This window comes from Megalops cyprinoides, chromosome 7, assembly GCF_013368585.1.
Source record: "Megalops cyprinoides isolate fMegCyp1 chromosome 7, fMegCyp1.pri, whole genome shotgun sequence".
In the NCBI taxonomy this organism is placed as follows: domain Eukaryota; kingdom Metazoa; phylum Chordata; class Actinopteri; order Elopiformes; family Megalopidae; genus Megalops; species Megalops cyprinoides.
The window spans coordinates 20175908-20320086 of NC_050589.1; the positions used below are offsets into that span (position 1 = coordinate 20175908).

The 144179-nt window shown below is 40.9% G+C and overlaps 4 protein-coding genes across 12 annotated transcripts in view; 2 read left to right on the plus strand and 2 right to left on the minus strand.

Moving 5' to 3' along the window:
• The first annotated feature begins 38594 nt into the window (after positions 1–38594).
• Positions 38595–101712, plus strand: myt1b (myelin transcription factor 1b). Of its 3 annotated transcripts, none has more exons than XM_036532596.1 (22): positions 38595–38640; positions 81900–82000; positions 85061–85115; positions 86183–86213; positions 88639–88910; positions 89120–90163; positions 90998–91132; positions 91750–91840; positions 92108–92227; positions 93829–94073; positions 94371–94582; positions 95363–95617; positions 95763–95917; positions 96328–96390; positions 96592–96660; positions 97400–97462; positions 97868–97951; positions 98866–99087; positions 99296–99387; positions 99524–99627; positions 99863–100006; positions 100560–101712. In XM_036532596.1, the coding sequence occupies exons 1-22, from the start codon at positions 38613–38615 to the stop codon at positions 100701–100703; spliced, it is 3729 nt and encodes a 1242-aa protein (XP_036388489.1). In that variant the 5' UTR covers positions 38595–38612; the 3' UTR covers positions 100704–101712. The 3 variants fall into 3 exon arrangements, with proteins under 3 accessions (XP_036388489.1, XP_036388490.1, XP_036388491.1); XM_036532597.1 differs by lacking the exon at positions 38595–38640 and adding an exon at positions 75999–76071 and having other exon boundaries at positions 100560–100703; XM_036532598.1 differs by lacking the exon at positions 38595–38640 and adding an exon at positions 80970–81036 and having other exon boundaries at positions 100560–100703.
• Positions 101713–108684: 6972 nt separating this feature from the next.
• On the plus strand, positions 108685–116630 carry LOC118781091 (protein-L-isoaspartate O-methyltransferase domain-containing protein 2). 5 transcript variants are annotated; one of them, XM_036533964.1, is made up of 7 exons: positions 108685–108811; positions 108945–108991; positions 109945–110292; positions 111187–111289; positions 112292–112463; positions 112550–112673; positions 113117–116630. In XM_036533964.1, exons 3-7 carry the CDS (start codon positions 109986–109988, stop codon positions 113572–113574), a joined length of 1164 nt encoding a protein of 387 aa, XP_036389857.1. In that variant the 5' UTR covers positions 108685–108811; positions 108945–108991; positions 109945–109985; the 3' UTR covers positions 113575–116630. The 5 variants fall into 5 exon arrangements, with proteins under 5 accessions (XP_036389857.1, XP_036389859.1, XP_036389856.1 ...); XM_036533966.1 differs by having other exon boundaries at positions 109949–110292; XM_036533963.1 differs by lacking the exon at positions 108945–108991.
• A 6677-nt stretch (positions 116631–123307) lies between these two features.
• On the minus strand, positions 123308–133846 carry kif3b (kinesin family member 3B). Of its 2 annotated transcripts, none has more exons than XM_036533710.1 (9): positions 133770–133846; positions 129312–130818; positions 128909–129010; positions 128417–128539; positions 128116–128234; positions 127727–127843; positions 126856–126961; positions 125808–126016; positions 123308–124792 (listed from the first exon to the last, which is right to left on the minus strand). In XM_036533710.1, the coding sequence occupies exons 2-9, from the start codon at positions 130737–130739 to the stop codon at positions 124687–124689; spliced, it is 2310 nt and encodes a 769-aa protein (XP_036389603.1). In that variant the 5' UTR covers positions 130740–130818; positions 133770–133846; the 3' UTR covers positions 123308–124686. The 2 variants fall into 2 exon arrangements, with proteins under 2 accessions (XP_036389603.1, XP_036389602.1); XM_036533709.1 differs by having other exon boundaries at positions 123308–124795.
• Positions 133847–137507: 3661 nt separating this feature from the next.
• pofut1 (protein O-fucosyltransferase 1) overlaps positions 137508–144179 on the minus strand; it is an 8461-nt gene continuing 1789 nt past the window's right edge. The window contains exons 1-7 of one of the 2 annotated variants that reach the window (XM_036534080.1): positions 142011–142155; positions 141585–141706; positions 140844–141026; positions 140060–140172; positions 139269–139461; positions 138440–138682; positions 137508–137942 (exon numbers count right to left, since the gene is read on the minus strand). In XM_036534080.1, coding sequence (XP_036389973.1) covers positions 137745–137942; positions 138440–138682; positions 139269–139461; positions 140060–140172; positions 140844–141026; positions 141585–141706; positions 142011–142149 — 1191 coding nt within the window. In that variant the 5' untranslated portion in view covers positions 142150–142155 and the 3' untranslated portion in view covers positions 137508–137744. Of the gene's footprint in view, positions 137943–138439; positions 138683–139268; positions 139462–140059; positions 140173–140843; positions 141027–141584; positions 141707–142010; positions 142156–144179 lie in introns of those variants that run through there. The other variant, XM_036534081.1, reaches the window with a different exon arrangement.

Here is a 144179-nt window from a genome sequence, read left to right on the forward strand (position 1 = left end):
CTTTAATCCACTGTCAGTTAGGGGAGCACAGAAGATAATGCCTGCAGATCAATATGCACCAAATGAGATCCTTTCACACATAGGAGAAAAATGGTTTGATATTCATTGAGGTTTCGGGAATAACAGCTCTTTCTGATGGTTCTGACCATTCATGTGTTGGATAGATTTCAGCGATTCACCTCATGAAGTTGGAGGGCAATTTCAACCCAAAAAACTATTGCTTTTATCAATACTGTTGCAACCTGTCCCAGAGTTCCTTTAAAAAAAAAATCCCATAGTTTTGTAAAGATAAGAGAAACAATCAAATTTTATTTAGCGTACGACTCTTCACTATTAAATTAAGGACTTGATTCAATCAATACTTCTCGTTAAATTTGATTTACATCTCAATGTGAGAGTTACTTTTTGTCACAAACACAGGTTGGTGAGTTCAGCAATCATGAGAATGAATGAAAAATTCTGTTTGCATTGAAAAAACACTTACATTTATGTATTAATCAAAGTTAGTGGGAGATATTGATTGGCTCTGGGCCAGAGTGCTTTTCAGAGGGGAACAAAGAAAAGCATGAGTTGACAGCTAGCACATTATGAAAAGACACACTTGAAAACCACGCATCATCTTCACCATGACCTTAATCACTATCTCTGCCACGGGTGAGTTTGTGAGTCTCTTACCTTTCTCATTACAGTACACTAGGTGGAGAGGAAAAGTTCAATACTGTCAGAAAAGCACATCTTCAGAAGGTTGGAGTTTGAAGCCTACTCCAAAAGGTTACTGCGCTCTCTTCATGAATCCTTCATGAATCACTTTAAAGTTTAAGGGCTCAAAGGTAATGAGTGCAGCAAAATGGTGGTTGAGAATGTGAAAGGTGGGTTCCCCTAGTGAGAGAAGGCATATGGGGTGTGGGGTTCTCGTCCAGTTCTGTGCAACTGACCTGACATAAATACAAAAAACCAGCAACATCAGGACAAAATGATACAGTGTCTGTATCATACACATTTTGGGCTAGGGCTCAAGAAAATGTTGTTTTCTTAGCTGTCATGCTCAGCTAGTTTCTTAGCTGTCATGCTCAACAGTTAAGCACTAGAACTGAATACACTGAAAAATAACTTGTAGGTGATGAATAACTAAAATATTTGGCAATGAAATGTTTTTGATAAAGATGAATTAAGATTCACCTGCGCACTCAGGTTAACCAACCAGATCGTTTCAGGTATAGCAGCTCGCTAGCCTCCAGGTGTTTGCACTCAGCTTGTCCATACCAAATTACCTGACTGTTTACAGTCTTACTCAATCCCTCCTGGCTCTCATGGTGTAAAGAAAAAACATTTAGCATAGACAAGATATGGTTATCTGGCTACCATGTAAAACTGCAATTTCTGTGCTGCCCAAAAATGAATTGCACGTAGTTTGTTTGGAGGCTGCACAATTTAGTTTTACAAATTTAATTTCCTTGATTAAAATGGCAAATCACTTTCATTTTAATCAGGTCATTTTAATTAACTAGAATGAATAGAGGTTCAAGCTGATGTTTTATTGATAAAAAGGAATGACGATTCTATGACTAAAATGTGACTAGATCTAATAGGCGTTTTAGTAAACTAGAGTGAAGAAATGGTGTCAAAATTAACACTAATTGAATGAACTGTGTTTACCCAATTGAAAGTGGTTTTGGTTTAAAAGCATAGCTATATTTAAATTTTTCCTGAATCAGGAAAATTAAATTCTCTTGATATAAAACTGCTCCACACAAGAGATCAGATATATATCAATGTCTGAAGGAAAAAAAATAGATAAGCATCCAGACAACCACACCAGTGAAGTGACCATGAAAACCCAATTGAGTGAATCACTGAAATGTGACATCAGAATGCAGCTTTACATATCTCCTTTGGCAGTCAAAAATGTCAACAGAAACTTGTCTTTGAAGGCAAAATAAATGGAATATATGTTGATGTATAGCATGAAATGCAATCAAAATAATCTGATCAGTGGATACAGAATGCAAATGGTTGAAATAGGCATTAATAAATGTCACCAAGTTGTATCACATTCCTTATATATAACTTCATTTGTACCACAGGGTCCACTGTTGAAGAACAGTACTAGAATTTTGGATGTCTTCTTCCTGCGCTTTGCATTTGAACACACATTTTAACATATGCCCAAATTTATAGTATAGGCTTTGGAGTTGCTCTTTGATACTTCAGATATGAAGTACAGATACTGTACCTCAGAACAAATCAATATGTTGCATTAAAAAAAGTAATGTAACACATTCTTTGCTACTCATGGTGAAGCAATGCTGTAAGAAATTCCAGATCTGAAACTGATTAGAGCAGATGGTCTGGGGAAATCTTTGGTTCAGAATGATTTGGCAGACAGTTTTTACTGAGGAAAAGAGCACCAGGGACCACCACTCAAGGCAACTTTTATATATCCATCAACAGAAACAGACACAGCGTACTGATGTTGCCCTCTTGGGGGCTTTAATGATTTGCATTTGTATCCAGAAACTGTTTGCGTGATAATTTGTGATTAATGGTTTGGTCAGCATTTTGCTTGAGGATGGTTTATACCAAGTGTGACAGGAATGCAGAGGAGGTTACTGGAATATGTCTGTGAAACACATATCTATGTGTTTCCTCAAGTGCATGTCCACTTTAATTCAGCGGACTACCACAATTTGGCATTTGTTTGAACTGAATTACACACATTTGCTTTTTTCATATTTATTCAAAATTCAAGTTCAGTGTTTTGGCGTGGATATTTTGCATTCCCCCTCCCCCCCCCCCCCCCCCCACCCCCCCTCCCTGCCCACCCCCAAGGCTCAAGTCCCAAAGCAAGGTAGGGACATTGGCGGTTGCATGGCAGCCAGCAATAGTGCTGATCTCTTGTTTTACACCTCATTATGTACCTCCAGGGTAAATATTAAAAAAGCAGCACTTTGCTCAGTCTGTTGACAGTTTCAAGCACCCTCAGTCAACCAATATGTTCCTTTATTAAAACATATACAAAGAAAAAAAAATATTTTTCAGATTTATTTGATACCTGGAAGAATTTTGTATATTCTTGCATGAGCATATAATACATATTGTCTGTACCATAGCCTCTTACGCCTTAGTACTTCAGGATAGCACTGCCTTTTTATAAAACGTGATTTACTCCTTAAATCTGATGTGTTACATCAACGCAAGTTAGCTGATTTAGTGGGAAGGATTTGTGTTAGCTGTCTTGTTCACCGTGATATGATCAAACACCGAACATCAGACACTCATAGATGGGAAAATAAAAAAAAAATGTCATAACAGACATAATGCCACTAGGGTTTGTTAAATGGAGTATATGTGGGAAATTATTGTTGTAGGTGAATGCATAATATGTTAATGGTGTCAATATTAATGTGTTACCTCATGCGATTAATTGATTCATTTTCATTCTCTGAAGCCTCTGGAGTCGTTTTCTGCTGGCATTAGATTATTCTGCTAGCATTGTGGGAATGAGAGCCAGCAAGCTTGTAAAAGACACAAAAAAAAAAAATCAAATGCATGCAAAATGCTCACATCGGATGCCTACTACAATGATACCTCTTGAAAGGCTGTTTTCACTTCAGGTTCTACATAGGTTAACATTAACCTTAACATTGCACAGACAGTGGTGTCCCTCATCACATCATTGTTTGAAAATCAGTGCCACATTTGAAATTGTAACTCCGTTTTTTGCAAGTAAAAATGATGTGGCAGTACAAAGAGAACGTAGCACTAGTAACATGGTTAAATAAATGTACATGTACACTTTTTATGAATAATGATATATGCATTGTGATGCTGCTGCTGCTGCTGCTGTTACTGCTGCTGCTGCTGCTGCTGATGATGATGATGATGATGATGATGAAAATGGAAGACAAAACAATTGTTACCAGTGATTGATTGATCAATTGACATTTGCTGAACAAATATCTGCACAGTATGCCTGGAACAGGCTTTATTTTTCACATGGGAGAATTATGTTCATTTTCGCATTTTCTTTAATCACTTTAGAGTTTACACATCTTGAAAAATTTTAATATGAACAGAAAAAATATGATTATACACCATATGTATCACTACTCATATACATTTTTGTTTTCACAAGACAAGGACGCTGATTTTCCAGAGAGAACAATGTAAGCAACTTATCAAATATTATCCTACACCTTTGCCCCCAGTATGTTCTCTCATCTCTATTGTCAATTGTCTTGAACACATGAATACAGTACCATTTCATGCAAATATTCAATATTGTTCGCTCAGTTTTCCATGAAAATGTCAATTTTCATGAAACACATTAGAAGTTATCAGTTTGTAGAACAGCACTGTATTTCTGAATACTCAGTTGTGCTCTAATCATGCTCAACCTCTAATCGCACTATAGAGGCAAATGGCTGAAGTATATACTGTATACTGTATTCTATATCATTACATGGAAGAAGTGACAAGCATCCAAGCTAACCAGACAAAGTCTTATTATTAACAGGAACCTACATCTGAATTAGAATCTCCTCTTTGTGACTCTTTTTAATATTTCTGGCAATGGTATATATAGCTTTATATACTGTACAGTTAATTAGTTTTAACATGATTATCTTGAGAAAATGCTATCTACAGGAAATTCATCACAGTCTGTGTGGACCGTGGCAAGGGTCGCACACTTCCTGCCTACAGTTTCAGCCTGATGAATTTTAGAGGGAAAGCTGTGACCTAAATGACTGTCAGCAAACTGTGCTCTAACATTGCTTGAAAACCTGATAATAATTAGGTTACCCACAGAAGCACTGTGGCATTTAATTGGTTTTGAAATGAAAGGATTAAATGCTCACATTGCAGTGATCATTTATCCATGGAAGAAGGGGCGTTATTCATCACAGACTATTTTGCGCAACGCTTTGTAGAGCAGTAATTTGCAGTTTGAGCTCTTGCTTTGTTGCAAATACAGTATAAAAATGCACGCAATCAAGGAGTTATGTCGTTAACTTTAGTGAACACAATCCATCACGGAGCGTAATTTACAAACCGTGCCTCTTTCCACGGCGGACCTTACGGCTCTTTGCTGTAATTTGTTAATTTAGTGTGCTCTGATTTTGCTGGTGGAGACAAATCATTTGCGATGCATGGTGACTGCAGGGGTTTCAGTTTCTGTCCTCATGGCGAACAAAGGATAAACGGAGCACACAGGATTAGTGGATTACATTGGATTACTTGTTTGTTTGGCAGCTGTCCTCACACAGGGTTACATGCAAGATTTCATATTAATGACTTGTACAATATTTGCTTATATATACAGCTAATCCTTTGTACTGAATCAATTGAAATAAAGGATTTTGTATGTGCGTATGCCGCCAGAAGTTAAGGCCCATTGCTCCCTGGTCCAGAAATAAATTTCCCTAACCACCACCCGCATTGCTTGTCTATACCTTATACATGTCACCACCCACTCCATGCAATTCAGCGTAACTTTTGCTGAACCAACAGCCATTGTGTGAACTGCCATTGTATCAAATATCGTGCTGTGTACACTTCCAGTTCCTCCCTGCTCATCAAACCCCAGTTGCCATTTCTGGTAATGAACCATGATCAGAGGACAGAGAGCACATGACTCTCTCTGAAAAAACAATGCCCTCGCAGCTAGCCAAGTGAGCTGCCCAGAACACAGTGTACACTCATGCATTAGGTCGCCTCTGGCGCGGTGAAAATAAATAAATGAATAACTGAATGATTAAAACGGTCAGCACCTGTTCCACTCGTCACACTGGAGACTCGGCCTCAGCGCTATCAGTTTTGGGCTGCGGTGCGGTCACATGTCGCTTCACACCTTTGGCTGTTGTCAGCATCTGAGCAGCAGCCACCGCGGGCTCACGGAAGACATTTTGGCTGTGACGCGCGAGTCCCTTCACAGCGGCCGTGGCGTGGGCGTCCATGTGTCGGTGGTAACCGATTTAATCCCGTGCCTCGGCTGGCAGTCCTCTTCTCACCAAAGTGGAGATCGGGAGCGTTTGTTGACTGCGGTGTGCCGCACGCATATGTTAAACAGCTTACTGAATCCTTGGGGCCCGCTTTGTATCAAGAGGCTGTGTGGACGTACCTGTGTTACTGTTGTGGTGCGTTGCCAGAGAGAAATGACCTTGCCAGGAAAAGGGAAAGTGTGCCACGCTGTTTGGAAAGCACGTTGTGAAAAAGCACTGCATTCTGTCCAGGCGTTCAGAATTTGCATGTATTATTGCTTGGAGTCTGCAGAGTTACTGCCAATCGAATCCCATAATAACTTTTTTTAATATTTAATCAGCTGTTCATACTGATGAGTTACTGCTCTTGTTATTTTTTGTTCTGCAGAATCTGCTCACAATTTTAATTCTCGTGCATCTTATAAGAGGATTACAAAGATGAATTATTGATGAAGGAATTCAGGCAAAGCTGTCTCATGAGTACAGCCGCAATATCCCCCATGGATCTCTTTAACCTCCCTTATCTACCATACCAATTATAAGCTACCTGGACATGCCAAATTGGAGGGAAGGTATAAGTAGAGGAGAGGATATTTTAGATTGTAGCTGTGCCAGCTGTTTCATAGCCTGCTGCTACATAGAAAATCTATTTGCAGCGACAGAAAGGATATTCATGCTGGCCAGGTGAAGAGTCGTTCACTCTACCGTATCCTGAAGGGACTTTGGTCTCATTGAGTATCTCCAATAAGATCCTGTAACAGCTGCCACTCATCAACACTCTGGGGCCGAGCCCCTGAGGTTATTCAGAGCTGGACAAAGGTTCCACAATTGTTTATTATCACCAGCGGATATGTATCTGTGCCTCTGTGTTCCTGGACGTCGATGTCTGTATTTGCCTGGGTGTCTGAGTCTTTGTACCTTGGTGTCTATGTCTGTGTCTTCCTGAGTGTCTGTGACTATGTCTGGTGGGGACACTTTCACAAAAGTGCACAAGTTTCAAGGTCACAGACACAGCAGGTACCCCGCAGCCTACTCATCTCAAGTTCATCAGGAGAACGGTGACCACCCATGCACCCCCATCCTTTTAGCTTAACAGACGGGAATGAGTCTGCAGCTGACAGGGGTGACCGGGTGAATTAGAGTTCGGACCATTCTGAGGAAACCATACACCGTAGGAGCAGGATGTGGATGGCGGTGGCGGAAGGCGCCAAAAGTGGGTAGCATTTCCAAAATCTTGTCTGGTGATCTTTCCGTTCACTCTTCACCTTTTTTTCCAAAGCAGAGTGGGTGTAACGGCTGTCAGGGAGCATCACCGAATGGCTGGCTGGCTCCTCTCTCGTGGTCAGACTCAGAGAGCGGTTCTCTGTTATCTTAATGCCCGCTGGCGTTTGGTCCGGTGCTTTCCACAGATCTCTGATTCATTACCCCTGTCCCCAGGGGTCAGACCGCAGCAAGGCCACAGTCCCTGGTCTGCTGCTTGTTTTCAGAATCACACACGAAGTTCTGCTGGTTAACCAACAGGGGGTCAAAATAACACATTAGCTCTTGATATTAAAATAGTTGTGGAGGGCAGAGAGGGGGTTTAGGCTGGAAAAAGTACCAGCACAAAGGTTATGAAACTCAGTGTTAAAAGGTGCAACATGATACATAGTTGGATTATTGTGGAGTTCGACTACTATATTTTTATAGAGGAATGTCAAAAGTTCTTTATGCATCACTAGTCAAACCTCCTACATTAAGTATTTTTTTATTCCCCCCCAATCTGTCATCTTAAAAACATTATGACAAACTTATCCTTCAAATGGAATAAGGCTAAAATGGCTTTTGTTCGTTTAGAACAGAAAGGAATTAAGACACTTTAGGAATTTCCGAAAACAATTAAAAGAAAATGAGACTTTTCTCTGCTGTTAGGACAGGTTGCCTTGTTTCCACGTCAGTAAAATGTTATTCTGTCCGTTATTTTGTTCTCTCCAGGTGGCTGATGCACTGCATTTAGTCCTTAAGATCCACAGTCATTATCTGAGCCGAGATGAGACGAGCTCTGATCGCCTGGCAACAGCTGCGCAGCTAAGTGCACCATTAGCACCAGCAACTCCTGATTCAATGAGCTGCCCAGTCTTGCAGACGAGTGCACTATAGAAACCTACTGTATGTGCATTGAGCTTGCATGTACTCTTGTAAACTGTCATGCATGAGCATAGTCATAGTCACTGCACAGTGTATATCCAGACATACAGAGCATGCATTTACACATGCAGAGTTTGAGGTTAAATATTTGAAGGGTGCTTGCATACTGTGACAGAATTTTAAGCCCAATCGTATACGGATGTAAAGCCCAATTATATAAGCCTGTGGATCTTAAGGACCAAATGCAGCACATCAGCCACCTGGAGAGGACAAAATAGCATTTTAGACAGAATAAAATGGAAACAAATCTAAGCATTGTGTTCAAAAGTTGAATGTGATCTGCAGTTAGTGTTTGGGGAAACTGTCTGCCTACACCACAGAAATTTTCTTAGTATGTAATGTATGTAGTATGTAATGAATGACATCAGTGATAAGTTTTCAGTTATCACTGCTACTAAGCAAAATTTTCTCTGCACATCACATTCTCCACCAAGATGAAGCGTGAATGTGTGTGTGTTTTTGTGTGTGAGAGAGAGAGAGGGGGGGGGGGGGGGGGGGGGTGGAGCAAGACATTGCCTGCAGTTAAAATAACTCTTGAAAGTAAACGAGAGAGGACACAAACTGTAATATGTTTCACCCTTGCATGTTCACCCACACAGCAGCTCATAGCTCATAAGCCAGTTATGACACTGTAGACAATGCTGAAATGTGATGACCTGAGGTGTTTGAAAATTGCATAGTGTGAGCCCGTACTCTCTCCCTTTCTCCTACACAGACACACACACTCACACAGACACACTTCTCCTTTTCAAAAATCAGCTTTGTGGAGGTAATTATGTTTAAATTAAAGGAAAACCCTTGTATCCTGGTCTGACTATGTTTGAAACCAAAAACTTACAAGAGAGATATGAAGGGATTTCATAGTTCTGTGAAGTAAAGAGACAGAATGAGTATCTCAGACAAACAGACAGCATTAGCTGCCATGGTTAAACTAGACAAAAATGTAATTATAGTGCTTATTGCAACATTTGTCTTTTGAGCAATATGTGAATTATTTTTTTCATTCATTATTTAAAAGCTAATTTAACACATCTTAAACAGTAAACAAATGGCTGTAAAAGTAATTTTTGCATCTAATGAGATCATATATTTCTGAAATCTTTCACGTAATGGAGATTGAAAAGCCAACACAGACAGCTAATTCGATAAGTGGAGCTGGGCCCTGTCAAAGCCACTGAGCAAATGAAAAGAATTAACGTTGTCACCGTCTCCTTGAATCAAAATGGGAGACATACCAATAATATTACACAGTCTGGCTCTTCTGTTTTCAATAGCTTCCTCTGTTTGAAATGTAAAGGGGTCATATCTTAGGTTTCATAATTAGGGGAAATTTGCCATACAGCTCAATAACAGATGCTTAGTTACCTACACAATTATACAGACAAGTACATGCTAATAGTACTATAACAACAGTGATTTAAAGTGTTATGGTTAGTGACAGAAAGAATGAAGAAGTAACAAATATGTTAACAGTGGATGTAGTGGGCGGCTCTGGTTTTTAGTTTCTTTATCATAATATGACATTTGAAAGCAGGAACATAATTATGGTCTAATGGCTTGGCAAATCTACAAGTTCTAGTCTGTTTATTTGTTTAACATGTTTTTGAGTTGCTTTAATTCTATCCTACTCAGCACTGCATTAAATCAAACTGACCCACTACTATCTAATTGCATATTACAAACGCATGGGAGACAGTGGCCTCTCCTTGGGGTAGAGCTCAACAGACCTTGAGAAAACAGAGAGATGCCCTCAGGTCCATATTTATTTGCATTTTTCATTACCACATTCATTGCCTGTTGATGTCTTTTTAAGATTGTGTTGGACTGGAACAAAATTCAGCTATGTGAGATTATTTATTTGCTTTTTTTTTAATAGAAAGCGGTCTTTTTTAAAACATTTACAAAATCATTATTCTTGACCACAGCCCTCTCTGAATTTATGGGGGGTGTTGTTTAGTTTTTGTCTATTTTATTTATTCATTTATTTAGATAAACTTCAAACTGGCTGTCTTTGTCACACGTTCTTGCAGAAGCATAGCATAATGGATTTACACCATTCACCTCTTACAAACAACTGTTTGCAAGGGAGTGATAGAGATTAAATCAGGATTGACAGTGTGTACACACTGCACAACTGAGTGCATCAGCAAGGTTCATTATACAGGGCACTCCTGTAAACAGCCGCATCCTGAGCCCTGGGTCAGGTTTCTCTAGTGCTAGCCTGATCCTCATTTGAATTGGAGTAGTTCACAGGTCCACCTCCGTCACTGAGGAAAGCTGTGGATATTCAGCAGGCCCACTTATTCCAGGAATCCCTGAGAAGGCGTTTCTGGAAAAGAAAAAAAAACTATAGTCCCTGCAACTGTTTTCTTATAATTGTGTGATTGTGTGTGTGTGTGTGTGTGTGTGTGTGTGTGTGTGTGTGTGTGTGTGTGTGTGTGTGTGTGTGTGTGTGTGTGTGTGTATGCATGTGTGCGCACTGGGCCCACTTCATTAGTCAAGCTGATTTGATTTGCAAACATGGACTGCATCGGTATATCATTGCCATGGGTTGGTATTTAAAGCAAACAACATCTGCTGATGGACATGAAAGGCTCTTCTGTGGAATAAAGTGGCTCTTTAACAGCCCATGTCCCCTGCATGCAAAACATAAAAAATACCATGATATATTGTACAGCTGAGAGTGATTCGTTTTAAACCAAGAAGTGACAGCAAGCTAGTTCAAGATTTCAAGTTCTAATTCATAACCTGTGCTTCAAATATTCTGAACATGAGGATGCTTTTTTTTCTTCATTTTTTCACATAATGGGCATTAAAAAGCAAGTGCCACGCTGCCTAATGTAGAAAGTGGAATACCAGTTTGTTGAAGAAAAAAAAAAGAGAAAGAAATTAAAACTGTCCCTTTTTCCTGAAGAAACAAGGTGATAACATTTTGCAGTAACACCATACAGACAGACCAAAGTCTTTATTATATCTCCATCGCTGCCTAATTTCAACTGAAAATGTCAAATGGTTGATATTGCTATTGAATCACTGGGATACTGTCTCGTTTGGAACCATAAATCAGTTCATTAGAGACAGATGACCTCCCCATCCACATATTTAATGCTGGGTGCCAAGGAGAGTCTTTGGTGTATAATATGACTCATTCTGTGGTGGGGGGGGGGGGGGGGGGGTTCAACCCACCAAACTTCTGGACAAACATTCTGGACACAAGGCCACAGCACTGATGCTTAAAGGGCACTCTGAATTAGAGCAAGAAGACAGAAGGCAGGGCCTGGTAAGCAACGGCACAGCTGTAGAGCACATGACGTCATCTCTCTAGGCCAGGTGCACAGCTGTAGGGGGACATGATGCCCAGCACACATTTACCAGACGCGTGGCTGGATGCATTCTGAGGAGGAAGGGGCCTCCACCTGCCCCTTAAAGGAAACAGACCCAGGTCAAGATACAGCTGCTCACTCAGTTATTGGGCTGAGTGATGGGTAAATGAAACTGTGTTGAACAGGAGGTCCTCTGTTCTCACTCAAACCCTCAGGCTTCTGTCTTCATAGTACTGTGTAGTTGGAGGGAACGCATAGCAGAGTACAGAGTTCCGATTGTGAAACGGGAAATGTGAAGGAAGTATAGCCAATAATCTGAAGTTCTCCCTGTGGCACATAAAACATGGAACACATAATGTTAGAAAGCAAGCAATCTTGTTGAAGGAGGAAACAAAACAATGTTGAGGATACACAGAGGATAGTGTGGTCAGAGGACTTAAAGTGCTCACCTGCTGGAAATACACATTAAATTGTTTCACCCACTGGTTGGATACCAGGAGAAGTATCCAAAGACCGGTGATTTTGAGTGATACAAAGCTGTACACCTTTCACATTAAACAACCTTGATTTTTTATTCACAGAAAAAGGGGGCAATTGGTACCATGATACCAGGTCATGGTACCTGAGGCATTTTGACCCAGCTTAATCAGCCATGAGACATTAAATACCAGAACTTAGATATGGATAAGAACTCTACGTTTAAGAACAAACTCCCACAGAAATTGAAATTTTCAAAATTTGCTTCGGAACCTCACTCAGTCTTCTAGACATTAACTGCACTTAATTTACAAAGTAAAAGAAGGCAGTGAATGAATTTTGAAAAGTTAAAAAAAATCAGTTTCTGTGATCTGTTTGGGTGATTGATAATTGACTCCCAGCAACTGGTGCTGTGATTTGTCTGAAACGAGGTGTTGTTCTCTAGGGCCCCTGCAGCAGAAACTATTTTGTGTTGGCACACCTCTTCAAACATCTGCCCTGGGATTTTCTTGACCCCCTGTAATTAGTACCATGCCAGTTCAGCACTAGATCTGTGGCTAGGGTAAATTTCTCTTCCCCATCTGTCTCAGTATGTCCGATGAGGCTGTCATTCTAACCATAGCACCCTATATATCGATTTGGAACGCAACAGGAAAAGGAAAGATCGCAGTTTGCTGTCAAGGATGGGTGAGTTATGTGTTTGGGAAGCCCAGATGAAACCTAAGGGGCTTTGCCTTTACATTCTGACCTCTCATTTTGACCCCTGCTGGATGGCATTGATCAGGGAATGAGGTGACTATGATTCAGCTGTCATGTTATGTTATGTTATGTTATGTTAAGATAGGAGTTAGCTATTCCTGATGACCTCATAAATGGTGCTTATTTGTTATACTAAGACATTAACTTGGGTGTTATGCGCAGAGTATAGCAGACGGTCTTGACATTTCATTGGTAATATACTTTGAGTTCCTTGACAGCACACATCTGTTAAAATGTTAAACTGAGTGTTTATCAAAGCAGAAAGTATTTCTCAATCAGCCCCTCAATGGCACCTTAAAATGTGATTTGTGGCCTGTCATTACTCTTGTTCTGCCTGTTTGTTATATGAATAAAGTCGACAGGTAGAGCAGTGTCAGTAGAACCAGAGCTCTGCAAAAATAAGTGAAGGATTTAGTCTCAGCTAGGCTGAAATTTTGTGCCTCCAAATTTAGAAAATAGAACGTAATGATACCATGATTCCTTTAATATCGAAAATTCAGAATTAATTCTCTTGAAAGAATTTTGAAGTAGAGCCTTTTAGTTATTAGTGTGGGTAGAGGTTCTATTTCGCTTGCACTTCAAGGTTGTCAGGAGACAGGTTTGAACGGGCCTCCCACACACTCCCCATTAAAAAGCTGCTGCAAAAAAATTCAAAGACAGAGTTCTTCTGATAAGTTAAATATGAATCACCTGAATACAAATTACATGAATAGGAGCCTATGAATGCAGTTTCCACAAAAGTATAGCTGAAATGTATGATATTTCTGTGGAAAGTGATATATGTAAACCCTGAATGTACGTTTACATGTGTTTGTGCATGACAATGCACTCTCACAGAACACCTAAATCTGATGAGGTTGATTGCATACCTCGCTCACCCTTCACCCCCAGACACACATTTGGCCATGTGTCTCATTTGTGTCTGCGTGCACACCTGTATGTATGTATGTGTGTGTATGAGAGTATATGTGTGAGAGCTTACGTGTGTGCATAGGAGTGTGTTTCTCCCTCACCTGATTCTGGGGCTTTTGGATTGATTCACCTGATCATCTGTGTGTGTAAATACAAGAAGCTGAATTGTCTTGACAGGAAGTCTGTTGTCTCTGATTGGTGGTAAAACACACCAATGATGGTTTTCAAATAATCTCTGTACATTTGCATAAAAACTTCACAATGCTTGCAAAACAATATTGTGCAATTTGATGGCTAAAAGCATACATGTCAAAGGTCCTTTGTATTAATGGATGGAATAATTACAGATGGGAGTTTGTCTACTGTGGGAAAGCAGTAACATTCCCACTTGATACCTGCCACTAGATATTTGACTGAACAAAGTGACCTCATTCCTTGTTAAATTAAGAAAATGGGACAAGATTCAAAGGATGGATGTCTGAATATGTTCATGTTTTTAACAAAGAGATCGAATATCTTTTAACCAAAATCTGCAACCATTATAATCACTGTCCATGTTAGCTTGCTTCTCTCTGATGTTCTTTCCATGTAATCTTCCACTGTGTTAATGCGTAACCTGTAATGTCCCTGCTTGCCTGGGCTGTCATTATAAATGAGAATTTACATTCACATTTAAATTTATTCATTTGGCAGTCACTGTTATCCAAAGCCATTTCCAAAGTGAGGCAGAGTACATGTCGAAAATGCAGTTTGATGGTCAGAAAAGAAGAAAACTGCTAACCCAAAAACTATTCCATACAACTTGATTTTGTTTTTTCATGATTTTTTATTGATTTTCAGGAAAGCCTATCTATCTGTCTGTCTAAAATGGATAAAGCACTTATCAGGAGAAAAAAGAAGAAAACAACTACAAAAAATAAATAAACTAAATAAAGCTGGTCATCTCAAGTGCACTCGATTCTGTTTCCATGGTGCTCTATGCTCTGCTCTGATGCAGGGGCATTTGTTCTCCATTAGAAAAAAAGGCATCAGAAAAAGTTTGGTGACAGGTCTCCAGCTCAACCATCTGGCATCCACCTTTGGTGTTTTTGTTTGCAAAGTATCACAAGCACGTGCACACACACGTGCATTTCAGATCCATATTCATTCAACCTTGCTTCCAGTCTTTTGGATATTAAGTGTTTCAACATGTTGTCTCTGTACTGTAAAGAACAGTGGGGTTTGAGCAAATCTCCAGCTAAGTGTTGCGTTGAAATACATTTTGGGGCAGGACCGACCTCTGCTGGGCTGCCCACTTTCTGAGCTTACATTTCTTGTATCAGTCCTAACAAGATCTATTACCTACCGACAGAAGAAAACAGCTGAAAACGAAGCTAGTTTCTTTCATGCTCTCCCTGTGTGTGTCGGTCCCTTTTTTCTTTCTTTTGCTCTCTGTGAATAGGGTGTTTTTACTCATGCACTGTGTATGGAATAGCAACATCTGTTCAAATTCCTGTGCTACTTGCTATTTTCCTTTCAATAATGTGATTGCTTAGGAATGAGTTGATAAGGATTTCAAAACTAAAATATTCACGTTATGTAATCTTTAAACTATTTTATCTAATTTGCATAAAAATGTCTGTGAAAATAAAGTTATTTGCATGAAGATATTTCTTATCTTTTTTTATAATTTTGCTAATCTTAATTGCATGGAGATACAAATTTAGATATACACACTTTGCTTACTGTGTATTTGTGCATGTGTGAGTGTAAGATGGGGGTGGGATCAAATAATTAAATTAAAATTGAATCGATGGAGAACGGTACATTGCAAATCACATATAATTACTAATTAACAACACCACAGTTATAAATAAATCAAAATTTCACATAATGTTGTTGATCTTGCTAATGACAGTAACACAGAAGTTGCACCACAAAGTCCTCGCTGTGTCAACAATCCAGCTTGCCATCCTTGTTGCTAATTACCCAGCAATAGTCAAGAGGACGTGATTTATGTAATCTGAGAACGTCCCTCCTCCAATTTGTCCCCCCCCCCCCAAGGCACAAACACACACACACACACACACACACACACACATCCTTCTTCCACCATTCTGACATTGCATGTCCTACCCTCTTCCCTGCCCCTTGCTGTTCAGTCATGTTTTGGTTTTGGGTTAAAACAATAACATTTTTAATGTTTAAATGTAACCAATCTCAGGGATGCAGACCGTAACAAGAAGTGTCGTTTCAGTCATCAACTGATGTAGTTGTTGCATTGACCAAAATTACAGTCAGAAGCCGATTAATTTAATAACGGTGCTCATGCATAAAATATAAAATAGGTCTACGGTGATGACCGCTTAGCTCATTAGCATAAAATTTGGTATACATATACTTTACCTAATGCTAACACATGACCACAATGATCTGGCCATCATGAGCCATTTAATTATATCCATTCTGTTGATAATTATACATGTTACATGTGGGGCTTAAACAACTTCTGCTTCTAGACTTATTGATGTATTGGCATGCAGCTTTCATTTCTTTGTTCTTTGTAAGCTTCTCTATGAAAAGTATTTACAGAAGCACAAAAGCACAATCCAAAAAATGCTCTAAAATTAAGCACTCCTTCCTGAAATTCCAGCCAACTTCCATGAAGTGCGATTTGTGGACAAAATGATTAGCTAGCCAGCATAATTTGTGTGGGTATGCTTGAATTAAGTCAGCAAGATAGGTCAGTTGTGGTTGAAGTTGTAAAGGCATTTATATTACAGAAGAATTTTGTGTTTCTGGAATTTTACATGTATCTATTGCAATTTGCATAATGTAGGAGTAGTAGGACATTTTGTGAATCTGAGAACCCTGACAGCTGAGTTCTGAACATGCTGGAGCCCATCCAAGACTCCAGCTGATACTCCAAAAATTCTGCATTATTTTTAAAATGAACATTTTATGCTAATTTGATGCTCTAGTGGGAATGAGTATGAGCTCAGTCTTATCACTCTCATCTAATGAGGAAAGTGAAAGATCAGAGGTAGGCTTTGTATTTACATATATTTTTGTATCATCTTTATAACAGGGGGAACTCAGATCATGTCTCTGTGTTGTCTTAGTTATAAAGATCAATGGACTGAGAACAGAACCTTGTGAGGCACCTTGGCAGGAGCTGCATCTGACTGTTTATCAGTTAGACATGATTTGAACTGAATATCAGTGATACCAGGGGCTCCCCATATGGTAAAGAAAGAAGAACAAGTAATTGATGAGCTTGATGAGTTAGTCTCAGTGCAACAGTATGTTTGGCACGAATATCCAAGGGTTTTAATAACTCATTGGTGGCCTGTTTGGCACATGTGTGATATATGTTGGGTGTATATAATGCAATATATGGGCTTTCCAAGGAAATGTAAATTGGAGACAGGTCTGTAGTAATTATCAGTTTCTAAATCAGGGTTCAAAGAACCAGTGTGATTGCATTCATTGTTGTCAAATGATCAGTTTGTTATTCAGCAGTTTCAGGAGTTCATAATGAGTTGATCAGTTGAATCAGCTGTGTTGGAGCAGGGAGAGATCTAAAACATGCAGGACATGTGGCTCTCCAGGAGAGGGTTGGCCACCCCTGGTCTAGCGTAAAGCAATCTAATGGAAGCCCTTGATTTACAGACAAGTCCAAAATGAGGGCTACTTGAACAGGAGAAAAAATAATAAAATTACATTGAAACAAAACAGCTGTAGAGACTCAAGCCCAGAAATCCAACATAAACACAATGGGACCTGATGAAACATGTTGGCTTCAGGCCGGTTCAGGCTTATAACTGCAGTATAGCACTCGGTTCAGGTCAGGTGAAGAGGGCCAGAAATATCATTTCGAATGAATGGCATGCACACAAAGGGAATTAATGGGAGGATTAGTTTATTTAATTCAGTCAGTAACAACCTATTATTGCCCAAGTGCCCTCCATTTTTTCCCTTTCTTTTTCATTGAATCTTTGAGCTTATTTTTTCTCATTTTTATTTTTTTTTTCTTGTATAGACTTATTCATTGTATAGTGCACTCTTTTCCCAACAACAGCAGACTACATTATGTTCATCTGTTAAGCTGCTGAATGTTACGAATTGTGATATATTTATTTAATTTTTTTTGTACAGAGCTTTATTAAGAGATAAAGTTATCGTCTTTGGGCCGGGTTCAGTTCTAGTATTAAGGGCTGTGGGTTCTATTAGGCTCAGGTTTCAGTTTCAGGGACATGCAGACCTTTAGTAGAGACTCCATACTTATCAACAGGAGTAGTGTAAGTCTGCTGAAGATGTTGATAAATTAAATTCAACTATGTTTAAAGTGAAGGAACTGCAGAAAGGATAAAAGAGACAGCAAAAGGTATAGTATCTAAACACCGGAGCAGTTGATTGTTGGTAGAGAAAATAGCTTTAAGATTACCCTTTTCAGTAGTTAGACATGTTAGTAATAAAGGACTCTGCTATGGCTATTCATTTAGCAAATTATATGTTTTGTATGCATGTCACAAGCCTGTTCCTTTAATTTAACCACTCCAGACTGTGCCCTGAAGATTTCTCAGAACGATTTCAAGAATGTAAGACAGTGCCGGGTGGGAGACAGAAATATCACAGGATTTAATGGGAGGCAGGAGATCCATATTGAAGGACAGCATCTTGTTATAGTGAATCTCCTGCTCCTCAGTAGCAGACACTTGTGGATCAGTTAGCTTTCTGTCAGGGGCCACCACCATTGAAATGACTGACACACTTAGCTAAACACTGTGATACCATTAAGAGAGCTACCTCTGTAACATGTTTCAAGAAAATTTCTCATTTATGAGTGTTATAAGGGTTTAATATGCTTCAAGGCATTACAGATATTAAATGCACCCAAGATCTGGTTGAATCTGGTTGATCATGGTTGAATATACTAGAAGAGGGATTTCAGTTTCTTTGCAACTGTTTGATGAGCAAACTGTTACAAATGCACTGGCCCTTCATGTTTTCCATTAATTTTGCTCAGTTCAAATGTCAGTTCTCAGAAGTCAAGAAAGAAAAAATGATTGGTCATGAGTGCATAAACATCAGTTGTACTGTTTTAATAGTTCCTCATGGGTAATTCATTTTCTGTTGAAAGCATAGTAATTGGGCTTGTTAGAGGAGATTATCTTTAATAATTATTATAAAGTTGTCTTGCAGTCATGTCAAATGAGCATCAAATGACTCTGCCTCGCCCCATCCCTCCTACAAAATGACTAAACAGTCCCTCCAGACTAACTGTGCTTTGACATGCTATTCTGCAACATGACATTCTGTCCTACATTTTCCAATGAGGAAAAACATGGGGTGTAATCTTTAAAATGTCTAAACTGAAAACAAAATTCAAGCACTAATCAATGTGGTGTCCTTTACCTTAATGGTAATTCGTACCTTTTTTAATTTAGCATTTTTATTAAGTTATGGGTTGACCAAATTTGAAATTATTTTATGGTTTGCCTTCATGATTATCTAAGTTCAAATCCTAGGTAGCAGATGGCAATGGTGAACTCTTCATCTATGGCTGAGGGTAGGTGGGTGGGTCTAGGACAATATTTGCAGTGTTTCTGTTGCCAACAGTCATGCTGCAGTGAATAGCATGGAAGAAGAGAGAAATTTTGCCATTAGACTTGGTAGCTATTACCCTTTTAGAATTTAAAAACAGGGACATGCCTAAAAATGGAAGGCTGTATGAAACCTCTACTATGATACCTGTGGAAGGATATTCAGGTAGCTAGTTAGGCCATACTTTTAAAAAGCTATCTATTTGGGTAGTTGACAATGGAGAAAGTCTGTGTTTAAATACTAAGGTGACACAACAGTCTCTGGCAACAAAAGATTAAGAATTAAAATAACAGTTTCCACTTTCTCACAAGTGGTAAGCACTCAAACATAACCTCAGCAAAAAGCAGCACTCTTCCTTTAAATGTCATATCTCCTTGAATTTAATTGACTTTGCTCTTTCATGGCTCCTTGCTGCTGTCCACGGGTTCTCAGATCTGTTCTCCTCCTGAGAGTCTGGGCCCAATTACAGCAGTGGGGAACATTCACCACCTTTGTCCACAGACACACTGCACTCCTCTGGTCTTCTCCCCTACACATACACATCAGGCCACTGCAGTGCTCAGTCACACTGTGTGCCTTGTTTGTGTATTCTCAGTGGGGAAAATGGATAAGACAAAATCTTTTCAGCTGCTCTTAGTCTCTGTTTAGGCCCATTGTTATTGGATGGATCAATGTGAGAGAGGGGGCTTGAAGGTATGTTTATATTTAGCATCCTTTTGTGGTTACCATATTTGTGTTGTCCTATTCATGCAAGTTAGTCTCCATGTCCTTCATGCCAATGTCAACTTTCATAATTTTAAGGCCGAATACGAAGAATACACACATTAAAGAGAGTGCATGCTGTGCAACATTTTCTTAAAAAGAACACTCTTGCTGTATTGTGCCAGTGTGTCGTTTAATCACGTCCTTGTTTGTGCCCATTGCAAAGTTTTCACTTTTGTTTTTGTCAAAAGTATGGTTGGTTTTTAAAAAAATGATGTATTAAAAGCAACAAAAGGGTTTTGTATTTATTAGAATACTTCTAAAAGCTCCATTGTTAATTTGAAGTGATCCCCCACGGATAAAGTCACCTTTGGTTTTGCACCAAAAAACCCCAGAAAAACAAGAAACAAAGGACAACAAACATAGCTGGCAGATCCAGCTCCATTTCCCTATTGAGATATCTGTGTCACAGCATGGGGCCTTCTGTTTTGATTTTCTTCATTTGAACCACAAATCGTTCAAGTGGTTTAGCGCACAAGTGAGACTGGCTGTAGGCCACCAGGGCCCTATTCAGAATTGAGAATTTGGAAATCGAATTTAGTAGTTAACACAGACAAAGCCTTGTCGTACACTGCGGCACCCCACGACCACTTCTCCCATACTGCAGGTGATCCACCACGCCCATCAGAAAGGCATGGTTACTTTAATTACAAAAAGGACAGGGTAACTGTTATAGAAAGAAAAAAATCAATAAACCCAACACAATTAGCAGGGAGGCTAATGCTCTGGATTTCTATCTCTCTGGCCAAGCTGAACAACACTCTTGGATCCCTCCTGGCCTAGACCTGTCCTCTACAGGTAAACATGTCACATGCATCACTGCACATGCATAAGTGCCCTCTCTGCTTCTCCCGCTGGTTAAGAGAATACACCACAAGCACACACACCATCAGCACCCAAATTAATCACTTTCCTCACTCTGCAGGGACACTGCTCTGAATCCAGGTTCTGCCATCCTGTATTCTCACAGCTCCATCCCTTTCCACCCGTAAGTTTGCTCTCAGGATGTGGCATTAACACTGATGTGAAGATGATTTTAAATGTATTCAACCAACAGTATATCTTTTGTACAAATTGTGTTTGAATTTACTTACATAAACAGTTATAAATTAGTATGTAAGTACTGTAATGTATCTGTAAGTGCAGCATCTACCACCACTAATTATCAATGATTCTTCTTGTTCAAAAAAGTATCATTGACCTGACAAGACCTTCTCTCGTGGCTCAGATCATATCAAACAGATAAATGTGATAAGATCCAAAATGTTTTTTGTAATTTCACCATAATGATATATTGGATGGGAGTGGGGTATGGCAGGGGTTCCTCTGGATTCTCTGTGCAGGTCTTTGCTTTTCTTCCTATACATATTAGCTCTTTGAGAACTGAGTCATATACATTGTGTCAGTTTCTAGTGGTATGCAGACAATAAGCAACTTTATGTCTCAATGAAAAGAGAGTAAGTTCTCTGTAGTAACTACACTTTAATAATACAGAAATTATTTTTCTTGGTTCCAGGTGGCTCTGTGACAGGATGTCATGGTTCATCTTAAATGTGGGTGTCTTCTCGCTGAAACCAGTGAGAAGAGAAAGTTAAAGTTTATGGTTTCCATAAAATGGGCTCAGTCATACACTCTGTGACATTTCCTTTGCAAAGGATGGCATTTGAAATAATTACATTTACATTGTGTATTGAATTGAATTGATTGAGTTACTTCCTCCTTATCCTAACTTGGCTGGTCAGGGGCCTCCATAACACAAGACAATGGGCATTCGTTTGAGACTCTCACCAAATCATTAGATTCGATGATGGAGGAGAGAGAACTTTACTGCACATCATGATGTATTGAGGTGGCCTATAGAGATAACACTATTTTAATTAAGTCTGAGTCTAACCAGTTCTGCTGACTGTGATGGAATATTTGCCACTTTGTGGTTTTTGGTCCATTTGAGTAATTGATGGTATAGTTGGAACAGTCTAACACTCTTCATGTCCTGACTTCAGATCTCCCCCGTCTAGATTCCATGTCCTCTCAGGAATGAGGAAACTCAGGATTAACTCAGATCAGGGAAATTACTGTATGTGGAACTGAAAGCACTGTTGATTACAACAGATTTCCTTTCTGCCAAGTATTATAAATCATAGTATTATTTTTTAGCAGGGCTGCAGGTATTGTGAGTTACAACAATTGTATTTTTCTTCTTATGTGAATGAACATGAATTACATGGAGCTATATTTACTTACTGTTAGATTATAAAGTGTATGCTCCATGAGACCTAGTGTTCAGTTACACAAAGAGGGGGTTGCATATTGCATAGCATAATATGACTGAAAAATATGAGCCAGTCATTTGTTCTTTTTGTTTATGTAAAGCCTTTTAAAAACAGCACTGATTAATAAAAAAAAATGCTAACGAGGCAAACAAATCTGAACAAACTGAATTTGAACAGACAATGACAATGTGGAATTTATTGCAAAATGACAAAACAATGACAACAAAGGAAAAATAACATCTCAGTTGCAGGTCTCAGAATACATTTAGTTTAATTTCTCTAGTGCAAGAATAAACAGCAAGCACAACCCATAATGCCGTAGAGCAGTGCTGGCCAACCTGTGGGCCTAAGAGCTGCAGCTTCGGCCACAGAGGCAAGTGTGACAGTCAAAGAAATACATTGCTTATGAACTTGACTTAAAATGTTATTGTTGAGTCCTGTGAAATATGAAAAACCTCATGACATTGTGAAAAAAGGGATGGTGCTCCGAGTTCTGGTTATCCCTGTCGTTTCAGCAGAGGCATTAAAACCAGTGGAACTGAGGTGCATGAGTGGAAAATCATTGCTTCTATACAACTCCCCTCAGCTGACCGCTCACCGCATGACTCACATCGTGTAAAATAAAACAAGTTCACACAAAAATGAATAAATGTATTGATAATAAACAGTTCTAGGTACAATAAATAAATAAGGTATTAACATTCTGAAAATATTTTTATAGGAGCCCTTTCACAATGGCACTGGAAAATGATTGCTTCCAATCTGGTTCAGACCAGCTATGTCTGCCTTTGAGTCTGCAGCCACGAGCCCCAGTCCTTCCACTGGCAGCTATAAAATTGTTAAGCAATATGTTCGTTTTATTTCTGAAACTTCTTGTTACACCTTGATGTGTAAAAATTGAAAAATGTAATACTGGCATAAATTTGTGCCTCAAGGTTCAGAATGAAGTGCCAGAAATAAGGCAAATCATTCCACAGTTTACATGCTCTAGTAAATGGTCTGCCACCTGTTTTGCTCTTAGCTGTTTTGGGAAAGAAGGATGTGGTTATCTAGGGGATACAGTTTGAAGCACTTCAAAAACATGCAACTCCACCCACTTGGGAAAAGAACAAAAACCCAGGAACTTCATGAAAAAATTACATAAAACATAACATGGGCAAGGTAGAAATTATTTAAAATGGAGGTGATAAAAAGTTAACATCATTGATACAATATTTAAAGAATAAGATTAATAAACATCGCAGTGACTGTGACTGCCATAAGTAAGAGAGCTGTTTGTTTATGATTTATGTTTGTGTGTGTGTGTGTGTGTGTGTGTGTGAGTGTCTGTGTGTATGTGTGTGTGTGTCTGTGTGTGTAGGTGTGTGTGTGTGTGGGTGTGCGTGTGTGTGTGTGTGTGTGTGAGTGAGAGAGAGAGAGAGAGACAGTGAGAGATGGTGAGCTTGACAGAGACCAGCAGAGATTTTCTTCCTCCTCTCTCCCTTAAATTCTGTCATTCATGACTGAGACAGAAGACACATGAGGTACGATAATGAATGCATGTGGGAAAAGAATACACAATGTTTGACTTGATTGCAGTGGCAGATTCTTCTCCCAAATGCTGGCACCACCACCCATACAAGTGAATATTTTAAATTAATTAGATATTCATGTTAATTTGAAGCACTCTCATTCAAGTCATCAAAAAGGCAATAGTCATGTGAAGTAGTGAATAACTATACAGTGATTTTCTGGCTACATGTGCATTTCTTGAACTCCACCAGAGATGTTTTTCATGAGTTTTGGCTTTTTATGTCTAAATCATAAACTAGACTGACAGAGGAGACTGCGCTGTGCAGTGTCTCAGGATGAATATAGTGGGGAATCTTGATGTTATTCCTACTTTTCTTCCTCTGTTTTCTCCACAGTCTCATAGCTCATTCCAAGCAATTGGTCTTGGGAAGTAGTCAGTGACTGTTAATGTCCATCTTATTTATATAATGACGATGTAATGTAAAGTAATGTAGTGCAGTGTAATGATTTACATTTGTATTTGTCAAGGTGTCACTGATTATTTAGTATTGTCTCTGCTGTTTGCCTAACATTTTTGTGTTTGTCGATCTGGATAAGAACCTCTGCTAAATGGCTAAATGTAAATGTCAAAGTGTAGACGTATATAATACTTTACTTATGTACCTGTTATCAAGGTGAACTGTGGTAATTAATATGTAAAAACCCTGTTGTTACAGTTTAGGTGAAACTGACAAATGAAACATGACATGACACACTCCAGCAATCCAACTCTGTCTCCCAGAGGACATTTAAAGAGTGTCTGGGTTCTCGAAACCACATCCTCCCTGCCTCCCTCCCTAAAGTCGTGACAGCGTGACATCACATGGAGCTCTGTCCCTAGTGTCGGGGGTGCTGGCTCCGTTTGACAGGTGCTGCCTGACAGGGAAAGCTCCCTCTGCCGGGTTGACCTTTCTGGACCTCCTGCGGCTCTCTGTCACCGTGACATTCCTAAGTCCTCGTGTTGTCGGTCTGGCCCACCTCTACCTCCCCCCATTCCATACCTTTCAGACTTCACAGCTACAAGCCATATCTCTTTTAACTCCTGACACCTTAAATAAAAACCCTGTGCCCTCCCACTTACCAAATATGATTTTACTGATGGTGGATTGCGTAACAGGACTTCATTTCCCCTTTTTGTGGCAACCTGCATATTGAAGTATTCTTGCCCAGTCACTAAATAAGCATTTATTCAAAGCCTGTAATTTGAGTTGCACTGTTATCTGTGTCTTTTTATTCCTCAGTCATTATACAGTGCTTAGTAGTTATACTGTATTTAATGTGTAAGTATATGTAAATGTTGATGTAATCCCACATTTATCTAGCCTTTCTTATGAAATATTAAATTTCTTACCCGTCTTCAGGCCTGTTGCCAACCTTTATGACATGGTCTCTATGTGAAACAGGGTTCAGTTCCTTAAGTTATGTGTTATGACAGGGTTCCCAGGAAGACATTGTATCATAATAGTGGGCACCACCTTTATTTTGAAACAAAATACAAAAAGTACTTCAGATATGTACTTTATGTTCCTGTATTTGAAACATATATGTGCAGAGAGAGTTAGACAGGTGATCAGTATTTCAAATATTTGAACAACAAAATCCCTGACAACATGAAACGGGAGCAGGTTGTCGCAGGATGTTGACTTTGTTGTCTTTAATCACTGCAAATGGATTTACAGAAAGCCAAGCAAACAGACGCAGGGTGCCCCGTCAGGCAGCCACCCCAAACTGTAAAGAACATCTTCACTTGGTGCTATTTCCTAACAGGTCTTGCTGATTAATTCTACAGAAAACAAGTTCTCAGCCCTAGGCTGGCCTTATGATGAATCAATTACACATTGTTTCACGGAATCTCTTTTCCTCTCCTGCCAAAGTGACGGTGACCTTTTGAAGATCCATTTATCTCCTGTTTGCATTTGTGCACCCTGATGTGGGAGACGTGCACAGCCCAGGTTGAATAGACTTTAATTAGGCGGAGCGTCAAATGCGATCTCATCCTGGCGAGTCATATCACATACACTTATCGTTGAATGTAATTTGGAATAAATCCTTGAGTCTCTTGTTTTTTTTCCACCAAAAGACCTTTTCTTAATGAAGCAACTAGACCGGCAGAGAGGTACTCAAGGAAAGTGTCTCTTTTGTATGTGATTTAGAGACTCGCCAGTACATCCTGTATTAAGCAACTTGTACACAGAAGTGTTAACATACGCTTCCCTCATGCAGAAATCGTTCTTACTGAAGCAAATCCAGTGAAGTGGGTTTGCGTCTAGAAATGTGGCTCACTGAATGTGTTGCCACCTGTAAATATTATTTGTCAGCATGATCACAGATGACACAGCTTGATCTGAAGTACCAACAGTTGTTCAACTATCATCATAATATTGTACAACAGATGCACTTTTTGGCACACATACCTGGATACAGTGTGAAATGTTGCAATGAATTTCATCTCTTCTTCACTGAAGATTTTGCTAGTTTGCTTTTATTATGATGTTAATTAGTTATGTTTGGGGAAAACTTGTACTGAAGTTCAGCAGTCACTGAAATGAACAAATATTGTATAAAAATCGAAATGGTGCAATACTTTCTTCATTACTCAAAGGCCAAAGCAGCATAATGATTAGGCTGAAGAGAATGAACAGCAAAAAATACTGTAAGAGAAAGACACTGTAGATATGTATTATCACAGTAATCAAGCATGTTTCTGCAATAGAGTATGCATCCTCTGCAGAGCCTGAAGCATGTGCTTTAGATGTATCTCCATTGTTATCAAGTCACTGACCATGTGCTGGATGGGAAGAGAAAATGCCTCAGGTGGGTGCTATAACAGAGGTTATTTTGCCTGGCTAAAAGGTCAGACTTATGCCATTGTACATCTACTGTTGAGTGAAGCGCAGATCACATAGAAAACAGACAAAGGTTGTTTTAGAATGTCATGTTTTCTCTTTGTTCTCATTTCTTTTTCCCCACTGACTACAACAGTATCACTTGCTTCATGGCATTTATTTCATTTCCTTATATTTATCAGCACATTCTCAGGCACTCATTTCATCAAGCTATGGCATCTGAAACGCCTTCCCTTTGCCATACTTATTTTCATAATATGACTTTTTTATTACAATAAAATTCAACTCATTTGAAAAAAAGCACTCAACAGCAGAGTATTGGTGGAAATGTCTGGCCATTAATGAAAAGCAAATCAGGACAATATGCCACTGTAGCCCAATAAATAATTTGTTTCAGAGAAGATTTGCAGATTTTAGTAATTTAGATGTTTGTAAATCTGGCAGTATTCTATTCAAAATGGCATGTACTTCCTTATCTCATCTCAGCACAGCACAAGCTCCTAAACCACCTTTCACATCAGCACATGGCCTAGGGAAAGTGATAGTTCAGGGTTTCCATTTAATTAGGAGTTAGGGTTGGGTTCAGGACAGATGGCAATAAACTAAAAAGCCATAAACCCAGAGGGCACAATTTTAACTTGGCTGTTTTAAAAGAGGGACATCAGGAACATGAGAAGGTGAAAATTGGACACATTTGACATTGCGACTGCATGACTATTAAAAAAATGAAACCATTAAAAATGACTGCGTATACGGTCATTTTAAACAATGTCCTGTCAAGCTAACACTTGCCTGTAGTCTTTGTTAAATGTAATATAAGTTCATTTCTGTACTTTTAGTATAGATGACTCTAACACTTACTTTGACTGTTGTACCAATTTCATTTCAATGACTGGGGTGGCAGTGTAGCATAGTGCTAATGAGCAGGGCTTGTAACCAAAAGGTTGCCGGTTCGATTTTTCTCACTGGGGTACTGCAGCTGTTCCCTTAATCCACAATTGCCTCAGTAAATATCTAGCTGTATAACATGGATAACATGTAAAAATCGCAACATATTTAAGTCACTCTGGAAAAGAGCATCTGCTAAATGACAGTGACATAAGTTTTGGTTATGAAGGTGTTCATAACAGGGTTATAACATTTTAGCATTTGACTCATGATCACATACAGCAAATGGTTGTAATGTAACATTGTTTGTCTGAATATACTCAGCATTTGTATTGTTACTTTCAGTCTGTTTTCAAAGAAGAGAATTCCCTCTTTAATTTAAAGTGATGCATAGCTGAGCTACATACATAAGCTACAGGCTTATATGTATTGGGAAATTCAGAAATTTCAATAGTAATCTTCAACTGTCATACTCAGAAAACCTGAAATAGTATAGAAAATGTGTTACATGTAGCTTGAAACTGCATTTTACTAATCACTCTGCAGATAGCTCTCCTGCTTCTGTGCTTTCTTCCCCACTGAAAACGGCGACTTAAATTAAGAGTTTATGCAACTGCACATCCTGTCTGAAGGCTGTATTAAGGTGGCCTTTAGACACAACACGCAGTCATGTAAAATTGCAATGCATGTCATTAATTCCGATGGGGAGGTTCACTTTATGCCACCTTTTAAACTAAGGGGCCCAGTGATATGGTTGCACAGATCATCCGCCTTCGATCCGAGGCCAGCTGCGATGGAAACATTCATGCATAAACAAGGATCACTGGCTCAGGTACAATTATTCTGATGCATGTCCTCCATTACCATTGTAAGGAGGTCATTAGGGTTGCATGAGGGAAAATAATCAGCTGTGGAAATGAACATTAATTATAAGTCATGGGCATTCATTAAAATGACCCTTTGTGGGGGAATCTATGGACTAAAGCATGTCATTTAATTGTTTGGAAATGTAACCTTGACACTGGGATGTCAGGCGAAACCTGAACCTCAACTTCACCAATTTTATGGCAAATGACTGAACCAGTGCCATTGGAGGCTGACCCGTGTGGATGGAAAGCGCTGACAAAAATTGGAAAAGACTGCTGTACTATGATGGATTTTGTGATTTAGCCAGGATTCAGATTGTCATGTGAGAATCCCAGGCTTGTGTTGCATCCCAGCAACCAATTATGAAGCACAGAGGGCTGTTCTTGTATGACGGTATTGTTATTGTGACAACCCATAGGTTTTGTTTTGTTTTGTCACATTGTGTTTTTCAGTCTTTGCCAGATGTGAAGTTGTAGTGTCAACCTTCGATTTTATACTATGATGAAGATCAATAGCATGTCTGTTTTCCATGAAAGCAAGAGTACTATATCAAATAATACGAACATACTATGTCATACTCATATGTATTATCATTGCAGTCTTTGTTCTACCGAACTAATTTTAATACATTTAATAGCTGTAACTAGCTAGTTTACCATGTACTCAGCTTGCTGGAAATAAAATAAGATGGATAGTAACCAATAGTAAACTACTTTCTTACTTTAATTTATGGTTCAGTCAATTTCCTGTGTGTTCATCCCTAGGTAACTGCCAAAATGAAAGAAACTCTTCGGTAAATAGGATATTTACATGGTATTTACTGGGTATTTACGGTTCAATATTCACTTGTATGTATATATTGAAATCAGGTGGTTCCACGTGGGTGTGGTTCCAGAGTTAATAAAGCAAATGCTTTGGGTCATGTGTGAAAATGCTGGACAGGTTCGGCTTTCCATTATATTAGTTACCTTGGCTAGAAGGAGAGATCTCACTGATTTTGAGAGAGTGATCACTGGGACATGTTAGCAGGAGCTTCAGTGACAAAATCTGCTGACGTTTCTGATGTTTCATGAGGAATGGTGACTAATGTGCAAGGCTGAAGGAAAAACATTATTAACTTGGGTCAACTGTGGTCAAAAGCACATATTTCTCAACTGCAATGTCCGCACATTGGTTCAGGATGCGAGGGAAAACAAACAGGCAACTTTGAAACAGCTGATCATTCTAGGGCATGAGGAGGCAGTTTCATAAAGAACAGCCAGTCAAGAGAAGGATACTATGGTCCGGTTGCAGTGCATAAACCCCATATTACACCTAAGAATGCACATTAGCAAGAAAACTGGTGCAAAGAACACAAGCAGGTCTACTCAGTAGTGGGGCAAAAGTCATATCATCAAATGACTCATCATTCCCCCTGTGCTCAACAAGCCAATGGGTGCATTTGTGGCAAACAGTAAAAGACACTTTCAAGACCAAATATTTGTTTCCCACTTTTAAGGTTTCTGGCAGTTCTGTTGGGGTGTGGGGTGCATTCTACTGGAATGGTTTAGGTCCACACAACCCCTTAAAAGGCAAGGTAAACTTGTATGCAAGCAGAATCACTTGTAGAATGTACGCAAAGGTACACTGAAGCAGCTCATAGTGCCCAACACTAGTAAAATACTTCATGATGGTGTTACATTTAGCTAGCTGGCAAGGTACCTGACTGGTGGAAAGTAAAGTAAGATAGCTAGCTAGAAAGAGAGAGCAATCCTTTATCAACCTTATTTTCTAGAAAATTAGCTAAAAGACTCGATATGCAAGATTTTCAGTCTAATTAGCTTGCTAGCTGGCAAGCTTAAGGTTAAATAAACTTTCAAAGATTTCATGTGGGTAGGTAGCACGTTAGCTAGCTAAGTAGTGAAATATAAAATATGGTTGTTTACTAGCAAGAAAAAGTATATCAGATCTCAACAAAATTATCAAGCAAAATCAACTTTCACTCTTACTAGTTAAGTAACTAGCAAGCTCAGAGTTAAGTCAATTTTCAGTTATTTTATTCTGCTAACTAGCATATTAGCTAACTAACTGAGGAGATACCTAATTGGCTGATAATATAATGTGCTAACTAGTAACTTGGCATTGACGCTGTGGTTGTAGTGGTCCCTGGTTCTTCCTTTGCTCCCTATGTATGTTGAACAATCTTAGATAATCTTTTTATTAACTTTTATATTAGCATCCTTAAAAAAGACAGAGAAGAAAAAAATGATTTGGAAGAAGGTGATAATTTAGGCATAGGGTTAAGGATAAGGTTTGGGCATTTATTGTGAGACTGTATTCAAATTCCGTTTGTTTAAATGATGTTGGTCCAGAAATTAATCCTTGAAATATCAGGCCTCAGGGTCCCTTTGGTTCTTTTTGTAGGAAACTGTCGAGAGGGTCTAGGTCTCAGTGCTTGTACAAGTAGTGGGTATGCCCCACCAGCCCATTATGTGACAGATGGCTTACCTGCCATCTGAATAAACACTGTGTGTATTGGGATGGCTATTTGGCTATTTGCTGTTCAGTTCAATGTTGGTTTCATTTTTATGGTATACAAATAGGTAGCATGCATTGTAAACCAGTATAAGTATATAATAAGGAACATACAGAAAATATACAATACCATCAGCACAGGACACCATCTGATATAGTCAGTTAGAATACAGATAGCTCTTTGATACTGCATGAATTTACCGGCAAGATTTCCTGAGAAAAATAACAATAATTTCTCCATAGATAATGTATCTGCACATACTTTCATCAGCCTTATAAAAGGCTATCACAAAAGTGCTGTCACATTTCCTGTCAACAGTTATTAAAACTATATCAAAAGGACAGCTGCATGGCTCAGTGATTTTATGTACACGTGCCTTTATTGTCTGCAGAGAATTCGATCCGTCGATTCTCAGAAATCAATCTGTTCACCTACCTGCAAAATCTTTCTTTGCATCCTTTTCTGAAGTGACCTTACAAGTATACAAATAGGTCACTGCTTTTATGTGAGGTATATATCTGCCATTAAAAGGGAGAAAATAATCCCTCTAGCTAGAGCACCAAGGTCTCCCACTATTTCAGCAAAATTGTGTCATAACCATGTGTCTTGAACGTCACAGTGTCGTAATTAACCTATGCATTTCATAGGAAACTTTGTTCATCCCTGGCTCTTTCCTAAATGTTCATGTATGAGCCGTGCCTGCATTAGTGTTGTGTCTTAGTAGTATCCTTACCTTGCCAGATATCTGTGGATATCGCTGTCTCGCTTCTGCATCAGGGTGGCATTGACAAAACCAGCTATCCGTGCTGGCCACTGCGGAGCAGGTTCACAATGACCCTCTCCACAGCATTCGAATATGTGCTCTCCTGCTATACAACAGTGCCCCCTGCAGAAGATATTGTAGTATAATGTAGATAATGTAGAAATTGTTTGGAAAACTTTCACTCAAGATCCTATTGTTACCTGGACATTTCCAAATTCAGATTCCATATATCACAATTAATGCAAAGCCAGGGCATAGAGAGACCTCTGTCAGACCAGACAGGTTATAGTTTTTATTTGTTGAAATGTTCTCAAATATTCTTACTTTCCAAGATGATAGGCTGGGAGGGCCTGATGACGTAGTGCTTGGCTGGTTTTCTTGTTGTTTCATGTTCTCGACCACAGAATAAGACAAATATTGGTTTTACAGAATACTTACAGGAATTCATCGCTGTATGTGTCGAGTTATGTTTTCAGAAATACAAGAGACACGTATATAGATTTGAATGTTATTTAAAGGTTTTCTCATTACAGTAATTAACTGAGCAATGGAAACCAAGTGGCCTTGATTGTTGAATGTAATCATTTGGCAGATGCTCTCATCCGAAGCAATAGGCTGTTGTTACATGATACATTCAATGCATCCCAGATGCAACAGATGACCGGAGCGTACTGTACGTATAGTAAACCTGTAATTGTAAATTAACATCAAGCTGAAAGTGCAATATACCTATATCATACTAAAATGCATGTACTGTAGAGCCAAATAATGATCTGTATGTGCAACATTACCTTATGCGATAGTACTACATGATCTCAAAACTACAGTACATTAAAGCTACATTATCTCATAATAATGTGCTCACTGATGCAATTATTTTTAAGAGCTATATAATATTGTCTCAGATGTCACTCAGGGGCTGGAGTGATGAGATGTCACTGCTGGCTGTAGTTCAGGTTGAAATTCTGGGAATCAAGGTAGCAGCTTCTGAGAACCAGGCAGATATTTGAATAGATGTGTTTTTATTCAACATTGGATGCCTTAATTCATTGATCAGATTGGTGAAATCAAGAAAAAAAACAGATTAAGCATTATTTCCTCTAAGCAAGACAACTGCAGCTTTATGCTGTCAGTAAGATGGATGCAGGATGGAGTTCCAGTGCTCTGTTGCAGATGTAGTTAGTGGTTATGGTGAGGTAATGTAGTCCCCATATGCAGCAGTCAGATTCTTTAAAGTTTATCACAGTCACTCATTCATGGTTGGTTAACCAAACTGGCACCAAAAGTCTGTGATCAATATCCAAAATCAAGACAGCCTGATAAGTGTCTTTCAGGGCTCACTCTATCTCAAAAGAGCAAGTCAAGATGAGGCACCTGCTTGGAAGATTACCGTCACAAACTGGAGACAGCAGTTCCTTCTTCGTGCTTTTCCTAGTATTGGAAAATCTGGCTCACGCATACACAGCTACAGACAGAGAGCAGAAAACAAGGAGAAAGAGAGACAGAGGGCACAGTCTGACAGGTAATGATGCAAGGAGGCCAATGGAATAAGAGGTACCGGAAGACATTGGGGAGGAGGTGATAGAATGGAGACCAAAGGTCAAATGAGAGGGACTGAGAGGGAGGAGGAGGAGGATGAGGGCAGCAAATTGCTAAAGTATAAGACTCAAGGCAAGGGAGTTTTGTAGATGAGGTTAGGAATAAAGGATGGATGTACATGGAAGAGGATAGGAAGACTGACTTGTGTAGGACTGCTGATTGGTAGTGAAGGAGTAGAGGAATTCAGGCTGATGGGTTACATATTCCTCAGGCAATATGCAAGAATATAATGAGAGTCTATGTCTACAGACATTGTTTAAAGGCTGATTAATTCTCTGCATAGACTGGACAGAACTATTACTATTATCAATGCAAATGAAATATCACACAGAATTTTTGCTTGTTCAGTTTGATTGAAACATAGAAACACATTAGAGTCCATAATGTACAGTGAGAATATTGCAAAATATGAAAGAGCAGGAAGGTCTGATAGAATGAGATATTTGAATGCATGCTAGTTGAGAACAGTAGGTAGTCATTTATCATCCATATAAAATGGGCACCTGTTTACAATGATCAGAATTGGCCTGGCAGCTCAGTTTCTTGGCTACATTTCTTTGAGGAGTCTGACGTCTCTGTACAAGGAGGATTTGTGTGTGTGTGTGTGTGTGTGTGTGGGTGTGTGTGTGTGCGTGCGCGCATGTGTGTGCATGTGTGTGTGTGTGTGTGTGTTTGTTTGTCTGTGTGTTTGTCTGTCTGTGTTAATGTTTGTATTTGTACTGCCTTTGAAAGGAACACATACAATTCACTAATTCAAAAGACACTGAATACATGGTGGTGGACAGTCAAAGTATGTTGTATCTTTGGGCTTGCAGTATGGCCAGATATCAAATCTTCTGAAATATGTGTCTGACACGTACATCACCTACATTCAAATATTTCCCAACTCAAGTCTTGTTTACAGAGAGCAGTGGTCATTAATTAGAAATATTGTTTATTCACCTGCATCAGATGCAAAGCCAACCCACTGCTGTTTCCCTGGTTACACTTATCATATAATCTGCATCTAAAAGGGATGGCTTGTGGTGATGTGTCTCACATTTTTCACACTTGGTTGGGCAGAGAGTCCTTTCATTCATGCATGTCTTAAAGTAAACCACCCAGAGGGGCAGGCCAAGGCCCATTTAAGAATTTTATCATGAAGCTTTTGCATTCATTTATTCCATTTCTGTTTCAAGTGGTGCTAGCTAAAGACCATAATAATGCTGTCAGAGCAGTTCCATCCCATGAACCCTCTTCAAGCTAGACCCATTTTCCCAACACACAGATCCATGCAATGAGCTCAATGTCCTTTTCATATATGTTCCATACTGCAGTCTTTGTATTATGAATTGTTAACACTTCCTAAAATTTATGCAGCCCTTGTATAATCTGGGGTGTTGTATATGTTCAATTGCTGAAAAAAGTTGTATACGATTGTGAAAATTGGATGTTTTCTGTTTTAAAGAGATTCAATAATTAGTAATTGTCCTGAATCTGTAGAAAGTGTATGTATTTTAGTGTATTGATGCCAATTACATACACTGCTTGAGTATAGTCTCTCTGTGCTGTTGATTACAGTTTTTTACGTTGCCATTCGTGTGAGTATTGTTGCCTCATCTCCATGGTAACTGTACGGTTGGGAAGGAGGTAGCATTGCTGTTGTGACTTCACTCCGTGTAAGGCAGTGCTGGCAAGCAGGTGACTCATGTGGGTCTTATGTAGCAGATGTTTTGCATTTTTATGTACAGTCTTGAGCACATATACAAATATATCAGGGATTGGGTAGCCTGGTCCCCATTGGCCAAAGCACTACAGGATTTAAATACTGTTTAGTTATCAACTATTTATTTATCTGGAACATTAAATGAGTGGACTTCTTCTTTGAATATTGACTTTAGTCAAACTATTTAGATTTGAAAAACCAACAAGTTCTCAGGCCCTCCAGGATTGGAAATACCTATACCTGCCATTGGTGTATGTAACAATCTGCACTTATATTGTACACATACAGTAATGTGCTGGAGAAGAACAGTATATGTAGGATTGCACTCCAGGCATGAGGTTGTACACCACACAAAATCATACACGGCAATCTGTGTGTTTCAGAGATACTGTTCTGCCTAGTATCCACTAGGGGACAGTAGAATTACAGTTCTAAGAACTACATGATGTTGTTATTCAGTGTGAAATAGCTAAAAGCTCCCATATTAAATACTGAAAAGGAAAGGACAGATTTCATTTTGGTAACTTTGTATATTTATCATTGTATAATATTGTATTCTTCCCAGGATGTGAAAATGATGTATTTGTTATGTTACCTCAATACAATGGGTAGCTTTAAATGTCTCAGTGTCCACAAGGGGGCAGACCATGTTTTTACTGTACAATCTAATACTATATTTATCAATATAATTGATAATAACATACATTGATGATATGACAACCAAAAAACACCATGCATTAATTAATGCAATGATATAGTAATCATATTAAATATTAAATATTTTGTAGTAATTTGTATTTGTAGTAATAATCTATTAGATGTTTTGGGTTTGCTGTGTATGTGCTATTTCTATGCAAGCATATTTTCAGATGTCTTGCTTAAGTCTCCTGTTAAACTGTGAAGGAAAAATCTAGTAATTTGTCTTTCTTGTGTAATCTTCCCACAGGGGAACTAAAGCATCCAGGCAGAAGGAAAGTGTGAATAACCTGAGACGACATGGCTGAAGGGAAGAATGTCCATTCCATGTGCTTGAAAAGGTCACAAGAGTCCATATAGCCCCACCCCTTTCATATGTAAATATAGGAAAATGTGAATTGAACACATATATATAAAAAGTGGGGCACGGAGCTTCACACTCTATTTGAATGACAGGACACACAGCCAGGCCTGTTTGCCTAGGGAAATTGCTGATAAAATGCCAATAGACACTTTACCTTTCTACCTGCAGTATATTACAAGAGGAGAGGAGTTTCCTTTCTTTGGAGAAAATACAGGTGAGACTGTAAATTTGTGCATACTTTTTTCTGACTTCCTCTTTTAAGGTTATGTTTTCAGCACAGACAGTGGGTGGACGGTTAAAAGCTACATATCTAATTGTCTGTGTACGGCAATAAAGTGCTCAGGAAACTTTTGTAGAACTTTCCAAAACTTTTTCATTGATGCAAGTCTTGTGATTGTTTTTTTTTTTTGGTACCATTTCCCCTCCAAAGAAAACGTGGGTTAGAAACAAACTGCCGTAGTCACAAGACATGACCATAATTGACTCTGCTGAAGAACTGAAGCATCTAGTTTATGTTGCCTTAGGGCATGCTGAGGCCTATCTAAACTTACTTTGTACTGTCTTTAGACCAGTGTTTCAGTAAATATATCAAGTACCATCAAACTCGCATTCTTAGGTGAGAAATGACATTCAGCTAGGACTTTGTCTTAGCGCCAATACACAGAGTAATTCATTCTGATAGAAGGTGAAAGAACCTTTTACTGCCCTTGCATAGATGCAGCCTTTTTTTCATTGATGGAGTCAGAGGCTGGCATTTAGAATGAAACATTTCATAAGCCTTAAATATGGCAAATTAATGAATTATAAGAGTTTACATTTCTGTCTCTATGTATAAATCATGTTTACAATGAATGCTGGGACCAAACAAATTGCCAAAAGTGCCTTTCAAAAGAACGGGGCAGTGAATGCATTTGTGCTGATTTTGTTTCATTATTTGTTGTAATCATCATAGAAGTTTCCAGAGGCAAAAGCAGGAATGCAGGGAAGAAAAGAGGCTGTGGGTAATAAAAACTAAATTTCAAGTTTTGCACTTGAGTTTGAATTTATGCAACATGGAAGTTTTGTACAGCCTAGGGGACTTTTTACCACCAGACCCACCAAACTCCTGTAACAAACATACATGCTTCTCAGGTCTCAGACTGAAGAACGTGATGCCATATGACAGAGCTAAAGGGCACCTGTGGTGCTTATCCTAAAAATATCAGTATTTTATCTTGCACCTGTTATTCAGCATTCATATATTTGTATGTGTTTTCTGCAAAAAGTGAGTAGATATCTAGGAATCCAGAAAACATGTTCAGTTTGATTAACTGTTCAAAGCACGCTCCAAGGCATTTGCCCTCACATGGCTGATTTGAAATGCTCAGTACATCCAAGGATATGCTTCCCCTATGTTCTGTTTTCTCTAGGAAAAAACTGGGGAGCAATGTTATATTCGCTGTTATTTATCCTTGGGTTAACTGAAGCACCAGCCTGCTGTATGGTGAGGGAGGCCTGGGCTTTTGCCTATGAGTGACGTATTCTACATGTTTAGAGGAAGCAGGCCCTCGAGGCTCTATGCCCATCAGCCATGCTTCGGTTTGTATGACCCCCTTATTTGTTCTGTTTCTCTTTCCTGAAAGGGAAGCATTGTGACTCTTTTTCCTGAATGCTTAAATAGCAACCAACCACTCAGACAGAATTCTTTCAAAAAGCAGAACTTCACTTCCACTTCTGCTGAAAACATACAGGTCTGGGGTTGCCCAAAAATGTTGTAACATTTAAGAGGTGCCAAAGGAATTAAGCTGAAAAGCATCAAATGTACAAGTTAGATTGCAGCTTTTACTTTAAGCTCTCAGATGAAGAAAGCCTCAGAGTACTCTCATCCATACAAACACACAATATAAGGTAAGTGTTTTTCAGCAGAATCTCAAAATCTGAGTTCACTCAGATATACTTCTCATATGGCTTTTTGTTTGTGTTGTACCTTGCCTCACTTGTAAGTCACTTTGGATAAAAGCATCTGCCAAATGAATAAATGTAAATGTACTCAGCATTGTCCAGAAGTTCTCTTGTATCAGCACTGTGCATTTCCGTTCTTTATTAATCCTGTATTTTTAGTTGAAATCTGTTAGTGAGAGTGTGTCCATGTTTTCATTGTGGAACGGTTTTGTTGTACTGTTGCACTGGGGTAGAGAAGATCCTCTTTTTGAACAATGGATTTAGTTATAAAGACTGTCGCCTCTGCTGATACAGCCATCAACAGCTATCGGTGCAAACTAATGTGGGGGAGGGGTTGATGGTGAGGTTGTGAGGTGGTGACATTTTAAATTGTATATTGTTGCAATGGCAAGGGGTTGAAGAACATGTCAAAATGAAAAAAGACCACAGTAGTCATCCTTATAACTTCTGAGTACTCCATGGTGCCATGGGCCTCTGACTATGGCAGGCTGGACTGTAATGGCTGTCATGTCTTTCCTCAAGGCAGCAAGTCGTGCAAGTTCAAGGAAGGGTCAAAGATTAAGGCCCAGAGCCAGTAATATCTCAAGACACAGAGCATCAGGAGGCCAGGTCCAACTATGAAGGATTGGGAAGTCTCTGACAAAGGTAAGGAGAAATATCCTGAAGCCATTTGCAAGAAGGGGCTTATTGCCAATTGTTTTACTTGTGTTCATTGTCTCCAGAACTGCAGTTTCCACACACAATCACCAGTGTACAGAGAAGTAGAATCAATGTGATGCCCCCACCTATCTAACTGTATTTTTGTAGCCTTTTCATATGATCTGTAATGCAATTTGTAAATGCCTTTGTAATGGCTTGTATCTCTTTACTGTTGCACCCATTCTGATGCAGCAGAGGGGTCCTTGACCTGCTGGGGCCTTGCTTTTTTGATAATGCAACTTACAATCCATTTAACAAACACTGAGAATTTTGATTACAATTCCGTGCTCTGTTTTGATTAGAAGAATGAGGTGCATTCAGTGCCCTGGGGCCTAGGTACTCCATGTGGGACATAAAGGGAGGCAACCTTGAGATGTGAATTATATAGTATGTGCGTGTTTGTCTCTGACCCCAGGTCAGCCAGAGGTCAGTCACAATTTACACCTCAGTGCCTGGGGCCTTTTATTCTGGAAATTACATTCTCTTATGCTGCATAAATCAGTGGGGGTGTAGGGAAATTGAAACCCCAGTCTTTGCATATGTATTTCTGGAAAATTGGAAAACACATTTGAAAGGGAGGGAAGATATTTTTCCCTCTTGAAAGGGGGATGCTATGTTCAGTGAGCAGTGCAGTAGTATGTTTTTTAAATTCCACAGTGAAAATGACTTTGCCCTTGTGTGCTTTGAGGCTTGAAAGGATAACTGAGTGTCTAGCCATATTTTAAGAGAGGAACACAGCGAGGGGAGGTACTGTTAACGCAGTGTCATTTTCAACAGATCACCTCAGGAGGACTGAGGTCTATTTTGTCACCTAGCATTGACAAACAGGTCACAGAACTGTAAAAGGGTTTTATTGATGCACAGCAAACCATTTTTTGCAATTAATTGGATTTTGACATTTTTCATTGAGGGAAAGTTGAGGGAATGTGAGAAAAGTTGTTTTGTTGTGAGTGCCAAACACACACAAGTTGATAGCCCTGGTAAGGCTGATTTATATATGTTTTGTTCCAATATCAAGTCAAAACAAATATCCATTTTAGTAACTGCATAATGTCTGCACTATACACACACACACACACACACACACACACACACACGCAGATTCACACCTCTCCCCCACCCCCACCTCCAGATACTTACATTACATTTTCCTCTCCAATATGTTATGAGCCTGAGATTCCTGAAAAAGATGGGCAGCCTGGTGTAAATTATGGAGCTAAATGAAAGTCCATATTTGACTGTGTGCTTTGTGTTTTGTTTGATGAACAGCATGTAATGACTCTGTCTCAAGTAAATGGTTTCTGATTTGTGGCGCAGCTGTCATTTGGTGTTCCGTTCATTCCAGCCCTTCTGTTAACACACATACTCTCTCTCTGTCACACACAAACACTCAATCACTCAGCTGCAGACCTGCACACATACATTGACACATATACACATCCGCAGATGTTATCTAATATTCTATTTGCATACAATTATATTTTTGTTGTTTAAATCAGGCTTATATCAACAATAAACTGTGTAGGATTACAAGAATAATGGCCAGAGGCTTTGTTCAGTGTCGTGGAATAGTACATTCTCCTCATTCTTTCCCCTTTTGTTAAGAAACTGTGTGTGTGTGTGTGTGTGTGACACTCCCTGTGCTTACCTGATGGATACAGTCCAAGGAACAAGGAACTGCACTGGAATAGCAATAGCAATAGCAATAGCAGTAGTGCTGTAATAGACAATCATTGCACTTGTATCTCTACTAGCTAGCTTGTACCTTGTCTGGCCAACTATTGAAACTTGGTCATACAGCACTCCTAAAAGCATCTGCCAAATGAATAAATGTAATGCAAAATGTAAAACACAGCAGCTACAATTGCTACCACCTCTGAGTACTTGAAGCATGCACAGCATAGGACGCATGAAGCTGATACTCTGTGAGCGTCCAATGAAAATGTATTAGCACAACAAACAAGTCTTACATATGAAGTCCCATCTTGATAAAGTCCACATGCACAGTTTAACGTGCAAGTAGACAAATAGGTGTATGTGAATGTGCAAGTAGGCTTTGCTGCCAAAACACGCCAGTGCTTAATCCTGGAGAAACAGGGAGCATAAGTGTGCATTGTAGTGTCCAGGTAACAACAGTTTTTCATAGATGCAAAAAGTCAAATGTGCAGAATTCATCTTTCAGTACTTACAAGGGAATAAAGCTTTTGTAGTGCCACAAGGTCTTTGGCTGGCAACCAAGAGTCCAGTGAGCACTACAGTAATATTGCAACTTACAATTGCTTTGCCCGTCTGAGCACAGTCAAAGCAAGGGTTAAAATGTGCAATGGCTGACACCTGGGAAAGTTCTGTCCACTTACCTGGAAATTGAAATGCATGTGCAGCCTCCAAATGTCAAAAAATGCAGTTGCATTGAATGTTAAAGAACCCATGTTCTATAAAAGAAGAGCATACTCAGAAAGGTAAAGAGGTTATTTATTTAAATGAAAGGGATTTATGACAGTGTACCCTTTACTATTTGTTAAATGGCAAATATACAAAATGTAAGTACAGATGGTGGGAGGCATCTAGGTTGTTTTTACACTGAAGCATGCATGGTTGTCTTTTCGATTATCAATTTCCTATTGACAGCTTGTGAGAAAATGTGATCTATATTAGCAAACTTTTGTGTTGAAATGGATTACTTCATCATTGCATTAATGATGCAGTAATCATCATCAAACTTGATCACCTTTGGCTGTCATATAACATCACACCAACAGGGGGCACTATTGCAAAATATACCATTTCATGAGATTCATGGGTTGGTAAGGAGGAATAAAAAGTGAACATATTTTTTGCCTGCATGTTGTTTTTTTTTTTTTTTTACAATTTTGCTTTGTATATTTTTGATTATCTTTTTATTTATACATCCACCTCTGCTGGTCTTCATTTGATTTGCTCCTCAATCAAATTTTGGACATCTTTGGGACACACTAGGCAGCATATTACATTTGAACACACAATCAGAACATATATTTGTGCAAGACTTCACAAGTGTACTTCTTATATCTCACATAATAATGCCTGGCCCAAACAAACACACACACACGCACACACACATTAAAGCATGCACACGTACATGCTCTCAAGCTCACATGCACACACATATGAATGCGAGCTCACGCACACACAGATGCACTAAAGCACATACATATACATGCACTGAAGCACATGGGCACGTACTCATATGCGTTCGGACACACACACACATAGACATGCACAGCTGACTCCATTTGAAGATGGATTCAGGGCTGCAGCCTGTGGCAGATCAGCAGTGTTCCTATTGTAGGATGATGAAAGGAAATCAATAGGTGGTGGCCAATCTTTATTGTGTCCTCCGTATTACAGCATCACAGGATTGCATTCAGATCAGGTACGGGGCCATACACTCACCCAATGAGATATAGGTCAAAGACATGTATAGATTCTGAGATATACACAAACGGTGTGATCACATACAGCTATTACTGGAATGTTAGAATCTCTGAGCATTATGATCACGCAATATTGAAACCTCTGAATTGCTGTTTGTGCTGTAGGGTCATTTGGACATGTGAGTGACATTTAAATCACTTAGGGTCATCAGTCGTGATTCAGGCAAGTCCTGATTGAAATTTGGTTGAAGTGGGGGGGAAAGAGGAGGCGCTCCTACCGGTGTTCATGCTGAATAGATATTTGTTGACCACACTTTCATTAGGGAGTAAATGAATGTGATGAGTTGTGACATTAGAATACTGCTGGAACAAATGATGCAGGCGCTCTCAATCCAATTGGGCCAATTTCTGAAGATTCTCAGCCTTGCGGAGCGAGTTGTTTATTTAAGAAGGGGGCCGAGGGGACCACGACAATATTGGAAGCGCGGGCCCGGGCTGTTTTGAATTGGATTGCACGCTTTAACGCAGAGACAGATTGTAAAGTGTGATTTTATTAAATCCTTCATTAGGATTCATCAGCGAGATTGGATCAGAAAAAGGTCACCGTGCAAATGCGTTTTCTCTGCGCGGCGAACGCCCCAGCGACGGCGGCGCTGAAACAAATTTGCTGTGAAAATGGGGGGAAAAAAAGCTGATTACGGACTGGCGCGGAGGCGCAAGGTGAAACTGACATTATCTCCCGCCACCGACGCCGCCGGGACGCACTTGCCACAAATCATTTGTATACTCTCATTTCGGCGAGCACGCCTTAATATTGCTTACTGCTTACGGAGCAGATGACTTTCAGCGAGTGGATGGCAGGAGTGGGGGGGGGGGGGGGGGGGGGGGGGGGGGGGGGGGGGACGACAGGGAGTGGAAATTTGCTGCAAAGTGGGGATGTCAGGGGGACCGTCCTCCTTGAGTTCGGCCCCGAATGAAGTGTAGAATTGTATGCGGCATATGTCATGTATGGTTCAGCAGGAGGCTGTTTGTGTGTGTGTGTGTTTGTGTGATTGGTGGGCATACTATGGGTGGGTTTTTCAGACATTACCATCATTTATCTTGTGCAGGTTTCTTTTTCCTGTGCCTCTAGCTCATGGAACTGGAATAGCATTCTTTAATCAAAAATCATCTGCCATTGTTCAGTAATCCTTAGCTTGTTTTGCCTCCACACCCCCACCCCTCCAACCTCACTCCCACCCCCATCCCACCCAACCCCTGCCTGTGAAACATCAGGAATTTTCCAGCAGACTGCATGCTCATGTTTGTGTGTGTGTGTGTGTGTGTGTGTGTGTGTGTGTGTGAGAGTGTGAGAGAGAGAGAGAGAGAGAGAATATAGCCCTGTGGTAGTAACAGTGCTGGCAAGAAGCTGCCCTGCTCCCCGCCCCATCTCTAAAGTGTGAAGTGTAAAAATGGCCCCCACTGAAATGTGAACTCTACATGTCAGTTCCAGAGGGCCCGGGATCTTTCTAATCGTATACACTATTAATGTCAAAACCAGACGAGGAGGGGCAGGAGGAAAAAACTGTATGTGTGTGTGTGTGTGTGTGTGTGTGTGTGTGTGTGTGTGTGTGTGTGTGTGTGTGTGTGTGTGGGCGTGCGCACTTGTGCATGTGCGTGTGTGTGCGTGTGTGTGTGTGTGTGTGTACGTTTGTTTACACACACATATTTCTTTATGTGTGTGTGTGAGTGCATGTGTGTGTGTGTGTATGCATTCCTGTCCCAGCCCAGTCTTACTCTGTTCCATGTACACATTTCATCACACTTGGATGAGTGCTTTCAAAGACACTTCCTTCATTAACCTCAGCCGATTGTAGGAAGTGACTGGGGCAGAAGTAGCTAACAATGACCTAGATTCTGTGGCGAAGCCCCCAGGAGCTGACTGGCATATCTGCACAGTGTGGATCGGTGACAAGCCCTCTGCTGCACACTGCTCAGCTCTTAGTGCCGTTCGCGGTGCATGACCGAGATGACAGCTGCCATCAGCGGTGATGTTTTCACCGCATTAGCATCAGATTTTAAAACAAGATCAAAAATTGATGTAAGCCAGTGTGACTTTTTTGTCTTTAGCTTTTGCATATTTTGCATTGTAATAACTTTTAAAAACGGAAACAGACCTCAATCATTTTCCCGCACAGGAATCAGAAAATCTCAGTTCAACACAATAATGGCAGCTGCTCACTCGTATAGGCACAAGATGATGGGTTGTAGCATTTCATGTGGATTTATTAGAGTTATAGTATTAAAGTTCTTGGTCTACTCACTTTGTGTAGGAGAAACTCTTCATCCTTTGCCTGTCTCTGTAGATGTTTGTGCTACAGTCTTTACATTCGAGTGAGAACACAAAACGCTAAGGGGCCTGTTCAATTTACTTCAGTGATTAGCCATAGTGATGCAGTGCTCTCTGTAATTATTCATCCCTTTGTTATATATTAACTAATTCACACGTCTGCAGAAATAGCCATCTTCCAGCTTGTGGAGATCATTTGCTTGATATGTTTTAATATTTCTCTTGTTTTAGCCATGGTTATGCTACTGCAGGATTTTCTTGCAACCGTGTTGCTGCCTCTTATTTTATGAAATTGGCACAGGTATTCTGTCAAAGCTTCTGTACAATATTCTATAGTCAGTAAGGCTTGATTTTATTACAGTTTAACAGAAGTATGAATAAATATGGTGGAAGCTAAATATTATTAAGGACACATTTTTAATGACCTAAAAAGAAATGCCTTACATCAGATATGGAAGAACACAGAGTGTGAGAAACTGTCTTTTCTTCTCTCTTGACCTGGGTAAAACAGTCAGGGATCTTTTCAGTAAAGTCTGTGAATGGGAGAGGGGTCATGTCAAGAGTGTGACAGATTTTTTGATGAATGGTGGAGTTGTGGAAGTGGGGTCAGGTGCCAGCCCAGTCCATGGGGGCACAGGGAGCAAGACTTTGCCCGCATATGTGTCCAGGTGCAGCTGCACCCACAGAACCACTGCATCATCAAAGCAGAGCTAACATCACAGTTTTAAGACACTGTCTGCAGTTGATGAGTGATTTGTGCTATTCAGATGTGGAAGAACCAAAGTCTCTGTGATGAGCCAGCTGCGTTCAGTAGCAGGTGGTGCGCTAGTCAATGGTCTGGACTTTAGGATTGAAAGTTGTGAGTTCTTTACTTTACCTCAGCTGGTATAGTAAAAGACCTGCTGGACAAGTAGGTTACAGAATGTGAAAGATCTGAAATGATACATTGCTCAGAAAAAGGGTTAATGTTAATGTAACCTTTGTGACTACAGTGCAAAGCTTTGATTCATTTGCTAAAACAGGAACAGTGTGATGTATGCATTTCTATGTACAGCTCAGTCATACAGACCACAATAAATATGTAGCTTGAGTGTTGATGAGTTTCAAGTAGTCTTTTCAAACTTCCCTTTTTACTTTTTCCTGGTTTGGTTATTTTTCCAGAAAAGTTTTTGTATGTGGGCCATGCTGCAAGAATAACTGCATGTCTATGCCTCTTCCCCCTGTATTCAGACAGTGGCCTCAGAAACATACCCTCCTACGAGACAAAAAAAACCCCTCGCCACACAGAGGGGCATCTGTGTTCCCCAGACAGACATCTGACAGTTATCTTGCTGGGTGAAAGCCCTTGGAAAACACTGGAGCCATCCTAGTCAATGGCCCAAGTCAGCCACCACTGTACCCTCTCTGTCCCCTTCCGTCCACTCCGTCACAGGCAGAGGGGAAGTGAAGAGACATTTGGGAGGGGGGGCTGTGAATGGGAGGCTGGAGAGTGAATACCCCTGAATTCAGGAAGTCACAGGGACTGGTGGGACCAGGATGCACCTGTCTCATTGTTTCTTAAGAGAGTTGTGAAAGCAGCAAAGTCAGACTAGGGGAAGATTTATTTGGCTGTCCACTGCTTTTTCCATTCCGCTTAAAAGTTTTTTTTGTTCTCCATGTGGATTTATTATTGAATGTCTTGCATAATGCCCTACCTGTTCAGAATAAAAGGGGTATCTGACATCCCTTGCCTGAACGGCACCTCCTAGGTCTGACTTGTTTAATGGGGACATTTTGGCGTGGTGTCAGAGGGGTCTTCTTCCTCCTGATTGTGGCATTTTCAGTTTTTGGGTCAGAGTTCATCTTTAGAGATTGTGGTTACCGAATAAAAGTGTTCACCCTCAAGAATAAGCAATGGGGGAGGGGGGGGGGGGTCATCTCAGACTGAAAAATTTTACTGAAGCGATGCTAAAAATTCTTCAAAGCCTTTGCCTATTAGCAGTATCTGATGGCACCTGTTCGAGTGACACTCAGTGTTACTGCAGTATCCACGCTGCCATGGTTTATATTCACACAGGCATTATATTTTTGCTGCTGTTATTTAGGGTCCCTGTCTGACAAAGCACTGACAGGGAATTGACACCTTTATGCTAAAACCCTGATGGAGGCCTGCCCTGCCCATCATGCACTTCTTTGCCGTGAGTGCTTCATCCCGCGGTACTTCATTAGCAGGGTGGATGCATGTGTGATAAAGTGGCTGTGCTGCAGGACAAAGGGAGGAGCAAGGACATTAGCATGTAAATAGCTGCGCACCAGTCTGCCGACGGATGACAAAGGGCACTTGGGAATGCTGTTATTCCCAAAAATGGGGTAGGAGCACATTGAGTTTAAGTGCCTTCCTGCTTCCCCTCACTGGTGCGAAACCTCTGCCTCCCCTGATCAGCAACTCCAGTGACATTTAAAGCTAGAGTCTCCCTATCAAAATTGAGAGGCAGGAAAGGTATGTTATTTTCTGAATTTTTTTCATTCATCTATTTGTTTTCTGTTGTCTCATATGGCATTTCACTGCCATTGCCATGCATGCAAATAAGAAAAAAATATGGGCTGTATGATGTATGTATTTACTGGAGGATCTGTTTTTCTCTCTCTCTCGCTCTCAGTGTCTCCCTCCCACTTCTGCGATTTCCCCAGTGTGCTTTTAAAGTGCTTGTGTGATTTAAATACGCAGCCTCCCCCCCCCCCACCCCCCACCCCAAATGCCGCTGCCTCTCCAAATGAGTTGGGGAGAGGAAACAAAGGCCCAGAGATGCTATCACATGGCATCTGAAACCGGCAGCCAGGGCCTGTGCACGCTGGGCCCCGGTGTGCTTGCGCCGACCGGCTTCTGTGGCAAATCGCCGCCGTGTGTCCCCCAACCTGTGCGCTCGGCCCTCTCCATCTGGCGCAGATAGCGCGAGTGTCCGTGCCTGATAATGAACCGTGTTTCAATCTGCCCCCCACTTCACCCCCCTACCCCACCCCACCCAAACTACCCACCCGGCTAGATTCACTTCTCGTCTAATTACGTGGAGGTACAGGGAGGGGGGGCGGGCGCCTTTTTGGTTTTAAATTGGAAGGGCCCTGTTTCATCTCTCTGACTCGTGCTTGTGTGTGTAAGAGTGGAGCTGGGGGGGGGGTCTGCATCCCAGGCCTTTATGAGAATAATTCAAGTCACGCTCTTCAGACCTCTCCCTGTCAATTGCTTTCACTGTCCAGTCTTCCAGTTTTTTATAATGCCCTAAAACTATCTGAGTCAATTATCAAAGACAGACATGAAATGAGAAATTTGGCTGTTAAAATGCTGAACCATGTGCATTCTCTATTTGGCTTACAGCAAAATTTGGATAAATTGCAGCTTTAGTGAGTTGATTTATTACAAATTCTTATGATGTATTCGTATTACAGGACATTTCACTTATAAGAATTATTTGTGTCCAATACTTCATGAAACAAAGTAATATTTGGCTCATGTAAATGTTTGGTCTCCCTCTCATAACTGGCAGTCTCTGGGTTACGAATCAGCTCCTCAAGCATAGGTGCCTTTCTGGTTTTCAGTTTCGTTTATTTGACATCGTGCTCTGCTTGTCTTTGAGAAGCTTCCACAGTGTAGGCTATTTGATGCCCACTTTCTAAGCTAAATGTCTTTGGTTGGGCTTAAGATCATTAAAAGACTTGAAGCAGAATTTTCCATGAATAGAAAACCCATTTCTTTTCCTGCCATGTCAACAGGCGTTTAGACACATAGCTGAACTGTACCATTTTCTCAAAATGTCTTACATGCTAGGTAATTAGCAAAAGATAAAATACTCACTCTTTTCAAATTCTAGTGGTCCTTTTGTACTTTTTTTGCACGATTGTACATTCCTGCTCTCACATTGGTATAGCATTATATGTTGTGTGTGAGCCCAATTCTTACAAGGGGAATTTTTAAACAGCATTAATTTAGGAATGATTCTGTCCCTTTTTACCACTGTACACAGTGGATTCATATATCAGTAATTCTTATGAATGGAATGCACATGAATTGTAGGCCTTTTATAATGCAACATGAGTTGTCATGCCTCCTGCTCCTCTCTTGATTTGTAATACCTCTGGCTCACGGTACAGCTCATGTTTATTTACGCACTTCTCATCTTCCTTTTTTCATCTTTTACCCCCGTCTGTGACCTTGGTTTTCTTTATGCCTTCTTTTCTCATTTCTTATTCCTCCTTTTGATTTGCATTCCTTCTTTGTTGTTTTTGTTTTAATAAAATGACTTTGCCTTCTCACAGGGGCATGGTCCTCTTCATATACAGGCAGAGGCACAGAACACAGTGATTCTATGTGACTCACACTGACCCAACACTGGAAATGGATTAATAACAAGCACCAAAAAAGGACTCCCCACCAACCTCCCCCTTCCTTAACGCCCCCACCCACCCCCGGAATTATTAAAGAAAACCCTTTCCCGTCTCCTCCATTAAATTTCCAAGTGATGCATTTGGACTCTAACTAAGCCTTCATTTCACTGACATGCCATATGGTAGGAGGCTAATCTGGTCCTTCCTGCTGATTGGAAGAGGGGTAACTTCTGTAATTAGATCAGATTAGAAGGAGCCTGAGGGAATGGGACCGGACGCTGCCGTCTGGCCGGTGAGTCCGCGCGCCGGGGGCCCTCGTAGCCCTGTGCCGGGGACGCGAGCACGAGCAGGGGTAAGAGAGCTGAGCTCGACGGCGGCCTCCTCCACCAGCCTCGCGGCGCCTCACTCTTCCACCCACAGACTCTGCCCCACTTCTGAATGCACGAAACTTTTTTTACCCAAGCCCTGACTGCAGGCACTCCAGGCAGCAGTAATAAGAATATTTTACTTTCATGATTCCATTAGACACAATCATTTCTTTTTCTCAGCTGTAATGAATGCAAGGTCATTATTGGACTCTCGCTGTGCTGTGAACTGCCAAATTATATTCAGAGGCCGAATATAGTTTTCCAAATAACAAACATGTCAGAACGTGTTTGAGAGTCAAGGAAGAGTTTCTTCCTCAGTCAGTTCGTTCTAAGAGCGGAACACAGTGCGCTTCTTTGTTGTGGCATCTCATTGGCCTGGAGAAACAACAGCTACATCCCACCAATCAGATGCAAATGGAGTGTACTTTGAGAAAAGTTGTTTCTCCTTCAGTGCCTGACAGAAGAGACCAATGCACCTGGTCACAAGTGGGGTGTCACAAGAGGGTCAGCGCAGCTTGGAGGTCAGTTTGCCCCCAGTTATCAGGAAATGTCTTTCCTAATATTCATTCTTGATTTAGGAAATGTACAATTTCTCCCATCAATCACATGCAAGAACTTCCTTCTACCTAAAGTTCATATGAAAGACACATAACTTAATTTCAAGTAAAAAATATTTTTTGTTCGACTTGTTTCATTTCATTCAGTTTGCCTGTCTATTTATAGCACCCTCTGTTATTTAAGATCTTTTCAGCCATTATTTCTGCTCCAGTAATGAGTAATAATAGGGACTTAAATGGCAATTTAAGACATATGTGTAGTATCTCTTTATTTGGAGTGATTCATCATCAGCTGTAGGTAATAGGACCCTTCCCTGCACTGAACTGCGCTAAAATAGCAGCTCTGCAGTATTTCACATTTCTCTACAACATCTTGTATTTTCCCCATTGTTATCTTTAAGTAGAGATTTTTCAGTGAAAGCAAAAGTAAGACAGAAATATTCCCTCGTCTCAGTCATTGTTATGGTGACGATGGAACATAATTCATAATTCCACACATGGAGTCCACTGCACTCACCTCCCTGGGTGCGCATGATAATCCAGTGTTAGCCACAGCAGGGTAAATGCAGCAAAGAATGTGCGAGCCTATCCCCATTTTACAGCACAGGTCAGCTGACTTCACATCCAAAGTGGTTTCCCATCCTGATGTCCACGGTGCTGTTGTAAACAGATACAATTGTCTTTGTGCGCAGGTCCCTTTCATCCCCCTTGCCCATTCTTGAGCATATGTCATTTGGAAGTGGTCTGCTAATTAGGAGACCCTATTGTTCCAAACTTTGCTGTTTTTGTCGCTGTCAGGGGGCTGCCTTCCTAACAGGAGGCCGTGTAGGACTCTTAATGGGTTTACCTTAGTGTGGCCCATCATTAAGATTTATCAGATCCCTCACCACCTCCTCTGCTGATGGCTGAATGGAGAGGAGTGCAGTTCTTATCTTTACCCCCTCCTCCTACCACCCCTTCTGTCCATGGTGGCTGAACAAGAAATGTGATCAGCAGTGTCAAGAGTCAATCTACCCAGGGGCTTTATCCTGGCAAGGTGGTCGGCTGGGGCATGGTTTTTATGGAATGTGTATGTGTGTGTGTGTGTGTGTGTGTGTGTGTGTGTGTGTGTGTGTGTGGGTATGTGTGTGTGTGTGTGTGTGTGTGTGTGTGCATGTGAGAGAGATTCAACTTTGGTGCTCTGTGTGACTTCTGAGTAACAACCTTGATCACTCTCTTCCCATTCTCTTTTTTTCAATTACAGGCTTTTTAATTTTCTCCATCGAATCCAGTCTCCTCTATCGGGGGCATCCTATGAGGAGAGCGTACAAACACAATTAGTGTACCGACAGCTGCAGCGTAGAGCAGCTAATTATATCATTAAATAAGACCAGAAACAATGAGGTACTGAGCAGCATGTGTGTGTGTGTGTATGCGTGTGTGTGTGTGTGTATGTGTGCGTGTGTGTGCGTGTGTCTGAATTGGTAGGCTTGGCAAACAAGTTCAGAAAAGAGTCAATCTTTGCAGAATGGAGCAGGTCTCCTGAAGCATCATATTCAGAAACAATGGTTTCACAAAGACATGGTGTCTAAAAGAAGAGTTTCAAAAAGCCCGGGTCTCAGAACACTTGCCTTCAAACTATTTAATATACTTGACAAGCGACAGGGTTTCTGCATTTGGTGGGTGGTCAAATTTACTTGTGTAACATTAAAAGTGGTGTAAAGGTATGAGTTCTGAAGTGAGAGTTCATATTCCAGGGTGATGAGGTACATGGCCTTCTATAAGGCAGATTGCCTGAACTGCCTCAGTAAATGTCAGGCTGAGTTGATGAATAGGTGTTTGTTTTGTGGTTCCCTTGATCAGTTTTTGTGATGAATATATGACACTATGATTTTAAAATTATTTGCTTAGATTTCTTTTGTATATATTGATATTTAAAAAAAAAGCATTTGTGATGTAGATGTGGGAGATCTGTCTTGGATTTAATCCTTAATGAACAGGGGTGGAACATATAACCATACAGTTTCAGTGTGGCAAATTACTAATTATGAGATGAAAAATGTCCTCATTGAATTAGTTTTGTTTTTTTTTCTCTCTGAAAAATATAGCGTTATTGATCTGACTTTGCACCTTTTTCTTATTAACTCAGTGGAGGAGCAATCATCTATGCACAGTATTTGTTAACTACTTGTAAAGATATTTTGTAATACAAAGAACTGCTTTAAATTTCAAATCATCCCCTTCAGGGGGTAAATTAAAGCAAGCCCTCGCTTCACGTATCCTTATCATGTCAACCTTTTCAAAAAGTGTCCGTATTTTCAAATCGACTTCACCACGGTGTTACCGTGCTGCTACGTTACCTGAATGTCAATCAGAATGTCAAAGCAATCTCCGTGTCGGTATGTACAATGGACCATCTAAAACTGGGGGATGTGAAGATTGCAGAAATTCACTCCTGGGGACTGGGGAAAAATACAGTATTCCTGTAAGGCAAATCTGGTGAGAGGAAAGTATTTAGGTTACCAACACAAAAATATGAATATTTATAGAAGTCATAGTAAATATTTTAAAGAATTGTCGTCAGTCCCAAAGCTAGTCATGCATTCCTCAAGTGACAAAACTCACTTGAAATTATATTTTTGTTTGAAAGAGAAATAAAGATGATGATATAAAAGGTATGTTAACACATTGTTTGCATCTAAAAATGATTATTTTATTAATATTAATAATGTTATTATCAGTAATAATAACATTGCCAATTTCTTGATCATGCAGATCCTTTAAACAATTTTCATCCCTTGTCAGACAAGCCTAAATGCACTTAAACCAAATGCTACATTAGATTGCATTTAATTTGGATTAATTGAAAAATTACCATAACCAACAGTCATTAAAGTTAAAGCTTGCAGTAATGATTTCCAAAGGGGACGGGAATTGAAATGTCTCTCCCCCCTTTTCAGGACTATAAAGACTCCACCACATTAAAATTCATGCATGAGGAAGTGCACACTATTATGTGAGGTAGCAGCAAGGGAATGAACGCTGGGGCCAGGCAGCCAGCACTCCCTTCCAATGACAGAGTCCACATCACTGTATCCAATGCCAGTGCCGAGAGGTTACAGACTCTGAGGAGAAGACTGTTGCTTTGGTCCAGAGACCATTACCCTTTTGACCACAACCATGTCGTCTAAGAATGTAAGACCAAGAATACAACTTAGTGGTGTCCAGACTAAAGCTGAGAGTGAGATCAGGATGAAGCTTTGGGACTCCACAGCTGCTTGTATCTTTTGCATCCTTATATGGGAGGACCACAGTGTTCATTGAGCTAGTCTGATTCAAGCAAGAATGCAAACATACTGCACCCTCTGCTAAAAGTCACTTTCTCAGTTTTACCTGCAGCTCTTACTTCCAGCATTTTGTTTGGGATGTTCCCAGATAAGTGGGTTCTTATACCTTATAGGTTGTGCTTATCACTACAGCAGTGTGGCGTAGTGGTAAGGAGCAGGGCTTATAACTGAAAGGTTGCAGGTTCGATACCCTGATCTGGCAAGGGCAAGGTACTTAACCATGAATTGCCTCAGTAAATATCCAGCTGTATAAATGGGCAACATTCAAAATTGTAACCTATGTAAATAGCTCTGGATAAGAATGTCTGCTAAACAACAGTATTGCATTATTGTAATCACTGCGGCCAAATCCATGTTCCTGTTATTACTTATTGACTACTTCCATTTTGACTGCCTCGAAACAGCTCATTGATATGATAATGCATTCAGTATCATCTCGACATAATAGCACTTACACATGGATGACATCATACTGTAGAATTGACACCCAGATTCTATATGCACCTTACCCATGTAGTTCATCTGCATGTCCTCTAGTGCCCAGACAAACCTGCAGAAAGCTTTTGGTTTATCTGAGAGATAATCTGTGTCATCATTAGGCTATTGCTGTAGTCCTGATTTTATTTGCTTTTGATATAGTACCATAGAACATGAAAATAGATTTTTATAGTTCTTGCATGTTGCTCTAGAAAAGATCGTCTACTTAATGTTGATTTTGGCGACACTTTTGGTTGGCTGTGTAAAGCACACAGAGTAGGGTCACAGCTCAAAGTTCTCCCACACTTTTTTTAATTCCTGCAGCACCGCTGATTGCTGGTCAGTGCTAAGCAAACGTGAATCGTCACTGAACTCTTCCTCTGACCTAAGTGATGAATTAAAAATAAGCCAGCTTGCTGGTCGTTATTCAGAAGGGGGATGCACACTACATTCAACCAAACACTTTGGGTTTTTGTTTCAGAAGACAGCCCCTGAACATGTGTGATGTTCAAGATCAATAGGTTCCATTTCACATCAAAGACAAATTAAGTTTTTTTTTTTACTTTACTTGGTTATTATTGTTTTCTATCAAGGATTTCAATCTCATTTTATGCTTCAAATTACTGCCTAATGAATTTATAGTTTCGTTTCAAGAACATCAGGACACTTAATATGATTGTTAGGCTGTTGTAAGGCATACTACAGTCATCATTGCCATGAATACTGTGATTAGCTTGATTTGTAGGGCAAAGTCATTTCAGAGAGACACACATATACACATGCCCACTATAATATGATTATATGATTTAATAAGTGATTAATATATTTTGTACCCTGTGAAGATAAAAGAAGTAGGCCATTCAGAATGCACACTAATTTAAATGGAAACTAAAATCCAGGAAACTGATGCTCAGCCAACCATGCATAATACATTTTATAATTTGAATTTATGTTCAATTTGGGTGCATAAAACATTCTGTTACTTAAAAATAAATACGATCAACAAACAAATGTAAGTTAAGCTTGTCCAAGGGCATCTGGATTAAAAGTTGTTGCTCAGTCATAAGCGTGATTAGTAGCCATTGTTTTTTAAATGGGACTTTTTCTTCCCTGCAGAAAATTAATTGCATTACCTTTTAGTTCTTTGTTGTTGTCCTTGCCCTGGTGTGTAAACATGAAGGCAAGCCATCATGGCACAGTTTTCCATTATTATTATTATTCTGCATGTGAAAGATGGGTTAAGTTTATTTCATATGCGAAAATTAAACACCTACTGCTATAACTTTGAAGATACATACGCTATTTTTAGCCAAGTCATAGTGCTCCATTCGGTTTATACTGATTCTCCCCTGTTTTTTGCTAAATTTTGTGCTTTTGCAATTATACATTGTGAAAAACTCTTGGTATTGACTTGCTAACTTAGTCCAACAGAGCATAGTGGATTTTCATTGGCACAAGGCACCCCATATGGGATCATATGGATTTGAGACTCAATGTAAGTACATTTTACATAGAATATAACATGAGGTTTCCAACCATACAAACAAGCAAACAATCAACTCCAATCAACTCAGGGGCCTGGAAAAAAAAATTCAGAATGTGACCAGTAGTGTAGATTTTTGATGATGTGAAAGGGAATGACAAGAGTGTAGATAGAAGGGGATGAGAGAGCAGCATCACAAGGTGCAGGGATCTTGGCACCTGACAGAGTTAGTTTTTCCACTATGAGCATTTCCATTTTTCCCTAAATCAAGGTGCTATACCTTTGCCAGCAGCCCCAGCAAGAATCCAGTGTCTCTGTGGGCTACACAAAGCGTGAGGTGTAAGGACATATTCTGGATAAGGGAACTGTTTAGCAAGTGGTGTTGTTTAAAGTTTGCCTTGTCGCCTACAAGACATACTGAAACGCTGAACTTGTGAACAAGAGCAGCAGGGGACCGTAACTGCCAGCTGGTCCCCACTGCTGTCCTTTCTCTGCCCCTGAAGTGTTCCGATTTTATCACCGCAGGGAGATTCTCCGTCCGGGCTGCTCACCTGCCGTCACTGAGACTCAGTACGCAGAAATGTCCTCAGTACGCAGTAACATCATGTATTTTGAAAAACCCCACAATCGCCGATTCACTTTCTGTGCAACCCCACAATCTTTTTTGTGTTATTCTAGTGCAAGCAGTCGCATTCATTACACAATATGCATCACGTGTGTATTCTCATCCTGTATTCACTGTTAATAGTTATTCTTACACATTCAATGACAGACTCAGAATAGTTCTACAGTGGTATATTACATGACCTGCCAACTCAATTTTGAATCCCAAAGGAAACAGAATGTGCCATTTGACAATTTCTTGAATTTTTGTCATTGGTTTGGAAAGATTTTGATATTCACATAATTGGTTTGATTGAGTCTGTAGTTTTGTCGAAAAAGGAAAAGAAAAACATACTGGAGGAAAGTGAGCCAAAACAAAAAAAATTGATGAATAATTCAACAAATAAGAACACATTCTGTCAGAGATCAAGAAATTCTGCTAAATGGCACTTCAGAAAGAGAGGAAGGAATGTTGTTTTGAGTGATGCCAGCTCTTTTCCCTACAGATATATGTCACAGGAAACATTCTAAATGATGTTTTAATGGTGTCAGGGCAGCTATCATTGACTGTACTGACTCGCTTCAACCAAACGATTGTCGCAAATTGCCGTGCATATTATAGTCATTTCAGAAAAGGATAACTGTGGAATATTTCCATTTAATGGTGCACATTTGGTTCAGTCCCAAGTTTTGGGGCTTTTGAAGATGGGCACTCACACAAGATGCAAAAATTAAAAGAGACCCATGAGTAATTTTCTGAAAAATTATCAATAATTTCCACCACTGCTATAGCCATTACAATTACATCGCCTATTGAGTGAATTGTTTGTCTTACAGTCAGAAAAACGGGCCCTTATAATGCTTATTTACAAGTGCTTGTTTTGTCCTTCTTAACCCTTTCCCGGGGTTTGATTAAATGACAAAAGCTTATAATAGACTAAAGACTAAAGTACATACTCATTTTTTAATAAAAAAAATTACACATTTGTAATAGTGCTAAACAATGCTAATATTCTGACAAGCCAAATTTTGCAACCACAAGTCCATGGTTATTGTACTTAACTTAGTCATCACAGTAGTTTGTGATTGAATCCAACGTATGTGTTGGTTACCATCATATACGGATTTCTAGCCAGTGTGCTCTGCTTGGCCAAGTAATGTTTGCTTTAGAGTTTTTTGTTCCTTTCACAAACACAAATAACTTGCTGAAACATTTGCAGTTTTATGTGCATGTTAAAATCACGTCCATGTTCATGTGCAGTGTGTGTAGTTCATTTCCAGTACAATAACACTTGAGGCTTCACGTTCTCGGTGAGTGATTGACAGAGGGTGTATGTGTTTCTCAGAATGGCCACAAACTGAGTACATTGAAAAAAAACACCACTCTTGACCCTGATGCTCCCTCTTATACGTAGAGGCAGAACGGTGTTAGTCCTTTTTAAGGCACAACCTAAAAATGCAACTTTAATGGGAAAGTGAGGGGCAACGCTTTTCACCTGTCATCTTCTATTAGACGACATGGAGGCTGACCTTGGTCGGTTCTACATCAGGGCAGGGGTTTATTTTATCGTAATGATGTGGCTGTGAAATCGGGCCCGCACGGAGCGCAGATTCTCATTACGCCTCTCCAAATTAATTTGCAAGGTTGATTCTGCCCGCTCATGCATACACCGTTCAGAATACCAGAGCTGATTCCCAAAGTAACGTGCCCAGAAATACTATTAAAGAACACTCTCAATTTTGATATTTGTCTGTCCTTCTGTCTGCAGTATCTATGAATAGATTTCTCAAGTATACTGTTGAGTAGGGTCTCTATCAGACAACTTCACTGTCAACACATATATTTTTTAAAAATATATTTGACTCCAATTGTTCTATGCATCTCTTATTATATTTCTTTCCACATTTCACATGAATTCATAATTTCATATTGACAGATGTTTCTGAAAAATGTAAGTCATTGTGTCCTCACTCCTCCAGGCTTTGTGTTCCTTATCATTAGTCTTTTACATTTCAGCCCACATGTTCTTCATATTTTGTAGCATCTCACATTATTATGAATATGGAATTGTACGATGTAATATTATATTATAATATTAGCACTGTACCATCCTTTTAATAATTCTGCTTCCTACACTGGACTCTGTATGTATATAGAAAGATAATATTTTCTTTATAAAATCCTATATTGTAGGAGGAATGAGGGTGGGCTACACTTAATCTGATCAGTGTTTTTGCGTGTTCCCCCATGCGGGCTGATTTGAATAAGACATAAATCAATGCATGATAATCCCGTAGCTTTTCTACAAAGATGACACACAATGCTCTTCAACTGCGCACGCTTCTAGGATGAGTAATTGCTGCAGCCCCATCCACAAGTGGGGGAAGACGAAGTGGTGAAACGCCAAGTAGGTGCAGCAGCCAGGGTGGCCGTGTCCACCCGCACGCGCAACACTGATCCTCTCACAGACGCTCAATGTCAGATACGTGTCCACACGCAGGTAGTGGCGGCAGGATCGACCGCCCTGTCCCTCGCTGTTCTGACCCCTGGAGGGTCTGTGGTAATCCTCCCCGGGGCAGAGACCACACGTAGTGGTGCAGGACCAAATTGTACGCCATCTGAGTGATGCTGCGCCATCCCGCCATGTAGTATTGCAACCAAGGTTGTTGGTGTGCATCGGGGGCCATGTTGTTGTGGAATCGGTAGAGCTGTTTATGACTCTGTAGGGGACGCTGTGAGCAGTCTGACATCTGGCCAAATGAGTTCAGTAGAAATCCAAGCCAAGCCTTTCTTTGAGCACATGCAACACGGAGTGTTCTCTCAGTGACCCAGTCAGTACCTTTTAAAATTTAAATAAAATTATTAAAATGGAAAAGATGCTTCTGTGTAGATTACTTTTCTCTAGTAAGTTCCTAGAGGATCTTGTTAATCCTATATGTTCATAGTCCTTCTTTTCTACAACTGTGTCACTATTCTGTGTATGTCTATGTTCATTCCTGATTCTGCTGTTCTGCACCTTGTCCTAGATAGTATGGAATAGTGTGTTACAACAAGACATTAGCATGCAGTTGTCATTTCTGTGGCTTTTTGTTATGTTAGTTTATGCTGACAAGAAAATGTTCTGTTTTGTTCAAGAACAAACGGACACAATTGGATGATTGTCATTCTATATGGAATTTTCTGTTTAGGGTGTTTGTGGTCTCCATGGTGACTAAATACAGTGCTCATAACCCCCTGCCCCCGATCAGAATGGGGGGAAATGAAAGCAGTGGAAAAATAGCACAGAGCAGACCAAAGCGCACACTTATTGAAATAGATAACGCAAGCTGAAACCTGCTAGTTTAAATGCATGAGGGGGAAATCGCCGTGAACATGCCATTACCTGTGCAGATCTGAGCGACTAGAAGCTTTAGCACCATTTCTTGAGGGATAATCTTCACCATAACGAGCCCTTTTGTGTCGATTTTCTCCCTGACAGAACCCACCCATTCATCCCTACACCCGCCACCATGATAATCAATGAGTGGCAAATAAGAGGTATGAAAAATAAAGGAAAGCGCTCGCACGGCTTGAGTATGATGTATGTGTGCACTTATATCGCCTGCGTTGCTTACATACACACACACACTTAGATAAGGAGCATGCATTAAGCTAACTTGTCCGCAAAGAGTGCTAAGCAAAAACAGGAGAAATACAGACAGGAATCTGAACCTGGGGTCATTTGGCCTCCAGCGCCTGTTCTGCTCTTCCTGAATGAAGCAGAGACAGAAGCTGTTGTGGTACGGGCAGGGTCAGAGGTCAAGCTGTGAAGCTGACCCATGCTTAGGCTCCAACCCTCCCTGCTGAGCCAGAGCATGACCTGGAAGTGACACAGACACCGTGGGGGGCGTGCTATGGAAAGGGACACCCCTGTGTCACAGATTGCGTATCCTAATGCCGCTGTATCACCTTGCTGCCATTCAGTGGCTTTACAGCAGTGATTTTAAAACTGCATGTAACCTCATTTCATTGGGGTTTTGAACCATGTTTTCATGCAGAATGAATCTAAAGATTTTCTAAATCATAAATAATTAATCATGGCATTTGCACATAAAAAAACAAGACATGACAATGAGATCATTAAGAATGTTTCTACTTAATTCCTCTTGTACGCGTTTCTTGGCGGGCTGCTAATCCGGTTTATAAGAGCAGCCCTGGCACAGTGGCTCTGATCATTTTCTTCTCCTATTCTCTGCACACCCACCCGCCCCCTCCACCTACCACCCCACCCCCCGTCCAACCCTGCCCCTCCCCTCCCTGCTTTCCTGGAGCCTGTTCAAACAGACTATTGTGTGGACTAAATAAATTACACTCGGCTCCTTTGGTCCTTTCTGACCAGCAGGCAGCATTCTGAGCAGCTGGCCGGGATAATGGGGCTGGACTGGAGGAAAGGACCACGGCCCTGGGCTCCAGGCGGGTGCCACACACTCTGGTGTCCTCCAGGATTCTGTGTCCCTCTGCTTAAGTTCCCCCCTCCCCCATCCTTTGTTGCTGCATTCCCTTCCCTTGTTCTCCCAGGAGTATACAAAGCACTTTGTTTTGATTACACAAAGTTTTTAGAAAATGTAGACCAGTGAATAGGCAACAATGAAGTGCTGGGGGTTGGGGAAAGGCGAAAGGAATAGGAATTTAGGATGTGTGTCTTTCAGCATAGTGGGCAAGTTTATATTTCCTAATATGTACTAAATGGGCCTATTTCAGCCCCCATCCAAAATGTAGATTGCATTCTAGCTTTGAAGGGTCAGAAAAAAAAATGTAATGCCTTCTGTTTTGAGAAAATTGTGGCTTTTTTTTCTGACTGATTTAAGTGAAAAAGACCTGTTGGTCTGCATAAGAAGGGCTGGTGCATCATATTCTAGTGACAGCCATGATGGCTTCATCAGCCCAGCTGTGGCACCCCTGGGGTGGGGGGCGAACGTTTCCCATACCGACCGCACATTGTGGATAGATTCCAATGATTGGTTTCCATGCTTACGCGCTTCCAGGCAAGGAGGAAGGGCCTCGGGCATTGCAGGGGGAGAGAGCGCTAGTGGCCATGTTTGCATTGACCTGCCAGTGCTGCAGGTCAGTTACACCTGAGGCAAGCGGGGAGTGTTTCTCCAGCAAGCTGACCTAAGCCCACAGCACATTAGCCTGAACTAGGCTGAAATAGGCTGAACTCGAGCTCTGATAAGTCGAGCAGGAGCAGGTGTGTTTATGCTGTAGAAAACAATGTATGCTAGATAGTCTTTTTCCATTCTTATTTATAGCTATGTAGGCTCATCAGTTTTGTGGGACTGTATGGATACAAGACAAGAAAAATTTTGAGTATCAGCTATTTTGCAAAAAAAAAAAAAAAAAACAAAAACACTCAGCAAGGCCCTACCATTCGATGATATTCAAAGGGGATCCCTGGGGTACTGTAAATTAGTTGTTTTGTTATATTCTTTGTTTCTTTTTTCACAGTGCTTTCATTTGGGCGTTGCTTCAACCAGTTTGGGGCCATTATGTTGTTGTCTTCAGCCCCATGAAAAGCTCCACACCTGAGCTTTGTGTTTCACAGTATACCCCTGTGTGGAATCTGAACACTTGGTTGACCCAGTGGTCAGATCACCAGGATGACTTCGAACCCCCACATACAAATACTAGTCAATAGCATGACTAGCTTTCTCAGGGAACACATAACCTTGCTGAAGTCTTGGTGTGGCTCTGTAAATCAGACATCCCTGATTTACCCATTTGTCAATGTGAATATGCCAGCTCCTGACCAGATTTCTCTGAGACATTGAGAGCATGAGCCTCAACAAACCTGTGTATAGTTGCGGCTGGAAAAGGCTTTTTGGTGTAATATGCCTTTTTTTCCTGGTCTGAACGATTATGGGTGAATGATAATAATGGTAGAATTAGCCAATGTGTGCAACTTTTCCTCTCCCCTCCACGGCCCTTTATCTTTTTCACCACTTGATTTTGTTTATTCATTTGTTTAGTTACTTCTTTATTTTGTATATTGCTTTTCTTCTTGTTAGGCCCTTTTGCTGAAGATACCAGGAAACTAGTCGAAGAGTGCTGCCTCCGTTAGCACGTGTACACATGAAATGTTGGATCGATGTTCCTCATTGCCACCACACCTTCATTTATTTCACAGTAAGAATGAATTTTGAAATGAACTTTATCTCTGCAGAGATGTTTGTCGATATATATGTAGAGTGTGGAGCAATTCAATTTCCCCTAACCAGCCCTGGTGTAAAGAACCTTCATTATTTAAAGCAGAAAAAATGAGGCTAACATATGTGTTTCTTTTTTTTTTCCCCCACCCCTGTTCCACGGCGCATGAACAGATTTGTGTGTATTTGCTCTTGCATCTCCCCCTTCTCCTTCTGTAATGTGTTCAAAGCCACTGCGGAGAGAGAGAAAGAGAAAAGATAGAGTGTCATTTCCTTCATTTGCATGCAGGCGTGAGCATGAACATTTCAGGCCTTCAAAGTTTCAATCTCGCCCGCTCAGATCCCAGCGCGTGTGCCTGACAGACGTGCACCACGCTGGCTGGAATACTAAGTGTCTCTGTGTGTTTATACAACTCTGTGTGCTGCCTCCACCCCCACCTCCCCCACCCACTCACCCACCCACACATACACACACATACAGAGCACACATACATGTATACATACACACACACGCACAGCAGACATAAATGGTCATAAACACACGCAGCGCACATAGATGGGCACACAAACACAGCGCATATAAACAGATTCACACATACACGTACACGCACATAGACACCTCCCCCCCCCCAACACACATACTTACATGAATGTGCACATGCCCACAGCAGACAAACACAAACATGCAAAAACATACAAGTATACTCACTGCACACATACACAGACCGATGTGTAAGCAGGTATTTGCACTGATACAGGCATGCACACAACACACACGCGCACAGGAACATGCCTACATCTGCACACACGTGAATGCACATACAAAGACACACACATACTGCACATACAATCAGTTCAATTATTTCATCAGTCAATCTCTAATACCATTTTGATTACATCAGGGGTCCAAGAGATCCTTTTTTAAACCACATTCAGACTATAATTAACAACATGTTTTTCTTTTATTTGCTTATCTGACATCTATCTCTGTGTAAATTTATTCATGTTACACACCATAATACAATCCTTGTGTTGTTTTTCTTCTTCATTTTTACTATGGTACGATGGTCTCAGAAAAGAGTATATCCATGGTATTCCCAAAAATTGGATTAAAAACAGTGCCAGCTCTTGCATGTGAGCTAGTGCTGTAACTACCACTCCGTATCTACCCATAAATACCACCATATGTAGCTGATTTTACAAAAAAAATCATAACTAGTGATCATCTACTGAAATTATTGTCTTAGGGTAATTATTGTCTTATACTTACAAATATGGATATGGGTTTATTTGTGACTGTGGTCTGTGGACTGTGCTTATTTTATGTCATTCTAGTGGTTCACAAGAACCACTTCACTAGATTCACCCACAGTTATAAACTTCTGAACTTTGTGGAGTATAAAGGTATATGTTGAGGTTGGTGAAGGGGAGGAGGAGGGGAGGCTTTGTCACAGAGGGGGTTAATATGTATAGTCTGGGTCCTGCAGGCTGAATAGGGTCCCTGGCAGGTGCTGGTCCTGTCTTTGTCTCTTGGCCCAATTGTTTGTTTGCTTGGAAACTTGTTGAAAACTCTTTTCCATCTGATGTGAAAAAAAGAAAGAAAGAACAAAACTTTCTTGCCTCAGCACATGGTCCCAACAGCAGCATACCATAGGCGGCAGGTGTTGCACACACACGTACACTCACTCCATCTTTCCCACCCTGGCCCTCTGCACACACACAGATGCTGCCTGATACTGCTCACCTGTTGACCTGACTGAGTAAAGGTCAGGGCTTTAGAAAACTTATCTGTGAGTGCTGAGGAGTCTGCTGGCCGAGACACTGAGCAAACAATGGAGGAAGCTCCCCGTCAGGTGTGCAGCGTGCTTTTCTCCTGCTGCCCGCCCCAAGGGTGAGCTCATCTCACCCTGTGGTTTGTTAAAAAGCCCTGGTCTAATCGGCCGTATCTCTCTGCAGTGTAGCCTTTTGCTGTAGCCCTGGCATCCCATGAGTCCTGTGGTTGGGGTGTTTAATGCCTCCTCTTCCTGTAAATGAATGAATTGGTTTGAAAGAGTGAGGAGCAGTATTTTACCAGGCTTCAACAAATGCTGGATTTTTTTTTTTTTTTTGAAGGTGGTTTTACTTTGTCAATAAAATCACCTTGAGTGTTGCCTGGTTGGTTTGACTGTTTTAGGTAAATGTGTCATTAACACACTCCTTGTGCACAATGAGAGCATCAACACCTTCTGGCAGAGGCATTTAGCCTGTAAAAATCAAATAAACAAAAAAAGGCTTTTTAACTTTTTTGCATATTTTCCATGTGTTTTTTTTCAGAATGCATATTTAGCAATAATTTTCTATACTTAGAAAAATGCTCAGTGATGGCAGTCCACTTGTCATCAGTAAATATTTAATGCAAGTTTTAATGTTTGCCCCATGAGGACAGGCCTTTTCAGCATCTCAAACTACTTTCACTTTGGAGATTATCCGACAGAGAAATCCAGTCTTCGCGGGAGGCTTCAGTAAAACCTGCAGGCCGACAGATGGGGAAAAACTCACTGTTTTTTTAGGACAGCAGTATCTCAGCTTCTAATCACCTGAATTCAGGCCAACTCATCCCTTGCTTACATGAGTGGCTCTGTTTAAACTTCCATGGTCAGTAGTGTGGTCCTGTCCTTTTTGGATGCATGTTTCAGGTGCCCAGGAAGACTGGCAAATACTGTTGTTAGCTCAAACAGGCATGCTGGGTATCAGTGCCTCTCCACCCTGGGAGGGGAGGATAAATGTCTACCTAATTGTACTTTGAATCTAACACTGAAAACAATGTGGTCAGGTGTGATGAGGATTGGCAGATCAGTAACTGAGACCCTGGCGGGTTGAGCAGGGCCAGTTTTCTCAGAGTGCTGCTACTGCCGATGGTTATATAGTCACCCAGCATGCTGTGAAGCGCGGTCATTCAGAGCACCCCGGGATCATCAGCAATATGTGTAGCCTCCCCTGAATGACAATGACCAATAATGCACACTGTCCCTTTTTTCCTGCAAGCATTCTGCTTTTTGTTTGAATGGCAGAGAGAAAATTGAGCACTTTGCTGCAACAAAACTCCAGCAGCTGTTGGTAATGGCTTTCTGTATACTGTGTAGTTACCACTGTTGGGTGTGTATGGTGGGGGGATGTGGGGGAGGGGGGTTGGGGGGGGATATGACGAGTAGGGCAGAAAACACCATTAAGAGAAAATGATAGCTCTGTCCCTGAAACTCCATTACGCAAGAAACACTTTAAAGAGTGTACTCGCTTCATTACAGGGGTTCCATGAATTATTCATGACCCCATTCCTTTTTTTTCGAGCCTTCTGTTTAAACTGGAGGAGAGCCAGTTGGAGAGAGACAGGGAAGAGGGGAAGAACCGTGTGTGTCACTGGGAGCCCTCTCAGTGGCAGAGAGAGCCGACAGAAAGACACAGTGAAAGAGGGAGATTCACGGAGAGAGAGGGAGGGAGAGAGGGACGGAGGGGAGAAAAGAAAGGGAGAGGGTGTGTGGAACATGCGTCCGGGGCGGGGGCAGGAGCGAGTTGCAGTGTGCATGACGGAGGGGAGCATGGCAGACACAGGGTGTGCACCCTCCCCCCCACACACCCTCCCTGATCTGTGATCTGTGTTGTGACTGCTTCAATTACCCATCAAGCACTGCCGCTTCAGCCTGAAAGCGCAATCACGCCAGAGCCGAATGAAGTCAGAGCATTTTTTTTTCCTGAAGCCCCTATCTTGCTTTTTTCTCTTTCTTTTTTTTTTTTTTTTTGCTCAGTGTGGCTCACACAAACTGGATTGATGTGCTTGGCCTCCATCCTCTCAGTACCGTCACCTTTCCTCACTTTCTATGCATGTGCAGCCACTGTGCACTGGGTTTATCTTTCAGATCATCCATTCCCCAGGTGCACTTTAACATGCCCTGGGACTTGCCCTTGCAACTTTTCTGAGGCAACAGTGATGGGACAGTTAAACAGAAGTTCACATTTAGCAGGTAGTCTTCAGACCAGGCACCTCTGATACAGTTAGCAATATGGGGGTTAGAGTGGGGGGGGGGGGGGGGTTGAGGACCCATTTCCAAGGATGTCAAAAGAGCTTCACTGTAGCTCTGCCAAACAGAACTCCTGCACACTCCTGTGTCCCACTGACACCATACATTTGACACCCTACCCCCCAGCCCAGCGCACAAGAGCCCACTCAGTTTTCTATACCATAATGCAATTTGCATACAGATGCCCTCCAAAATCCCCTTCTCCGATCAGCTGAAGGGAGGGTCCCAGGCCCACAGTAAAAGGGACATGTGCGGCCACCCAAATATCTGCAGCCATTAGCACACAGTGACGGGCTCCAGCCTGAGCGCTCCGGGAGCCCAGGTGGCCCTATAATTGCCATTGATATCTAGGGGCATTTTTTTTCACAGACGCCCCCCCTCTCTTTTTCCCTTTTTTTCTACTCTTCCCTTTACAGTGTATAATCGTACGTAAAACAAGGGGAACACATGGCTTGAGATAATGTGTGAGTGGTCTCCCAGCAGCCCGAGTCAGAAGGTAGGGGGGTTCAGGGGGCTTTAGGGGGAGGGTGTGATCATTTCTACTGTTCCCTGCAGAGAGACATGGAAGGGTTGGTGAGGTGACAGACAGTGAGTCCAGAAAAGTGAAAGCCTTCTAATACAGGATGCTTAGGGTGTGAGGGAGGGGGGAGGCTGCACCTACAGTAGTATTTGATGGAGTAGGGGGTAACCCCTGGTTCAGGCTGTGGATTTGCACCCCCCTCCCTTCCTCCCTTCCCCATTGTTGAAGAGTTTTCTTTTTCACTTCTTGAAACAAGCCACCTTCACTCCAGGACATCTGCTAAGCTGATTTTCTTGGGCTTAGCGGCTCGACTGCCGTATCAAAGAGATTAGGTGAAACAGCATCCATTGCTGAGCAAGATGCACTCTGTAGCATTTCAGCATTGCTTACTGCCATTGTGTGTGCTAAGATAAGTTATGTAATGAATGACTGTTTGTGCCACTGCATTTATTTATTCTGCACTTGAAAGAGTGGTTTCCCTACCTTTGCAGAAAGGCAAAGTTCTTCTTTTTTCATTTGAACTTTTTGAATTATTATTTTTTGACTGGTATGGTACATTAGCAACATAAACATTTCAATATACAAAGACAAAATGTTGCTAGATTTACTTAAGCAATAGAACAGATACCACAACAAAAGAACCCTCTTGAAATAATGACCTTTATTTTTTGCGCCTCTCCAAATTGATTTGATTGCTGCCGAGTCAGTGCTCCGCATTCTCACTTGGCTTTTTTTTCCCAAACAGTTTTCCTTTTTTGTCCTCTGACTAACGTTTAAAAAAAAAAAAAGAAAAAGACAAGAGCTGTGTCAGTCTGATCTTCTCCACAGTGACAGCTGGGCCCAGAAGCCTGGGCCTTTCTTTCACACACAAAGCCCATTAAGTATGCCACTCACTCAATGGCCCAGCGGCCTCAAATTGCTGCAAGCTCCACCCAAAAGTGTGGCAGCTTTTGTCATTGTAATCAGGTCTTGTTTGTGGAGTGCTGCCTGTATTTACTGCTGGTCAGACCCCTTATTTGGCCGGCCTGCTGCTGTGGAGGGGAGGGTGTTGAGGGGGAGGAAGGCGGGGCAGGGTTGGGTGGGGGCAGGGTTGCAGTCCCGCTAGGCCTGGCCATCAGGCAGATAGAGACAAGATGCCTTTTGGCAGGGCTGACCCGCTCCCCTGCAGCCCCGCTGATCCGTCAGTGAAAGGTCCAGCGATGACGCTTAGCGGGCCTGGCACCCAGACCAGACTGTGTACTGCACTGGCTTCCACAATGTGCTGAGACCCCAGACTGGGAGTGGGGGGCAAAGGGGAGCCAGAGGCAAGAGCAGCCATGCATTGTTTTGTGTTTTTTTTTCTCTGTCTGAACAGAAGTATTTCTGCTACTACCACTACAACAACTACTGCTGCTACACAGCCACCAGTGCTATTACTACCACCACTAGTATCATTTTGTCTATCACTTATAATAATGATAATAAGAACGGGTCAGTTAAAATATGGTGAAAGTGACAAAACAGTTGTTTTTTAATATTTTATTTATTTATTTATTCATTTAATCATTCATTCATGTCAGAGATAGTGTATGTAGGAAAAATAAAACTGTTTGCGCCATCAAAAAACTAAAAAGGAGAGTTATAAAAAGCCATACTACATTAATTAGTTTCCTTGCATTTTGATGCATGTATCACAGGGTGTGCTTTATGATTTTTCTGAAGAGACAGATCTAAGTAACAAATCACAGTGTGAAAAATGTCAGCATTAACTTTCACTCAGAAAATATTACTTTATATAATATACATATAATATACACTTAAACAACATGTTTCTTTGAAAATTCAAAATGTAAGAGGCAAAGAGGAAGCAATGCTGCCTTACATTTAATCAAGATATGTGGTAAGAATTGCTTTTTGTGTTTTCGTTGGATGGTCCATTGTTTCAACAGGCAGAATGAGGTATTGTGCTCTATTGATGTCAGTACAAGAGAGTAATAAAGTCATCATGTTTCCTTGCTGACCGCTTTTAGAAGTCAGGAGCAGGACACTGGAAACTCAATGGCAGTCCATCTGTGAGACCCACATCTCCCCTGACCACTGATTTGTGAGCGCAGCAATTGATGCGACTTTTAGTCTGTATCTCTTTTGCACTGTGGCGATCCAGAACGTTACTGATAAGCAACCAAAGCAACTTGTTACCAGACTGATTTTGGAATTGTTGTCATTATCATTCACAAAGCAGTGAATAGGTTTTTATTATAAATGATAAATGTTGTCAATAATTTTGTTTCATGAGCTTTTTGTGTACATACAGATGCTTTTTTTTCATTTTAAAAGCCCATCCATGATTCTGTAGGGAATATTCATTTTTTATAGAATTGGAACACATTTATTACATACAAAACCTTTGCAGAAGCAAAATTCAAAAACTATTTCTTATGTAACCTCTCTTTAGGTTTTATTGCATGCACTTTTGTCTGTGTTTGCTTAAACTTTTTTATTTCACTTCCAGACAGCTGCAGGACATGTCAGAGTTCAGAGACCTGTTCTATAGTATCATGGGGTGGGGTGGGAGTGAAAGCCCTCTCTTGGGGGCTTAAAGTTAATAGGTTAACGAGTGTTCGAGGTTCAGGGATAATATAAGGGGGTGTCTGGCATTCTCAGATAAAACCTTCCAGAGACATTAGCAAGGCCAGCACTCTTTTAAAGAGAGAACCATTCATTGTGAGTGCGCAGAGAAAGCAAATTTAATAAGCAGTGAATCCATTACATGTTCTTTCCCTTTTTTCACCATAGCAACAGCAACGAAGGGGCATTGAGACACCACGGAGAAGGGCATCATTATCTACCGGGCCATCTGTCATAGGGGAGGACAATTCCAACTCATTTGAATTGGTGCAAGGTCCAGCGTTTACTTAAGGCGAGCACCGTAGGAAAAATGTGCGCTTGCAGGAAATGATTGCGGCGGCCGCCGCTGAGAGGGGAAGAGAAATAGAAAGCGAGAGAAAGCAGAGTCAGCAGCCAGTTCTCCCCGCCCGCTTTGCGAGAGCGCAAGCGGAAACGCGATCCCTCACCATGCTCTCCCGAGTGTTGGGAGATTTTATTGCATGCCCAGAGCTGCAAATAAGTGTCATCTTCCACATTTCATGTCCCATGGAAGCCGAGAGTTTTAGGTCAATTTTCTCTAATGGATTTGCGGAGAGACGATCCACCTCCTCCACGTCACTGGCAAAGGCCACTTAGAGGGGGTGGGGTAAATGAAAAGAAAAACAATGCCCTGAAATCCATTTATGTTTAACTGCGGAGAAATGAGTCTGCTCATAAATGCAGTCACATTTCTGGTATTACACTGGCTGTTGCTTTCTAGTGGATGCATGTAAACCTTGTGCATATCCAAATGACACATTTTAATAATGTAAATACGTGTGTGTGTGTGTGTATAATGTATATATATATACATATATATATATATCTGAACATTGATCATAATTTTAAAGATGGTCCATCTAATGTGAAGTAACGTGCTGATGTCTTAGAACACATTGTAACTAACATGTGATGTTCTCATAGCTTCACTGTCAAGGTGCAGAATACCGTTGGTTGCTGAAACATGACTCACATACTGTGAGAATATTAAATTTATGCTGGATTCGTGGTCTATTCACAGACTGAACTCTGACTTTTGCTCATGTTTATCAAAGCATGTCATCATTATATGGGGTGGTTCTTTTGCCTGTTCATATGTGCATTGATTTTCTCACCTCAGAAAGATGACATGCATGGTCTTCAAAATGATTTGAGAAGAAAAAGCATTATTTTCAGCCATACATATCCTATCGCACTGTAGAGGTTGCTCCTAAACACTTATAACACACTGTTCTTTTAAATAGCAACACTTCAAATAGCATTCTGAATATATGACCTGACAGTTTTCAGCCTCTGAGAGTTTTGCCACGTCAGTTAGAATGTTGTGTTGATGGTAATGTTTGGTAAATAGCACCTCATTTGCTGTGAGCAAAGGGCTGGGTGAGAGGCAGATTGCATGCGGTGTGGTTGGCTGTGGCGGGGTGGAGGGGTGGAGGACTGGACTCCTAATGCCCCATGACCCACAGTCATTGAGCTGGGATGATTGCACTTTGAAGAAGCGTCATCCATGCTGATTTATCAGTTACTGCGATTGATGTATCTTGGTGTAAGCAGTCACAAAGGGGGGAGAATTTCCTTCATTCAGCCATAGAATCTTCCATGTGGCAAAATGACTGTACAACTGGGGGGAACCCAAAACACAAAGGATCCAAAATTACCTCCAGCTGAAAACTGAAAATTGGCTGCATAGTGCTAGGATTTGTGAACATTTGCATATTCTGTCAGAAATGTGACAAAATATGTGTTGAAAATGAGCTTTAAATTGCACGTATCTGTTTGTCAAAAGAAAATACTTTTGCTGGAATGCTTAAACCAAGTTTACTCTTGCTATCTTGGTTTCAAAGCAAACTATGTCATAGCTGAAATGTAAGATGTAGCTCAATGTAATGCGACCCTTGGTGCACTAAGACCTCCAACACTTGTAATCTACTCAAACTTCTTTTTATTCTCATCTCTTAATCCTTTCACATTGATTGCTAACCAAGCCTGTGTACAGCTCTGCATGCAGCCCTGTTGAAGAAAGTAGAGTCAAAGTACCATTCTCAAGCTTCCAGCCACTGTTTTGATCCCATTACCAACAGGTTCAGGGTCTAGAACATTCCACTCTGTACTGCTTCACATTCTGTAAGTGACATTTTCTACTGCTCACAATACTGTCCACCTCAGTTTGTAACGGACACTTTTTTCCCAGAGTTGCAGTGTTTCTCTCAGTATGTGCTCACAGGCTCACAGCACACAGAATGAGGATCTGACAGTTTAGACATAGTTTAGCCATGGACATTTAACTTTTCCTTCCATTACACCTCAAAAACAATCAACCAATAAGTCTACATGGATGATTCTGCAACTTGTTATTTTAATGGTGCAGTTGCACTTTTTATTGTCCTATTGTTTTATGTTATGTACCTCTGTTCCCCACATGCTTGACTGTTGGCAAAGCAGTTTTCTTTTTGGATTAACAAAGTTCTGTCTATCTATCTATTTATGATACTTCACCTAACGCATAGTGCCCTTGACCAGATTAGACCAGGACCAGAGTCAAGCCATATTTTCCAGGAGCTCTACTCAATGAATGGCAATGTCACTGACCCCAGAGAGTGGACAAGAAATGTTGCGCTGTCATTGATACTGCTAATACCCCTCCTCCCTCTTTGCTTGCAATGAGTGGGGTGTCAGGTCAGTGTAATCATTTTAGAAGCATTGCTTACAGTATATGTACATTTGGAAAACATTCCATATTCGTCTTATATTGCCAGGAATGTGTGTTTTTAAGTTCTAAACATGTTCATCTGTCTATGCAAAAATGCATATGTAAAATAAATCTTAAATTTCAATTTTTTCCTGATTTGTTGCAATATTGTTCACTTATATTTGTCATTCTTTTCATTTTTGTTATTTTTTTAAACCACAATGACATTACAATTCAATGAAAACTGTTTGGTAATTGAATGGATGTGTTGAAATGTTATGTGAGGTAAAATAAACTGTGCCAAAATTTTCCAAAATGAATTGCATATACTAGTCTTACATATACATATGTATTTTTCCTTTTCTTGTTCATTTTAAACTAAAGCCTTCTTCCATTTATTTTAATAATATTTTGTCAGGAAAAAAAATGTTAAATTAAGGCATTATGCGGCATGTGAAAACAGTTCACAAAAGTTTGATTGAAAGAAACAAGAGTTACTTCGTCTTGGTCCCTGACTTGTGGAAGACACCACATGTCTTTTGTGTTCGTATTCAATGGCCATTGTTATTAAAAGTTTAGGGAATGCGTGACCGTGATTGGCTAAAGGGGTTGGCTGCATTGAGTTACAATTACCTGCTCGACTGCCTCTGATTGGTTTGGCGGAGAACAGCAGCTACCCCCGACGCCCCCAGCCCCCCCCGGACTGATAAGTTGTATTCTCCTGGCTGCAACTTTTTCAAGAATTAAGTTAACTTCTCCGTACTTGATGGTCGTGCCGCGGGGAAGAAAAGCTGCAAACATGAAGCTGTGTGGAACTTTTCTCGGTTAGTACAAGCTCTTTTCCATACTCCGTCATCCTTGCTTTCCGGCGCAGTGACGACTTTAACGTGAAAACACTGTTTAGAACATATGTTTAAGTAGAGAAACAAGAGCTATGATTTGTTTAAGAGTTTAAGGAAGGATACAGTATAGTTTTCTTACCATTTTTTTTGAAAACAAGGTTTTCAACTGTTTTAAGCAGTAGTCTATTAACAATTATGCTATGTCAAATTGATTGTATAGGTAGTATAGATATGTATAGATAGTCTAAACTTTTAATGATGTTTGTCTCTTTGTTGCTAGAAAGTTTTTTTTTTTTTTGGAAATCTCAAAACTGTGTGCTATCTATATTTTGCGTATTACATTGTGATGTGTGACAGTTTAAAAAATTTAAACTTTTGACCAATCATACATTTTATGAAAATGTACTATATTGTATCACAATCAAGAATAACATACAGATAATCAAACTTGTTGATAAGTGCAAACCGCCATTCTCTTCTACATTTTATTTTTTGCCCCTAAATGAAAAAGTGTAAAAGGGTAAAACTGTTTTCGTCGGAGTGAAACAGACATCCAAACTAATATGACTAACCGTTCTTTGAACGTCACGCGACAAGTGTGCGTTTTAGTGTATGCTTGCTGGCTTACTTCTATAGCAACGCCTTCATTTCAGAACTGTTTGTAACTTACAGCTTTGCTGTTATAACACTCGAGTGACCTCTTCCGAGGGTTATATCGTATCATTCATTATACTCAAAAGTGAATACACAAAGGAAAGTTTGTTTTCTCCACTGGGATCTGTGGCCTCGCACTGTGGGGACAATGCCGGCCCGCGGGCTTATTAAAAGTTTTTTTTTTCTTTCTTTTTTTTTGTCTGTCAGCTTGGTCCATCTGTCGAGGGACTTCGCAAGGCTGGGCTTCCCTACTATGGCCGCTCAGCTGGCAGCATATGCAATATTTATATAGACTGAGGGCCGTCATAATATAGCCACATCACTAATTGTAGTCTGCGGCGACGGGGCTATCCATCTGCATCGAGGCTTTAAGAATTGGCTCAGGAAAAAAAGTATCCCAGCTGGTAACCGTAGAAGCGCAGACTCATTAAATATGCAAAAACTTCAGAGTTGCTCTCCGAAACTGCTGACCAGTTTGGATAGTGTCTTTCGACTGATGGTAGCAGAATGAGGTTCGGTATTGGCCTCATAAGTGACTTAGACCTATATTGAGGTTGTCCTTAGGTAACTGTAATATTTTTCTGCTTGTTTATTCATGTAAACACAGTCGCGTGCGCATACGCACAAATTGTTGCAGTAATAATGTAGGCCTACTGATATCGTAGTAGTAGTAATTGTTGTTGTTGAAGTTTGTTGTGTTTGTCTTATTTAAAAATAAGTACCATGCACAGAAGCGTCGTTGATATGGTTCCATTGTAGTTTTACACAGTTATGTATACTGTTAAACATGTGTGATTTCTGCTTCATTTTAAAGTGCTTTGATGTTTTAAAACACTTTTGCCCTAAAGTTTGAGTAAGGAATCATATCATTATTATTATTACTTTGTATTATTCTCTGCACCTAGCAGCCTCAGTACGGTTGTCACAGATTACAAACCTGAAAGCCAAGGACTCAAGCAGTCGGCACACTAGCGGCACTGCTACGCGGATCAAGGTGCTGTCCGTGGTACTGAATAGCGAATTTGAGGGCGCTGTCTCCGGTCCTGAAGTAACAATTGACTCGAAAAGCATCACATTTCAACTGCTCCGCGCCTGTGTGTTTACGGAGCATACCGGCAGCACTTTAGGTAGTTTTTATCTTAGTGCTGTGCTTAAACAACGTTATGCTCTCCATTTTACACCTGCTTCCTTTTATCTCTTCCGAGCGCGTTTTTGTAGCAGGCGGCCTGATTCGTTTGTTTTGCCCCTTTGTTTACTCGATTGTGGCTCCGTGTATGGAGCCTTGCGCTACGTTGCAAGTGAAATCATACTGATGCGGCGTGGACACCAGTGATTGATTTCAGCTTGAATGCATAACAATGGGAGCGCAAAAAACGCCTGCTGCAAGGAGATAAGAATTTAATAGAATTTCTGAAAGGCGAAGGTTGGCTTTTGAATATTCTCTGCATGCACAGTGTGGAGGCACGAGATAAAGGATGGCATTTGTGGAAAATATTCTCAAATGGCTTGTAATGAATGGTTGTCATTTTCACTAATGGTTACCAAACAACAAAGGAAATGATGCTATGTGCAACATTTGAGAGTAATTCAAAGTTTCATTAATATTTATTTATTTATTTTCTTACTTATTTGTGAGCTAGTGAAACTAAGTTATATATGCAAGTAACAATCACGCAATCCCTCTTTCATGTTGGCCTGTGTATAACTTATAGACAGTCATTGGGGAGTTGTTGGCTGTTCAGGGACATTTGGCGATTATTTTACAATATGAGCCTGAGAAAATAGTTTATTTTTTGTGGTTCCATCTGACGCAAAATACGCAATTGAGAAAACACCTTCACTTCACGTGGAATGAGTTGAGGCAGCGGGATGTTAGAAGAATGCATTTTCCTCGATACACGTTTTAAATACATGTACAGATTATTTTCATGCTTATGTCAAGGAGTATTTCTCTTTTGTATCTATGTTGAAGAGACATTTATATATGTATATCTTGTCGAACGACAGGAACTTCACTGTATATTTGTGGCTCATAACAAAACAGTTTCCACGTTTAATTATTGTCCCTCCCTACAGTATTAGGAGATTTTCGTTTCTTTGTTGCTCAAACACTCTTCCAGTAACAGAAACCATACGACTACGCAATCAAATGCGGTCATCTCGCGCTATACCTGCTAACTTGGAGTACACATCAATTCCCTGCTCAGGAGAGTGTCCATTGTGTGAATTATTGGACGGTACCATTTCCAAGGAATTGCAGGGGGAGGGTTCAAATGACAGTAGTGGCATATTCAAGCTCTTGTGTTAGGAGATGGATGTTATTAAACATTAATCACTTTGTGTAAATTAAGCACTTGTGCTGTTCGTTGCACCTACCAAATCAGGCAAGCTAAAAGTATTCTAGTATATGTGGATATATGATTTCCTCCCGTTTGATGTTACGGTCTAACATTAACCATGGTATCACCCTTATAAGTATGCCGTAGAGTGAAAATCATCCGCCCCTGCATACAATCATAAAAATGGAAAACATCTAGGTAGTTGATGTATTTTTACTTGTTTATTTATTTATTTTTCATATATGATTTGAATGTGAAACAATTCAAATTCAAATTACCAAAAGGCTGATGCCATAGTGCTCTATAACATGCATGGACTTCAATAACTCAAAAGCATAAAAACATGCATTTGTGTGTGTGTGTGTGTGTGTGTGAGGGGGGAGAGAGAGAAAGAGAGAGAGAGAGAGAGAGAGAGAGAGTACACACACATGCCCGTTTAATTATTGCGGGGGTACCCAAAGCCCTGCCCATCTGATGTTGTAGGTTTTACTACAGCTTTCCGTGATGTCATGATGCAGGGGGGAGGGAGGGGGGACAATGGCTCATGAGGGAAAGGTAAGTCAATATTACGTTTTCTCGCTGACAAAGGCAAATGAAGCCATGTTTTTTGCTTACAAATAAGTAACATTTAACGCCCCGACTGCGAGATACCCTTCATAGCCTGGAGAAGTGCAAGAAATGCGTTCTGGTATTTATTAATCGACTGGATATCGTTGGATAATTATAACGTTTATTGAAGCAGCAGCTGGGACGTTTAGGAAGAACTACTTTATCCCGAATTGAAGTTATCGAAATTAAGACGAGGAAGACCCTCGTATTTTTCGAAGGAGGGGGTTTCAGGAGGAAATTATTTTCCGCAGGTAATCATTGTCGTAGATTAATGTTCATGTTTATTACGGTATTCGGATTGTGCATTTCAGGGTTCGCAGGTATTTCAATGTGTACTAAACCCTTATTAATCGTGCACTATAGGGTATATGGTCGGGTTGTTCAGGTTTTTCAAAACTGCAAGAGAAAATACTCTTTACAAACACCTAGTGTTGTCGTTTGCTTTCATGGACGCCCGGTTGGTAATCTCTTAAAGACGTACGTACACTCTATTTCAAAGAATAATCATGTAAAACAGTATTCCATAAGCGGTTGGTTGGTTGTCTTTATCATATCAATATACGCAGCTAAAGAGAGGTATCCGCTGGTTTAGTGTTGAAAACGTAATAAACTGTGCTAGATCAAGAGCAGCGGTATGGTCAGAGTCGATGGTCGATTATTTGTGTTTGTTTTTTATTATTTCTGAACATGTAACTGTTAGCGGGTAATATCTTGTTTTCTTTTCGAAAGTTTTGGTAATGATGATAGTGATGTTCATCACTTGATCTATGATGATAAAATACCGTCACACGAAATAGGCTCAATTAATTGCATAGGATAGAATGGGGATGTATTAGCTGATGTAATCTTTCGTTTTGCATACTTAGGCCAGTTTAATTAATGAAGAGTGCGCATGAATGTAGTAAAAAGTAGTGGAGAATTAGTAAACTCGATGTTACACATGCAGTGATGTTTTTGCGCTCTCTGACTCGTATGTGGAGTGAGTTTTGTGAGGTAGTGATGGAAATCTTAAACTAGTGTAATTATCGTGAACTTTTAAGACGCGTATTTTATTCTATATTCTTGGTGCGTTTGTCTCTGTGGTCCTCCTTCCATCTCTCGATGTCTATCCTTATTTGTAAGCACCTACATTAACTATTATTCTGTGTTTTTAAGTTCACGTGTAGAAAAATGCTTCATTGTAAGTTAGCCTCATAATAATAAATCAGAAGTTGTCTCATGCATTTAGCTACTGGTACTATTTCGACTTTGTTATATATAGTTCTTTTTATATATGGTCGAACAATGGACGTAACATAGAGGAGTCTCGGCTTACGGACAGAAAAACGTAGGGGGCGGGGGATCATTGAATTTCCTGCATCGAAAAACAGAATGGAGATGCGCTCTTGAAATGTCAACCATTCTTAGTGTTTTGCGCAGCGTAATCATAAAAACGCATCAACAGACTGAGAGCTGAAGACAGTATAGCACTTAGTGGTACATGCCTTCCCCATCTCTGTCCTCTCCCCTAAATTTGACAGGCACGCCTCGTGGACTCATTTAAAGGAGTAACACTGTACATCTTTGAATGCGCAATTGTCTCTCCCGTATTGTATTGTGTACGTGGACACAGGCCTTTATATCGGAACTGTTCATACAAAGCACACCTGCCTTAAAATGGTGGATGCACAGTCCCACTATTTTGCTGATAAAACGTTACATACAAAATAGTTTACATTACTAACGTTATACGCGGGTGAACTGCCACAGTCGAGGATGAGCAAAACAAATTACCACCACCACTGATTGTAGTAGCAGCGGTAGCAGCACTGTAGTAGTAGTAATAATAGTAAATAAGTGTTTAAAGCCGATTGTTTTCGGATGAACGCAATTTGTTTACATCATCCTTATATATATTTTATGCTCACGAATGTACTGTCGTTTACTGCATCCGCCTTGCTATGAAAAGAAATGGTGCATTTCGTAATAACTTCGATGGTATATCGGTGCATGGAAACGGGGAAGAATTAAATGTGTAATAAAACTCTGTGGACATGAGGGTGTGTTCTGGCCTGTTGTTAACATTACTGGTTGGAATAGCCTATGTCGATTATGGAGGGGGAAAGCGATAATATGTTGCTGTGTAACGTTATTCTCTTTTGACATTTTTTTACTGTGATGTGCTTTTTGCCTTTGGTATTGTTTTGTGTTTGCAAGTGTCAACGTAGCAATCAGCGACTCAGTCATCCCGTTTTATATTTAAAACGACGTTTCTTGAAATGATCGTACGATTATTGCCAGGCAGGCACTTACATGGTGTTTTATAATTGGTACCCTCCTTTTCGTATGTATGCCTGCACAAGTTTAACGCGTTTGGGGGAATGTAGAATTGGAAATTGGGAATTGCCTGTAGTGACGGCATCAGGTGCTATAGGAACGCAGGAGTGAAAAACGCAATAAACCAATCGAATGAAACACCTGGGTCAAATCGTGTCTTCCCTTCTGAGCGTATGAAAACCAGAGTATTTGAAACGTGGGTCAGGGTCGGCCGAGTCATCAATAAGAAGGTGACACCGGAAATAGTCTAGAGGCCTTGAAACCGTAAATCGTATTTTCCAATCGAGCTAAGATATACAAGTATTTGTAAGATCTGAGTCCCGCTCACCCCAATTTTCAGTTTATGAAAGAAAGATTTTGATCGGTGTTAACAGCATCATAGCAATTCTCATTAACTTCGATCTTATTTATAATTTATCAAGCATTGTGGTCTTGATTTTGCTTAGAGGATGATTTGGGAATATTAATTAGGAGGACCCTGTAAGAAATACATTTTTGTGAAAAGCTTTGGGTCTCAGTTATAAAAAAAACTCCAATTAAATACCTGTTAAAATAAACATATAAACAGCAGCGTCAATAGATTTCTTCAAAGCTTCTTCAAGGAGTTGTAACACGTGATGAGGATTTCCCATAACTGTGGTTGCTATGGAGTTTCTCTTCAGATTCCTTTGACTGTCAGAGGAGAGTCCTATACTGTCAAGCATTTTCCTTTCAAAGGCATTTTGTCTCTTTTGACATTATATAGTCTGAGTATTTAATTGAATTAGGTCTTTTACGGTATTATTGGTTTAGCCAGAACCTGGTATACAGTCATTACTCTTTATATAACAAGAAACATAATATGTCACAGGAAGACTTTATAAGGATCTAGTGAGTGTAAGAGTAGGCAGTAAAAGGACAAATACTAATGTTACAATGATAGCATTGTGACAATGAGAATGATGATTCGTTGTAGTAGTCATATTAGTAGTGTCACTTGTATCTGTGAACTGTGTTTGCATGTGGCAGTATTCTTCAGTATGTGATCTTGTTGTTTTTCTCCCAGTCATAATAAGGGCTTTTACACATCATACAGAATTTGGTCCTCTGTTCTCTGCATTCTTTGTCTCTGTTAATCACACAAAGTTACTTTTAAATTCAGTCGAAGTCCCTCTAGAGCGTGCATCTGGGCGACTCATGGATTATTGTAAAGCTATAATTTGCTGCTTAATCTAAACTATGGAATTAATGCTTGTCTTTGCTTAAGTGTCTTGATGTTGACAGAATGCAATAAAGCATGGCTCAGTTCAGGCCGATTTGCAGATGTCCCAGCATCTTTGTTCAGTGCCAGTGTTTAATAGTTTTTTTGCTTTGTCATATATGTCGTCAATGAAGGATTATGGGTGTTTTTTTTCTGCATGGATTAATGAAATTGAAATAAATACCAAATATATAAGATAATTCTTTCCCCTCCGTCCACTATTGAATGAGAAGTTGCACAAATTAATCTTCATTTAAACTCATTACACAACTGCTCTATTAATCAGCATTCATGAATACAGAAAGGCCTAGGACCTTTCTCTTAGAAAAAAATTAAGTAATGGTGGAGAGTCTTTTGAAGTTAAGCTTTGCCTCAACTTTCAAACGCAAATTTAAGATAAAAATAGTGGAAGTGGCTAAGAAAAACACCACCTCACATTTCTTACTGACAAAAACCTGTGGCCAAATTGTTTTTGAAACACCCCCCTCTGTGACAAGGGCAGAAGGAGTGAAAGTTTACAAGGAGCTTGTGAGTTTGTGTGTGTGTTTGTGTGTGTGTGCATTTGGTGGCGTTTTAGGCGGGGGTTGTTTGGGGTCTGGACTGGATCAGGAACCCCCAGGATAAAACTGACACTGCCAAGCTTCTGTTGCCTTTTTGTTCATCAACGCCAGCCAGCTTGGCAAGTTCCCCCCACAAGCATTGCACTGTCTCTTTGAACCATTTCCATTTTACCGCTGTTCAAATCTCTGTAGTGGTGATAGGAGTGGGGCAAGCGTGGGTGGGGGAGGCGTAAATGTATAAATGAATAAATGCATTTTTAAAAATGGAAACGGCACAAGGATGTGCTTCGCTCTTGCCCTGAGCATCTTGCAAGGTCCTTGATGAGAAAGGGAGAGGGGTAGAGAGAGAGAGAGCAAGAGAAACAGAGAGAAAAGGGGGGAGGGAAGGGGAGAGGGGGGATGGATGAAGTGGGAGTTTGTTGGTTTTAATTGCTGAGTGCTAAATGTAGTTGTTTAATTTCTCCACTCGCGTTCCCATCTGCGCGGTGCAGAAGTCAGGGTGGCTGTGACTGCAGGTTGCTGTGTCAGTGCCGAGCGAGAGACAGATGGGGGTTGAGGAAGGGGACTCACTCTCAGGAAATTAAGCAGATTGGAAGAGGAGGAGGAGGAGGAGGAGGTGGAGGTGGGGGGGTGGATGGGACTTGCTGGGTGATCACCCTCCTCTGCGCCTGTCCTGGAAAACTCAAATTTGAGTTCACTGTGTTATCTTGTAAACATAAACACTCAGTGAGGGGGAAAAACAATACTGGCAGGTGCTGTCAGGGAACGAAACCTCATTATTAGGCTCTCACTAAGGTAAGAATTGTTTCTCGTGTATACGACTGAAATTAATTCAGCCTCTTGCAGGTGATTTCTTCGATTTGGTCATCTTTGAATTCGGTTGTGCTTTAAATGCAGTTTGTGTCTGAGTTCTAATGGAAGACATTACTAAAGTACAAGCCCTGTAAAATTACATTCAAATAAAGGAAAACTCAGTGCCGGAAGAATTTTTGAGCCTTTTGCTGAAGGATTTTTAAAAGATTGACAGATGCTTGAGAAAGTGAATTATATTTATATTGCTACAGAGAGATGTGTAAGAAAGGAGTGATTGTGAGCAACACTAAAATAATGGAAGGTAAATTGGATAGAGGAAGTAAACGCAGCTTTGTCCTGTATTCTTGGTATAATTGCCTTTGCGCATGCTTGTTTTGCGGTGCCATTGATTTTAGTTGACATTTTAACTTTGCTACTTAATGGGTTTGGGTTGAAACGTGATGGTGTGATTTTTTTCCACCCAGTTCTCTCATGGTGATACCGAGCAGAGTGAGAGATGGGCTTAGCCATTACTGTGATGAAAAAAACCTGATTTATGGAAGATTCATTATTTACTGACCATTCTCCCCCCATTCTCCCACCTCCCCCTCCCTTTTTCATACCCTTGGAGCCACTAAAGAGACAATAAAAATGCGCAAATTTGATTGATCTTAATGGAAGACGGACGGAGTTCCAGCTGGGACACTTCACCGTGTGCGCGTGCGCTCCCCTGGTTATTGGCGATGCCTGGAGTACGCTACACATGGGGGGGGGGGAGGTTGTCACCCCTTGTGCCCCCCTTATTTCTTAATCTAGATGTGCTTCTGCTGATGCTGTAGCTTGATGTCTGCTTTTCTTTGGGACAGAAAATGAATTTCGAGGCAAGCTGCTGAGTCAGAGGTGGACGAGAGGAGAGAGGATCAGCAGTTGCGAAACGACAAAGAGTCTGCAGAGCCGACGAATCAAAGTAAGTGACACTGCACTTCCTTTCTGCTTTCTGAGCTTTTCCAGGGTGGCCCAGCGGGCGGGGTTGCGTGATGGGGGTGGGGGGGGGGGGGGTGTGGTTAGAAGCTGCCGATTGTGCAGAACGAAGCAGAATCATACTGTACTGTTAGCAGCCAACCCCACCCTTCCCAAAAAATGTGACAAATGGGATCCTCCCTTCTCAGCTTTTTATTTGAAGGAGTTGGTTTAGAGTATTTCCCAACTCAAGAGCTATTAGGTGGAAGCCCTCAAGTTGCTATCATTGTCCCGTTCAGCATAAAATTTTCTCCCACTCTAGCGGTATCACTTGGCTGTTCATTCCGTGCCCTCACCGAGGACACTGGGCTCACCGGGCTTTTTGAATTTTTTTGAATTGAAGGGGGCTCCTTCTTGGCTCCCAGTTTCTATCAGGGCTCATCTGTGTCTGTAAATAATCCACAGGCACAGAGAGCAGCAGCAGTTCTCCTCAACTGTAAAGTTTCCTACCTCCTACTGACACTGAGAGGACACATCAAAAGGAATCGTTTTATTGATTTCTTTTTATTTAGCTTGCGATAGCGCTACTGCCTTTAGAGCATGCCATTGGGTTATTCTGAACGCCGCTTCATTGACCCGTTTCCTCTCTCATGGGGGGTTGGTACATTTGAAAAACCCTCCTTTAAGGGAAAAAAACAACAATATTAACACAGATGTGTGGGAGAAGTATTTTTACTAACCTTAAGAGAGGGAGAAATATTTCTTCCATGTAACATGCCTGCTTTTGCCATTCTGGACCGTTCAAGTTATTTAGATAAGCCCATGGCAAGGCTGGCATGTTGCTATGTGTCGCTGACGTGCCGGTATGCCGTGGTGGATGGGCCCCTAATTGGCAGTCATTGTCCGTAGGTAATTTTCAAAAACGTCAGTCTTTCACTCTCTCTCTCTTACTCCCCGGCTCATGTTGCCCAGTGAATGCGCTATGTTGCTCCTGGTCTCTCTTGTAAAAGTGAAAATGAATAAAAGGCTCATTTATGCACGCGGGGAAGAAGGGTGACCTTCTCTATGAAGTCATTGCCCCCAGCTAGAAATTTACATATAGCTGTCAGAATGCAGAAAGCCTTCCTGCCAGTACGGCGCACAAAGAGGGACATTATTAATAATGTACACGGCAGCCTGCAGGGAAACACAGACCTTCTTGCGCCTGCTTTCCTGTAAAACTGACACTTTCTCCCCTCCTCTTTCAACTGGGAAACGATATGCATTTTTCATTTAAAGAATGTAATTAAAAAACAAAGTAAAGGACATGTTTGACAGGCACTCATTAAATAGATCCTTGAAACATTGCATTAGATGCTTACCTTGTAACTTATCTGAAATCGCTAACTATTCATGCAAAATGAATGAAGCTGGGTTTTATCAGTTGAGTTCAAATTTGCTTACCTTTGTAAAGGCTTCTTCAAAGCAATGGTGAAGTATCATGCTGTCAAGAATCAAAATGAATGTGAAATAAACAGAGTAGAAATATATGCAGGCTATTAATGACCAATAACCATTTTGTAAAAGATGCTTGCAAGAGCATAGAATAATGGCACCTGGTTTGTATTTTGTTACTTTTGAATGTGCAAATTCAAATGATTTAAATTAGACCACATGCAGCTTCCTAGCTGCGTTTATAAAACCGAGTTCAATGGCCTGTGCTGGTTATTTGATCCCTGCAACTTTTCACTCTGCAAACTATGAACTAAGAGAGTGAGACTGCTCCCATTAAAGCCCCTTGGTCGAGTACACAAAGCCGGCTTGTTGTGCACATGAACATTCATCTAGATGGATCAAAAGTGCGGTTTGAAAGGAGCTCTTGCCTGCACCTGTACGCCCCAGTCACTCAGTGCCGGCCCGGGCACACTGCACTTTTCATCCTCCGTTCCCCTTTTAAAATAATTTATCAGCAGGAAGTGGCAATTGCCAGAGACTGTGTTTAAATCAACTATATCCCTGCCAACTTCAGCACAGCCCGGAACAAAGCCTCTAAGTGCAGGGCTCGCGATAAACGTGGAGCCCCTAGTAATCAAAACTAATAGCCTCATTGTGGCAAAGCATCCGATAGCTGAGAGAGTGGTATATTTAAAAAGCTCAGTAAATGGAATGGAGGCGTTGGGGTGACACCTGCTCTTTTGTGCCTGAGTGCAGACCACGGGTGTGCCGGGACCAGCATGCTGGAAGTGAGGAGTTACAGTGATTGTACGTGTGTGCGTGTGTGTGCGCGCATGCGCGTTTTTATGTGTGTGTGTGTGTGTGTGTGTGTGTATTTTATTATTATTATCATTATTTCCATCATTGCAAAGCCACAGCCTTAAAATGGGCACCGCTTGCGACAGAACGTGCGGCGTTCGTGTGGCGTCCAATCACATTGATTGTTCAGGTGCAGTAAATTACAGGACGAGGGGGAGGATTAAAGTACAGCACAAACACTGTGGTGCTGAGATTAATAGCGGCTCATTCCGCTTTCATTTTCACCACTGTAATCTTTCAACGGTTCCTTTGTGGTTTCCCACCCGTCCGAATGGTTTAAGTGTGTCGGAGCTCCATCTAGGTCCTTTGTGCGATGGCTGCTTGTTGTTGTTGTTTTTATCCCGCGCTCTCTCAATACAAAATGGGGGATGAAAGCGAATGGGTTTTGCACTGATGGTTAGGTTAAACAGGGCATGCAGCAAGGAGAGAAAATATTGCAAGTGAAATGGCTGAAGAAAAGACAGATGCAATATATGTTGTATTTGAATGCGTGTGGTTGTGTGTGTGTGTGTGTGTGTGTGTGTGTGTGTGTGTGAGAGTTCTTGTATTTGTTTGTGTTTATGTGTGTGTGAGAAAGAGAGAGAGAGAAAGAACATACTGTTGGAAGGCGTTATTGTTAAACTTCTTATTCAAATATGTCATTCCAATTTAGTATTTGTAATTGAAGTCAGCAGAGAGGATAAGAATGAGAGTGTGCTCATGTTTGCGGGTGTGCACATGTGCTTCCCCTAAGAGTGATCCCCTGACCTTCCCTGTCTGCTCTGCTTTGGGATAGATGAGCCTAGACAGTGATGAGAAGAGAACACGAACGAGATCCAAGGGAACTAGAGGTGAGTGTGCTGCGGAAGGGCTTCTTCTCCCTCGCTGGGGGGCACATGCCAGTAAAAAGGTGCTCGACAGCAGCTCTTTCTAAACATCAACAATCATCACTTCTGCCTCTCAGCTTTGTTCCTTTTTTGCATGGTAGATTCAGCTCTTTTCAAAATGCCCAGTAAGACTGCAACTGCAGAATGTCCAACTGCAAATGGGTCAGAGATTAAATGTATTTCAAGTTACAAAAAAACAAAAGAAAAAATAACAAAGAAAAAAAAAACGTTTTTGCGGTTTGTTCTAGGATCATGGCGAGGAAAAATGTTGAAACTACTCAAAAGAGAATTTCAGTTTTCCAAACAAGGGACAATGCTGCATGACAGGAACAACCTTTCAGGCATGACACAGGCTTTTAATTATTGGTGCTCATGTATCATCTATGTACCATATACCTTCTGTGTGTCCCCATTGTCATATTCTTGATCATAATATCCATCAGTGTATCCTGACATGCATTATTGTCCTGACTATGTTTGACCTTAACACAATGCTATAATTTTATAACTACCTTAATACTACTTACTTCTAAAAGTGCATGGTTTTTGGTGATTATATTTTACTGTGTTACAAATAACTTTCCAAACACCAAACAAGTGAAATGAAACCTTTTCAGCTTCAAAGTTATGCCTTTAATCTATTAATTACATGGCCCTTGCTGTCAGAGTATACTCAATAAGCTTTTGTATTTTCATGTATGAAGTAGACTTTGACTTCAGTGAGTGCAGTGTGTTTTCACCAATGAGTGCAATTTCCTTTTTAATTTCATTCTTGTCATCAGAAAAACTGAATTGAAACAATTAATCATGTTCTGATGCAGTTCAGTAGTCCAAACATAATTGTTTTCCTCTTGATTTAGTGTGGTTTCGCTGATTCCGCTGTGCCTGCTTAACCCTATCGATTTAGTTCACGTGTGTGTCTACGAATGTTACAGTGTTTGGGATTTGCATGCATTTGTGACTTGCAGAGCATTTGTTAAGAATACAGCATTTATTGTTTCTCCCTTTTTTTCTTTTTCTCTGTCCTCCAGTACCTGCAGAATCTGTAGGACAAGAGTTAAGGTAAGAAAATGACCGACTGTTTTCATGAACACCATGCTGACAGTTTTATATGTGTGCAAAATCTAGCTCTCTTGTGATGAAGGCCTGACTGGGCTGAGTCATCAGCATGATCCTTTTAACTGATCTCTTCAAAGGCATTGAAAAACACAAATTAAAAATCAGTGTTGTAAGTCCAGATGATTTAAATCCTCTACTGAAGCGCTGCATTTTGGCTGTTTTAGAAGCATATTTTTGGGGGTAGTGTTTAACCAGTGCTGAGCCCACAATCTATACACCCCCAGTCTCTTGAAGTGCCTACCTCCTTTCCTCAGCTGTGTATGTAGGTCACACAATACTTTAAAAGCCAGTTTGTACAGTTGAGAAAAATGTAACAAATGCACTGCTGCTTTCTACTTCCTTTTCCAGAGGCTAATATATTCTGTAGAGTTGTTGATACTGCTGTTATAAGGCTAAAACTAATTTAAAACAACAAATCCGAGCATGAGACGTGCATAAATGTTTAAATTATAGTAATTTTAGTTCATTAATTAATTGGACAGCTAATTACCTCTTTCCTGCCTATGAAGAAGTAATAAGCAGTCAACTCACGCATTGATTATTTGTTTGATGACAGTTAATAGCAAGGCATTGCTATCAAGCTCTCTGTCATGGGCTCAGTGTTTTTTTGCCTGAGGGCAGCGAGTGTTGTGGGTGTAATCAGACAGAGGAGGTTGCATGAAGGCGGAATGGAACTGGTCCCTATCACCACTCTCCCAGAGAAAACGCAAAGCCCCCCGATTCAGTCCTTCTATTGAGCACGCAGCCCTCAGAGTAGATGGAATAATCCATTCTCGAGCATTTCCATTTCCTCTCGCAGAGAGCAGGTCGCAGGTAACAATCACTCAAAGCTTCATTGGCGCACAGGCCTGCCTGGTGGCCTCTGTTGTAAAAAAGCAAACGGCTCCTCCCCAGGAAAAAAAAAAAAAGACGCTCACCTTCTGCATGAGTTGTTTCAGCCGGCTGCGGATTGGTATCGATTGCTCTTTTGTTCGTGTTTGAAGTTGCTGCAAAGAGGTTGCGGCGATAGCCATCATTCTTCATGAATATCTACAACTGCACTTGCTGTGACACGGTTGCGTTTGTTTTCACAAACCCCATCACTTCTGATCCTGCAGTCATTTTCTGACTAATTCCTCGTTTGTCATGCCTCACCTCACAGCGAGGATCAACATTCAGCATTCACACCTCGGGGCATTCGAGTGGGCGCGCTGTCAAATTTAAAATGCTAATGTAGCCTGTAATAAATAAAAGTAATAATATTGATTAAAATAATAATGGCAAATGCTAAGAGAAGTTAATGAGAAGTCACATTAGCAATCCAAGGGGTTCAGGACATTTGACATGTGACATGCGGAGACAGCAGCAGTGTAAATTCCTTAGGTTTCGACAGCAGTCGAAGTTAGAAGAGTGGGGACAGTGGTTGAAACCAGCCACTCTGGAGCCTTTTTTGCTACTACATGCTAGGGCAAGTGTGATTGACAATTGTTCATTTTTATTTCATGAATTATTTTGTTCCATATTTTTTAACATCCCCCCCCCTTTGTTGTGTTTGTGTGCTGGAGTGTATGCGTATGTTTGCATGCATGTGTGCATGTGTGTGCGTGTGTGTGTGTACATCTGCTGGGTTTCCTCTGGGTCAGTGTATCCAAGACACCTTCTGTGCTCCCCAGTGGGGGAAGAAAAGTACTAATAGAAACTAATTTGAACCAATTTATCTCTGACTTCATTCAGCTGCCCAACCCCGGGATGCAATGGCTCAGGCCATATCAGTGGAAAATATGCAAGACACAGAAGGTAGGGCAGAATGACAAACCCAAGCAACCGTGGCTCTTCGATGTAGAATAGTGCAGAGGTTGGGGCAGCAGACAAAGCCAAAGTGTCCCAAACTATCACCTCCAGTCAGCTGCACAGCAGAGTGTGTCACTGGCCAGGAGGCAATGCATTGAAACGTGTCACAGGCTTATTACATCATGATATTTTTACATGTTTGTGTTTATTATAGAACCAATTTTAGATTCACCACATTATAGATTTCCTCCCCCCCACTCCTCTCGTTTCTGGGTGAGGGATTCATTGAATTCAGCCCTCCACTGCCTTTTTTCTTAATTAAACTTTCCAGTCAATTGGATATTATTATGTGCGTGGTAACATATCGCTCCCTGTTGAGTTGACACTCAGCATCTATCCATTATTCACATCAAATCCCCTGTCATTTACTCATGAATGGGCACATTATTGTTTATTTTGTTATTGTATTGCTTAGCCGCGGTCAATGTGCCAGATGAACGGTCTGTTGCTGTGGAGCTGTGACGGAACTGAAGCGCCGCGCTTCCTCGTGTTCCGTCTGCTGTACCCTCTCCTCTTTAACTCCCCGCTCTACACGCAGTGCACTGAGCTGCCCCTTGGCCAGGAAGAGGAAACTCCAGGAAGCGGAGACAGAGCAGGAGCAGCCCCCCTCCAAGAGGAAGTCCCACCCCCTGAAGCTGGCCCTGGATGAGGGCTACAATGTGGACAGCGACGGCAGCAGCGAGGAGGCGGAGGCCAAGGAGGACTCTGGGGCGGAGGAGTCAGAGGAGGCCCAGGAGGAGCAGCAGGAGGAGGTGACGGAGAAGAAAGAGAAGAGCAGAGAGACACAGAACACACCTGAGCCTGCAGATGGTACGGCATCAGACAGAAGCAGTCATCATACTTACAAGGAGTTCACAAGTCATCACAGTGATGATGATGATAATGATGATGATGATAAACAGCTGAAATCCTAATTTTGTCTGACACAGCCTGACCTGCTTCTAAATAACATAATTTCAATGATATGCTACATTGCGAATAGACATGTTTATATTACTCCTCTTTGTTTTCCTCTGCAGAAGAATGTGTGGTAGTGGAGGCAGCAAGCACTGGAAAATCTAAAGAGGGTGAGCAGTTAACCAAAGCCGTGTCCATTGCTGGGGCTCAGAAGGAGGACTATTCCAGCTACCATGAGATGGTGGCCAGCTCCCTGCTTAACCTTGGCCAGATCGCCCAGAGCCGCAGCCCAGCAGAGGCCACGCCCGTCCAGCGACAAGTTGCTATGGACACAGTGACGGAAAGTTTGGAGACAGCAGAGCATGATATCATGGAGGAGCAGGCTGATGGGGAGGAAGAGGAGGATGAAGATGACGAGGTCGAAAGCGTGGGAGAAGTGAAGAAGCAAACAATAGCAGTGCAGCAGCCTGCAGGGGACAGGGCAGAAGACCGAGCCGCTGAGGACGAGGAAGACGAAGAAGAGGAAGATGATGAGGAAGAGGAGGAAGAGAAGCAGTGCATGAGCCAGAAGGACAACTCGGACCACCAGTACTTCAGTGGGGAGTTTCAGAAGCTGCAAGCCACGGACGCGGCGGAGGAGGAACCAGCCCCAGTGAGGCGACGTGAGGAGTCCCCGGAGGAAGACGAGGAGGAAGACGATGATGACGACGAGGAAGAGGGAGCCTGCGCCGCACCCACCACCTCAAGCGAGACCACCGCTGGCACCCCAGCTCAGGGATCAGACACCGAGACACAGAGCGAGGGGCACGGGCCCCTGCCCCAGGAGGACTACGCTTCCCAGAAGGCCACAGCGTCCGTCGTCATCGAGGTGCGGTCGGAGGAGTCGGAGAAAGAGGACGATGAGGAGGACGAAGAGGGAGATGACGAGGAGGAGGACGAGGATGACGACAGCCTCTCGCAGAAGTCAGCAGTGACGGATGAGTCAGAAATGTATGACATGACACGGGGCAACCTGGGGCTGCTGGAGCAGGCCATCGCTCTCAAGGCCGAGCAGGTGAAAGGCCCGCGTGAGGTTGGCCGTGCCCATGACCACCTCAGGTATTTTACCATGGAGGACCGCCCTGGAAAGCCCATCGACACAATTCGCAAGGGCTACTTCAGCAAAGGTAGGACGTATAAAAATCAGCAAAAATTACAAATATTTTTTGAAGGTATATACAAATGAGCCTTTTTTGTTAAGCACTTTGCTAAGTGTAAAGGATCAGATGGATTGGTTCATAAAGATAAACTGATAAGGCAATTAGTGATTGCATAAGGAGGTACTTAGAGAGAGAGAGAGTGATGTGACATAATTAGATTGATTCCTTGTTTGTTTGTTTATGCTATTACCTGCCTCCTCTGTGCTGGCTTGGTGCCCACTCTCCCTCCTGCTCACTCATGTGGGTGCAATGAAGGGAGTCCTTTCCTGCAGTGTAGTAGCTCGCACTCTGCCCAGTTTTAATTAGAAGGTGCATGTCTCGTTAACATTCAATTTGCAGGCCACTGAAGCGCCACATCTCTCTGTCTCGGTCTCTCTCTCTCTCTCTCTCTCTCACACTTTCCCTGTCCCTTGTGTAGATCCATGTAGAGGTGCTTTTCCAAGCATATATGAGCATGAGTAGGACTCTGAGCACATAATGAGGGCCATTTTTTTGTTCCAATAAGCCCAACGTGGCCACAGGCTTTCCATCTTCTTGCCGGTGATAATCAGCCCATATTAAAATCATGGCATATAATCATATATAATGACAATAATTACAATAATAAATTTGCCTGCACTATAAGTCTTTTTTTGATAGCAGGCAAGGTAGTTGAGAGGTGAATTACCACAAAGTAGGCAGTTGCAAGTGTGTGTGTGTGTGTGTGTGTGTTGCCAGTTGTGTTTTCCCAGTTGTGCCATTCGATAGGTTACTTTCCCGCATGGACTAACAGATGTTGTTCCCCCAACACCTCTCCCACAGAGAGTTCCAGGCCAGAGAAACGGGAGATCAAATGTCCAACGCCAGGGTGTGATGGGACGGGTCACGTGACGGGGTTGTACCCCCACCACCGCAGTCTGTCCGGCTGCCCGCACAAGGACAGGATCCCTCCAGAGAGTGAGTGCTGCCCCAGCCTGCTTATCTCACAGAATGAGTGCCGCTGCCCCAGTCTCTACTCCTCCACAAATAAAAAATGACAAATCCAGTGCAGATAGCCGCCTCTGTTTTTCAGGAGTGGGGGGTGGAGGGGCAGTCCATGTTTTCATTCAATTCCAGCGCAGTCGCTCCTTGTCATGGTAGCTGCTGGCTGATCCCTGTGGGAAAGATGGTTTATTGGTACAGAGTTTTCCATCAGGAATCAGTTTATATCTATCAAAAAGAGTTTCTCTCCAGTAATTTCGAAGAGACTAGTCATTTTCTTTTTTTGTAAATTCAACCGTGGAACCATATATCACATAGCTCCATAGTGACAAAACTCATTCCAGAATGTCTAGTTTTCAGATTTCATATACTGCTGTGGCTCATACAATCTAAGCCAGTGGTTTTCAAATATTTTCCCCAGAGACTTACATAACACTGACCATAATTAACCATGGACCCAATAGATCTCATTTGGCATAACTAATAATAAACAATAAGGCACACCAGGATCATTTTTACTGTGTGATCTCTACAGCCTGCACTTTTCATGGTCTAAAAGGTCTTTTTTTTTCGCTTGATATCCGCTTGTCCAGTCCTGGCCATGCACGAAAATGTGCTGAAGTGTCCGACACCTGGCTGCACGGGACAGGGTCATGTCAACAGCAACCGCAACACACACAGAAGGTAAGTCTCTCCTCCCTTTTATATAAATGTACTTGTATCTATGTCATTAGGGCCCTGTTGGGGATGGTATAGTCCACACACACATTGCAAGTGCATGGAGTAGTTATGCAAACACTCGCACAACAAAATATAATGTTGCATATTTTATTGGAATGGCAACCTTTTGCCACAGAAACACTACTTGTTCAATAACAGCGACCGCATTTCCCTGCTCTGCTCCTCCCTTCGCTCTTGCCTGACGTGGGTGTTTGTTATTGTTCTTCCCAGTTTGTCAGGATGCCCCATTGCAGCAGCAGAGAAGCTGTCCAAATCTCACGAAAAGCAACAGCTCGCTCAGCCCATGAACGAGCACCCCAAAGGGAGCCCCAACTCCGACAGAGTTCTCAGGTGGGTGTTTACAGGCTGCTCCACTCCTGCCGGGCGCTCACTGGCACCCAGACTCACGTAGGCTTTAACCATGCAGAATCCTGATACAGTCAAGCAAAAAGCTGTCTCCAAATCCATCTGTCTCCTTCTGTATACATTGCTCGTTCACAAGTATTAGTTTATAACAGGCACTGCAGATACCCTCTGATCATTATATCATCTGACAGTGGACACAGACGATTAGATCAACACATCCACTTGCTACAAGGATCGGTGGATACGAACAGTGGCTGCTTTAAACCGATACCCATGAGCAAGCATGCGTTTTTATCAATCAGATGGATCCAGGAGGCAGTGAGATTGGGCCAGCCCTGCTGCCAATCAGATGGAAATTTCAGAAAGCACTGTGATTGGGGGATTTTACAAAATATATCTATAAATGATCCAAGTATCTGTGCACACTTCTCTGTCCCCCCTCCTCACATCTGCAAGAATCATAATTAATGACTAGACTGGTATAATGCTGAGTGCATGTTCCATTCTCGGCATTTTAATTATGCAGCAAATAAGCTAATTATGCAAGTTAGAGGGCATTGTGAGTATAGAAAAATAATGACTTCCTTTGAGGAACCTCATCTACAGGCTAGGCAAAGAATTGAGGATTAAACCATAACAAACCTAAGCTCTTTTTGAAATTCAAATGAGCATTTATGTGGAATGAAACCTTATGAACAAACCATGCAAAACATACCAGAGAGACTTTTTGAATTTCAGATTCTGTCTTCTAATGGACTGTTCATACTAGAGAAATAAGACGTGGAAACACAACTGATTAATCATATGAATTGCACAGTCTTTGTTCTACACTGAGAATGTTTTATACAGGAGGAGCCTCCTCCAGCTATAAGCCCTGAGTTTGAACCGTAGTGTACGGGTGACTTAAGTAAGGCTTAATTGTTAATGAAATCAGTTTTTGTCTTGTTGTAACTGGGAGGAGACAGGAGGGAGCTCTGTGATATCTTACCAGAGAGCTTTCCAACCTTCCCCAGTTTAATTCACCCGCTTTCTGATAAAAAAAGAGCAGGGAATCTGTTCAGATACACTCGTTTGCTGGTGGATTTACCAGAGCACATCTGACAGGGCACTCCGCTCTCCAGGAAAATGAGAGGGTTTTAAGCGCTTAAATTCCTCACACTACAATATGTAAATGTGCCCTGTGCTGATAAGGCAGCTTTTAATCCTGCACCTCTTACTCCCAAGGCAAATATCTTCTCTCTCCTCTCTCTGCTGTATCTTCCCACTCACTCTCATCTGTCCTCCTGCACTGAATTGTCAATGCTCTCTCCTTCCTTTCCTCTCCCTCTTTTTCTCTTTCTCCCTCCTTGCCTCCTCTTTTGCTCTCCTCTCTCCCTATGTGTTTCTGTGTTCTCCTCCCTCTCTCCCCTCTTTAATCCGTGTCCTCCCGTCCTCTCCTTGTCCTCCCCTCCACCTTTTCTGCTCTTTCCCCTCTCTGCCTTCTGGTCTTCATTGTATTCTCTCCCTCTCTCATCTCTCCTTCTGTGCTCTCTGTCACGTTTGTGCTGTACTCATCTTTCTTTTCCTCCCTCTTCCCCCTCTCATAGTGCTGTGTCGTCTCTCCCCCCTGGCTGCAGGCCCATGTGTTTTGTGAAGCAGCTGGAGATCCCCCAGTACGGCAGCTACAGACCCAATGTGCTCCCCACCACACCCCGCGCCAACCTGGCCAAGGAACTGGAGAAGTACTCCAAGGTCTCCTTCGATTATGCAAGCTTCGACGTTCAGGTCTTTGGAAAACGCATGCTTGCGCCAAAGATACACACCAGTGAAACCTCACCAAAAGCCTTTAAACGTAAGAATCTTCCACCTTAAAGTATATGAACAATGCATTCTTCTAGAGAATTTCACTTTTAGAGAAGTTTTCACTTTTCTTTAATCAGGTTTTGTTTTTATTTAAATTATACCTATAGGTTAACTCTGGCTATAAGCATCAATGTGATTAAGCGTGGCTGAGAATTATTCGTGTTGTGGTTTCTGATCACTTATGGAATCTTGTGAAAAAATGCTTCAGCTTTCTCAATCTGGTAAATACAGCTATGTAGACAGACAGCAGAATGTGTGAATAAATGTGTTTCTCTTGGTCCGGTAGCTAAACCATTCCCCAAGGCCTCATCCCCCAGCCGCAGCCTGTCGGGAGGCTATGCGAAGAACGCCTCCTCCTCTTCTTCCTCCAGTGGTTACGACTACTCCCATGATGCTGAGGCTGCCCACATGGCTGCCACCGCCATCCTCAACCTGTCCACCCGCTGCTGGGAAAGGCCTGAGAACCTGAGCACCAAGCAGCAGGACTTGGCCAGCAAGGTGGACGACCGCCCCGCACATGAGAGCCATAACACTCCCATAATGCCTCCCTCCCATGTTTTTTTTCTCTGAAAGGGTGTATTTTGTAGTTATGTAGTCACAGTATTAAAAGAAGGAGGAGGGGCAGCACTATTAGAGAATACTGGCAGAGAGTAGTGTTCTTGAGTTGAAATCACACTGTGCTGTACTGGTCTGTTCTTATTTTGATATTATTTTTAATAATGGCCTGCTGCTAGGCTCTCCATTAAGGTAGCCAGGTATTAGTTTTTCATTTTTTACTGTAGCCACTGGAGTTCCAATCAGATAGCATGATGACTGCAGGTCAGAATGATTTTTTGCCTGGGCTAGCGGTATAATTGTACCAGCACTTTCCCATAGTGTGATTTTTAAAAGCTTTTGCCTCTGCAGAGAGTGACTACTTCATCATTTTTCGATTTCCTGACATTATTTTTTTCTTCAAGCACTGGGATAAAAAGGGAAGATAAATGGCTGGAGTAATTGGGGAACACAGTGGTTCTGGGAGCGGACCCATTTTTTCCTAGTGCTCCTGCTCACAGATTCCTCTGGCTCTTATCGGCCATTTTTAATACTGCATTCAATTTTCATGAATGGAGTCAGGATTATAAATTGGACGGAGCAATCACTACAGAATCATAGTGTGGGTAAAAGCATCCACAATAATTGAAACAACTGTATTAAAACGGGTAATGAAAATACATTTCCAGTAGTGATACATGATGATGTTATCATGTAATGATCATTAACCCCGCCCCCCTTCAGAGCATGGACATTGAAGTGGACGAGAACGGGACGCTGGACCTGAGCATGAAGAAGCCCATCAAGCGAGAGGGCAGTCTGTCATGCACCAGCCCTGGGGTGCGTTCACCAGACCCCTCCTCCTCCTCTTCCTCCCAGCACCCAGGCAGCAGCGACATGACTTCACCCCAGTCTAGCCACGCCTACAAGCAGGACGAGTGGGAGGGGCCCCTGGACTACACCAAACCCAATCGCCAGCGGGAGGAGGACTTGGAGGAGGTCCGTCTTTTTATTCCACGTTCTACTTTTTACAAAGTGAAGAATGTGTTAATGTTAAGAATGTGTAAAATGACAAAGGACAATTGCCCAGTACTCACACGTTGCCAAAAAGCAAAGATATTGAGTTATAGTTTTATTTACACAGATGGAGCAGACCGCACAGTCATTCGCATCATCTGATGCCGAGGATTGCGAGATGATGCAGGACTGCCTGGAGGACAGGAAGTACCCTGGAGAGGTCACAACCCCCAGCTTCAAGGTCAAGTTCCAGAACAAGGACTGCAAGAAGGAGCTGCTGCTGTAAGTATCCCCCCAGCAGCTGGGCATGGTTGTGACAAACCCTGCCAGCTGACAGCCAATCACAAAACTAGCACTAATACCTGGAGTGACAGAGTCAAGAAAAGACAAATATATATCTAATTCATATAGTTTTATGACATTTGTACCATGCATGGGAATCAAAGGAAGCCACTTCCATCAACAGTGGATTTTCCACAAGAAGTTTGTTTTGGTTCAAGCTTTACGTTTTTTATTTAGCACATGGATAATTGCTCCTTTTGTGGAAGCCATATAAACATAGGACATGTCCAACATGAAATAGTCAAGAGATTTGGAAATACTTAATGGAAGTCCAATGTACCTTGTAGACTAGCCATTGAAATGGCTGTCACTCAGACTCACGTGAGTCTCCCTCATGCTATCTTTTCCAGGTGTCCCACCCCTGGCTGTGATGGAAGTGGCCACATCACTGGAAACTATGCATCCCATCGCAGGTAAAGGGACATAAAGGAACACCCTGCCTTCCCCCCAGTATAGCTTATAAGTCCTAAATGGAGAAATATAATCCTTTGTCCCACTGGACATAAAAAATGAGCATAATGCTATGTTTCCTCCTTCTGCTTTGAAGTAACTCTTTCTCTTCTCTCTCAATTTCTTTCTCTCCTTTCCCCTGTCTTTCATTCCTTCTCTTCCAGCCTGTCTGGGTGTCCTCTTGCTGATAAGAGCCTGCGGTCCCTCATGGCAGCCCACTCTGCCGAGCTCAAGTATGTCTGTTCTTCACTGCACTGTTTATTTTCCCCTGCTCTGCTGGACTGTTACTGTGCTGTCTACTCATGTGCTGCACCTGCCCTGAATCTCCACCCCCTCCCACTACGGACTCAACCCTCACGCTGCAACCCGTTCCACTTAAAATCCCTATTCTCATAAGGCTAGTTAATGGACAGTTGCTCTATTAATACCACTTGAAACAAAATATTGTTTTGTGCTAGAGCTGAGAGAAAACAAATTGTCTTATGTTCAGTACATTGTTTATGCTGTTTCCCCCTTTGATCTGCTGTTCAAGAGTTCATCTGAGCTTGGGGTACATGTGACAAAAATGCAATTCTGTAAGCCCACTAAAACATCAATTTACATTCTGAGTACTATTTCTTTCCCTTGGGTGTACTGGCAATTCGACTTCATGTACCCCCAGTCAGACTCCAGTTTTGATTAAAGTACTGTCAGAGTTTTTGACATGGGTACAAGCTGTTTCATGGAGCAAACAAATGTGTTAGAGATGGATGTCATGATTTAGCCCAGCTAGTGTTTAATGGGGTTGGAGTATTGAAGTTGAGCATTCAATGCTTTGGCATAAAGTTAAGGAGCAGTGTATTTATATGAAGATGTAGATGCTTGTATGGTTTGGTGCATCTGCAGTTCTCTTTACCACTGTACTGCACTGTGCTGTACCACACTGGTCATGATGGTGCTCTTATTTCTGCCTCTATTCTTCTATGCTGCTAGGTGCCCCACTCCAGGATGTGATGGATCAGGTCATATCACTGGGAACTATGCCTCCCACAGAAGGTAGGCTTGGCTCATCATGACCATCATCTTCTTTATGGCCATTTCATTGGAAGGACAGTAGTAGAATTATATGTAGTCATTCTTCCCTGTACAGAGAAGTGCACAGAGAGACACTCACACCTTGAGACAGGATCCACACATATACCACACATTGGAATCTTTTTTCTATTTCTTTTCTCGTTTACCTATTTTTTCTATTTTCTTTGATTTGCTTGTTGTTTGTTTACTTTTCAAACTTTGTTTTAGAATTTTGTAAGTTCTTCCGTTTCTGTTTGTTTCGATTTTTTGTCCGGTAGTTTTCTAGAACCAGTTCAACAGCAACGTCAAAAAAAAAAAAAAAAAAAAAAAAACTGTTGGAAGGTGCTTCCCACTTTTTTTTATCGGCTTCACGCTTTCTTTTTTCAGTTTGTCTGGGTGCCCACGTGCCAAGAAAGGTGGAATAAAAACAACTCCCACCAAGGACGACAAGGACGACTCCGAGCTCCTAAAGTTCGTACTGCAAAGAGAGCCACGCCTTTTGTCTTTTTATAACACACTCGGTAAAAAAACAAAAAACGGTCAGACAGTCACTCCAGACCTCAGTCGTGAGGCAGGGAGAGACGTGTCCCAACCAGCTTGTTCTGTAGTACCGTAACACCATGCTATCCTACACCCATCCCATCCTGAGGTGCCTCGGTACCTCAGAGTTATATTGCTTCAGCTCATGATAGAGTAATACAGTGTAGGTTATATCTACTAATCATAAGGTTTTAAAATAGGACAACATTTCAGATCATTTCTGAAATGGTTGTGACTACCCGTGGCATGCTGTTCTTAGGGAAATGCAAACTGTCCATGGTCTTTCTTCTGTGTTAGATGTTTGTACTTTGCCATGAAAAGATCAAGGCAATGAGAAAACCCATCTGGTAAAATATTACCTTGTACAATCAGGTTAGGATTGCTCCTGTCTCTGCCAGAGTAGCAGGATGATGGAGGCTTTATTATCATGATAGCATCTCCCAGACATATGTAAGTGCCTCTCTAGTCGAGACCCTCATTGCAAATTTAGATTTGAAAGGTTTGATGGAAAATTGCATGGTGGAAAAGTGCAGGTAGGGATCAAATTGACAGGTCATTGCTGGGATTTCAACTTTTAGATATGAAAGCACAAGCAGCCTTGCATTCAAAAATACAAGGTAATGACAACATGTTAAATAAATAAATAAACCCTCAATATAAACTAAAGAACACAAGTATAGCAGGAGACAGGGCAAAAATGACTGCATTACAAGGTGATATTATGACCAGTTTTACCTCCCTCATCACTGGCCTTTCCATCTTTTTCATCGTGTCGTACACCTGAGGTCCACTAACAGCAGTCCGCTTTTTGTCCCCAATACCACCCACCCCTTTCCCAACTCCAGATGCCCAGTCCCAGGGTGCGACAGCCTGGGCCACATCAGTGGGAAGTACGCCACCCACCGCAGTGCCTACGGGTGCCCGCTGGCTGCACGCAGACAAAAAGAGGGGCTCCTCAATGGCTCTCCATTCTCCTGGAAGTCCTTCAAGACTGAGGGCCCTACTTGCCCTACACCTGGCTGCGATGGCTCCGGCCATGCCAACGGGAGCTTCCTCACACACAGGAGGTAATCCAGGAAACACATCAGGGGCCATGAGGGAAGGTATTTTAGGTGTTATCCTGTTGATCGTTTCGACTTCATGCACACGTCATGCACACACAAAAACATAATAAACCAGGCAGAAAGACATGGTTCCCTCTGCGCCTATGCAGGTGTCAATCAGAGTCTGTAAGACTAGCAGCCTCTCACTTTGCCATATCACTTGTGTTCACAGTCTCTCCGGCTGTCCCAGAGCGTCCTTTGCCAAGAAGAAGGCCAAGTTTCCTGGGGATGAATATCTCAGCACCAAATTCAGAGCCAGCGATGGTAAGTCAAGAAAGAAGGCTTGTGTGTGCCACTTCTGTCTGGGGTTTTCCCTTCAGAACAATCCAAGTGATGTAAAATAAGTTGGAATCTGTCTGCTGACCAATGTTTAGACAGAGTTCTCCCTTTTCTGCTTCAGTTCTAGACAATGATGAAGACATCAAGCAGCTGAACAAAGAGATCAGTGAACTGAATGAGTCAAACACTGAGATGGAAGCAGACATGGTCAACCTCCAGACACAGGTGTGTCCAGCAGTTTCTAACCAGTAGCCAGCTTCATTCAGGCTATGCATGCTTATGTGTCTTTGTAATTCCAAAATCATCAGTCAATTAACTGCAGCATAAAATCAGAGAGATGTTTTCATGTATATTGTATGTTTTTTCACAAGATGAAATCTACAAGCATTTTAGTGAATTTAGAGAGACTAAATGCAAAGCTTTGCATAAAGATGCTGATGGCCTGTTCTGCTGTTCACAGATCTCATCCATGGAGAAGAACCTGAAGAACATTGAGGAGGAGAACAAGATCATTGAGGAGCAGAACGAGGCCCTTTTCATGGAGCTATCAGGACTGAGTCAGGCCCTGATCCGCAGCCTGGCCAACATCCGCCTCCCGCACATGGTAAGCCAAGCACTTCCCGTATGCGTGCAACACACACACACTGCTACTCACACACACACATGCTCATATGCTCAAATGCACTGTAGACCCTACCAGTCGCAGGGCTCATGTGCTTCTGAAGTTAATCAACATTCAGTCTGAGCTTTGACTTTGATAGCTGTCATACACGTTTATTTGTGTTTTTTATTTTATGCTTATCAAATTCCCACCAGTCCCTCCTATCCATTTTTGGGAAAGCAAAATCCTAAGAGAGATTCTGTCTGTGTTTTCAAACTCAAGCTCTTGTCCACATGCATTCACATTTGAGTAAATGTTTAAATCTTTATTGTTGTGTTTACAAATGGTGGTCTGGAAACCCATGGTTTTGACAGAACCACAAGTGGGTCATTATTTTTTAGCCTGTGTGATAGCTCAAACTATCTGAAAATGTCACCTGGAAACTCTGCGAGTAGAATGTGAAACGTTGCTAGTAGGTAGCAGTGTGTTTTGGTTGGTGACAAGGCAACATGAAGGACAAGCTTTGCATTTGAACATTTGAACTTTTCTACTTCAGCAGGAGCCAATAACTGAGCAGAATTTCGACGCCTACGTGAACATTCTGACTGACATGTACTCCAACAAGGAATGCTACCAGAATCCGGAGAACAAGGCCCTGCTGGAAACCATAAACCAAGCAGTGAAGGGCATCAAGGTCTGATAAAGAAGAATTTAGAGAAAACCACAGAGAGACTATGTTATATACATAAATATATATATAAAGCAAACAATACAAAAAAGGGCATTCAGGTTTTTCAACGGCAATGTGCGTCTTTCCAGGGAGCATTCCATTACAAGAAAAAAAAGACACCAGGACCAAATGCATATATGCTGCTGTCGCTGGGATTGTAAGGACAAGCGGAACAGTACCAAATTCCAGTCTTTTTTTTTTTTTAAGAAAGCTGTCCCAGCTTTTCCTACATGGCACACTTCAGCCAGCAGTAGAAAAAAGGAAAAAAAAAAAATAAAAACAAAACTGTAAGGATCAAACAAGCAGATGGCAGACAGGGCTCTAACACCTGCCTTTGCAGAAGAGAAAGAAGAAAAAAAGTGAATTGAATGTCTAATCATATCATTGTATTTTCTCAGCGTGTCAGATCTAATGAAATTGCAATTGGCCTGTCAAAACAAGAAAGATAGGCATATATAGCGGTGAGCAGGTTAACACGATGGCCCCCCTCCTCTTATCATGGCTTTTTTAAGGAGAGACTGGATCTTCCTTGATGGACTCAACAGTGTGCATTTGGGCCTTAACCTTTAACCTTCACTTGCTCTTTTCTCATATTGTGACTATTTTTTGGGGGGGAAAGGTGGGACTCTGAGATGTAGCTGGCAGTGTCCCACCACAGCAGGTAGAGCAGCAATGCTAGGCGGGGGAACAGAAGACCAACCTGAGGTGGAAACCATCACAGACACTGCATGTGACCCGCGTCCTCAAGCCAAGAATGGGAGAATACACGTGCACAGTCACGGATGCTGGCCCGACACGGCAGGCAGTCCCTGCTCACCTGTCCCTACTGACACATCCATCAACGACGCTTCCTTCAAGAAAAATGGCCTCTGAAAATCAGCTCCGATTTTCAGCAGACGCGACCTCTTTCTCCTTAAAAAGAAACAGCTATTATATATTGTGTAAATAAACTCCACTTCCATCTAGTTATATCGATAGTATTTAAGAGCATAGAAATTGCACTTCATTTGAATGAGTAGTTTGTAGTGTACTTATTACTGTTATATAAATTATTTAAATTGAATCTGTGAAGGGTAAATTTGTAATTTATTCATGCTATTTTATGTTCACTTTGCCTATTTATTTAACCTTGCCTATTTATTGACTTTATTGTTTTGTAAGACAAAATGCAACTCAACCTGTTAATATTTTTAAACAGCCAAGAGGAAAAGAGTGAGGAAGTCTCCTGTGCTAATGTTTAAAAAATATATTTAGAAAATCAACCACAATTAATTATTTTATATCTCTTATTTATTTTCAAGGATGGGGTTTTTAAAACTTTTTTTAAGTGCAAGTATTTTTTTAACTGACAAGTTTTGATAATTTTTTAAAATGTTATCCTTTAATTCTTGTCATTTCTGTTTCCCATAAAGTGTCTTTAGACACCTGCAACTGATGAAAAAAATGAAAAGGATGTATTTATTATTTATTTAATATTTAAGGAATCATGAACAGTGATGTTGCTGTGTATTTATTTTGTTCTGTCTGTGAATTTGTGATGGTTCAGTACAAATAATCTATAAACCTCCGTTGACATTTAAATAAAACAGAAATCATGCTCAGAAAAAAACCGCACAACACATTTGACTACATACTTTTACCTTGGAATACCAGCAGTTCTTCCTATCAGATTGTAAAAAAAAAAAAAAAAAAAGCTTTCACTGTAGGTCCCGGAGTGTTTTTGTATAGTGTTGTTGATTTTGACTGGGAAAATCAGACCATAAAAAAAAAGAAAAAAAGAAGAAATGTTAACATACTGTTGTTTTTTTTTTTTTTTTTTTTTTGATGCTCTGTAGCAGCCATAGTCTCCTAACACATTCTTAATATCATGAATGCCTTGTGCTTATGTCTTTTCATTACATTATGTTATCATGTCATATTGACTTACTGGAACTTAGAACACTGTCCAAAATGTGTTTTCAGCCAGGTATTGGTCTGAAAACACATACTGAAGGAAATTGTTCTTTTAGGCATGGCTGAGTCCTAAGACAACTTATTTCAGATAAGCATATACCCTTGTAGCCTTATTCTTATTTTTTTATTTTCAATGCACAAAGTGCCACTAACTCTTACTTTCTGTATTGATTCTCATTCAGCAATGACGCTACCCTCTGGCCACTTGTAAGTGGTTCATAATAGAGTCGTGATTGTTACAAATGCCTTTATTTGTTGCCAGGAAGGCCATAAATAGACTATATATACATTCTGTAAAAAAAAAATAAAACAAGCAAAAAAACAAAAAACTATATATAAATATACATATATTTTTCCAGTGTAATTGTTAACTCTACTCTTTCACTTGTAGCTTATCAAAAGATCAATATTTGTCTAAATGACTCTGTGAACTGTGTCATTTTGAATAAGTTCATCCTGAATACAGACCAGGTTGACTGTGGTTTTAGGAGGCTCTCATATGTACAAAAAGGCTGGGGTAATGACCCTTTTCAAAACTGAACACTGATCTTCTAGATCTCCTTTTAAATGTGCTGTCACTACCTTGACAAATTTGTTGAATATATCTATACAGTGTAGATAACTGTTGGTAATGTTGATGAAATCATTATCTTCAAAGATGTCATGATTTGGTCCGTTTCCACAGTGGTAGTCATTAAAACACTGTACCATACGCAAGCTATTGATCACAGTTGATCCATTTGCTCAGTCGTGCATACTGTAGTTGGATAATTATAATCATGACAAGAATAGTTACGATAGTGAATTTCACAGAGATTAATATAATGTAAATTAACTTGGTAGCTTGTGCAGATAGGAAAAGGTACTGTTTCTTTACTACAGTGAGTGTTTCCAAGCTAATATGTGAAACGTGAAAATGTAATCTGGTAGCTAGGTGCAGTGTTCCTTTAATTTTCTTTGACGGCTCATACAATACAAACAGAGACTTTGGAAATAAATGCAGTGTCCCCCTTTTAGACAGTAATAATCTAGACTGCAGAGCCCTCTAGAAAATTTCCCGGTATGCCAACAAAAGAATATAGCCTTGACACTGAAGAAGTTGGCATTGACTGTCAGCCATTAACATTTCATTCAGTACAGTAGAATAAGTACCAAGAGAAATGTATGTTTTTGTTTGCTCTTACTAAATGTAAATTTCTGTTTCAAATGTTGAACGTCCTTTGGTTCAAAGGCTGGGGACTTGATCCAATCTAAGTTATCACATTTGCTCTTAAATAACAACTGTAATGACAACAGATTTAAGGTATTTTTGTCAGAACTTGTAAAACTTTTTTTTACCTTTGTTAAACTGTTTTGTGGTAATATCATTGTGAATCATTTGACATCATATGGAATGACTTCATGAACAGCTCAATATAACACTGTAGTCCTAGCTCTAGTGATAGCATTGATTGGATTGAGTCTTGTTTGTTATTTTTTACTTACTTACCTTTGGGAACCCCTCTCTGGGAGAAACTCCTTGTTGCTGTTAATTGGGAAATATTTTCTCCCTGTGAACGTGACTATATTTTCATATTGATATAAAAATCAAATCATATGAATGGATATTCTCGTAGCCAAACAGCTCCAATATAGATACCCATTTTTGAATTCTGACATATCAAATATTGATCTATCAAAATGTGTCCTTATGTACTGCTGACTGAGCTGATCAAAGATGAAATCAGATTTCTCATTCATCTCCAGGTCTCCAGAACTCAGCAAAACAAAACGTTTTTTATGCTAACCTGAATGGTACTACAATATGGCAATACAACTCATATTGTAGGATATCTGTAGTTGTAATGATTACTAGGGACTTGTTCTGATGGTGGACAGACTTCCTAAGTAAGCAATTTAAGATATACAGATATTGCTATTATCTTTTGTAACCTCCAAAAAATACTAAGGTACTTCTTGGTAGCCACAGAGTAATTGGCACTTATGGGTGGCTGGACAGTCAGTACAATATGGTTGTATCATCACTTTTTAACAAATGCAGCAAATGGTGGACATAAGCCCCCATCTCCAGATCACTCTTGACAAGATGACAAGATTTAACTTTAACTCTGGAACTCTTGGTCTTAAGTCAAGTTCTAAGAGATAAAGTGCTGTGAGGCCATAGAGTGTTGGGGAAATATCGTGTTGTTTATAATCCCGCACACACACAGTAAAGGCCTGAATTGCCAGTTCATGTGATTAAACATGTTGTCTGTAGATTAGAGGGTAGCCAGACAAACCATTGTTCTCAATTGACATATGTGAAAGGAGGTACTTACAAGTGCCAGTACTTGAAATATTTCCATTTTCCTCAAATTTCAAACAAAGTGTAACTTAAACAATTAAAACACAAATACATACACAAACACACAGAGTGGTGAAAGGCATGTTTGGTAGAATGGAACTTTCTATTAAGCTAATATAACCAAAATTCCCTAGTAGGTACTGTAGCTTAAAGCTGTGTAGTTCTTATCATTTGTGCCTTTCTGGCTCCATTCATTGCAGGAAAGGGTATGTTTACATTTGGAACTGGGTTCAAATCTCGCTCAGGATGTTATTAAGAGTGCATGACATGGCCCCCTTGAGGGGTGAGAAAATGAAAAGGATGATGGGAAACCATGTGAAACGCGTCACTGCCAGGGCAGGTGAAGAAATTAATATCGATTGCAAAATGGCGTTTCCGTTTCAAAGAAAGAAAGAAAGGATAACAATACATAAAATAAAGCAAAACTGTGATTTGATATGATGATTCAGGTACCAAACTGCATTAATATTTGAATTATTTTAGAGGAAAGATATAAATAAACACTAACTAAGAGATAATGCATACGTTCAGGGCATTATTTTGAAACAAATGGAAATCTCTGTACAAATTTGTATTAAAGGACAGTGTTGTTGTTGTATTAAAGAAAAATAAGGAGAAAAAAAACTACTGCATACGGTATGTGAAATATGTGGGTCAAGGTTTGCCCTGCTAGCACATTTTTACAGAGAGGAACTATTTTTACTGGTGATTTTTTAGGCAATGATATTGATATCCTTTTGAAATGACAAGGGTACTTCCAAAATGACATGTCCAAAATGATGAACTGTGGGGTTTTTTGCAGAGGCAGTGTTGCTTTCCTACCATTTTCTAAAGCAGGTCAAGCCTTGACTGTCTGTTCTGTGGTCTTGTTTTTTGAAGCGAACTCTGTAAATCCTCCTGGATTGTGAAGTTGTGTCTGTGAACCTGTGCACCTTCGTACCTGTGTCAGTGTTATGAACAAGAGAAGTGGTGTCTGTTATTGTCAGAGTATGATCCATTTTAATGTTATCTATGGAAAACATTAATAAATAAAAAAGTGAACAGAAGCTTTTTTGTTTTAAGGATGTGTGAATTTATTCAATTTTGACAGCAGAGCAGTATATTGTTGTGTAGAATATATTTACTATTGTTATTATTGCTATTATTATTATTAGTAATAGTAGTAGTAGTGGTGGTGGTGGTGGTTCCTGTATTAATGTTAGCACTAGTATATGGACATGATTAGTATTATTACTTTTCTAAAGGATCCAAACTCTGCACTTTGCTTAAGAGACATGTTCATTCAGAGGGATGTATGTTCTTACATATTGTCCAAGGCTATTTACTTTAGTGAATCGGGTTAGCGCTTTGCTCAAGGGTGCAACAGCAGTTGACTTGCCCTTAATTATGAAACATGGTCTTGGTTGCACAGATTTTTTTTTTTTCTCCTGCGCAAAAGTTTAATTTTGATTAGATGCTGCCTTACAGTGTTTAAAAAAAAATAGAGAAATTAATTATCAAAATGTCCCAATAATACTGCCTTGCCAGTAACAAATACATTACAATACTCCATCTGGATGAACTGAAAATGCTGAAGTGTACCCTACCCAGCAGCAGTGGGCTTCAAGCCCTTTCTTTCTCGCAGGACTGCTCCTGGCATACAGCACAAGCCAGGACAGCTGAGGCCGCTTCAAAGGGCTTTCTCTGGCACTGCAATACCACTGTTCATGCAAGATCTACTTATTTATCCCAGAAGACATTAGCATAATAAAAAAACAAAGATAACTTTCATCTTTTAACATGATTAGATTCGATTTTTTTTTTCTTCTAAATTTGGATTTGTACTTTTAAATTACATGAAATTCTAAGATACTGAGAATGAGTGAGTTTAAGTGTGTCTGTATGTATGTAAAGGCTACTGGAACGCATTGGATTTCGGGTTCACAATCAAAAATCAAACAGTCAGAGAACACATAATAATGTGTGTTAATAAATCTTCAGATTTCCATGCAAAGGAAATTTGGTGCCTCGATGTCGTGAGGGAGGAGTTTATGTTGGTGTGTACTAGATGTGTTAAAAAATGGCGGTAGTAGTGTGGGATGTGTTTATGGAAATGATAAAATACCGTTATAGTTACTGTGTGTTCTGCAGGTCAAAACCTGATGTCATTAATGATTTGCGCAGGACCCACTGAATTGGTGTTAACCAAACTCATGTCAATGGGTTCAAATTTGGAAAAGTTGGTGTTAATATTGAGCTCAGGATAGCTAGAAGTGGGGGGCATATCCTGATATGAAGCTGCTCTCAACGGGCACACTTGCCTCTGGGTTTAATCTACTCATTGATTGTAATAATAATGATGGTAATATTAATCATGATAAAAACAATAAAATCACAAGCGACACAAATGACCTTTTAGCGTGTAACATCGTGAATCTGCATTATCAACGCCTTTTTCCTTCCTCTTCGATATTCTCGCTGCACAAAATGGGAGACATCATCTTTTCAGAGGATGATCATATTTTGTACACGATTACTGCCATCTGCTGGACTGAGATAGCCAAATGATATTAATAGGGAAATTTTGTTTGAGCACGGGGGGAGAAATTCTACGTCTGAATTTTTAAGTGTCAGATACTACTGTATTTAAAAAGAAATAAGGTACGATCATCAGAGATACAGGAATCTGGCTTTTACTGTGTTTAAATGCACCGAGAGAAGAACAAGCAAAAAGGTAGTTCAATAGTCCTTTACTGCAGTTCCTTGGGGAACGAAATGCATTCACAGCTGTTTGATGGTTCAGAAATGAAATTCGGGGTCTCTGCCGACCATCTGTTTCAGTGAGGTCAGTTCGCAGTGTAACGCCTGTATAATGACTATTAGCATTTCCCACTCTTCACCGGGGGCAGCGCGGCTTGCACTCCAGGGAAATAGTCCATACATTTCCAAAGCTTCATTCTGTTCCACCCTTGTCAAATCTGACATTGTGATGGAAATGCGATTCATATCCCTCGTACTGTACACATTTCCATGGTAGTTTCCATGGGCTTGATTTTGGAATTGAGTAATTCAAACATGTAATGTTGCGTAGCCTATTGGTTTGTGGTTAAATGTTAACACTGCACTTACAGAGCACAACTATTGTGCAGCTACTGTTAAGGGGTGGTAAACATACATCATAATATTACAATTATCAAAATTACATTTAATAAAATTGCCAATCAACACAAATGAAGGTGCGTTTTCATTGAGGACTGGCGTATAACGGCAGTATGTCTATTGGCCAAGAACAAATTGGTGGATAGCATTAATTTGATTTCTATAAGCAAAATGGGCTAACAATTAAGGAAAAGCAAGCGTGTTTCTGTGCACTTCGTTGCAATTTAACTTGACGATGCAGGATTAAGTTTAAACCCATAGCTCAAGGCCAGGCACATGCGCACGGATTGTACAAAAAACGTAGTTAGTTAAAATGAAATTAATATTTCGGTTGAAAATAAGGGACGGTTCATTGAAACGATTTATCAAAAATATTATGTAATTATGTGTCAGTAGATTGGGATATATCTTGACATTTTGATGTAGCACTTTCAAGTTAAAAACCCGCTTAGCACACTAGAGCCCTCTGCCTTCATTTTTCGTGTTAGTGCGCGTGACGTCAGAGCGTCAGCTGGTTCAATGTTTACATCCAGCATTGTGCTGGCCCTGAATGTTTCTGAACAAAAGCTTGGGAAGAGATAGAAAACGCAGAGGGAAATATTGTCATTATCCAAAGAAACGACCTCAAATCAACACGTGCTCGGTAAAAAGAAAGACTGTTTTCATTCGTAAATGTTTGTTTGGCGTTGTTTTTACACGGCGAGTTTCTTTGTTTCGTTGTCTGGGGAGAATTCCAATTACGATTGTGTTTTCTCCTATTTGTGCTTCTTCCTCAGATTTCCAATTTGATATTACGTAGGTAGCTGTTGCTAACAGATCAAAGGTGGGTGATTTTATTAGTCCGTATAGATAATTTGTATATCTTGTCACATTATTTGCTGTCGTAATTGTCAGATCAAAATTAGGTACGTTAAGCTCATACAAAAGCAGTAACAACAAATTCACGTTTGTTCCCAAGGTCATGTATTGCTCTACTTGCACGTATTCATGGTGCGCGTTTAAGAAGGTCAACGTATTTTATTTAGAACAAAAATTATTATCCTTGTGCATGTCGTGGCTGAATTTTTATGTGTGATTGGTGTGGAAAAATAGTGAAGATGGTGTAGTTGCCACTAGCAGGAAGTGTTTTTCCTCCGACAGCTGTGATGATATCGAGTTCGATCAGGTCTGCAGCGCCATCCTTTGGCTGAGTGTGTAAACACGTGTTTTCAGAAATATAATTTAATACCACATTAACTGTGAAAATGGGACCATGGAAGTAGCATTTAATATATATCTAAATGTCTAGATATGACTTTCATAACATACTCCGTATATATAACTGTTCTTGATACCTGACAAGTGCCAATTATTGTTCAGCATTACCATCATACAGAAAGTGCAAAATATAGGGTATTCATGTTCACTCTTGTGTGCATGCTGGTAAGCCAAACAATAAGATTGCTTACTTATGTAATTAATTAACCAACAAATTCATAAGGTACACAAGCATTCATCTGTCCCTGCCACTGCCGAACTGTGAATGAGATGCTTCAACTTCGCTGCTCTTTCCACATTAAGCATCCATGTTCTCTAGGAAAGTTGTCTCCTGAGATTTTGCTTATAGTGTTTTTATGGTGTGTGGCAGGGAGGCCACATACCATGTATCAGTGTTGCACTATCATGATGTAAACTCTACCTCTTCACTGTCTCCTCTAAAGCCCCGGAAAGTAGCCTAATGTTTCACATTATCTCACCATTTCATGCCTTCCATTTCTGTGCTTTGCTTTCCTCCAGACAGAAGGCCCTCCTAGTCCAGCCCTCTCACTCCGGCCAAGATGGGTGGAGCTGTGAGCGCCGGGGAGGACAACGACGAGCTCATCGACAATTTGAAGGAGGCACACTACATCCGCTCTGAGATGGTGGAGCAGGCCTTCCGGGCCATCGACCGCGCGGACTACTACCTGGAAGAGTTCCGTGATAACGCCTACAAGGACCTGGCCTGGAGGCACGGCAACATCCACCTGTCGGCCCCCTGCATCTACTCGGAGGTGATGGAGGCCCTGGACCTGCAGCCGGGCCTCTCTTTCCTTAATCTGGGCAGTGGCACTGGCTACCTGAGCACCATGGTGGGCCTCATTCTGGGTGAGCCACACCGTCATCTCAAAGAGTGAAAGGGTGCTGCTTTTATGTTTTGGGATAGGGCTCCAGGCTGTTTAAAATTGGTAGATACCAACCCACACTGTTATTATGACTGTTTTGGCCTTAACATGGGCTATTCCATGAGCCATCCCACATTAGGCTAAAATGGAACCCTCTTGATGACTTTTCTCAAGGCTAGAATAGATGGGATCTTTGGACAGTCAGAGCAATTTCACTGGAAAACAGTTACAAAACCCTCTTCCGCAGCTGATATTTATAATAATTACAATAATACAAATTATTGTTATACCATCCATGTCATTCTCGTAGTCTCCACCCCTTCAACCCAGTCAGTCCTGGGTCGGGGTCAGGGGTCATTACAGCTACACAGGTGACTTGCACCTACTTCCTGATCATTTCCTCCCGTTCAGTTCTATTTTTCCATAATTCTCAATTCCAGTTTCCAGTTATTGATATTTTCAGTTTTGTGTGTGCTGCACTGGTTTAACCTGAATTACAACAATGGAATTATGTATTTTGTTATATGGTAAAAGCATCTTAAAATGACATTTCCTTCATGCTTTTTATTCCCCCCCTACCTGCTAGATGACTGTAATACCAAAAGATTTCATGCTGTTAAGTGAGCTATCGTGCACAATAACAGCAATCTTAAAAAAAAAAAAGAAAAAACTACAAGTGTTCATAATTCAATTCAGGTCACACTGTCATATACAATACTTAACTTTACAATTTACAATTACAGTTCCAAACCTTTGGTTCAAATTCAATTTATGAAATTTAACACAGTCACATTTGATTTGGGATGAAGTGCAGACTTTTAATTTGTAAGTGGAGTCTCAGATTCTTTTCTGACCTCTGACATTTGTGTGTCACCAGGTCCATTTGGTGTGAACCATGGGGTGGAGCTGCATGCAGATGTGATAGAGTATGCCTACCAGAGACTGGATTTCTTCATCAAAACAAGTGACAGCTTTGACAAGTTAGACTTCTTCCTTCCTTCTTTATATATCTGGCATACCAGAATATGGGCCTATAAATCAATCAAATTAATTTTGTTTAATACAGCAATCAATCAATCAGAGGTGAATTTAGTGAAATCTGAGACCAACAGATTACTAACCTCTCACTCAACATGGAATAACCCTTGAGCAATGTTTCATTTTTTAACAGATTACCTTCCAAACACGCCACTGTTTTCTTGACATTTTATGATCGTGTCCACAAATTACAACCAATCCCCAATTATATGTACTGTGTTGGCCTTAAGGTAAGGTGGTCCTAATCTTAAGGTGACCCCACTTTCTAAACAAATGAATTTCTAAAATTAGACAAACTAGAAAAAAAAAACTTATAAGACTGTGGGTTCTAAGTGGAGTTGATAAAAATCCTGTATATTACCCCACAGGGTAAATAGCTAAGTTACAACACATGGCAAATTCTGTCATTCTGTCAAACTATTTCTAATAATACAGACAGCAAGAAAAAGGTGTTGATGAGATACTAGTGGATGTACCCTTTTTACTAATTTATATGTTCTAAGTGGGAGTATCATAAAAGAAATGCCTGGCTTTTACTGTTTGTTTCGGACTTCAGTGGATGAAAAGGTGGGGTGGCAAGATTAAAAAATGCCCCCCACCCCCCACCCCCACCATATTCAACAAACCATTTTTTACCAGCAATGTGGTCAAGTTTGTATGCCAGAAATAAGCTTTGAACAGTATTGTCCTGGTAATTTGCGCCCCCTTGTTCATCTTCTCTATCAATCAGAATGAACTGCATGTAGGTCCACAAAATTATTTTAAACATGAACTGTTTTCTAGATTATTTGTTTATGATTTAATGTTTGAAAGTGAATGTAGGGTTTACTTTATGTGAGTGTATGGACAAGTGAAGTTATGAATTTATTTGTTGTTCATAAATATCCATTGTGTTGTGTTTAAATGTGAATGAATGTGCCTGCCTGCCTGTGCTTAACATGCAGGTTTGAGTTCTGCGAGCCGTCCTTCGTGGTGGGGAACTGTCTGGAGATCACTCCGGAGAGCAGGCAGTACGACAGGGTTTACTGTGGGGCAGGGGTCCAGAGGGAGCACGAGGACTACATGAAGAACCTACTGAAGGTGGGGGGCATCCTTGTCCTGCCCCTGGAGGAGAAGGTGAGTCACACACACACTCACAGGCAGTGTATACATTAACCTATACACACACCTCAATAATTCAACATCCTAATGCTCTGTTCTAGCTGACCAAGATAACCCGCACGGGGTACAACACCTGGGAAACCAAGAAGATCATTGCCGTGTCCTTTGCTCCGCTGGTGCTGCCAAAGAACAGAGATAATGGAAAATCCAAAGTAGTTCCACTGCGTAAGTATTTAAGTGTTGAGAATACTGGACAGATGAATCACTTGCCTGATGTTAAGTGAACACAGTGCTACCAGGTTTGGTGTATGTCATACTTACAGTATTTTGGTCAGATCTAATCATTTACATCCATTTTCTTTTCCAACATCAAAACAATTATTTGAATCATTCTTAAGAACATTTTTATCAATTTGACATTGAAGGAGAAGGGAATATTATGTATGTTTCTCCAACGATTGCAAATATATATATTTATCTCTCTCTCTCTACCTTCCTCTCTTTCCTCTCTCCTACCACTCAATACTACTTCACATTTCTTCCTCTGTCTCCCATTTTCTCCCTTTCTCCTGCTCTCCTCGAATCTCATCTCTTTCTGGCTTTATCTCCTCTCCATATCTCACCCTGGTGTGTGCTTGGGTGTGTTTGCCTCCCATAAACTCTCAAAGCAGCAATGTTCGAAGTGCGAACCCTGCAGGACTTGGCGCGTATCGCCATCCGCCACACCCTGAAGAAGACAGTGGGGCAGGAGCGGGGGCGGGGCGGAGGAGGGGGCAGGGGCGGGATCGGAGGCCCGTCCAAGAACGGCCCACGGTTCAAGCGGCGGCGCGTGCACCGGCGGCGCATGGACTCGGTGCTGCTGGCCAACAAGCACATGTTCCTGAACCGCATGCTCCCCGGCCCCATGGACGACAACAACAACTGCGATGGCGCCGAGGAGGAGCGGGCGGACGAGGGCGGGCTGGGTGGCGCGGCCGAAGATGAAGAGGAGGAGGAGGAGGAGGAGGAGAGGGAGAGCGGAGAACTCAGGTCCGAGCCGGCCGTCAACATATTGCGAGAGAGGATCCTCAGCTTGCCCCTTCCCGAGCCTCTCAAAATGTACCTGCTCTACTACCGTGAGAAATAGGGGCTTCCCGCCACCACCCATCCAGACTAGAGTTTATTCCAGCGGCAGAGATGAATAAGTCCACAGTTTGCCGACTAAGACCCCCGGCAGGTGCGGCGACCTATGTAAGCAAATAAGCCCCCCCCCTTTTTTCCAAATGAGTCCCTCTGAGTCTCATTTCGTCCTTGCCATCTCAAGATGCAAAAAGAACGTTAGTTTTGACAGTGGGGTGACTTGCAGTGGTTAGATTGGAATTACTGTCATTTGCTTTACTATCCTTTCAGCAAAGTCCTCTTTTTGTGCAATGTAAAGTTTGGTTTGCCCAGGTGATGTCAGTTTAATTTATGACACTGTTGAACTTGATGGGGGGGAGCTGCATGGTCTTGACTTATATCTGATGGAAATGGTCGGAGGAGCCTTTAAAGGGTGGAGTCCAGATCAGGAACCCCTCTGCACCCACCACCTCCCACCTTCCTTATCTCTGCATGGGACTTGCTTTGTGTAGCACATTCTAAACTCTAATTGAAAACACATTGGTGAGATTTCCATAATGTTTAAATCCCCCAAAAGTATGCTGTACACATCTTTTTTATGTATAAAGATTCCTGGAATTGCAGTTCTGTATGTAAAATGCAGTGGAGGAAAGAAAGCTGGCTATTCATTAACTGCCTCCATTTTGGGGTAGCTGTCTCTGTGAAGGAGGCCAGTGTTAGCATACTCTTATTACAATTCTCTCTGAGTGTTGAATAGGGATAGATTGACCTTAAAGACTACACATCCCATAATCCCGTTGGATAGAAAAAAAGATCATCTGTCCTTATTGAGATCAGTTGAGAGCTGAGAGTAGTTCTGGTTGACAGTGTCTGGTGAACAGTGTGGTCTTGTGAAAGGGAGCAAGTTAAACGGTATATTTCTGTAAATATGGTGAGAGAGAAAGAGTTTACTGTATGTGAAGAGATTGCCAAAATAATGTTGAATGTTGTTCTTTGGCACCTTGAGCAGGGCCACTTTTGGTTGTTCAATGTGTGTTGTTGTGTGGGTGAGGAAAGACTGGAGTATGTTAAGGTTACTCATTTCTGAGAGTGAATAACTTCCGGAATGGCCAATGGTCTTGAAGGCTGAGAAAAAATTGACTGAAGGCCATGTCTTTTTTTCGTTCTCTTTTGTTTTTGCCTGCGTGTAATGAAATTAGACAGTGTTCCTCACAACCAAAGGTGTTAAAGTTGAAACTTTCCTGAAATAAAAAATACATAAAAGCTAGCTAAAACTACAGGACTTGATTGATTTTTAAAAATATATATATTAGAACTTATAATAAACCAAGTGTAGCAAGGAATCAAAAAATGCTCACAAATAAATATAGATCTAAGTAACACCGGCCTGCGTCTTCCCTGGTATCTTGTGCCTCCCAGATCTGCACTTTGGAGTTTAAATAATGTTACCATTCTGCTGAGGCAGTGGCAGTGTATGCCTGGCACATTCCATTCAGTCAGTCAGTTATCAATTTAAAAGTCAAATAATCGAAGCTTACCAGTGCCACACAAAAACGGCTAAGTTAATCATTAAACAATTTCCCAATGTCCTAAAAAACTATTTAAATAAGATGCACATTCATATAACGGGTAACTGTGCAAACACACATTACTACTCCAATTAAAAAAATGTTGCACTAGGTGAAAAGTTATTCCTTGATACAGACAGGGAAAAGGAAAGATTCCAGCTTTTCCAGACCCTTCCTTTGTCACACAGTCACCTCAGCTAATGAAAGCTGCCAAGTTTATATCGGGTTGAAGATCTGACCAGACCATGATGGGAGTAGAATGTTGAAAGGTGGAGTGGCGCTGTCCTCAGCTTCGGCTGTGTGAGACTGAGGTGGCAGTTCTGATGTGCATTTGTAATCACGACACATTCCTTGGTGGTAAATACCTGGGAGTTCAGCTGTCTGCACAGGTGATATGTGAAGTCTGGTCTCTCACCGCCACTGACCCAGTCGTTCACAGCTGATGTAAGAACAGGTTGTTGATGTACCGTTGCTCGCGGGCTGGATGCTGGTTACCCAGACCGTTCTGGCTCTGCTTGTGGTAACATACCTTCCTTTACTGAATACTCTGACTGCGGGTGAGCATGTGTGTGTCTTTGGTGCTACTTTTGCGAGTGTATGTTCATGAAACAGGAGGCCTACAACTGCTATTGGCCATAGATTCATTTGTCACAACAAAGAGCGCAGTCGCAGTGAGAGGTGAATTTTGGGTTTCATTTTCCTTTTGTAATTGCTGCTCACTGCATCAAGAAAGCACAGTGTAATCTTTTTTTGTTGTTCAGAAGAGCCAACATACAATTAAGAACGTTTGCTTGATAACTGCAGTTTTTGACTGTTTTGCTTGGTCACTGAAATCAGATTGTGGAAAGGAAGTATATTTCCAAGGGGTCTTGATTTTTCCCAGTATTATACTGCTGCCCAGAATATATCTATGTATCTTTTGCCTTGCACGATCCGTTTATGAGAAAGAAATTTATATCTTCATTTCTGTTGACATTTCATCTTCTCTTTCTACCATGGGAAGCACATCCCATATTGACCAGCATTACTAAAGATGTGAAAAGAAAACTGTAAGAAGTGCTTATACAGACTCTTTGAGAAAACATTTCATAGGCAGAATGTGTATATTTTTTGATTTTGATTTTCAAAAAAAAGATAGATGCAACAGCTAATTCTCTGCACTTACAACCATATTTCCTTATCATTTGAAGTGGGTTTAGTGTACATCTGAATACATATTAAAGCGTGGTGTTTAACTAATAATACAACTGGGTTTGAGGAAAAAAAAACTTCTGACATACTGACCACCGATCTTTATTCATTTTCAAATAAGCTGTTCTAATAAGTGTATTGTCAGTGCCAAATGTAACCTGCGTGGACCCTGCATTTCATAAGAAACCGTTCCTACAATTTCTCTGTTTGTACTGTATCTTTAGGGTTTTCAAAAGTTTTTGCTGATTGTAAATGTTGTACTTCTGCACATATATCATGTGTAATGGAAGATGTTTTATTGGCTGCTGTTAATAGAATTAAATAAATGTGCAAAAAATGAAAATTTGACTTTATTGCTCAATAGCTCACTGTCTCTGTGCAAATGTAATACTAAGTCAAAGTTTATTTTTCAAGGCAAAGGAAGCACTGAATGTACAAGGCATTCTCTACCCAACATCTCAGTTTAGATGTAATTTCAGGCATTTACTGTAAACTAGTTAAGGCTTCTCATCCATATTGTTCCATATTGTTTTTTGATTATTTTCTTTCACATAATATGCCCTCTCACTCTACATTTACTCCTTATGAGGTGTTTAAACACACATATTGAAAAGAAAATAAACTTTTAAATTGGTCCAAATACATTTGATTGGCGCATGATGGCTTTGTAGTGGTTTGAGAAGCCTCACTATTTCCCATATTATTTCAATATTACATTACTTCCCGTTAGTGACTGACAGGGATGTTTCGTATTGGAAAGGGTTAAATCAATCTGGCTTTCCACACAGATTCTTGACATTCACCTCTTCATCAGTAGGGATTTAAGTGCTCAGAGCCCACTAAGGTGCTACAAATCCCCTTGGAAGCAGGAAGCGTTGTCATGCACTAGTAGTCATGACAACGTGTATTTCCTGAAGAGGCAGAGACTCAGCATTCTACCTTGTGCATCATGTACTTTGTTTTCAATTATGCTGCCCGACAATCAGCACACTTAGCCACTAAACCAAAAGGGTAACCCCTTTTCAAACATTTTGACATTACAACAATAAAAATATACATCAAAGCAGATTCTTGTAAGACTTTTCCCAACACATATTCTTTTTCAGAGATCTTATTCATAACAAGCTAAATGTAAAGAAAAAAAAATCAACATGTTTGTAATGTGAAAAAAAAAAAAACTGGAGGCATATTTGCATTGTGCTACACTTTTACACTAGCATGTAGGTGGACTACCTTGGTAGGGCTCTGTGAGTACTCAACAAGCATAAATAGTGATTAACCAGAGCTGGAATAAAAATTGTCAATCGATGAGGCAGTAGGGAATGTAAAAAATAAATAAATAAAGGTGTGGTGGACCCTGAATAAACTGTCCTAACCACATCCACCAGAGGGCAGCACATGTAGCCCCATGTATCTATTATCCCACTGCAGAGTCTGCGTTCTACAGCTGCAGCTTAGGTGCTGTGAGGCACTATATCCACTGGAGGGCATCTTTCTGCATGAGAAAATGGGGATAAGTATTTCTACGGTGTGTCCAGTATTGGCATATTCAATTTAGAATAATCACACCAGAAAGTCAATTCAATAGGCATTCATTACCTATAAAACAGTGGGCTTTCTTGCTATAAGTATCTGAAATTAAAATGAGTAATCCTTGACGAAGCACATTCTCAAAGGTGTGCTTAAGTTACAACCCACAATTAAACCCACATTAAAGTATCTGGATAGGCTGACAGCAAAATATGTGATTTACAGGTAATGCAAATGCTGTTCATTCTGCATAGCTTTAAATTAGGGGTCTGACAAGTCACCTGTTCCAGAGGGCGAGTGATATACTGATTCTCACTACCATGTTCATTACTGTTAGTATTCCTTTCAAACATTCCTCAAGGATCCATAATGGTCACATAGTAACCACAGACATTCAACCACTGACCTGATCACAGAGGACAAACATCAAAAACACACACTGGCATCATGCACCCAGCTTATGTCTGAAGAATCACAGCCTTTCATAACATACTTCTCTATGGCTTCAGATGCATTCACAAAATCCCTACTTCCTTTTTGAATTTCACTTGCTGGTGCATGACCAGAAAAGGTCAGCCCGATAGCACTGTCAGTTCAATAATCTTATTCCCAGCATGGTGAAAGAGGAGAGGTGTGTGTGTGTGTGTGTGTGTGTGGTGGGGTGAGAGTGACAGCTGTAAGCTGGTATCACACAGACATTTATCCCCTCCATTTACACCTCACCCCACTTAACCCATAGAACCCTGTGAGCAGAGCAGAAGTCTTGTGACTGAGTTTAAAATAAGCAAACAAGTCACTTCTGCAAGGAGCTTTCATCTTTATGGTGAATTATGGGTGATGACTTCCACATGCTCTACTGTAAGTAACTGCATCAACTGAAAATATTTCCATTTTTAACACTTTGAAGAAAATCATGAAACGTAGGCCTACATGCAGTTATACACCAGATTTTATGTTAATGAAAAAAAAAATTAAAGTCCTGGAAGTCCTTAGACCAAGAACACCCTAAAAGTATTTTTAAAAGAACTGAAGACAGGAGGGACTTCCAGTCAGAGCAGACATGGTTCCCACATTACATGGTCTGGAGTTCTCAAATAACTGCTGCTCTGTCAACAAATGAGTTGGGCACTGACTCAGATGTTACTAAAGCAGCAATACTACTGAAGGAGAGCGTCACCTGTTCTTCCTTTTACCAGCTGACAACATTACAGATAAATGAATAAATCTCTTATGGGGATAGTGGGAGTGAGACATGAGAACGACTCTTTTATCAGTTTCCAGAGCATTAGCCTGATGCAACACAGCTGACAAGGAGCATGAATACAGTCATTGCAAGTACTAAGTCCACTTTAAATCTGTTCAAAAGTGTTTTGCTGATTTGAACAGATTAGTTGTTAGATACACCATTATGCAATTTATTAAGAACAAGTACCAAACATTTATTTTGATTGATTTAGCAGGTATCAACATTCGATTTGAATAAAATATAACACTGCACTAAAACATGGGCATAAATGTCACAGATGTCAAATGTTGATTTGTGACGAAGTTTTATTTGTGGCATCTGCTAAACAAATAATGTAAAATAATCAAGCTTTCACTGTTAGTGAGCTATCTCACAACAGGACTAATTGTGTAGGATATGAAAAATATGGTTACCAATACGGAGGACCTATTCAATCTGCAAAGCAACAATCAGAGAACTCTGGTATTTTCTCAGTCCTGCATGGACATGGTAGAAACTACTAAAACTTGGTTCAAACATCTGACCTGCAGCTACACAGATACACTAAAGAATAGACCTCACTAGCAAGGGGTAGAAAACTGTAGATCTTCTCTGTTGTCGCAAGAAGTGAACAGAAGCGGTGTCAAAGGTCACACAAGCACAGTGTGTGTGTACAGTATGTATATAGTAGCTATGTTTGCAGGTTGACCACTATTCAAGAGAAAGTGATGTGAAAGTATCACAAGGTTAAAACATTTCATAAAATAGATAATCCATCAAATACGTTTGTGTTGCATTTGTTTCCAGATTTTGAATCATGTCACATTAACATGATTTTTGTTTCTGATTTGATCTAGGAATAATGGCAGTTTATGGGGATGTAAATATGATAGAGGTCTTAGCTACAATGCACCTGTGACCTGTTTAAATGCTAAAGGCATTAACTTGTAGATAGTCTGTGACATTATCCAACAATCCAATTATTTTTATTTAGGAGTCCAGTCATATTTCATTATGAGCTGACCACCATACGACCTCAACCATCACTCCTGACATGATGTGATGTGACAATTCAGAAAATTGACTTGAATGTATGTTTGATACAAATCAATAATTATACTACATGGTTCTTACTTTTTCTAATCCTGTTACTTTCAAAAATTGAATTACTATGTAATTAATGCTACTTTGTATGTTACTCTTGTATAAAGAATGCATTTTTGTGTTCATGATCAAGAAATGTATCTCCAGCAATGCAACAGGGACACAGGGACACATAATTACATTTGACTGGAGCAATACTGCATCAATTTGCATGTTTATGTGGTACTCACCTGGGTCAATGGGCCTTCTTTACTGGGGCCTGAAGCTCAATAAGTAGATGAAATAAACATGCATGACTAACTGGTTGTGATCTTATTACAGTTTCACTCATCTTCCCAAACATTTTTGGCACAGAATGTTCTGAAGAATTATGCATCTTTCATTTTAGCTGTAGGCCTAAAGGTAATCTCATCTGGCATGGTTTCATAAATCTAATGAAGACTCATGTAGTCACTGAACAACACCAACCAATATTGACTAAGATAACTGACTTACATCCAGCACTGTGACAGCCATGTTCCTAGTGACACTCCATGCATTAATAACTATGTGAAAAAAATACTTCCTGTTGTCTGTGTGACATTTACCTTGAACTAATTTTCACCTATTCTGTGTCTCCATGAAACATTTTAATATTCCCTTTTACAATGCTGAAACTCATTCAAATGTCCAAAGTCTCATGTTGCTGAGAACAAACATTTTTTGTCTTAAATTTCTCTCCTCATAACCCATATGTTTTGATACCTGGGATTTACCCTATATGCTTTTCAGAGCACCTGTATGTCCTTCTTGCAGTATTGTACTTTGAAGAGTTTACTAAATGTTGTCTGATGAAGGCACTGGAGTTGCATCTTTATACCCAAATGTTCTACTACACATCCCAGCACCATTCAGTACTTGTTTTTAACTGCTTCAGCACAATGTCTTGATCCAGGTAGGCTTCGGTTAACTATTACAAATATTACACCCAGATCCACATTCTATTTATGTGCCTCCCATAATAAGCTGGATTCTATTTAAAACTTCTGAAATTAAGTTACCTCCTGACACGAATCTTCGCAATTCTAGATTCCATTATAATTATTTACATTAGCTACTGTTTGCTACACCCCTAAGCTCTGTTCTATAACCAAATTGAACTGCTTTGCTTCCAATTTCCTTATCAAGTTCAGCAATTAAAATAAGGAACAATAGAGGTAGTGACATAGATCCCTGAGGGACTCGTCTTCCCACTAGATCAGTGCAATCCCTTTTGGATTTTATTCTGCCTTTCCGGTAATCAGGAAATTCTCAAGTTTTCGTACCTTTTCCATTTTTAAATACAGGTAGTAATTAAATGTGGGTTTCCAGTAACACGTTAACAAAAATATTCCAGGACTCAATGCATATGTTTAGTGATACATAAGCACCATACAACCACCACACAACCACCATCATAAGCACAACTGAGAAGTATAATATCCTCTTTTTCCAATCACATTAAACTCATTTTGACATAAGAGACCACCATGTGGTTGTTTAGTTGCTTAAGTGTGGAAGGCAGAACTCAGAGATTAAAAATAAAACTCTTCATTGCATACTCACTCTTCACAAATTTTCATAAAAACAACTTTTCCAAAAATTTAATGAACTGAACTTTTCTGCTGGCGTACAGGGAGTAGGCATCGCGCTTTCTTCACCAGGGACACCACCACAAATCTAGGGTGCCTAAAATACTGTTAGTAAGACACTACTGGGTCAACCTCATGCAGCCTTATGTAAACATTCCGGTGAGCCATCTGAATGGCAGAAGGGAAAAGGGTCCTTGTGGTTGATGTAACAGGCCAAATATGGACACTAGGCTTTCAAGTGTTGCTTGACCGCCTTTCAAACAACATGATTTGATTAAGTCGTCACTGCTGCCCTTATTTCCGTCTCACTGGATAATTTACTGCCGTGACTAAAAGATTACCCCTACTCTCTAACTCAACATTTGCTTCATATAAGTGTCTGAGTCTTAAGCTGCTAAAATAACATCTATCCAAATATTAAGACTATACCCTCTTTATGTGAACCTTTCTAAATTGATTATGAAATCTCAGACTGCCTCAAACTGTTGATCACAATTATGCATTTAAAGCCCAGTGTTTTGTCTTGATAAATATACAAAAATAATCCTGATAACGTTATTCAGATATTTTGCTTTCTTTTTATTAAAGAACTAAAGGGTAAAAAGACATCAAGGAGATTTCAGCATTCCCAGCCACAGCCAAACACTGTGGACCATGGATATATTCTTAATGTGACTAACACAATACTACACACAAGCGCACACACATAGACACACAGACACACGCACGCACGCACGCACACACGCACACATGCACAGGATTCTTAAATGTCCTATCACAAACCATGGAACCTGGGTTCAGTGGATATGACTAACTGGGAAAAATGTTACAGTAGCATTTGGAAATCAAACTTGTTCACATTTTGGTTACTTGTTTTTAGTATTACATTTCATAACTTTGTCAAATCATGCCATAAAAAGTGTTCTCTATAAATGGGTGTGATTCAGGTCTGTCATTTCACACTGGATACACATTTTATTTACTAATTAATGTTGCTATCATTTTTGCTAAATTATGCCAGCATTTTCCTTCTTTCTTTCCAGATATTCTGAATCACATTTAGCAAGTAAGCTCACACACAACACACATCCACATATAGACACCCACACATTCTAACTGACGGATTTCACTAGTGAAGTATTAAGATAGCGTTCACAACCTTCCCTGTTAGGTCAGCTCAAGTCAGATATTGTATAACAGTTAATTCAAGCATTTCAGTACCATCCTAAAAACATCTGGTACAGTTTGTAAAATGTAAAGCTATCTGAAATAAAAAAGAATGTTACATCTTGTGAGAATTTATAAAATATGGACATTTCAGAAATGCAAAATATACAGACAGTATTTTTACATACCATTAAATTATATAAATTCCAAATAAAAACCATATGGTCTGTTTCAGAAAAACAAAAAACTAAATTAAAAAGTACACGTGCCTGTATAAAAGACAAAGTCAAAAAAATAATAAGTTTGAACCTATTAAACTTTCATTCTAGAATTGTAATTCTTTTATTTTTTTAAATACAACCGCAAAAATGAATGCAGGATTATCTATCCGTATTATCTTATATACATCTATAGAGTTATGTTACTTGGAGAATATTACCATACAATAGCAGCAAGCAGTGGCACTACCCTATAGGGTAAGAGAAGAGCGTGGAGGCAGTATTCAGAAAACTGCAGCAGTGACAGTGTGTACTAGTAAAGGCTGAAGAAAATAGAAGGAAATGGATGACTTTTAAAACAATTCTGTTCTGGTGTCGAGGGACAGCTAAAACAGACATACTAGTCAGTCAATAGACGTGAGGAGTGCTGGATCACATCACTAAAATGGATTCTTCTTTTTTATGTCTTGTCACCTCAACTGAGTGGTCAGGTGCACTATTATGTTATTATGTGTTATTTTCAGTTACTTGATGCATCAGCTTGATGCGTTTGTGTTATTTTGCCCCACATTTCCTTCATAGGTACTTTAGCCATCTTGAATCCATAGCTCTAGGAGGCACAACACAACACATACAAAAAACATACATAATAAACTTCAGTTCATTCTACAGACTTGAAAATAGTGGGTTGTAACTGACAAATAGCTCAATATACATCCACTTGCCTTTAAAAAAAGGGGTGCGAAAGAGTTTAATGAATTTCCTGATGAGAGTGCTCTATAAACCCCTGAGGGAAAATATTCTTTAGATATGCCATAAAAAAATCAAGCATGCACAGCCACACGTCCACACGTATGTGCGCAGCTGACGTGTCAAAGTGGAAAGTGCCTATAGCCATGCTGTCTCACTTAGCTAATCACTGCTATTCTGAACACTGCCCCTTCGTTCCTCAGGGGGAGAAACTTCCTTCAGCATTCTAGGAAAACACAAGTGAGGGAGGAGATACACAATTCAACAGAGCTATAGCTCTGCTCGGAATGAGACCATTTTCTTTTCTACGCAAACAACAACACAACCTGTGGCAACAGTGGGATAGGGGCAAAAAAGTGCTGATGGGTAGGTGACATGTGAATTGCTGTGCTGTAGATTTCACAAGGCCTCCATCTCCAGTATGAGACATTAGGAATGGAAAGTTGGATTTTTTTCTTTGCATTGTAATACAATCATATTCAATGCTCTACATGTATACAATGTGGTCCTTTGAACCTTGTGTATGAGGAGGGTAAAATAAATTACATACAATAGATGAGAGGATGACACAGAGAAAGAGGTGGTTCCATTTGCATTGGGAGAATTAACTACACGGTGTCTTAACTGAGAGAGGTCGTACCACTTTGACTCCTCCCTCTCTGTCCAGCAGTGCCAAACCCCCACTCCCCTCCCCACCCACCCAGTCACCCACCCAGGCATTCAGCCACCCATGACTAAGTCCAAAGAGGGACCCGAAGAAAGCAAAGCGCCATCGGGTCACTTGGGGACGAGCCCACGGGATTGTGGGTAGAGGGGGTGTCCTGAGCTGGAGGGACTCGTTGCGGAGGTTGGGGTGCTCACCTTTTTTCCTGTCTTCGGCCGGCTGCTGGATCGAAAGAAAGCAAAAGCATTTCTGTTGAATGTGCTGAATGCATCTGCGGACTACTCATTCTACCATTTGCCACCCAAGAGAAAGAGATGTCTCATCCTCAAAGATATTAGAGCATGCATCTCAACGATGACCTGAGACAAACTCATAACCCAATCTCTGGGTCCTGTCTAAAGCATAGAATTTTTGATATGTATATATTTGTATATATGATATGTACACATTTGAGATTTCAAGTTTTAATATACAGTATTACATAATATGCTTGATTAAAATGGACCATTAATAAATCAGATTTGAAACTGTACTATTGAACTCCACACAAATGGTATTTTTCGTATTACAATCAGTGAACGGCAGTTTGGCCTTTTACAATGTGGTACTGCTTTTTGCAGACTATGATGAAGTGAGGAAGCTTTCAGGATTCTCCAACAGTTGAGAGCTGATATAATTTTTGCATTATACACTGTGAAGTTTCCAACTGTTCAGCGAGCTGGGCGATTGGCAGAGGGCCAGTTTGTCCAGTTTTGTCCTGTTGTTTTATTTCACGATTTCGCTTTATAATTTCCAAACAAACACACACAGGGGAGGTCTCTTTCCATCGATGTGGACACTGCACCTGCCAGCTGCACTGGCAAAAGTCTGCAGAGGTGTGAGAGAGACCACATGCTAGAGGAATCATGCCTGTCAATGAGTCATGCTTTTTTTGACTGAATCGCACTGGAGTAATTTTTGCCTTGTTTTTGTTTTCTACACATGCACATCCCTAGCTACAACAATAAACATCAGAAAGGTGTATGGAATATATTATTCTCTGATAAAGAGTTTTTTTTTTTTAATCATGGTGGGATTTATACCCACAATGCCTTGGTGACAAGTCCAACATCGTCAACGCCATTTAACCCTGCTGCCACTTTTTAGCACCGTTTTATAGCGCAATCCGTGCTAAACTATATCAGGATGATTGACGATAGCATTTTAACATGAACTGTGCCATGAGGCTTCTCACCTGGACTTTGGCTTTTTGGTGGCACTCAGACTGGCGCCTGGTGGGGTGGGGAGGCTGCTGTGGAAGTTAGAGGCGTCCACCTGGATCTCGTCCTCGTCCCGCAGGGCGTCCTCCAGCGCAGCGGCCACCTTCGGTGCTATAACAGGCTCCTCATACTCCTTGGTAGTCCTCGTGGGCAGGTCCAGCTCCAGCAACAGGATATTCTCAGCCTGGGAGGGAGAGTGAAGGAGAGAAGGGAGACAAATCGTAACATCATTACCGCCAGCGACAGGGGGTGTAAATAAGGAGAGCCATGGGGGAGGAGGAGGGAACAGAAATGCAACCAGAAAGGAGGGGTGGGACCTGATAAAAAGATGGGAAAAGAGGGACAGTAACTGTATCATCATCAGGGCACAAGAGGGAGGGAAGAGGACCAGAGTGGTAACAGCCAGGAGGACTAAAACCGGTATTAGAAGTGTGTTACAGAGCAACATTACCACAGTACCAAAACTTGTTTGCCTGCCTGGTTTGACCTTGTATTACGCAATATTTCACTATGTGATAAAATGAAAACGCTTCAGAATATGGCATTTAATGAAAGTGGACCAAATCTTACATCAATACTGAACTGGATTAGAATTTTTAAAAAGGAAATTGTGGAAAACCACATAAGAGGCTCTCAGTCAATCTCCCAGAGTAGACCCATGCGTTATTCATATTCATGCATTCACTTCCCTTATTCTGACAAACTATCAGGCAGATCTCTTTCCAAAATTTTGAAAAAAAAATGTGAAAAACAGGTCTCTAGCGTTATTGTTTTTACTATAATATTATAGGAACAACTTCATTGTTCCACCAGTTCAGCAGTCTGAGCATTGACCAGTTAAATATCAGAGTAAGCCTTCAGAAGTGGTGTCTGCTGCCTCCCTGCTTGCCACTGTGCAGTACTGGCATGTGTTGATGTAAAGACCACATAGTGTCACCTGGTTTCACAGCACAAACTGGAGTACTTTCTGAACCTGTATGTCAGGGCAGTGTTCAGCAGAGTGAATGGGGGACAAAGGCATACCCTGTATCTCACATCTGGCCGCATCATCATGGTGTTACGGGCATGCTGGCTCAGGGGCCGCTTGTAGCCTACAGCAGACACAGGCCGAGTCATCATCTGCTGGTTACTGCGGAAGGGAGACGGCCAGAGAAGGAAGGAGAGAGACAGACAGACGCATCAGATCTGCAACAGCTAAGATCCACTAATCTTCAAGGTTGCTACCTTCAGTTGACTTTGGAGGCAGTGGGGGGGACAGGGAATTCATCTTAACCACACATTCCCCAAATGACTCAGGAAAAAGTCACAAAGACACCACAGAAAAGCAGTAACACTGAACTGAGTCACACATGAGATGCATGATTTGGTCCTAAATCAGGACTAACCAACATCTGTGCGTTCCCCTCAAGCATATCTGGAAATGGAATCTGAGATAAGCGTTGGGTTGGATGGTGTCCAAGCAGTCAAATGATAAATGCTAGTCAGTAAATAATGGATGAGTCTAAAATATTCCTAGGTTTAATTCTGAAATACATGCATTTGCTTTTTATCCAGGTTTAAAATGAATATTGAATGACTGAATATATTTAAAGATAATTGATTAGCAAAGTTACTACACATATTGCACCGTGCACCATGTTAAACATTCATATAGTCAGAAACATGCATGTTTCTGAATGCTCAATCACTAAAGTGAAAGACAATTTTAAAAATAATGCACTTAAAGAGAACTGTGGTGAAAACATGAGCATTTCTGATGGGCAAAAAATCATTTCTGATTTGTTTCTGCTCATAAGAAACAAATCGTCTTAGAGGGACGCAATTCTTTTAAGCGGCGTGCACTGTAATATCAATCCGACATGGTGACGAGACAAGGGGCAGGATCAAGCCTTACTCCTCAATGCGGGTGATGGGCCGCAGCTTCCAGTGGTCATCCTCCTCATCGAAGTATGCCCGGTTTCCGATTTTGTTTTTCTCCTCCATGGGAATGAAGTTCTCAATGATAAGGTGCCTGAACAACAAAGATGGCAGTTACATGCCAGCGGTAGAGACATTTCCCTGTTGTGTGGGGGGAGGGAGGGAGGAGAGAATGGAGAAAGGGGATGTCATAAAAGCGCCTTGCTGAATCCAACTAGTGCTCAGAGGACACAGTAATGCTTCGGACAGACGTCGTCTAGGTCTAGAAAGCACGGGAGGGAGAGAGCAGGAGCAGCAGTCTGGATCATTAGACAGAATAATGAACAGGGAGGGGGGGATGATGGAGGGGGTGATTGGTCTCCGTACTTGAGCTTCAGTTCCCGGGTCAGCTCATTCTGCGTCTGCTCCAGCTCCTGCCGCTCCTTGATGTGATCCTCCTGGACATCGTGGATCTCTGCCTTCACAGCCTGCAGCTTAGCAAATAGCTGGTGGGTGGGAAGAGAGACAAAACAGCACCAATAAAGAGTTACTGACCAGAGTGAAAGCCAGGCATCTATCCGCAGATGTGTACGATTAATCAGGAAAAAACTCCCCACTGTGACACCTGCTCTCAGTTCCAACTGTGAACACAAGCAGCAATCTGGCTGGCATAGACCCAAACACTCACCTTTTTCAGCTTTTTGGTCTTGATGTCCACTTCCTGCTGTAGGGAGCTATAGGTCTCCTTTAACTCCAGTGTCTCCTCATCCCGTGAATCCATTTGCTGCTGCATCTCTCGCTCCCTGCGTTTCTGTGCAGATAATATGCACCATGTTATGATCACATATGGTGAGGGTAGAGGAGACACATGGGAACAGAGCAGAGGCTTATCAGTAAGTGGTTGTTACAGCTGACACTAAGAAGCAGAAATGATGGGGGGTGTAACAGACAGATATGTTCTCAAAGGAGTCAAAGTCTCAAAGGAAAGGCTCGAATTCAAAATTCTCCCAAAAACTGTTTTCAGATGATCATGAAAATAAGGTACAACAGGAGCAAAATCCACATGTCATCTCCACATCTTCAAATCTATGCACAGCACAGGGTGCTGGGTGAAAACCCAGGAGTAAAAAGGTCTCTCTGCACTCATTTCTCCCCTGTGCTTCCCATCAGTCTATTTTACCTGTTCAGCAATTTCTTGTCGTTTCTGCTCCAGTATCTTCTGTTGCTCATTGGTGTGATCGACAATATTTTTCCCCCCAACGAGCAGCTTGCTCTCCATGGCCTGAGAAACGATAAATAGGAGAGGAGTGAAAACAAATTGAAGGCGATAAACACGGAGAGAAAACATTAACAAGCAGATCGATGCACACATTAAATCTGAAGAAGCGAACATCTCAGATTTCATCACAGTAATACACATTTCAAGATCTATCTGCACAGTCAGCAGTCACTGGATTACACAGTCGACCAGCTACAAAGAATACGAAGCATTTCAGAACTTGTAAATATGAGAACATACACTAACATGAAAAGGGAAATAATAAAATTGCAAGATGACGCCTAGCTGAAAAAGAGCCTTTTACCTTGACTTTAGCAGCCAGCATCTCCCCTGCTTCCCGCTCCCTCTTAAGGTCATCCATCTTCTTCTCCTTCTCTCTCAGCAGTTTCAGCTTCTCCTCTGCTACCAGGCTGTGATCCTCCATGATGGCCTTCCTCTCCTTCTCAAGCTTCTCCTGCTGCTCCCGCCAGTAGTCAGACTCGTCCTTCTCGTCTCCCTCCGCTGCTCCATCCACATCATCGTCCTCCTCATCATCCTCTTCATCTCCGTCCTCCAGGTCGTCGCCACCTTCCCCTGGCCTCCGCCTCCTCCTCTTCCTCCTCCTCCTCTTCCCCGAGCGTTTCTCCAGCTGCTCCTTCAGGCGGGCGATCTCCTCCTGGAATTCCCGCAGGAGCGCGTCTTTGGGATCCTCGTTGATACGGGGTTTGTTCTTGATGTTCTTGGCGCGATTGGAGTACCGCAGTGTCGTTAAGGTCTCCTCTACATTGTAAGACGCCGGGCCTATGTTGGCCACCATGACAGTCCTGGCATTACCACCTAAGGAGTCCTGTAGGAGTCGGGTGAGCTTAGAGTCACGGTAGGGGATGTGGGTGCTCTTACCATCGACTAGCGCCGAGATGACATTGCCCAGAGCTGAGAGGGAGAGGTTAATCTTGGTGGCCTCCTTCAGTCGGTCCCCCTGGGCACCAGTCTTCGTCTGTCTCTCGCTACCCGCCAGGTCCACCAGGTTAAGCTTGCCGACCCGGATGTGGTTCTCCCCATCCAGGCCCAGCTCGCTGCACTCGATAGTAATGACGAAGATGGCGTGGGAGCGGGAGCTGTGCTCATTCATGTTGGTGGCTCCGACTGACCGGTTTTGGTTCCCCACGTTCATGACATGCTCGATCTCCTTGACACTCTTGGTGACAAAGGAGGACAGGTCCTTCACATAAACGCCTGTGTCGGGCCTCTCCTTTAGTTCCAGCCGCCTGGTCTGATCCTTGGACAGCAGGTCTCTGATCTCCTCCTGGTAGATCTCCAGGTATGAGGCTCTCACCAGGTACTGCTGGTTCTGGGAACGTGATATGTGCGTGAATATGTGCTCAAAGGAGTTGGGAATTACTCCCCTCCGCTCCGGATCGTTGCGCACACCTTCCATGGTGTAGGTCTTTCCGGTGCCTGTCTGGCCATATGCGAAAATAGTGCCATTGAACCCCAGAAGCACAGAGTCCACCAGCGGCCTGAAGGTTTCATCGTAGAGCTCTACCTGTTTGGAGTTCCAGTCGTAGACTGAGTCGAATGTGAATACCTTCGGGTGCTCGTGGGCTGAACCCTTGGGGTTCCTCACGGCCACCTGCCCCAGCTTCACATCCACTGACACCACCCTCTCAAAGTTTGCCGCCTTCTCTTTTTCATTCATCGGTCGGCAGCGCACCACCACCTTCACCGACTCCGAACTTTTGCTCTTTGACATTATGATGGTTTCACAGTGCTTCTCACGGTTTTCTTTGCTATGTTCCTATGCACGATAACCTTTGTACTGGTATCAAGACCTGAAGAGAAACAAACCATTAACACTAAATGTAAGTCTGCTAAATTATTTCAATGACAAAATATGATGATTTGCCCTACAATCACATCATTGAACTAAATTTTAGCTAGTGTTATGGAGACGGACCTGACAGGGCTCTTGCTCTTAAAATGAAAAGTTGTAGGAAATGTCTGATACATGCAATTTCTGAAATTACAACTACAGCAGATTAGGCTGTGTTTTGTATAGCTCAAAGACACACGACAGACAAAACCAGGAACGAAAATGTAGGCTCTATGCCTGGACATCTGTTAGCTTTCCAAATCCTGCTACAAGAAGAATGAGACCAAATGCATCTACAACAAACAGATGAAAGGCAACAGTATTTAGTCAATGCTTTGCAAAGACAAATGCAACTCTGTGATTCTGATGTCTTTGCCTTCCTAAATCAATTAATGACTGGCAATAAAAATCTTGTGAATGTTTTATAACAATCCATGCTCTCCACGTTAAAAGTAATATTTAATATTTTAAGTAATTATCTTCTACTTTCAGCACATCTAGCTGGCTTTTCTGATTGATTGAATACATTTTAGGGTTTGGATAAGGTTTTTAATGAATCAAAATGAGTCAAAATGTTAATAGAAAGGATGAATGTTAATGATAAAGCAAAGATTCAAAGGAGCAAGATATTGCTGGAAATTATACTGTGGTAGGGTTTTATGCATCGTTACAGGCAAAAAAAAAAAAAAACCTGGATTTCACCAAACTGGCATTTGACAAATAATTCTTGAGAAAAACAACTTAATCTACATGTATACATGCATACTTCCATTAACTTCAGAAGTATGATGATGTCAAAATGTCACAAAAGCATGCTTAGCTGTGCAGCCGTGTGGCGTAGAGGTGAGGAGCAGGGCTTGTAACCGAATGGTTTCTGGTGCAATTCGACTGTACTGTACTTGTACGACTTAAAGGGGGCAGAAAAAGTCTTATGGAACTAAAAGGCAACCATCAACCACCAACCTGACGCACTACATACAACATCTGGGGTGTCTCTGCATCTAGAACCAAACTGCCAAACATATAAAAGCAACGGAGCCCGTCTGTGTTGTTGCGGAAGGAAAAAAGAAATTTGCCGAATATTAACTAATACTTCAAAATCATACTATGATAATGTTCGAACGTAGATAGCTACGATAATAAATTTGCTTTACCAGTATCTTTAGCGTTTGTTATAGTCTGGAATACAGTAACATAGCTCATCGAACAATTTAAACTGTATTCAGATAGCTACTTTAGCTTGACTTAGGCTGAGCGTTACATCAGCTCTTTCCCAACGTCAGCCATTAAGCAGAGATTTTGGCTTGCTTGCAACTATGGTAACAATGCATTTTAGATGCTTGGAAATTCAACTGGAATACAAAAGTGGAGCAAAGTCAGTCTCGCCGACCTATCTAAGGAACATCTTATCCTGTTATTTTATTTACACAAAATCCACATTTATCCAAATTCTGTGCAGCTAGCTAGTTAGCATGTCCTAGCATCTAGCCACAATTAGTGATCTGCAAATAAAAAAACTGTCTAACGTTAGCCAATAAGCAAGCTATCGTTAGTTGTCCCAACCTAACCAAATACGACACGGAACTAACGCTACCTCTCCTAGGTAATGGGTCTGCTGCTAAAAGGTTTCGTTTATCTCAATCTGAAAAGCTCTACAATCGGCTAATTAAATGCTTAAATACTGTACTTATGTATTTAACGTTAGTTAGATATGTAGCTACTATATGAAAACCAGTGACATCACGGTCACGTTGTACGTTAGCTTCCCAGCTAGCTAGCTAACCTGGCTGCGTCTTGAATGGTACTCCACTGCCCTGGACACACACTTTACCCTACCAAGATTGAACCATGTTCGCTATTTTGCCATAATTTCCTGGGAACGGTTGGCGACTGCGAATAACTAATGACACAGATCGGAAGTGAATGCTCCACAGCTAGCTCAGTTTCTAGATCCAGAATTACTGCCAGATAGCTAGCCACCTAACGTCAGCGTCCCTTTTCTAGTTTGCAAGGCACGATTTGTGAAACCCCCACTCCCAACTCAATCAGAATTCTGGCCACTTCCTTTAACGCCAACACCACATCGGTAACCGTAAGAGGTTAATTAAAAAATGCAAGGCAAATAGCTAACTAGCAAGGAAAACTACATAAGCATGCAATGAATTCTACACCAGGGCACCTTAGCAAACGTTAACTAGCCAACTACTCTTCAGTCGCCGCTATGTAGCTGGCTAGCAATTCAAGACTGCAAACGTTAAGCCTGTCTACAATGAGATGGCAATCGTCACTGACCGTAAGCTAATATAATTAGCATTTCGGCAACGCAAGTAGCCGGCTAAGTTAAATAGTTTTTTGGTGGTTGGCCGTTTTATTGGTTAGCTAAGACAGTTCAGTTGATTTTACGGAAGAATAGTCTCCTCTCCATCAATCTTGGTTGGTTATTTAAGTGACCAGCTTGCTTGTGCTTGCTTATTCGTCAACTAAAACAACGCGTAATCTGTTTATCTTACTAACAAATGCATTACAGTGAAAATCATCATTCTATTTTGGTATCTAGCTGGGAACATAAACACAAATAGCTACTAGCCGCCTGTTTAGTAAGCATAACCGGCTGCCACAAAGACTGCAGATCGGGAGACATAAAGAATTGGGATGGTACCTTGCCGCCGCAACCTTGTATGAGCGGCCTAGCAACGGCAAAACAATTCCGTCCCAGGAAAGAAAAATAGTACTAGGAGGTAACGTTAGGTTGCAGGCTAGCTGGCTAATTTGACACCCGACCCTTGTCTGTTAGGTAACTCGAAAATCTTACAACCACAGAACAGCTTGAACGAAATAAGCTCTCTCCAAAATCATGTCAAGAATATAAAAATGTGAGTGGAAAATAAATAACAGTTTATGAATCCGTACCTAGTATCAGCAACATAACCGTCCTGCCCCGTCGTCAGCCATTACTGCACTGTTGGGCTGCATTCCCTACTGCACTGTATCCCGGATGGAATGGATAGGCAAGCTCGCTAGCTGGCTGGCTAATTCCCTTGGGGAGGGAACATTAAACTAGCGAAAAGTCCGGAACCGATATTGCACGGTAGCTGCTGTGTAATCAATCAATGCAGACGAGTAAATTTGTCCAATACTCATACCTAATAGCCCGCCGTACTAACCAAAATTTCGGCCATAGTTCCATTACGTTTCCAAAAATAACGTCGGCTTTATGAATGCGAATAGAAACGGGATGTGTATTCAGGACATCAATTGACAGAACTAAGTTTAGTCTACGGTGACGTTAGCTAGCAAGACATATGATCTTTATATAACAAAATGAGTTCACTCATAGCTAACTAAACACAAGTGTAAATACGGGGGAAAGGCTTGTGGGTACTCAATCACAATGGAAAAATGGCAATACAAAAATAGGCATATTTACCGTCTGTGAATGGATCTAGAGAGGATGTACACCCTTTCAAAATTTATTGTTTTTATTGCCTTGAGGCCTGAAATGAAAACCCATGAAATATTTTTTCACTTTCATTTAGATATTGTAACCCACAACTTCAAAGTAAAAATACAAGATTTATGAAAATTTATTTAAAATAGAAAAACTAAAATACCTTTGTTCTGTTATGTAAGTTTGTACACCCTTTATAATGGGAGTTGTAATTGTGCTCAGCTATTCACCATCCAAATCATGCCCAAAGCTGCTTGATTTCACCTATGACTAAGTGAAGTGATTCTGATTAGTTCAGGATAAAAAATCAGCTGCTCCAGTTGCCTCAGCAGGTTTCTTTCTTTCTTAGTGCACACTAGAGTGTAAAGAAACTGTGGGCAACAAAAAGCACCCACAACATCTCCAGGATTGAATTGTTGAAAGGTACAGATCAGGAGAGGGTTCTAAAGGATGTCAAAGGCCTTAAATATATAACACAATTCAATAAAAACCATAATCAAGAAATGGCTTACATATGGCACCATCAGGACCTTGCTTATATTAGGCCATCCCTCCAAGCTGGATGGATGAACGTGCAAGGAGGAAACTCATCAGGGACCAAGGCTACCAAGAAGCAAATAGCAACATTAAAAGAGCTGCAAGACTTCATGGCAAAGAATGGCCACCATATGTGCAACAATATCATGTGTTGTCCACAATTCTGAGCTGTGGGGTAAGGGTAGCAAGATGGAAGCCACTTCTCACAAAGAACAATTAGTCTCATCTGAATTATGAAAAAGGTCTTGTGGTTTGACAACACTCAGGTAAAACTTTTTGCCCTTAATTCCAAACGTGTTTAGCACAAAGCCAACACAGCCCATCAGCCTAAGAACACAGTCCATACTCTCAAGCATGGTGGTGGCAACATCATGCTATAGGACTGTTTCTCTTCAGCAGGGAAGGCAGCACTGGTGAGGGCAGAGGGGAAAATGAATAGTGCAAAATACACAAAGATTTTAAAGAAAAACCTGCTAACCTAAAAAAAAAAAAAAAAAAAAAAAAAAAAACTTAGGATGAGGAAGACTTTCACCTTTCAGCATGACAATGACCCAAAGCACACAGCCAAATCCATAGCAGAACAGCCAAAAAAAGGATCAATGTCCTGAATGGCCTGAACCCCACTGAAAAATTTTGGACTGACCTGAAGAGAGCTGTTTGTAAGTGGTCCACCTGCAATTTAAGTGAACTCAGACTCTACTACAAGGAAGAATGGGGAAAAATGCAAAATCTAGACATGAGAAATTGATAGACTTATCCAAACAGACTCACTGCAGGTATCAAAGCAAAATGTGCTTCCACCAAGTATTAATTTAAGGGTGGGCATTTTTAATAATTTTTCAAAAAACAGAGACATTTGATTTTCACTTTGATATTGTTGGCTACAATGTGTAAACAAAGCTAAAAAAGTCTGCCTTCACATGTCTTGATTTCAGTCTTTAATACACCAAAAACAAAACATTTTGAAAGGGTGTGTATATCTTCTAGATCAATTGCATTTGTATGTCTACATCAGAAGGGTCTGACAAAAATAGCTATTAATGCTGTTCAGACATTTACTGGGAAAATCCCTAGGATGCAACTGCATCAATACATAGCACAAAACATCATGATTTGACATTATGAGTATGTCAGAAATATCAAGGGATACCTTGGGTCCTCTGAATCACATGCAGAATTACTAATATAATTCAATATCTAACTGGAGCTAGAAACTAATCCAAACTTTGGATAGACCTCAACAAACCAAGCAGTCAGCCCTTAGGGACTACTTAGTCTACTTAACCACGTACTTTCCCTGGGTTTGTTTTACTAAATACCTAGCTAACTGTCAGCATTGCTCTTGAATCATCATTCAATACAAGCTGATTTTGGCTAAGTCCAACCTGTCTCACATGGAGCTCTCATTTAAAAACCAAAAATATGCTGGCAACTGGGTCTTCACTACTTCTAGGTATCATGTTGCATTTGTTAACCTGAGCATAGCATGGCTGTAAATATTACAGGGGTTCCATCAGCAAAATGTCAAGCAATGTTTTGCAACAGTACTAATGGAGGATACTACATATTGTCAAGCATGTTTACAATACCTCTGGATTTTTCCTCCTTTCAGTGTCTCTGTGAAATGTTACTAAGAAGTTTGCCTGGTTAACCCAGGAAGTTTACAATAATTACAGTTAAATGGAGGTAAATGGTAATGTAAGGTAAATGAAGAGGGTTGGGGACAAGAAGTGTGGTTACATTTCAGTCTTCAAACTTGGTCTCAGAACTTCTTTCTTTTTGTAAGTATGAGTACAGTAGTGATGGTTACCAAAATGTTGTTCTTCTAGGACATCACCTCTACTCACAAACCGTATTACATCCCATATGCTGAAATCATAACAAAATAATCAATAAGAAAAAACACTGGACTTTTTTTCCCCAAATAAACTGAAAAGAAAGAAAAACAAAAAACAAGTGTATTCCAGACTAGATGGAACCCGTCTTTAACCTGTGGAATTTCTTCTGGTGAAGGTAAAGGTTGCAAAGACTTCCTGCACAGGAATTCCAGCAAACAGCCAGTTCAGTAATTCTTCACCAAAACTCCAGTCAGCCAGTAACAGGGAGAATGTGAAGTGAGACTGACAGGACCACCCCTATAATTAGTATCTTCCAGGATTGGTTACTGTGTCTGTACTTGTGTCAATTTCCAACTCCTGGAAAAAAGAAGGGCCCTGCTCCCCTGGTTCCCTTTGCTGAATGTTGTATACAGGAAGGGAGAGGGGGGCTTCTAAAAGTCACAGCACATGATCAGGCAGCATTACAGAGGGGCAGTGGGGCTTATGGAAGTGACCTGAGCTCCCTTCACTGTGGCTGGTATGCAAATTGCAATATATAGCCATGGCTGTATTGTGGAAAGAGGAGACCCCCATGACGCTGGCTGCTTTGCGTAAGCCAGCTTTGCGTAACCATACACAGTGCTTACATATTGAAATGCTTTGCACATCAATATAGTGCCTTTGACATGAAGTGTGCATGTTTTTGTGTGTATATGTATATATATATATATATATATATATATATATATATATATATATATATACACACACACACAATATATATATATATATATATATATATATACATAAAATTATACATACACACCCATAACCCAGGCTGTGTCTTTAAAAGGTCAACAGCATATGACATCCATAGGAGATTTAAATATGCATGGAATAAAAAAAAAACACTAAAAATGTGATTGTGCTCCCTTTTTTAAACCTATCCTATCCCAGTGCTACTCCCGAGACCAATCTACAGTTATTCTAGCCGTTGTAAACAGATACTCTAGCCTCATTAAACAGATTGACCAGTGTCTCTTTCCAGCCATTCTTACAGCTCAAAACTCCTTAATGAGACCTTTAAAGTTCGTCTTTATTCCTTCCAGGGTAGTCCATGCCAAAGAAGGACGAGGGTCGTCCATGGACATCACGGTCCCTCTTGACAAAAGCAGAGAAGGAGGAGGCGCAGTTTCCAATGAAGTGGTCCGACTGACCCAGAATGTACAAGTCAACTTGAGCTGTGTCTGGCTGTAGGCTTACCACCTTCACCTGTGCAGACTGGGAGAGAAGACAAGATGATTTTGCGGTTTTCACTGTCCAAATAAGGGTATGCATTACAATGCATTACATATGACTGCATTCCAAACCGCACATTCTCAATCCTTTCAGATCTTTGATTACCCCTAAGAAAGTCATGTGAGGTTCTCACTTTCAGGTTGCTGATCTGGTCAGCAGCAGATGAGGGAAAAGGGAGGAAAACACTGATCTGAAGTCATTTTAGCTAAATTAAGCCATTACCAGAAAATCCACATTTCAATAAATATTTTTAGAATTTACTAGCTGTTTAGCTGAAAAGAAACAACCTCAAAATGATCTCTAGGGATGTTTTAATACTATGACAGCAGCAAGGCCAATTAATTAAGTGTAAATTAAGAAACGGCACAAGACAGTCCACAATCAACCCTTGTGAAACAAAATACCTGAAAAATATGAATGTGTCAGGCACTATGATTTCAATTGTATACAGAAAACTAGAACAGGCAAAATCAGCTCACTTTGCCCTTGAAGAGCTTCTGGATTTCATCTCTGTAGGTCTGAGAGTCAGTGGCAATGTAGACAGAGCGGGCACTGGTCTTCTTGACCCATAGCTTGATTGCACGCTGGATTTCGGCCAGGTCTGGCAGGCACATGGTCATTGTGAGGGGCAGGGCATTCTGCCGGTTGTAGCCCACACACTGTGGGGATGACATGAAGTGAGGCCCCGCCTCTCCATTCTGCAGCAGCTTACAAGCATTTTGCTGATGGGACAAGGACAGCAGAAATTTATTAGGACAGAAGCTAGCAAAGCTGAAGACTGTTTTGCATATTGCTGGTAATAAAAGAAAGTGCTAAAAAGCTGTAAAAATGCAGCCATTTGCTGACCACAGTTCAGCTGTGGTTCAGCTTGGTCTACTTTGTGAGATACAAGACTCCTGTACATCAGCACCTATCGTATAAGCTCACCCTGTATGAGTTGCACAGGTGGAAATGTTGATATATGAGAAGGGAAGTTACTGCTGGTAAAAATAAAGCATGAAATAAGATATAATAGTTAAAGCCAAAATAAGACACAGTAATTCTAATCTTTTGTCTCCAAGTGTTGAAGTGTCAGAATTTCTTCCATTCCTCTACCCTCCAGTCAAAATTTGAGCAGGTCATTTCTTCCTGATTGCCATTTCCATGCACTAAAATTAGACATTGTCACACTCTAGTAAATCAATCCCACCATGCGTGAATTTGGCCTTTGACCAAGCTCTCTGCCCAACCCCGAAACAGAGTCCTCTTTTCGCCAGCTTGCCTGTCTGACTTTTCTACCCCACACATGCAGGCTCATTCCTAGCTCACCCAGTCCGAACCGATCCGCAGGTGTACGCCCACATAAGGCCTGGTCAGTAGAGCCTGGATGTGTCCTTCCCCCTGCTGCACCATCTTGTCTGCCCACACCACGTACTGCTGCAGACCAACGTGCTCTTCCAGCACAGGGAACTGGGCTGGGGCTCCTGGCAGAGCCAGGACAGGGTGCTCTGCGGGGGGGAACCTGGGAGCAGAGGAGAGGGGGAGATCAAGAACATGATCAGAATATGATCCAGGGAAAGGGTTTGGCTGGACCTACCAAGCATTTCTCAATCATTCTCAAATGCTGAACTAAATATTTCCCCTTAATATAAGAATTCATACAAGGGTTGCCTGTTTCCTGCGTGCCTGGTGCTCCTAACAAAGACTATCTACATTACTCACATTTATTGCCACAAAATTTATGAATTTCATGCAGGATACAGTGCAACACAGTCAGCTCAGTAGAGCTGGACCATGACATCATCAAGCACAGGGACATGGGCTGGATTTCCAGGGCTTTCAAGGCCTCTTTCTGATGTGCAGCCCAAGGAAATTGAGCTTTCCCACAGGAAGGCTGGAGAAATGTTAAGCCAAATATGAAGACGAGCCAATACTTTCCCACATTTTTTTCTGAGGTAGAAAATGTGATGATATACACAGTTCACAGCTGTATATGTGACCATATATAGCTGTTCCAAGGCACGTAACAATGAAGAGTGCTCTCAAAATGGAAAAACCCCCAAATTATAACACAAGCCAGAGGACATTACTGGCCTTCTCATCACATCAAAAACACTTACTTCTTCATCCAGTGTGGCTGATAGTACGTGTGGAAAGATATGCCCCCAAACAGCACAGACTTGTCAAACTCCACAGCAAACTGGTCCCAGAATGGGCCAAAAGGATTTCCTTCCTGACAATAAGAGTGCACTTTCATTAACCACTGCAAATGGGATATGAGCCTGGATACAGAGGTGTCATGTCACCTACTAGCTGAACTCACGATGCATTTTAGGCATTGTCAAGTATATGTTGCATGTTGAAAGGCAACAGAGCAGGACAGTGAACAGGAAAAATAAATTAGTTCATATGCTATCTTGTGTAAAGTGTCTCGTCCATATCAAATGAAAATACCAGAATTTACCAATTCATCATTCAAAATTACAATTTACTTAAAAGTTACAGAAAATCAAGTAACTGCACTGCAGTTTCAACACATCTAAAACACACAGGTTCAACACATCTAAAGCAACATATCTTGAACCGACTGGGTGAAAATGCAGTTATATCAAAATCCCTTCAGATAGCAGTCTATTTCTACTATATTTTCCCTAGATTTGTAGCTGATCACATATTCCATGTTATACAAAGATCCTACCATTAAAATAGCACACAAACAGCAAGACACAACATTGCAAAGTTTTAAGATACAAATAAATCATCACTAATGGTCACTGCCATCAAAATCTTCTGTCCATTTATTACATGATACTCATCCTGATGATTAACATTGTTGCTACTGTTGCTAAGGTAGTTGCGGGTCCTGTCCATCCATGTTGGGCTACAAGTCCTTGTGTCACTAACCTTCATTGGACAAGTCTTCCGGTCAGCACTTCGCTGGGCAGCTGCCTCAAAGCAGTACGCTATCCTGTTGCCTGGGGGCCAGTGAGTTGGGGCCAGCTGGTCCATGAAGTCCTCCAGACTCACCACCCGGTGGTAACGAGCCAATTCCTCCAACTGAAAGAACTCCCTGTAGGGAACATGCATCTGTATATGGGGAGAAAATGCACTATGACAAATGCACATGACAATTTTCAAATACAGTATGGTGAAGTGACATTCCTCATGGCACCATCCTAGAGTATGAGCTTGAATGAGACAGAGAGGAGGGGCTGTATGAGAGAGCATAAACAGCCCCTATGAGTGTAGTGAACAGCTCAGCAGTTATGGACCAAATATATGTTTGCATTTATACATACATAATACATATATCACCAGGATTAATCTAAATCAAGTGCATTAGATATTAAGTTTTTTTTTAACGTTTTAAAAATGATTTAGAGAACTGATCTAATAACAGCACAACACACTACAGGTATGTGCATGTTCACACAATTTGTGCCAGATTGAAATGCAGATAAAGCTTTCTGAAGGAATTAGAAACTAATGTACTGCAGCTGATTCTTGGAAAAATTGTGAAATTCAAGATAAGTCAGACTATGTCACTCTGAATTCTGTCACCTGCACGTTAACTGGGTTACACTCTCACCAGGCTTTAGGAGGTATAAAGTTTAATGTTGTTACTGTAAATAGTGCTGTGCTTACATTTGTGTAGGGGGGCGCGTGGTGTCGGTAAACGATCCAGGGGGGAACTGCCAGTGTTCGATTCAGCATTTTTGCAAAGGCTAATGAACCCAAGAAGTGGTCTGCTTGATTCCCAAACCGACCTAAGAAATGAAAGAAAACTGAAATACGGCAGCTGGACAGCCTGAACACGCCATGACAATTAACTTTTGATACAATACGCAAACTTACAATAGGCACGTAAAAGTAGCCACTATCTAAACTGCAAACCAACCAAATTAGACCAATTACTACGATAAAATTCCTGATAGCTAGCTATACAGGCGAATATTTAAAAAGATTCGATAATTGTGAATTTCTGGCTAATTCTACAGCGAAATACAATGTGCGCCGAACTGTGCCATATATGACACGGTATCACAACAAATAAAGAAGTAGCAATGTTACCCATGCAAGGACAATAGAGTATGTATCCATTTTCATCCCATGCCAACTTTGCCGCGTCACAAAATAGTGATGAAGACGCGAGCATCACATGTAACCAAATAAATGAGAAAAGTTTCAAGACCATTGTTTTCGCCGCCATTGCTGCTCCTCCAACAGCCCAGAATGCATTGAGCGCGACTCAATACGTTAACTCATGCTATGCCGGAAAGAAGTGCACAAAGTCCGCTTCAGTGACACAGTGTGCACAATAGAATGTGACGCAAACACACACACACACACAGAGTTTTCAGGGAGAAAATGAGAAAGCAGCGGTGTACTATATTTAGTCGGCGTGAAAAATCTGCTGTACAATCACTATAACCGCTTATTTTAGTAATTAGCTCAAACTCCTAAATAAGAAATACATTTAAACGAATTGTTAGCTATTTGGTAGACTGCTAGCTATTCTTGTAGTGATTAGTGAAATGTACAAATTATTGCATCAAATATTTTATCCAAACTGTTAATATTCTGCATATGCCTCCTCTTTTACCATTGTTTGTTTGCGAGTTTTTCAGCTACCAATATTCTGAAATTGAGTATGATAAGCTGGTAACACATCAATAACTAAATCACTAATAACGACGTTCACCTATGGATGTCGCATGTTTAACATTTGATGCAACTTCAGTAACGTTTAAATGATCACATTTTTGCATCCGAGTTGTAAAATTCTAGAACTGTATGGGGGATGGGAAGATAATTCAATTTGTTGTTTCAGAACAGGACTCGCACACTGTGCAATCAATTTTGATGAAACACTAATTGCAAGCTAAAGAAAGTTGTTTCTTTTTAGTCTTTAAAAAAACTATTCTTTGCACAGAAGTGATTCATTTGGAGGCATTAATTGCTCCGAATTGATGTCATATGTTCGAACCATGCCACTACAGTGAGACTGAAAAAAAGAAATGATGTTGTGTCGTAGAATGCATGCACACAACTCAACGTGTGAGTGGGACCTTTACCGTTTTATATTCAACCGCAATTAATTGATTCATTTAGTTTTATGCCTGTGTAAAATGTTTTATAATGAGCTGCTGAAATGTATACCCCAGGAACATCTGATTAAACATATTTTGTTTGAACGTATCTGAACATTGTTTTATTTAGCTAAGACAAATCAAGAATAAGACCATACAGTATATGCAATGATGAGCTACGTAAAAACAAATTTACACTGGCAATATGGCCTGTTAGGAACATCCAACGAAGGAAGTACTGTATAAAGTAAATATCAATATATTGCTATAACAAAAATATACAACAAAATAGTTTAATGTGGATATAACTTTACATTATAGTGAAATATCTATGTTTGGATACACTGATAGGATTATAGTTGAAAAAAGAATAAAATATAAAGTAGCCTGTTTAGTTTTCTTTCTTTCTTTTTTTTGAGCTCAGATAAAGATCATGAATGTTATTTCAATGAGGGCAGCTAAATTAAACTATACTAACACTCAACCCCAAGCTCTGTTATTAAATCCTTCATTAAAAGGAACATGTGTGAGCAATGTGTCCTTCTTTTTCATCACAGGGCCTGTCTGTGGCTTCCTTTTCTGCTTTATTTTCACACACAGAACCCTGGGTGCTGAGGGGTTGTGGAGCTACACTTTTCCACTGGGATAGTACCAGCACAGCAGCAGTGCTGGAAGTGGATATAGTTGAGCATATGGGTGGATTCCAAACACAGACAAGATTGCATATTATCATCTGTGTGGGGGAAAAGGAGGAAAAGACATTCTTCACAGCTCTAATTTAGTCTAACACATGGATATGGGCACTTCTGTGACCAGCTTTCCTCTATGGCTTCCCCAATAACTGACACACACATACACTCACCAGTGCACACTGCATCTATGTACAGCTATAATGCCTAGCTCTGTGTGGAGTAGGAGCGTGCAGTAATTGTTAGGAAACTGTTCCTGACCATGTTGACTACTGAACAGTGCTAGAAGAACTGTTGATTTCAAATGTGAATAATTTATATTGAAAGCAAAACAGATTAATAAAATCTATTTATATACATTTTATGCAAAGTGGATGTTGAAATTAATCAGAAAGTGAGGTTGATCTTTAATGTAATTATAACATGCTTTGTCCACAAGTAATTAGTAATCTGCTGATTTT

Bases quoted from the DNA above. Each gene is read 5' to 3' on its own strand.
- kif3b (XM_036533709.1), bottom strand. From the start codon at position 130,739: ATGTCAAAGAGCAAAAGTTCGGAGTCGGTGAAGGTGGTGGTGCGCTGC. The intron at 129,011-129,311 runs GTAAAAGGCTCT...ATCGTTTCTCAG, and splicing joins TGCTGGCTGCTAAAGTCAAG to GCCATGGAGAGCAAGCTGCT. The intron at 127,844-128,115 runs GTACGGAGACCA...TTTGTTGTTCAG, and splicing joins ACCCGGGAACTGAAGCTCAA to GCACCTTATCATTGAGAACT.
- LOC118781091 (XM_036533964.1), top strand. From the start codon at position 109,986: ATGGGTGGAGCTGTGAGCGCCGGGGAGGACAACGACGAGCTCATCGAC. The intron at 111,290-112,291 runs GTTAGACTTCTT...CTTAACATGCAG, and splicing joins ACAAGTGACAGCTTTGACAA to GTTTGAGTTCTGCGAGCCGT. The intron at 112,464-112,549 runs GTGAGTCACACA...GCTCTGTTCTAG, and splicing joins TCCTGCCCCTGGAGGAGAAG to CTGACCAAGATAACCCGCAC.
- myt1b (XM_036532596.1), top strand. From the start codon at position 38,613: ATGAAGGATTGGGAAGTCTCTGACAAAG. The intron at 38,641-81,899 runs GTAAGGAGAAAT...TCTTTGGGACAG, and splicing joins TTGGGAAGTCTCTGACAAAG to AAAATGAATTTCGAGGCAAG. The intron at 99,628-99,862 runs GTGTGTCCAGCA...TGCTGTTCACAG, and splicing joins TGGTCAACCTCCAGACACAG to ATCTCATCCATGGAGAAGAA.